The sequence below is a fragment of the Fundulus heteroclitus genome, chromosome 23 (genome assembly GCF_011125445.2).
Source record: "Fundulus heteroclitus isolate FHET01 chromosome 23, MU-UCD_Fhet_4.1, whole genome shotgun sequence".
Lineage (NCBI taxonomy): Eukaryota > Metazoa > Chordata > Actinopteri > Cyprinodontiformes > Fundulidae > Fundulus > Fundulus heteroclitus.
The window spans coordinates 19498467-19620362 of NC_046383.1; the positions used below are offsets into that span (position 1 = coordinate 19498467).

Here is a 121896-nt window from a genome sequence, read left to right on the forward strand (position 1 = left end):
TCCTGAGTACATGTGGTCCGCTTACTGCTGCCCCTCATACAAATCTAAGCTCCGTAAGAATAAGAAAAAGTTCTTTCCTACATTTGCTGCAGTGGGAAGAAATGATAACAGCAGTGGAGAGGAGATTGTGCCTGTTAAGAAAACAGCAAAGCCTTCAGAACAAGGCTATGATGTGAGGGAGATGCCGTTGGAGGAATTGGAGGCTATCCTGAACCACAGGCTGAAGATGTCTGTCAATCTGTTTGATGGCAAATGTTTAAAATTACAAACTACATCAACTCCTAAAATCACTAAGGATATAAAACAGAACTTACCTATATTTGCTGCAGTGGGAAGAAATGATAAAAGCAGTGGAGAGGAGACTGGTTTAATTGGTTATTTAATATGTATAGTGATCACAGGTATTTTGATATGTTGGACAAGATTTGCATGGGTTCGTAGAATTTTAAGAAGCTTGGTGCGCTTTCGTTTTGGTAGCGCAGCCTTAGGGTTCCCAAACTGTGGTTCTGTGCTAGTTGCCTCTCTCTCTCTTTTTAGGCAAAAAAAGAGAGCAATCAAGAAACTACAATCAAGAAAGCAATCAAGAAACTACGACTTAAGTGATGTGTAATGCAGGACATTCTCTCGGGCAGGAGGAACAGTTAAACAGTTAATTCATGTTTTTGAGATAACAGTACTCCCTGCATCGGGAGAGTGTTTGAAATCAATAAAACTTTTAACCTCCAGCTTTGTGAAGTCTAAATATTTTTAAACATCACATTCTAATAAAATGAAATTGATTTTTTAAACTCCTTATACATTATTCTATTTTTAAAAGTGAAATATCTCATTTTCTTAATAGGGTAATATCTCTATATTGTTCTTGGTGGAATTAAAATCTTATTAAATCTGATAATTTTGGCTGTACCTTTATTCAGTGTTCATTTGATCACACGTGAAATCCGCTTTATATGATCTATTCATGCGGGTCAAAAAAAGAAAAAGAAAAAAGACAAACCAGCAGACAGCTGTGATGAACTCAGGAAGGTGGATTTTTGGTTTCAACAGACAGACATGCGACAATCTAATAACATAAAGCTAATATTTTCGTGACACATCTGGAAATGTCCACAGAGCCGTTTTCTTTCTCATAACGTGTTATATTGAGTGATCAATCGAGTTTTAACCGACATAGCAATCCCTTATGATAGCACTAACAAATGTTACATTTTCAGTTTTTTCACACTAACTGAACGATAATGTAACGACACCATTGCTATATTTCGTTAAGAAAAGTAAAACATCTTCATTTCCACGCCTAATAGGTTGGAAATGAGGGGGAGTTGACTGGATTCATTCTTCCAACTGAATGCGCTCTCGACACAGGGGATACAAATTTTGGAGGGGATAAGTCATTTGGCATGACACCTATGCAGAAGGTCTTTGTGATATCACAGTAAATTGGGCAAAAGTCTGGACTTCTGCCCTGCGATGGACTGGTGACCTGTCCAGGTTGTACGCCGCTTCTCGCCCATTGACAGCTGGAGAAAGACACGGGCACCCCTCGTGAACCCAGCAGGGATAAGCGTGTTAGAAAATGAATGATGGATGGATGGACTGGGCTATTTCTTTTTCCTCGCCATAAAGATCTCAGCCACCTGGCACCAGAAAATGCTATTATTGGGCTTTCTTCGTCTGGAAACATGCATACAAACACCTTACAGGCGCAGCCATGATGAACTGGTTGAACTCGCTCAGCTGACAATACAGCGATCTGATAGGATGAGCAGCAAAACTCGAATCACGTGACCTCTTGGACCGGAGCGCCACAGTTTAGATTTTTTATTGGCTGTAACTCAATAATGTGCAAGTGAAAACGTGGGAACATTGATGTTTTGAGATCACTACTATGTGTAGCAACTTATCCAAGTGCAAGAAAGTTGCCCCCTGACAGTTCATACGAGTTCTTAAGGAAAACGTCCTACAGATTCTGGCCCACGGACTATAGGGAATATGTGCGCTACAGCATTGAATACCGAGGATTTTCTCATGTTCGGGGGGGGCTTAAGACTTTTAAAATGTCAAATGCCATATACTTTTATGTAGTAAAACTATCAAGTACTGAGAAAGTCATGTGGTGAAATATTTTGCAGGTTATATCACTCTCGCACTCTCTGTCTCTCTCTCTCTCTATATATATTAATATATATATATATATATATATATATATATATATATATATATATATATATATATATATATATATATATATCCATCCATCCATCCATCCATCCATTTTCCAAACTGCTTAATCCCTCATGGGGTCGCGGGGGTTGCTGGTGAAGCCGGAGTACCCGGATAGAACCCACGCATGCACAGGGAGAACATGCAAACTCCATGCAGAGAGACCCAGGGGTGTACTCAAACCCAGGACCTTCTTGCTGCATGGCAACAGCGCTACCCACTGCGCCACTGTATATATATATATATATATATATATATATATATATATATATATATATATATATATATATATATATATATATATATATAAAGCCAGAACCATGTGCTAGCTATGTATAAATTTTTGTCGAGAGCTCGGTTGGGCATTTCTTGCCCCACTTGTCTTTGGGTTGGTTGTCACACATGTGAAAATTAGTTTAAAATGCAGTGAATCTATTGTAAGTTGTTTCCTAATTTATGAACAACTCCTTAATATTTATTTATGAACAACTTATGAGATTACATTTTTTTAATAGTTGTGAATTCATTGCGAATTTCATTGCTCAAATATACAAACATTGGATTTTGTAATTGGATAAAAGGTTCTACACAATCGTTGTGACAATGTATGTGAAACATTTTGACCAATCATAAGTCAGTCTGCGGCGAGCGTCTATCCGTTGGCTTGATTAGTTGTTTCTCCGGTACTCTATCGCCATGTCTCCCAGAAATAATAAGTTATCCCAAACGGTCAAAGCAACCTAAAGAAAGCACATTTTCTATCAAAGTACCAGCTTTGTGCTTTTGTAATATAGCATTAATCAACATCCCTTTTGTCCACCTACAAAAGCTACCCCTTCGATAAATCTTCCCACCTGAGCTGTGATCCTCAGTCTTTCCAGAGTTACCATGGGCCTCCTATCTGCTTCCCTGATAAATTGTCAGGTTGCTTCACCCCTTTACTCCATACTCTTCACATTGTACTCTTTACCTACATTTTTATTTATAATGAAATTTGAAAACGATGTGTTCTTTTAATTCCTCTGTACAACTATCCACTACTTGTATACAGGCATGCCATGTATACTTGTTGAAATATAATATAAAATCTCTGTAAAATACACAGAGGTTTGTAATTGTGGCACTCAAAAGTTCAAGGGGTAGGAATGTTTTTTGCTGGGCACTGAACTGCTCTAAAATAGCTGGCATCAGCTGAGAGTATAGGCCTAAGTGTTAAAAAAAATAGATAAATGTATCTTTACGTTTTAATTGTGGGGGGGGGGGGGTAAACAAATAGGCTATGTACATTTCAGAATCACAACCTGCAGCCGAGTTAGGAGGACACATAACATAAAGAAGGATGAGTAAACCAGCTGATCCATTCTGTAAGAGGTTGTTTTATTTTCTTAATTCCTTTAACTTTTGTTAAATCTGTTTGCACTTTTAATTTAATCTTTCATGACAGTAAATAAAACGTTACAGGGGCGTAGGAAGGTTTTAAAATGTGTGTGTGTGTGTGTGTGTGTGTGTGTGTGTGTGTGTGTGTGTGTGTGTGTGTGTGTGTGTGGGGGGGGGCAAATAAGATAGATAAGGTATTATAGCCAAATGGCGAGCGGAGCGAACCAAAAAATCTTTTGGGTCCATAGGCAAGGAAAAGTGAAATGCACCCCTATTTAACATGTTTAATGTGCATGCTGATTAAAGAAGCAATCAGTACATCTACATCTATATCAGCACTGTAGGCTTAAGAGTTATTTTTTCGAGGCACATCATTATCTTCTCAACATTTAGGAGCTATTTACCAAACAAAGAACTACTACAAGAGGCAACAGATATTGACAGATTAAATTTGGTATTATCTCAAAGACAAAGAACAATGTTTAAATATAAAATCGTTACATACTGTTCAATAAATGATAAGCTTTTTTAATTAAGAGTAATTTTCATTTGAAGGTCCTTTTATGGATACAAGCGGCTGAAATGAGTTTTCTCCGTAGTGTGTCTGGACTCTCCCTTAGAGATAGGGTGAGGAGCTCAGTCATCTGGGGAGGACTCAGAGTAGAGCCGCTGCTCCTCCACGTCGAGAGGAGCCAGTTGAGGTGGCTCGGGCATCTGGTCAGGATGCCTCCTGGACGCCTCCCTGGTGAGGTGTTCCGGGCACGTCCCACCGGGAGGAGGCCCAGGGGAAGACCCAGGACACGCTGGAGGGACTATGTCTCCCGGCTGGCCTGGGAATGCCTTGGGATTCCTCCTGAGGAGCTGGCCCAAGTGGCTGGGGAGAGGGACGTCTGGGCCTCCCTACTAAAGCTGCTACCCCCGCGACCCGACCCCGGATAAGCGGAAGACGACGGACGGACGGACGGACGGTCCTTTTATGGGGGCCGCCATCTTGGTGAAGAACAGTACTGCCTCCTCCCAGTTTGTGACGTCACTGTGCAGTATGGGCTGTATAGCAAGTCCCAATGCCCTATCTTTCCCCTTGTAAATAAATACAGTTTTCATGCCAAAATATTTTTTTAACCTCTTAAACAAAGATAGACGTGGTATTAAGCGTTTAAATTAATACCAATTTTACATTTTAGTGACATAAAAAGACAAAAAATAAGCATTAAAGTATGGTTTATAGGTTGGGTTCTGCAATGTTATGAGTATAAAACTCATCTTTAGAACCAATCTCTGCTCCAAATGGTGATTTGCACCACCTAATCTTTTTTCTTTTTTTTTTCCTTTTCCTTTTTTTTTTTTGCACCACCTAATCTACTTTCAGCAGTTAATCGGTTATTGCAGCCGTAAACTGCAGAAAATACGGCCAGATTGGCTCATTCTGAGTTTACTCTGCTCCTGCTGTCACGATGAGCTGCAGCGCATTGTGAGGCGGAGGGATATTTTGGCCTCGCTTTTGTTTAGACCCCAAAAAAAAACCGACTTCACTTTCAGAAACAAGCCCAAACAAAAACCTGCAACCCGCAACTCACAAAATTTACAAGCGACTTTAGAAAAAAATAAGACCAAAGTCGTATAAAATAAGTGGGCTTCACAACAGTGAGCAACAGGGGTGATTCTAGGATCTGACCTTTAGGGGTGCTCAGCCCCCAGTGTTGACTGTGATTCCTGGCATGAACAACAGGCTTTCCATTTTTAGTCCAGATGTAAGATTCTTAGAGTTGACTCATTTTTGAGTTAAAGATCATCAAACAAGCTACAATATAGGCCCATCCAAAGGCACTGACAACCAGATTGAAACGTTTCACGCGATAAAACCTTGTGCATTTGTAAAAACTTTCGGTTCAATCTGCTGGCTTAATGGCTTTAACAACCGCCCATTACTAAGGGGGTGTGTCATGAATCAGAGCAGAGGACCCAGAATTCAACTAGACCAGCAGAGGTTCGGTAAAAGAATATTTATTAACAAAATCCAAAAACCAAAAAGGGCAGAGAAACAAACAGTCCAGTTGGGCAGGCAAGGCAGGAACAGACAGAAACAGGGTGGCTCAGATCTCTGGGGACAAGGGGTCAAAAATCCAAAAGCAACCAATAAACAGAAACTTGCAGGAGGAGACTCACCCATACTCAAACAGACGACCTGGCACTGATGTCTGGTCTCAACAGTTTATATGGAGGTGGAAGCAGGTGAAACCGGTGAGAAGTGATTGCAGCAGGGGTGGAGTAAGGCAGGTGTGCAGAGTAAGTAATTAGACCAGACATCAGTGCAGAGGCTCAAAACAAGAAATAAATCAGAAACCAAACCTAAACTAAGAAGCTAACAGGACAAGACAAAACTCAAAGCAGCCAGAAAACCTAAGACAGGGGAGTAAAATAACTAACATAACCAGAACAGAACCCAGAACATTACAGGGTGGACCTATTTTGGTTGAATTTGCATGTCATCTAAGCCATTACAAGGCCTTTGTTGGCAGTAGTATAAAGCTTGGTACTCCACATTACTCCAGACTTTTTTAATTGAGAAAGCTTCCTGGCGAGAAAGCGAAACGTCTTAAACTACGGAAAACATGTCCAGTTGCTTTGTTTTTTACTTTTTTTGGAATGACCATGAGCTGGATGACTGAGAATCTTCACCAGCAACTTGTGCATTTGTAAAACCTGCATAATGGCAATAGTTACACTAGCTATATTGATAAAAGTGAGGAATAATTTCCCTAAAGACAAAAAACTAACAGCTTTCTTGAAATTAAATTTTCTATGGCTTAACAGAGCAACATATGGTAGCCCACAAAAACCTTTTTCTGCAAAGTGTTTGTCAGCTGGCTGAAAAAAGGGCTGCTACTACTACACAAATTTAGCAGTCTGGATATATACCCAGTTGTGGAGAAGCATATATATATATATATATATATATATATATACACACACAATATAGGGCTGGATGTAGGGCTGGACAGACTCATAAAAGTTGGATACCGAGAAGATGCCCACACATGTTACTTATTAACTAGGTCCCAGTAAACAGTACATAGTCATACCAGATGTAAACAATTTACACATACTAGGAGTACTGAAGCTTAACCCATATTAAACAAAATAATAATAATGAATTTGAACATTAAAAAATAGTGAAATAACCAGTAGATTTCAAGTAATTAAAAATTTTATTAAGAGAAAACAAATTAATTAATAATAAGAATTGAATTCAATGACAGTAACACTATCAATTAATTAGGTAGCCAATTACTTCTTGTGCATATTGATAGCTTTCTTATTGTTGTATCTATCAAAATAATGGAAAAAGTTCAAATTAAATTTTATCTTAAAAGTGTGTGTGTGTGTGGGGGGGGGGGGGGGGGGGTGGGGGGGGGGGGGGGCAAAACATACCTTTTGCCCCCCCCTGTCCAAAAAGTGAGGGGGCACTTGCCCCCCTTGCCCCCCCTATTCCTACACCACTGGTTATGATAACACGCTGAACCTTAATCCTCTTGTAATTTCACCAATTGTACACTAGATGGCAATAATGCATACTACAAGTAGCCCTTGATTTCCAAATTTTGTGATGGTTTTTGTGGCGCTTTGTGGGTGAGAGTATCAACCCTGGACATGAGCAAGGCTATGGAGACAAGCAAATGTTCTTATCATTTCCAAAATGATCACTTAGTTTCAAAGTATTTTATAAGCAGCAAGTGAAAGTGTGTCATTCATAATAATAATAATTCATAATGAACGACACATTTAAGTGAATGAATGAATGATTCACTTATTCCCCGTATTTATACAGGTGAATCCCATTGAAAGTGACTGTTTAATTTTCATGAAAGACCTGTATGAGCCATCATACAATATAAAACCCTTTTTATTGCAGACAAACATCATTAAAATGTTGTTTTTAGAGTACAGTACTTCAAATAAGTGAATGAAACTAGGCAGATTTAAAAAGAAAATATGCTGTCAGGTTCTCTAAGGTTCATAAAATCAAACAATGCTCCATACAGAGCATCTCATAATACTGAAAACTGGTAAAACATGTTGAAACATTTCAGGAGCCTTTAACAATCAGTATAATTTTTTATACATATAAAATGAGAATGATCAAGTAACAGACCAAAACATCTGGATTATAGGAGTAGAAAAGAAACAAATATCAATGTTTGTTACATGATGTAAAGAATGAACAGAAAACAAATTGATACAGAAATCAGATATCTTTTCTCAAGCACTTGAAAGTATTTAATTTGTTTTTATAAGATCTTAATGGGACTTGATAAACTGACCTACCACCTTACAAATCTTTAAACTGAGGAAAGAATTAGTTATACTCAGATTAGGCTTTTGGGTGATTTTATTGTTAAATTTCTTAAACTATTAATAACCTTGGCTTACCCAAGGCTCATTATGTGTCCAAGAGCTGCTAGTGAATAGGGGACAGTGTGTGGCAATGATTAAACCATTAAATGTTTCCTATCAGTATAGATAATTGAAAGTTTAAGGCAGAAATATAAAGTATATTTCTTTTCAGAGATAAAGAATGTGAACATTTATTCTAAAACTACAAAAGATGTCTTAGAAGCAGAGACATCAGATTCCTTCAAAAATGCAAAAGTATAATTTCACCTTTAATGTTTTCTGTATAAGGTAAAACACCTTTCACTACATTTTGTAAAATGTATTACTCACTGAGTAAACTCAAGTAGGGATTAAACCGAACTGCTGAGCTGTTCAGAGGCCTGGGTTGGCCCATACTCAAAGCCACATAGTCACTCCCTAGTTTGATGTTTACTTTATTACACTGAATTTTCTGCAAGTTTGTTTGTGTCTGTACAGTCTCATATGTGACCTTTTAAGAGAGGATGAAAATAAACATTTATATAACATCTCTCTTCTAAGAGCACAACAGCTGATGTCATTGGATATATTCGGTCCAGTTTGAGAATAAATACTATACCAACAGATGATGGGTTTGCGGGTGGGTTCCTACACCTTTAATCACTAAATATCTTTGATGATTATGTCGCAGACGGAGCAAAGCTTAAAGGACAAGATTAGAAACTTTGGTTTAACTCAACATGTTAAACAGGGACATATTCTAGACTTGATCATCACTAAGGGTCTAAACATTTCCAAAGTGAATGTGACTGATGTTGCTCTGATCACTTTTCTGTTACCTTTGAAAGCATTGTTTCCAGTGACACGATCAGCCCAAGAGACATCATAAGAAAACACATATTTAAGGACGATGTCGCTGAAACCTTTAACCAAGCCTTCTTTTCTACTTCCACTCTTTCCTGTAACTCAGGGGATGAACTATTAGATAACTTTCACTCTAAAGTTTCAGACCTCATTGACTGCATTGCTCCAATTAAAGTGAAGGTTGTTTCTGGGAAGAAAAAAATCTCCTTGGTGAAGTGCTCCAGCCTTTGTGATTCAGCATTGGACTGGTATAAATCCTACTCAAAGAACAGGGACTTTTTTCTGTCAGTAGGTAACCCTACTTCATAGACCACAAAAATCACACACAGGGTTCTCCAAGGGTCCATTTTTTTGTCCCCTCCTACTCCATATCTCCTTTCTCCCTTTAGATCAGGTCATTAAAAACAACATCAGTTACCATAACTATGTTGACGACACACAGTTTAGGAAGCCAGAGCTAGCTGTAGCAGATGATTAACTAGAAATTATGTGCGACAAGGCACTTCCGGGCCATTAGCTAGATGAGTTAATCCTAAATTACACAAACCACCATAAAATTTACATTAATGTTCCCTATTAATGTTGTACTAGCCCCTGTAGCACTGTTGAACAATGGTGGAGCAAAACGAAACAAACATTATGTTTAAACAAGTCATAGTTATATGTACTGGGATTTGTAGCAGGTTATTAATGGAGTCAAATAGCGGCTAATGCTACCAGACATTCGGCGCTCACTTAAAAAGACTTTTAAACTATATTTTGTTCTATTGAGCAGACCGGAAAGCACAAACATTAATGTTCCATCAATGTTTAAAACCTTTGTGAAAATAAAGTTCGTCAAAACCGTAAAACACTTTAGCATAACATTGTTTCAAAGGTCGCTAACGGTTAGCTTAGCCTGTTAGCTCCTGGTCTTAACCTCAGTCAAACCTTAAAACACAGAGAAAACACATTAAAAGTAAACAATTTAACTTTGCCTGCTCATTTCTACCAAACCTCTGCCTCTGTGTCCGTTTGGTCGACCATAGGGCCTCTGGTTGCAATGAGTTACTCCAGAGAAAAGCTGGTTTTTCGGTTGAAAGCTGTTAAAGCTGGTGTGAGGAAGCTCGGCTCTGTGGGGAACTCTGTAGGCCCTCCTAGCACGACTGTGTTTGGTGCTGGGGAGGCTGCAGTGTATTAGCTTGGTCTAGCCGCAGGAAACCGCTTCATGCAGTCTAAAATCAGCTTTCTTGCAAAAGCTGAGAAAAATCATAAAAGCTGGGTTCTGTAGAGTTACTCTGGTGTCTGATTCCACAGAAGACAGACTTTACTTAGCTTGGCCCCACGTGCACATGGTTGTGGGCCTCCAAACTCCATCTGGGCCCACGGATAGAGAGCATTCCTCTTTGATGCTACTGAAGAACCGCGGGCAAAAGAGGGGGATGAGTTTGGGGGCCTAGGCCTTACAGTTTCATCAGGCACCCTGCTGTGAGGGGTAGTCCCTTGGTGCCTTTAGCTCATAGCATTAGACACCTGATTTTATTTCTCTTGGCTGAAAGCACAAGAGGTGTTGATGTCGTGATGTGCAACCGTTACTCACACGTTACTCTTTTTAAGAAAAGTAATTCTGGTGTTGTTTAAGCTTTTTCTTTGGTGGTGGCATTTTGCTGAACGTAACTTGGGAACACTGACAAAGTCAGCAGTTCAATAATGGACTGGTGCCCATCCCACGATTAAGATGAATAAACTAAAAATATTTGGTTTCTGGATATAAATGTAAACTAGCAACAAGACATTATAAACCAGCCATATTCATGACACCATTCCCTACAGAGTATTTTACCTCATTATGAGATGTCTGATCAGACTAACCCATGTATGGCGGCCTGAAGACACAGCTGACCCACATTAAATTCTGGCCTCCGATCCTTCCCCTCCACCCTTTCCTGTCAGCCTACTTTCAATGGAAGGCCAACTGTTCCGCCCACCCACCCCATAAAAAAGTGAAAGCGCAAACTGTTAAGCAGTCAGAGAGAAACTGTGCCGTCACTTCCAGTGACTTTAACCACATTTCAAAAAGAAGCAGTGTTTTTATTTTCAGGTTAGTGTGGGAAGTTTCTGCATACCGACGTGACTGGACCAAATATTGTTCTGGGTTATACAGGGGAATTTGGGATTTGTGGTCATTAGATAAACATCCATTCCTGCTACTATGGCACATTTAAAAAAAATGTAGCAAGAGGCATTAAGAACAGAATGGAGTTCTGCCAGTCAGTTCAGGGATGTTTTACAGAAAAGGGGTGTTGTTCAAAACGTCACCTGTAAGGTTTCCGCTGTGAGAATATAAAGTCTCTGTCTGAGGCAAAAAGAGCAAAGGACTTTTTTTAAGCTGAACCTTTTGAGAGGAAACCCATCAGCGGATTTTTTTTATCCCTCTCTAGCAGATTCTTTCCTTCTGACCCATTTTCTCCACAGGATGTCTCAGAGGAACTCCCTGCTGTCCTTCTCAGCAGCCTTGCTCTTCCTCCTGCCCTCGTTTGGTGGTCTCGTCCACGGAGAGCTCAGCAAGGACTTCTCCCAGTGTCTTGACTTCTTCTACAACAAAACTCCACCGAGGGGTTTTCATTACACAGCGTACCAGCCAATATGCCAGCGCTACAAGAACATATATCGCTTTGCCAGCCTGTATCACCGACAGCATCGGGCTCCTTTGTACTCCGCCTACATTCTGAGTCCTGCAGATGGAAAGCGGCCCAAAATCCCATGGATGTATGAACCACAGGTAGGTAAGATAAGTACCATTATGATCAAAATACATCCATCACTTATAGAAAGACCATACTCAGCTAATTATATGTCAAAAATATCATATATTTTTGATGAGACTCCATTATGATTCAAATGAATCAGTCCTCTGTTCTTAAGAAATATCAATTATAGACTGTTATAAACTGTACTTTTATTATCAGGGCAATCACATCCAAACCATAAGAAACAATCAGGATTTACAGATTTTAGCAATTAAAACCACTTGCCGTACTGTGTGTACCCTTTCCATTGTTATTAGTTATACTGTAATGGAACATATGTTTAGTTTTATGTCTGCTGCTGCAACAGATCTTTAGTCCAGATCTTTAGTCCAGACTGGGAACAATAAAGTACATTTATTCCTGTCTAGCTATTGACAAAGGCATACATAATTGTATTTATACATAAAATACTTTGATACACTCAATAATAAAACTGAACAGTCTCAAATCTATGAGAATCTATTTAAATTATGAATTATTGTTCTCCCTTTCTAGTCACTGGTTTTATCATACAATTAAAGAATACCTATAATTGGAATAATTTTTAAAATATTAAGTATTATAATTATCGCAGTATTCTTGAATGGCAAGTACAACCTGGACAGGTCTTTGAACGTTTTATGTTGTGGTAAACTGTGATTTGAATTATTTCTCTTCTTCCTGAATGTGTTTGTAATGATGTGATTTTTTTTTACTTATTTTTTATTTAATTATTCTGAGTGCCAGAACCCAAATACTCTTTTGCTCTTACTTGACAAATTTTTTGGATGACTATCCTTTTAAAAGTTTATGGCAGCGGTGACATTTATTGAAGTAATGCTACTCTTACTTCCGTACACGTTTGATTACTCTACCCACCAGAAAGTATCCAAGACTGCTGTACGAACCCCTTTGGATAATTGTAGGTGCAAGTATATAATTGTTTCTAGTCAAACCAAGCGTTGCATAGTTTGTTGTAGCTTGTAAAATGAATCCGATGATTGATTGATTGAATGAATGATTCATTTCCTGATGTTCTTTTTTCAGTTGGCGTTTGCTGGTGCCAGTCCAGATATGAGACCTTTTAACGGTACTGTTGATCAGAATGTGTTTGAAAGCCAAGCAGTCAACCAGGACTACACAAACTCTAGTTTCACCAGGGGACACCTCAATCCTAGTTTTCACCAGAAGACAAAAGATGACAGAAAAGCCACCTTCACTCTGACAAACATCGTTCCCCAGAAAGAAGGCTCCAACACGGGCACCTGGAACACACTGGAGAAAAATGTGTTGGACAGATTCAAGGCCTTCTGCACTGGTTCAATGTACGTAATAACTGGTGTCATGCCTTACAAATCAGATGCACACTGGATCAAGAACAGAGTGTCTGTTCCTGAGTACATGTGGTCCGCTTACTGCTGCCCCTCATACAAATCTAACATCACTAAGGATATGAAAAAGTTCTTTCCTACATTTGCTGCAGTGGGAAGAAATGATCCCAGCAGTGGAGAGGAGATTGTGCGTGTTAATGAAAAAGCAAAGCCTTCAGTACGAGGCTATGATGTGAAGGAGATGCCATTGCAGGAATTGGAGGTTATCCTGAACCAGAGGCTGAACGCCCCAGTCAGTCTGTTTGATGGCAAATGTTCGAAATTACAAACTTCCCATCTTATACTAGTGTTGGTTTTATTATTTACACTTATCATATTTATTTTTTGTGTTATTTTGATATTTAGGGTTAAAAATTCAAGAACCTAGGACTTCTTTCTTTAAAATTCCATCTTTGAAGGAGTTAAGAAAATGTTGCAGTCAGCCATAATAAATTAGAGTTCTTTTAAATTCAGAGTCAGTGTTACAATAAAGAAAAACTTTGGAAGGGAACAAAAATCAAACCAGGAAGACTTGACAACGACTTTAACAACTGGACTTTAAATGGTAGATGTTCAGCTTTTCTACCATAAGTTAATTGTTCTTTGTTTTACCAACTTTTACCATTTACCATGTTGTCCTTTTAGCTCTTATTCTTGACCAGAAAGGCAGAGAATTGGACACTCCATGTACCAGTCCAATTAAACTTAGCTGAGGTTTTTCCACTGTTACGCCAGTTCAGAACGTGACAGCCTGCATTTCCCATGATGCAAGGTGGTCAAAATGGCCGCCGACGTTGCTATGATAATAAGTATTTAACCCGATCGCGCACTGCGATCTGCCTTCTTACTTGGCGCCCCGGCAGACTGGGAAGACACACAGCTGTTTCATCCCGTGGGATTCACCCCACACACGCCACGTGCTTGATTTTCCCGCTGGAACGAAGATTTTATAAGCAAACTTCATCCCTGTTTAATCATAGCAGGAGGTTGATATACCAAAGAATTATTTTTGCTCTTTGACAATATGTTATGGGAAAACCTGCTCAGTTATATAACTTGTTTCACTTATATTACTTGTTTTTGAGTTCACATAAACTAAGAGCAACATATGTTATTTTGTTATAACTTGTTTTACAGTTTTTATAGATTGCTTTGACGCAGCAGTCAACTCAAAACCCACATTTTTCAAAACAGTTAACGCAGAGACCTAAACAGTGGCAACAATGGTCAAAATTGCAAATTTTGTTTGCAAAAGGCTCCAACTCTGCCAAAACATTTAAAATATTAACCAAAAGCAAAATTTGCCCTCAAACAACACAACTTGCACACAAATGTTTGAGCCCTTCCAATCATTCATTACACAAGGGGCAACAAAATACAAAATACCACACTCAGTGTGAATCAGTGCAGCATTGCTGGTAATTGTAGCCAAAGACTGTACGCAGCTTACATGTCAGTGTCATTTGTAGTCAAATTTGCCTTTTTGCAAAAAATGGATCCAGAAGCAAATATGTTGTGATGCAAATTTTATTGATTCTTCATTCTTTTTTTCCAGATAAACAAATGAAATATTCCAAAAAATGAAAGATTCCAACAGAAAATACTAGGGCTGTTTGTTCTTTCTAGTCCATTCTGTCCTGACGAATAGGCCACATGGCCTCATCTACGTCCCATTCAATATTTTCCCTTGTGATGCATCTAGGAAAAAATCTTCTTGCATGCCTGATCCATCCTTGACATGCCTCTGCATCTATATCATGGGCAGCAGCAGTCATTGCATTGAGCAAGGGCATCTGCTCATAGGAGCCGTGATCATATACTTTCCATCGCCATGCACTGAAGAATTCCTCTATAGGAATAGATAGAGATGTATATACTGTATAGCAGCAATACCTACTCTCCAGTCGAAAAACTCTTACCATGGATGCAACCGTGTTTCTATTGAGAACAGGTTGGACTCTTTGTCCCGCCCCTCTAAGTGAAAGGCCATGATTTACCACATGATCAATCATAGTTGCCCAAATTTCATCTGTAACTTCAGCCCTTCCAGCTACACCGCCACCTCGCACACATGGATTCCTCTTCCTCATAATCTTCTTCCCCTGACCCATCTACCTCTTACTCTGACTCATCTGCCTTAGACCATCCATGCTTGCAAAGAACAACACACAACATGGCACATTTTACGTAAAGCCTGCAAACTGACTGCAAATTGAAAAATTGTGTAAAGAGGTGTCAATCAGGTGCCTCAGTGATTTCATTCTGAGCAAGAAGTTTCGAAGAGCTTGGAACATATAGTTTCTGTTTTGCTACCACAGCTAAAGCAATGGAGTTTGGACTGCATGAATGACATCTGTGTTAACTGTTTTGCAAAAGGGTGGGGAAAATGTGTCAAACCAATGAAAATGGGTTAACTCATTTGCAAGAAGTGTCTTTTGCTCTGCTGAGATGGTGATGCTGAAAACTGAGAGGTTGTCATTTTCTTCAAACAGGTCAAAGCAACCAATAAAAACTGCAACTTGTGGTGGGAACCTATGACAATGTGTTGTGGGAAAGACTGATTAAATCTCTGTATTCCTTATTTTGCTTCGCACACTGCTGAGATGCTGGGAACGGTTTCTGTTTTGGAAACATGTTATGGAAACGGGACGAACAGGTCAGCTGGGAGAGAGAACTGGCCACTCTCGCTTCCATCTGACACATTAGTATAAAAAGGAGGGAACCGCCCTCAATCGGTGAGTCTGCCATGGGTTTGTGGAATGCCCAGCTTCGGATTCTTTGATGAAACAAATAATACTAAATTATTTGTCATTTGATTGGTAACAGTTTATGAGTTATGATGGATTTCTGCATTTGTAACACATTCTAAAAAATATAACACACATTATGCACATTTCATTACAAAAACAAAAGATGAATAATTATCGCTGTCTTACCTCTACTTATAAATTAAGTCCATGCGCAGCTCTTTCTGAACAAAAATATCAGTCATTTTCCGGTAAAAGTTCTCTTTATCTTCTTCAGTTTTAAAAGTCTCTCAGTCTCAATGGAGATCACTGCCAGGGAGGAAAGCCTTCCTTGATCAGTCCTGTTCCAGCTGTATGTTTAGAGTCTTTTTAGTGCTTTACTTGTTTAGCATAACTCGCTAATAATACATCCATAACTTGCTGTCGCTCTACAGTTTTAGAATCAGGAGCGGTGCCCCTTGAGCGCCCCCTGCCTAGAGGCCAAGGAACTGCCGGCCTCACCTACAACCAGTGCTTTGCCGGTTATGATCGCGCAGCAGCACGAAAACATATTATCTGCACACAGTATGATGACCAAAACACAATTCGTCCGTCCGTCTGTCCGTCCGTCTTCTTCCGCTTATCCAGGGTCGGGTCGCGGGGGTAGCAGCTTCAGTAGGGAGGCCCAGACGTCCCTCTCCCCGGCCACTTGGGCCAGCTCCTCAGGAGGAATCCCAAGGCGTTCCCAGGCCAGCCGGGAGACATAGTCCCTCCAGCGTGTCCTGGGTCTTCCCCTGGGCCTCCTCCCGGTGGGACGTGCCCGGAACACCTCACCAGGGAGGCGTCCAGGAGGCATCCTGACCAGATGCCCGAGCCACCTCAACTGGCTCCTCTCGACGTGGAGAAGCAGCGGCTCTACTCTGAGTCCTCCCCGGATGACTGAGCTCCTCACCCTATCTCTAAAGGAGAGCCCAGACACACTACAGAGAAAACTCATTTCAGCCGCTTGTATCCGGGATCTCGTTCTTTCGGTCACGACCCAAAGCTCATGACCATAGATGAGGGTAGGAACGTAGATTGACCGGTAAATCGAGAGCTTCGCCTTTTGGCTCAGCTCTCTCTTCACCACAACGGATCGGTACAGCGCCTGCTTCACAGCAGACGCTGCACCAATCCGCCTATCAATCTCCCGCTCCATCCTCCCCTCATTCGTGAACAAGACCCCAAGATACTTGAACTCCTCCACTAGGGGCAGCAGATCCTCCCCAACCCGGAGAAGGCACTCTACTCTTTTCCGGTTCAAGACCATGGTCTCGGATTTGGAGGCACTGATTTTCATCCTGGCCGTTTCGCACTCCGCTGCGAACCGCTCTAGTGAGAGCTGTAGATCACGCCCTGATGAAGCCAATAGGACCGCGTCATCCACAAATAGCAGAGACGCAATCCTAAGGCCACCAAAACGGATCCCCTCAACACCTTGGCTGCGCCTAGAAATTCTGTCCATAAAAGTTATGAACAGAATCGGTGACAAAGGGCAACCTTGGCGGAGTCCAACTCTCACCGGAAACGAGTCCGACTTACTGCCGGCAATGCGGACCAGACTCTGACACCGGTCGTACAGAGACCTAACAGCCCTTATTAAAGCGCCCGGTACTCCATACTCCCGGAGTATCCCCCACAGGATCCCTCGAGGGACACGGTCGAATGCCTTCTCCAGATCCACAAAGCACATGTAGACTGGTTGGGCAAACTCCCATGCCCCCTACAGAATCCTGCTGAGAAACACAATTCGTAATCCACTTATATTAAATTGTAGAAAATCAGTTCATAACTGTTTAAACAATTGAATTTATGATCTAGAGACAGGAAAATGCATTCAAGGAATGGAAGCCAGGGCAGTCAACATGGGATTGCGCAATCCCAGGGGAGGCCAAGCTCTCTGTGTCCTCACCGGCTTCGCTATCAAGCGCCACAAAGCTGTTTTGTCTCTCAATGCTGCTACGTCAGTGCCGACGTCTTGAATGTGATGTTTAAACAACTGCATGAACTAAGATTTGCTACCTCTTATTTTAATCAATTTTTTACATTTATTTTTAACATATATTTTGCATGTTTAGTTTAGTAGTGAGTAGAGCTTCCAAGGTTGCGGAATCAGAATAATTACTGTAACAGGGAGTTGCTTTTGATTCAATAAAGACAACGTGTGGAATAATTAAGGTTTGTTTATTTTGATCCAGAGTTGCATGGTCTCTTTTGAGTTAACATCTGACATTAATACAGAGACACAATCATTGGATTGTGATAAAGGAGTAACGATTTAAACTCTAATTGCAGTTATACTCATAGCTTGCTGGATAAATCTCATCATTCAAAGCCGATCAGATAATCTTGTTGGAGGTTATCAGCTAATTAATAAATGCATTAGTATTATTTAGTCATTACAAGTTTATAGCCTTGTAATCACCACCATTTGAGACATATTTTGTTATAGCTACTATTTGAGTTTGAATGACCTATTATTAAAATTATAATACCAAATTTTAATTAATAATAATAATCATATTCAAACAGCTTCTGGCATAACACCACTGTCTTTCACTCACCCCACCTACATGTAGCATCAATTTGGTGTGTATAGTATTCCATTAGTGCCAATATATGTTTCTGTCTTTGTATGTAATGTTTAAATTCAGCTAACTTAATGTAAAATGTCTATGTGTCCATTTAAGGTGCAAATAAGGAGATTTTAATGGTCCTGTTCATCTAATGCAGGCCATGTGACTCTATTTGAGTTAAAAGGATGGTGGACTACTGAAGTGCAACTGGGAACCAGAGGAATCTGTAAATCCTTGCCTACTGCTGTGCTCTGGTCCTTCACCAATCTCACTGCACAAATTCACACAAACACACCACACTTTCCCTCTCGGTTAGGGGCAATTGTGCATAGAAAAAACTCTCGAGTAATATGGACAAAAAAAATCGTGGACTGTACTGCTTTATGTCTCAGCTGGTAATGGTGCCGACTAGTGCCATCCATTAGTAAGGAATTTATTGAATTATTTTTTTTTTCTGAGTTCAATTAACTTTGTTTATTTGATATATTTGAAACTTGACTGCAGTATTGTAAATAATTGGGGTGTTCTGTTTATTTTCTTTCCTTTCAAACAAATAGTACCTGCATTAAACATAATTGTGTTATTTATTACTGAATAGCAGCTCAAGTGGTTGTTTCCTAGCCTTCTGACTTAGTTTATATCCAGTCTTGATCATTTTTAGCATAGCAACTCACTAACTTACTATAAACTATTGGTCCCACAAGAAGTCTATCAAATATTGAGAAATAACAGGGGCACATGGGGTGTGGTTGTTTATACTTCCAATACAGAGCATGAGCAAAAGGCTCCATCCAGAGGTTTCTAACCCAGGGAACCACCCCAATGGCTAATAGCCAGCTCTGAATAAGGAAATGCAATGCAGAGTCTTCAAATATTCAATTCAGACAACTTATGTATGCAGATTTTACAGGACCCTGTGTGCAATAGATGTTCAGTCTTTTCAGCCCATTTGGGATTCAGATCTAATTTCTAGATTTAATCCCATATGATTTTGGCTGTAAGGCAGATAAAAAGAGTTTTTACGATTGTGATTCAAGGCCTTGAGCTTCTCTTAGAAAACAAAAACACACAACATGCCATTTTGATACATTCAGCTTTAGAGCAACATGGGTTCACCCAGCAGTGGTATGATGTTTCTGCTGTGCGGTAACTCTGAGATAAAGAAGTGAAACTCAGGCCAAATGAAAAGGCAACTGGAAAATGAAGCAACATTTTTAAACCCACATGTTGTTGCTTAAGACTCCTGTTATATACAGTCCTTTTATGGACCAGGGAGTTATCCAAAGTGGATAATACCTCTCACCCGATGACCTCGGACGGAAGGACGGATGGATGGATGGATAAATATTCATGCATCATATTATATATGTAGCCAGGTGGACTAGCTTAATATCTATTACAACATAAAAACAAAAACAAATGTAACAATTAAGTTTGTATCTAGACTTCACGTGTGGAATATGTTTACATTTAGTGACACTCACTTTGAGACTGTTGCTTGAGCAGAATGCAGGAAATAGCCGGGGTCAGCGCAAACAACAGACGATCTAGTGTTGTCACCTTTTAGGATTCTGGAGAAATACATTTCTAAAATCCGCCCAAGTTTATTTCGTTTAAGCATTATGAGAAACTGACTTTTTTTTTTCTTTTTTCTCAAACATAAGCAGTAGAATTATGAAATATTTATTGTAGTTATAGCAAACAGGCTTAAATCGGAGCCAACCAGACTTTTGTTCAGTTCTTTCTGAAAACGTTTCGACACCTATCCAGGAGTCTTTGTCACTTCTGCCGGCTCGCACTTGGGAAACCTGTGATTGGTGTTCTGCTGTTTTTAAGGAGATTAAGGCCCATCCTCCTAGGCACATTCTAAGTCAGATGCAAATCAATGCTTCTTCTTTTCTCTTAATTTCTGTCTTTTTCGCCTGCAAACCATTTCTGCTGCACCATGTATACGCAAATCTAATCTTTACAAGTGAGCAAGCGTCAACTGGGTTGACCGTGTATATCCAAGCATAGACATAATATAGGAGTCACCTATGGGCGCTGACGAGATTTAGGGGCGCCATCTTGGGGCAGTCGACAGCTCAGCACAGTGTAATGTGTTGACCTGGCGCAGAACCAATTTTAATCAACTATAACTTGCTGAATATTGAACTAATGTTCACGTTTTTTTAAAACTTTAAAACTATAGCTATTAAAACAAACTGTCCAGTGCATTTAAATAATCTTAGTGGGGTTAAAAGTAATATAATATTCTGACAGGTTGTATGTATGTTGCAAAAAACAGCCGCTAATACATTTTTATTACTATATACACATACACATTTGTACATCCATCCATTTTCTGACCCGCTTAATCCCTCATGGGGTCGCAGGGGTTGCTGACCTATAACCGTTGACCTCACCTGTAAAGGGCTGATTTATTTCTTTAACTTTGTTAAATCTATTTGCACTTTGTATCGCATTATTCATGACTGTGAATACAACATAATAACTCACTTACTAACAACCTTAATCCTGCTACTGCGTTTTGAGTAATGATGTCAGGTGTAATTCCAGTGCATAACCACTAGATGGCAACCATGCATCCTATAATCTCCCTTGATTTTCACACTGTCGGTTTTTACACTTGAGAAGCTGCACAGAATATCAACATTGGACCTGGCTAAGGCTATGCAGACAAAGCAAATCTTCTAATCCTTTCCAAAATTATCAGTTGGTTTCAAAATATTTTATAAGTGAAAATGCTTCATTCATTTTTTATTCATAGCTTTTTTTTTATACAGATGAGTCCGCTTGACAGCCGAGGTTTCATTTACAAGACATGCCCGTTTGAGTCATCATGCAAGATAAAATCCTATTTGTTGTACACAAACATCATTAAAATATTATTGAATACAATACTTCAAAAATATGAATCAAACTGAGCAGATGAAGCCATCAAAAACAAAGATAAAGTTTCACCTGTCAGTATATATTTGTCAAGTTAAGGCAGAAATAAAAAATTAAAATTCTATTCAAGGTCAGAAATTGGGAAAATATATTCTAAAGCAGCAAAATAAGTTTTAGTTGCAAAAGCATTGGGTTGAAATTATAATTTCACTATTGTGTTTTCTGATGTTAGTAAAAACCCTTTGATTGCTTTTTATTTTATATACTGTATTACTTACTGGGGGCGGGGGGGGGGGGGGGTAAACTGAAATGCTTAGCTGTTCTGAGGTCTGAGTTGGGCTGAAAGTCACGTCACACAGTCACACATTTAACTGAGATGTTGTGGTTTTAGCACCATGAACTGATGTGACTATTCAAATATTGAGAATTGACTAAGATGAAAATGAAACCATTGTTGTCCTCAATGTTTTAAGACCCCCGAAAACAACCGCTGATTTATTCTAAAGCAGCAAAATACGTTTTGGAAGTAGAGTCATCAGGTTGCCTTATAAATGAAAAAACTTAGTTTCACCTTTATGGTTTTCTGGTGTTAGTTAAAACCCCTTTCATTACTTTTTAGTTTATTATATCTATTTCTTGCTGAGGGGAGGGGAGGGGTTAAATTAAAATGCTGAGCCATTCTCAGGTCTGAGTTGGGCTGCTGAAAGTCACGTCACACAGTCACACATTTAACTGAGATGTTGTGGTTTTAGCACCATGAACTGATTGAGAATCGACTAAGATTTAAGAAAGAAAACTTTATGTCTGTCTTCCTTTTTTTAGTGTAAGAAATGACAACCATAGAGCCTCAGGAGTGAAACACTCTGATCAGTGTATCAAACTTAAAAAGGTAATTTATGTAAATGAGCATATAAACTCATTGATCTGACCCGCAGTGAATATAGTTTCTCTGAGTTTAAGAATATTTTTTTGCAGACAGAAAGAGCAGAAATTCAGATTAAGGTCTTTCTAAAAATACAAAAAGCTGTCGTTACCTTCTTCAGGGAAATGTTTTTTTTTTTTTGATTAATTGTAACTTAAGTCTCTTAAACAGTCACTTCAACTACTTAAAAAAATTAAAGCCAATTAAAATTATTGTTAATGTTTTGTTTGTTTCATAATAATTTACATTAAATCAAAACTCAGCCAGAGCAGAAAACTGGTACATGTTCTTTATCTTTTTAAGTTTAAATAACTTATAAACGATGAAGCAGCTGTCTCATGAAAATGAAACTATTTTGCCCTCGAAGTTTTAAGATAAAACATAATTTCACCTTTAAGGTTTTCTGATGTAAGTTAAAACCCATTTTATTACTTTTTATTTTATAAGCTGTATTACGTAGTGAGGGGAGGGGAGGTGTTAAATTAAACTGCTGAGCTGTTCTCAGGTCTGAGTTGGGCTGCTGAAAGTCACGTCACACAGTCACACATTTAACTGAGATGTTTTGGTTTTAGCACTATGAACTGATTGAGAATCGACTAAGATTTAAGAAAGTCAACTTTGTCCGTTTTCCATTTTCTAAATGTGAGAAAATACAACCATAGAGCATCAGGAGTGAAACACTTTGATCATCGTATCAAACTTAAAAAGGTAATTTATGTAAATGAGCAGATAAGCTCATTGATCTGACCCACAGTGAATATAGTTTCTCTGAGTTTAAGAATAATTTTTTTCAGACAGAAAGAGCAGAAATTCAGATTAGGGTCTTTTTAAGAATCCAAAAAGCTGTTGTTACCTTCTTCAGGGAAATGTGTTTTTTCCTTAATTGTAACTTAAGTCTCTTAAACGGTCACTTGAACTACTTAAAAAAATTAAAGCCAATTTAAATTATTGTTAATGTTTTGTTTGTTTCATAATAATTTACATTAAATCAAAACTCAGCCGGAGCAGAAAACTGGTACATGTTCTTTGTCTTTTTAAGTTTAAATTACTTATAAACAATGAGGCAGGTGTCTCATGAAAATTAACTATATTGCCCTCGATGTTTTAAGATAAAAAATAATTTCACCTTTAAGGTTTTCTGATATAAGTTAAAACTCATTTTATTACTTTTTATTTTATAAGCTGTATTACGTAGTGAGGGGAGGGGAGGGGAGGGGAGGTGTTACATTACTGTAAAATGCTGAGTTGTTCTCAGGTTTGAGTTGGGCTGCTGAAAGTCACGTCACACAGTCACACATTTAACTGAGATGTTGTGGTTTTAGCACCATGAACTGATGTGACTATTCAAATAACATTTTAGAAAGTCAACTTTATACCAGTTTTTCTTTTTTTAGTGTATGAAACCACGACCACGGAGCATCAGGAGTGAAACAATTAGATAATAGAGTCAAACTTACGTAAAAAAGGTCATTTATGTACCTCAAAAGCTGTCGTTACTTCTCTCATTGAAATGTTTTGTTTTTTCTCATTAATTGTAACCTCTGTCTCTTAAACCTTCACTTCAACTACTTATTTTTTTTAAAACAAATTAAAATGATTAATGTTTTGTTTGTTTCATAATAATTTACATTAAATCAAAACCCAGCCAGAGTAGAAAACTGGTACATGTTCTTTATCTTTTTAAGTTTAAATAACTTATAAACGATGAGGCAGCTGTCTCATGAAAATGAAAATATGTTGTCCTCGATGTTTTAAGACCCTAAGAATGCCCCTGATTTATTGACGCCTTTACATCCAAAACTTGTTTTAGATTATTGCACAGTACTACACATCAGGTTTAAGAACATTGCACCACAAGCTGAATGTATCATCAAAGAAGCTTCAAGTGACTGATTCCTGCAACACAATGGATCGCGTATAGCTGGGACTATCTTATTGTAACTCAGTGCGAGTACTAGCAGACCATTAAGACTATAAAAAAACTGTACATATTGTTCACTGTGTTATTACCTGCACCCATTGCTTTTTGTTTATTGTTTGTTGTGTGTGTTCTAAGCCAGAGTATGTCCTGAAATATTTCATCACGGTAACATGTGTTAACAATAAAGCTTCTTGATTCTTGAAAGATGTGTAAGCAAGAGGAATTTATTTGGCAAAGATATGTTGAATTTATGAGTTCAGGTGACCATTAGAATGGAACATCAGCTTTATGCTGTCAACAATGCAATATTTGGGCCAACTCTGCATGAAACTTAAACACATATTCCAGAAAAAAAAAATGAAAGAAAGAAAAAGCTCCAATATTGATAATGATATAATTTTTTCTTTGACCTGTTTAAACTTTGAAGTTTTTTTTTTTTTTTTTTGCTGTATGAATTAAATAACCCTTTAAAGAGAACACGCTGTTTGAATGCAGAGAAGCTTGAGTTACTCATCATGGGAAAATATCTACAAATAAAGTTAAATATATGACTTTGTTCATCTCCACTAATCTTTTTGGATGTTTATAACTCTTACAGAGTTAAAAACATCCAAACCTGAATGAGCTGAATGTTTAATGTTGTGTATTAAAGCCAATAAAAACCTTAATGTATGTAACAGATACAAAGATTCTATTTCTGCTACTGTAATCACTAAAATAAAAAAATATAGCAAAAATATGTGGTTCTGCCAATCAGTTGAGGGAAGTTGTACAGGAAGGGGGTGTTTTGAACACGCCCCCTTTAAGGTATATAAAGCATCCTTCTGAGGCATAAAGAGCAAAGGATTATTAACCTTTTGAGAGGAAACCTATCAGCTGATTTTCCTTCTCTGTCCAGCAGATTAATCTCTTCTGACCAATTTTCTCCTCAGGATGTCTCAGAGGAACTCCATGCTGTCCTTCTCAGCAGCCTTGCTCTTCCTCCTGCCCTGGTTTGGTGTTCCGGTTGTCGGTGAGCTCAGTAAGGACTTCTCCCAGTGTCTTCAATTCTTCTACAACAAAACTCCACCGACTGGTATTGATGGTAAAGAGTACCAGCCAATATGCCAGCGCTACAAGAACACATATCGCTTTGCCAGCCTGTATCACCGACAGCATCGGGCTCCTCTGTACTCGGCCTACAGTCTGAGTCCTGCAGATGGAAAGCGGCCCAGAACCCAGTGGAAATATGAACCACAGGTAGGTAAAATAACTACCACTGTCATCAACACACATCTACCTCTTATAGAACAGCCATGTTGAGCTAATCATTTGTCAAGAATGTGTTTTTTTTATGAGACTCCAATTATGATTGAAATGAACATCATCATCATCTATTCTTAAAAATATATACAAATTAAGCTGTTATAAACTGTGCTTTTATTCTGAGGGCAATCACATCCAAATCATAAGAAACAATCAAGATTTACAGATTTTGGCAATTGAAACCACGAACTGTACTTTGTGTAATGTTTCCATTGTTATTAGTTATATTGTATAATACTGTTTAGTTGTATGTCTGCTGCAACAGATCTGGTCCAGACTGGGAACTATAAAGTACAGTTATCTTTTATTCTTATCTAGCAATTGATAAAGATTACGTAATTGTATTTATGCATCAAACATTTTAATACTCTCAATAATAAATCTAAGCAGTCTGAAATCTATAAAAATCAATTTGAAGAATGAATTTGTTTTTCCTTTTCAGTGATTTATTTTATCATACACTTTAAAGAATATGTGTAATTTGTATATGAAAGGTAGAATGGATGATTTTTCTGGAAATATATGTTAGAAATGCCCAAGTCCCTTTTTTTTAGTAACTGCGAAAGAACAAGACCGTCTTACCTGGTCTTCCGCTCCCCAGGAGAAATCACGGGAAAAAAATCTTTCAAATCAACTCTGGCCTTATTTCTTTCTTCTGAGGCCTTCCCCCTCGTCTCCTAAACTTGTAATACTGTTTGTTCCTTGTGACTCTCGGCCTTTTTCAAAGTATATAGTGAGAATAGCCATGCTACAATTAACAAATAACACCAAAACTAACCGGATACATTAACACCAGAAGTGTGTATGCTCAGTCAGCAAGCGGAAACTAAAAAGGAACGAGCACGCTCACTGGCCTTACGTGTTATATTGATTGGCATGTGAGACAACCAATAGATAAGGTGATACCCCTGGAACTCAAAGCTAAAAAAAAAACATTGTCCACTATACCTTTAATCGAAACATGTTAAAGTATTCTAAGAATTCCAATATGCAGTCAAATCCAGAATTAAGCAGCCTGTAATTAATTACACCAACCAAATACTAACTTCTTCAAAGGTTCTACGAAGTGGGTGGTTTTGAAATTTAAAGCAAAGGGTTCTGGCGTAATTGGATTTTGCTAGTCACAAATCTAAGGGAGAGGTTTTTGATTAAAGAAAAGGGGTGATCAAAGTCTGGAAATAACCTAGAAGGTCTGCGCTAAGTTGCCAGAGATGAACCCGGTAAGAGGATGCTGTGTTCTGAAATAAGCTGCTATATCCCCCTCCTCTGAGAACCGATTTCGCCCCTTTGGTTTTAGTTTAAGCATTAGTCAAACAAATTAGTCAAACATTAGGTGTAAGCCTTGAATAAATGAATCCATGCTTTTTGCAAACTACTCTGCAGGGTGATCAAGTTTGTGGTTCAGTCCAGCTGAATCTCTTTGATGGAGATGAGTGTTTCTCTTCTGTGCTTTGAATGACCCGGTATTAAAGCTATAGTTGGTAATCCTGTTCAGAAAACCTTTCATGTTATGCTGGGTAAAATCGTCCTTTCATTATTAAAGTAGTCAATACATTATGTATTCACAAACATAAGTTGAAAAAAATATTTCCATGTGGGAACTGCTTGCCTGTCAAACATCTAACCAAATCATTGTTGTTTGGTCCGAATGGCAGTGATTTGCCAGAGTTTTGTTCCTGTTCTCTCGCTCCTCTTTCCCTCAAGTTCCAGGGGAGTTTCCTATTGGTTGTCCCACATGCCAATCTAACGCGTTCACTTAACGCTAGTATGCGTGCATGTTCCGGAAAAATCGCCGACCCTTGAGAATGTGACAGAGCTACTCTTATTTTTTATTTTTTTTATTTTACTTCTTTATTATGATTTATTTTTGTATTAAATGTTTTTGCCAGTACAATCTGTACTTTGACTCAAGTTCTGAAAATAACTTCTGTGTTCATCACTGTTGGTTTCAAGGGCTTTATGTGCTGGGAAACTGAGATTTGGAAATGTGTTTTTCTTCTACATAAATGTATTATTTTGTGATGGTGCGATTTATTTTTACTCACCTTTTATTTATTATTTTGAGTACCAAAACCTGATCATAATTTCTGTCTGTGTGATCAAGCACATCAATGTCCCAAATAAAATCTGATTAAACAGCACTAGCCAAGGACCCCATTTTTAACTTGACTTTTTACCAAATGCTTTTTTACCTTTCTTGAGTAATTTCTTTGGATGACTACGCTTTACTTTTGCTTGAGTAAAAAAATCTATTAAAGTTGTAATCATGTTACTTAAATTAAATCTTTGGCTACTCGATCCACCTCTGCTTTTAATCCCTAGTGCCTTATACTCAAAAAATGGCCCTACAGATATTTTGGATGTTCAATGGTTCATCTTTAGCTTTTAATGTTAAAATATGAAAAAAAATTAAAACATCTAAGGCTGATTATGAACCCCTTGAACAATGTGAGTAGCAAACATAATTATGTCAAGTCAAACCAAGTGTTGCGTAATTTGTTGTTGCTTGTAAAATTAATCAGATGATTGATTAAATTAATCATTTATTCTCTGGTGTTCTTTTTTTCAGTTGGCGTTTGCCGGTGCCAGTCCAGATATGAGCCTTTTTAACTATACTGTTGATCAGAATGTGGTTGAAAGCCAAGCCGTCCTCTGGGACTACAAGAACTCTGGCTTCACCAGGGGACACCTCAATCCAAGTTCGCACCAGAAGACAGAAGATGACAGAAAAGCCACCTTCACTCTGACAAACATCGTTCCCCAGAAAGAAGGCTCCAACACGGGCACCTGGAACATGTTGGAAAACCATTTGTTGAACAGATTCAAGAACTTCTGCACTGGTCCAATGTACGTAATAACCGGTGTCATGCCTTACGAAACCGTGAAACACTGGATCAGAGACAGAGTGTCTGTTCCTGAGTACATGTGGTCCGCTTACTGCTGCCCCTCATACAAACCTAATCTTCCTGAGTGTATGGAACGGTACTTTCCTACATTTGCTGCAGTGGGAAGAAATGATCCCACCAGTGGAGAGGAGATTGTGCCTGTTAATAAAAAAGCAAAGCCTTCAGTACGAGGCTACGATGTGAAGCAGATGTCGTTGCAGGAATTGGAGGTTATCCTGAACCACAGGCTGAAGATGTCTGTCAGTCTGTTTGATGGCAAATGTTTGAAGTAAAGGACGTTACCTTTATAGAAGGGTTGGTTTTATTATATACTTTTGAGTCAGTTTATGTCCACATCATTTTAATTTTTTAGATGTTTTAGATTTTAAAGAATTTCAAGAGGACTTCTTTCCTGAATATCCCATCTTTGAAGAAGTTATCAACAAAAGGTTGCTGTCAACCAGCATAAATTTGAGTAAAAAATATAGCATAAAATCAGATTTTTGAATTTTTATTGTAAAATACAGAAGACTTGGCCATAATTTTAGCACCTGGACTTCATCTGTTACATATTGAGCTTTTTCTTTAATGAGTTAATGGTTCTCTGTTTTAGTTGATCTTTTTGCCCTTATTGTTAACATGACAGACAGAATCAGACACTCTGTGTACCAGTCATGATCCTTGGGTATTTTGCGTTTTGATTTTTATTATATTTTTGGATAATTCTTTCCATTTCTGTTTATTAGTTCTTACTTTTGCAGACTGTATACTTGGGTTACTTTTGGTTAGATTTCCTCTTGTGTTCCTCCCCATCATCCTTGCTCAGTATCTTCTGTTATTCTCAGTTTTCCACTTTCGTTGATCTCAGCTGCTCCTAATTATTTCTGATTACTTGTATCTCCTCTCCTCTCTCACACCCTGCCTATATAAACTCCCTGGTCCCTTCCATAGACTGCTGATTTGTGTTGCTCTCACTGTGAATTTAGTCTTCATGTTCTTCGGTTCTCTGCGCCTGTATTTGCTTGTTCCCGTTTGTTGCCTGTAAGCAATTTTGATTTCATCAATAAAGTTCCTCATCTCCAGTTTTGCATGTACGTCTGGGTTCTTCAACTATGAAAGCACGGCATGCACCGGCCCAATTAATGTTAGTTGAGGTTTTTCCACTTTCTTTCACCCACACGAGCTTGTATCATCCATTTGGATTAATTTGGCACATAGTTGGCAGAAGACGTAAGTAGAGAGACATACTCTGTTCAGGAGTAAAAGACCTTTATGACCTTTTAAAAAACAATAATAACTTATTTCAGATGGTTTGGCCTTTCTATAGCCGTTTCACAGAGAAAATATAATCCAACAACTATTCAGTAGGTAACCTCATACAACACTTTTCTAAGATCAGCTCCTAGCTGTTTATTTTTCCCCAGCTCTTTCAATATAGAATAAATGACTGACAACTTTTCTTGAAGTTCAAGAATTTATTAACAGAAATAAATTGACCATTCAGAGACCACTATAGAATGCTGTTTATCTGAATTAACAATATATTTTAATCAACAAATCCTCTCTACTAGGCTAGTGAAACTTAACTACTAAGCAAAGTAAAGATGACTAGAAGCTAAGGAACAATGCACACACACAAGGAACAAAAAGACAAATAAAATAGTTGAAATTCATCATCAGAATGATTCAGTGAATCCTGCTTCACTGCAGATCTAACTTAGGAAATCAAAGTTTATCTTATTTAATGTGGAATGAGATTAGATTAGTTTAACTAATTTAGAACAACATTTGATATGTGTTTCAACCCATTCATAATGCAAATCCTGAGTTAAACAAAACATTATTTGAGAAAACATTTGAAAGAATTATTTGCTCAGTAAAAATAGTAACCTTTTGGAAACTTGATTTTTATTAATGTAATTATTTCTCCAGGAATAATTGAGACTCAAATTGATAATTTAGGAAACTACAGGGCACTGTAGTGGGCCACCGGCCATAATCTTAGGTTAATCCTAAAGTTACACAAACACCATTTAATCTCCATTAATCTTCTCTGTTAATGATGTACTAATGCTTACAGCGCTATTAAATGATGGAAACTAAGACAAATATTATGTTTAAAACGAACCATAGTTATGTTTAGAGGGTGGTAGGTAAAATCAAAGATCCTGTGTTTCCTAACAGCAATCGTCCCATATACCTTATTAACGTTGATGCTAAAATAATCTATACCAAAACCTTCTAAAAGGTCCCCAAGACCCAGGTTAAATCTCGTGGGATCTGTCCTTCCAAGCTGTAGCCCCCAGACTGTGGAATGGCCTGCCCTTTTCTCTCTACGTGGTCGACTCTGTTGGATCCTTCAAAAAGCAGCTGAAGACACGTTTTTTTAGACAAGCGTTTACTCAAATGTTATTTTTTTATGTTATCCGTGTAAGTGTTTCTTGTGATATTTCTATTTGGTATTTATTACATTCTGTGAAGCACTGTGTGATTTTTATCTGTGAAAGGTGCTATATAAATAAAGTTTACTTGCCTACTTAAATATTACAACTGATGATTTTGCTTATCGATGTTTTCAGGAAGAAGAGCAGCAGTCAGAGGTCTCACTCAGACTTGCTGATGTGGACACACCAGTGGAAGGCGTAAGCTTTTTCACAGCATCCTTTGGTCAGATACTGGTGGTGTGGAAGCTATGGTACAGACATCTTTCTTCCTGTCTTTATAATAGGACTCGGTTGAAGATTGCATTCTTCACATTTTTTAAAATGCAGCAGAGTGGGTTGAGGCCAACTAATCACTGTTCTCTGCCACAGTGGACCTGTCTGATGCTCTTTGCATGGGGGAGGAGGCACAGGCAGAGGCTGTGAAGTTGTGGAAGGATGAACTGGAAGAGAACAAAAGTCAATCGATTTATGTTTCACAACCTTGACAACATGTGGAGATTTTGTGAGGAAATAATGGTAAAAAGAAATTGGTTTGGCATAATATCAATGTCATACTGTGTGAGTTTTTTGTGTGAGTAAAGCTGTACAAAACATTGATCGTGTTGTGACATGGTGTGTTTACTTTCTCATTGATCACTTAATAATTATACATATACTTTAGATATCGAGAGTTAGGGTAATATTTAGTGGTACTTAGGTATTTCAGCAGCACAAGAACATAATCAGCAAAGACATCTGTGGCGTCCCTGCATTTGGGTCCTGTGGTTCCTGACCCCACCAGATGTCGCTGTGGAGCTCTATGTTTGCAATAATCAGTGGGAATTGTTTGTTCTATATAGAGCAATATTGTAAAAAAAAAAAAAAAAAAAAAAATACAGAATCCCTTACCAATAAAATTCTGTTATAAACATTTGTGTCTATATATTTAAGTCTGCCAGAAAACTGACAAGATCAGTAGGCTAAATCCTTTTAAGGCTCCATACTGGACTAAATAACGAACATCTGAAATTGCTGTGTGCATGCCCAACAGGCTCTCAGTAGACAGCTGTGGGGCACAAATGCTCGGGCCCCAAGCTCAGATCGTCCTAACAATATACTGGAAATGCTCACATTATGTTTACATTCTGCCAGATAGTGTGGGACCATCTAGGCAAAGCAAGGCACATTTTTTGCATAGCATATTTCAGTACAAGGATGATGCAAAGTGCTTTACATGATTAAAATATTGGGGGAAAAAAGCAAGTAAAAAAAAAAAAAACAGTTGGAATAAAATGTAGGAAAATTCAAACGAAAATACAGCAAAATGAAAACTAGAAGCAAATATTGATCTAGTCTTGGTTGTCCTTGCTAGCTCATTTAAGGATTGATGTGAATCCTTTCTGTTCAATAAATTAAATAATTTTATGTATAAAAATTTTATTACATTTAGCTTATATAAAATGGATATTCTAGGGTACTGGTTTATGCTAATTTATCTTTTTTAATTAAAAATTGATCAAAGTCAGGTTGTATGCATCACAAAAAAGTTGGTTGCTGCTAATAGGTGTTGAGTTTTTGTACAACCAAACATGAAATTTATGGTGGCTAAGGATAAAAGTACAGAATAATAAAACAGAAAAACTAACTGAAACAAACATATAGAGAAAGAGCAGTGCAATAAAGTCAAAATTAAATGATAATGAAAAGGCAGTAAAGTACTCTATATGGTACACAATGAAATGTATTGACCTATGACATCTTATGAGATGCCATCTAATAGACAGATCTGTTTATTCAATTTAGTTTCTAAATTGAAGATTTTTCTTTTGTGCAGATGTATCTCCCGCTGATAGAACACTTCAATGACTATGCTTGTCATACAGCGCCCTCTACTGGCTCGCTGGTAGCTAGCTGTGCACAGGTTGGTTTAAATTGCAATTTTGTGGATAAGGTTTTCCTGTTGAGCAACAGTCCTCTCTGTCAATTCAAAGTGTTAATAAACCTCAGAAATCATAAGTGAGGTTAGGGCTTTCTTAAGACAATACTTGTGTACAACTGTGTGACTGAAATTATTCCACAGTCTGAGAGCAGCAACACTAAAAGCTCTGTCCTTTATGAACTTCCATTCAGACCTCAACACGTCCAGGAGAAGTGGATCAGCTGACCTGAGGCACTGAGCAGAATATGGGTGAAGCAGCTCAGAGAGGTAAGACACAATAGAAGCGGTTTAATTAAGCGGGCGTCTTTTTTAGATTTGAATTTAACCGTCAGACCAGCGCACACCTGCATTTTATCAGCCTGACATATTTGACTTTACCCGTCAGATCTGCATACACCTACTTTATATCAACATTTTTGCCCAGTTTGCAAAGGCTTCACTGTTTTTGCTGAGCAAGTTTCACACTGTCCTTAAGCTCTTCAGTTCTGTCACTCTGTATTGTTTCAGAATCAGAATGCCTTTTATTGTCATTGTACAACATGTACAACACATGTACAGCGAGATTAAAGCTAGCTCCAAATTCATTACAGAAATATCAAAACGTCAAATATTCAAAAATATATCCCGTATAAACATTAAGAGGTAAGGTGTACAGTCCTGGGTGTTATGCACATTGTAGAAATAAGATAAATTGTTATATAAATTGTAAAAGATATGTGTGTCAATATTTCAGATTGTAGGACAGAATATTGCACATTATAAAAAAGATCTACATTTTTATAATTCCACAGTAGTGAGTTTTTTTGTTTGTTTGGGTTGTTCAGGGGGGTTATCGCCTTAGGAAAGAAAAAGTTGTTCTTAAGTCTGTTTGTTCTGGTCATAATGCTCCCTGAGGGCAACAGGTCAAACGGTTCAAAGCCAGGGTGGGAGCTGTCTTTACTGATAGCTGTGGCAATGCTGGAGCAGCAGGAGATGTAAATGTCCATAGGGGAGAGGAAAGGGCATCCCACAATCTTTTGGGCTGACTGTTTGACTCTTTGGAGCCTCTCCCTGTCTGCAGCAGTGCAGCTGCCGTACCATGCTGCAGGGGCGTGGCCAGGGGGTGACGGACTCACTTAAATATATACACTTAAAAAATTTTTAAAAATAATTATGCGTTGTATATATATATATATATATATATATATATATATATATATATATATATATATATATATATATATATATATATATATATATATTAGTTTTATTTGTCTGAATCGAAATGCCTATTGGCCATTAATACAGCTAGAAATGATCATAACTATGGGGAGGCTGGTATTATTATTATTTATTGTTATTGTCATCATCATTTTAATGTCAGAATAACAGACTTTCGATCCTTTTTCATTATAGATACATGCCAGTCAAGACTAGAACGGCCCAAGCAGCCACAACTAAAAATCTTCCCTCGAACCTGTCAAGGGGACAGAAGAAGATGCTTTTCTAAAGACTGGAACAACACATATAAATGGCTTGAACTGAGTCTGGTAACCAGAGATGGAGCCTATGGATCTTTGCTGGGAAGTTATTTTTGTAAAAGTAATTATTTTTGTTTTAGACTAAGTAAAAGTATAACTGTTTCTTACACATACAGTATAACCTTGTAGTCAAAATATGACTGTTGTTCCCTATTTTCCCTGAAATTGCTGTTACATGAAATATGTGCTTCTTCCTATAATATTTTATCCTTGCTTTCCAAAAGCTTTCAAATATGACTTAGTCAATTATACAATGAGGCTAACGATGTGCAAGATAAATAAATGATTTACTTGTGTATTTAATAGTTCATATGTAAGAAAGGTAAATCCAAAACCTGTTTGTTAAATGTTTCATACGCAAGCACTGTAAAAGCAAAAATGTCTTGGTTACTGCAAGACTTAAGAAAATTACTTTTTTATTGGTTCATGCCACAATTTGATATGGTTTTTTTGTGACTGTCTGTTTTTGAACTTTAAATAAAGTACATTTGTGTGAACAAGTATTTGAGTCGATTATTTTATGTATACAGGCATTTTCAGCTATTTTCTAAACCTACTTATTCCTGTTAAGTGTTAGCAAGAAGGGGTTAGGTTGTGTACTGTATATAGTATATATGTTTGTAAAGGGTTTTCTATTGGCCACCCCTCGCTAGCTTTGTGCCCCATGTTGGCCACCCCGGTAAAAATATTCTGGCTACGCCCCTGAGTTAAAGGCTGTCCAAAATTGGCACACTAGTCTGAACCTCCTTTCCTCCTTACGATAGAGTTCTTACTGTTGACCCCATGGAGGAAGAGGAGCTAGGAAGAGGAGCTAGGAGCTATAGTTAGAACTTTTCAGATGCAGCCACTTTCTCGAGTCCCCGCCCACTTCCTTAAACTCTCTCTCACACAGAACCAGACAGCTGCAGCCGTCCTGAAAGCCCTACATGTAAGAGTAAGAGAAAAGAGACAAGGAAGACCTGCTGCATTGTTTTCACATTGCAAATTATAACACATGCACAAAGCTGTTGGTGATTACGTCCTGGATTACTAAGCATGATATAAATTTAACATATTTATAGTTTTAATCTAGTTCTTTTTGTCTCTGCTAGTGTTGCACTAAAATAATCCCTGAATTTAAATCACACACAGCTTGAATCTATTAAACCTCGTTCACTGTGTGTGCTTCTGATAACTGTCTTTTTGGTCAAATTTGATATGTGCAGTGTGGATTCAGGCATAAAAAAATCCTAAATTATTTCAAAAGGTTCATTTGTAATTCCATACACATTTAGAGTGTTTTTAGAAACTTTAGAAGTTTAGACTTTAGAAGAACTTTAGAAACTTGTCTTGCCACAAGCTTCTCTTTCCTACAGCCTGGATCACATAAACAAATATGCAAATGAGAGATGACATCATCTAGCGACTTTTAGGACAGCCAATAGCAGCTTTCCTTGATAAGGAGTTGGAAACAGTGGTTATTAACTCTGTCTAAAGGCAGCTAGCTCTATTGCAGATGATCTCACAGAGCAACATGGATCAGGTCTCAGCTGCTGCTTTCCTGTTTCTTCTGTCCTGTTTTATTGGTACAGTCTCCGGCTTGCTCAGCAATGATTTTTCTGAATGCAAGGAGTTCTTCTACAATGGCACTTCACCAAAAGGAATAGCAGTCAAAGATTATCAGCCAATATGCCAACAATACAAGAACAAGATGCGCTTTGCCACATTGTATAACCCTAAGCATCATGTAGCATTGTATTCTGCATACATCGTCAGTCTGCCTGAGAAAGATCAAAAGCTAGAAGATGAAGTCTGGATGTATGAGCCACAGGTAAGACAATAAAATACTAACAACATTAAACTAAAAAAAGTAGTTTCATTGGCAAGTTTGTCACAGAACTAATATTCATTCACACCTGTTAAACATTACTGGATTACTAAATTATCTTTGCTATATTGCATGTCAAAGATGTAACTGAAAGTTTTTTCCTCAATGTCAATCAGTTAACTGATAGAAACGGCAACCCAGAAATGCAGCCATTGGAGGAGAAAGATCAATTTAAAGAACAGGCATCACTTCTAGACTACAAAGCCAGCTCCATGTACACCAAGGGGCATCTGGCCCCGAAACAGCACCAAGGAACTTTAGAAGACAAAGAGGCAACCTATACCCTGACCAACATAGTGCCGCAGCGAGGAGACTCAAATGCCGGGACATGGAGCAACCTGGAGAATGAAGTATCAAAGAGAAAAAAATCCTGCAATGGGAACATGTATGTGATTACAGGAGCAATTCCCTTTAAGACTGAACATAACATCACTGAGAGTTATAGAATGGCGAATCGTATGGTGTATGCACCTGAGTATATTTGGTCTGCTTATTGCTGCCCTGATTTTAAGAAAAATCTGAAAAAAGAAGACAAAAAATTGTTCCCCACATATGCAGCTGTGGGAAGAAATTATGAATTTAGTGACAATGACACTGTTGTCAAAACTTCAAATAATGGTTTTGATGTCAGGCAGATGCCCTTGAGTGACCTGGAGGCCTTATTGAGGCAGTGGCTGAATAAGGAGATAACTTTATTTCATGAGCACTGTAGACCAAAATAAATATGGTTCTTGATTTATCTTCATTCAGGCAATGTATAGCATATATTATCATTGAATTAATATTTATGTGCGACATCTTCATAAGTGGAAATTGATCATTATCATAAATATAATCTTTGGAATGTGATCACTGATAAGTTGCTTTTTGTCTTGAATTTGTGAAACCTTCAATAAAGTCAAATCTGCATTACGATGGACTGAAGTGTTTATTTTAGTGACAATTTGTCAAAAACATGCAAAAAAAACCATGACAATTGATGATTAATAATTGCTAAAATGTATTTGAAGATGATTTAAAGTTTCGAGGAAAAACTCAGCCACTTATTGCTGCTTATATAAAGCTACTTTCTTTCCCGGACAAACCCTACATGTTAGTATTTCTATCATCCATTACAAAATATAGATCTACCTTGATAAATAAAGGTTACATACAAAAACACAAACATGCAAAAAACACACGGCAGTTGATCATTAATCATTGCTAAAATGTAGTTGAAGATTATTTAAAGTTTTAAGCAAAAGCCCAGCCACTTATTGCTGCTAGAATAAAGTTAATTTCTTTTCAGGACAGACCCTCCAATGTTTTATTTCTATCATCCTAAGGTAAGAAAAACACAAAATATGAGTCAGTTTTATAAGGTGAATATTGGTTATAATGGTTATTGCTTATACCAAAAGCTGGACACTCTAAAACTTAACTTAACCACAAACAGCAGGGGGGTTTGTGGTCTAGTGGTTAGAGCAGCGCGCTTGCACTCAGAGGAGGTTGCAAGTACCCGGTTCGATCCTCATTGCCGGCACTCTGGCTCCCTGAGCAAGACCCTTAATCCACAGGCCCCGCACAGTGGCAGCCCACTGCTCCCCAAGGGGATGGGTTAAGATGAAGAAGTGAATTTCTCCATTGTGGGATCAATAAAGTTCAATTATTATTATTATGTTAAAAACAAGAAGCAATTACAACTAAAAAGAAAATAACAATTAACTAACAATTAAAAACTAAAATTTAAAGACAGTAAAAACAATAGTGTTAGGCTGTGCCAAAAGACAAAGAATACAAATTTATTTTAGGAAGACTTTAAAAGTAGACAGTAAAGAGGCTTGTCTGATTTTTAGAGGGAAATTATCCCACAGTCTGAGAGCAGCAACACTAAAATCTAAAAGCTCTGTCCCATTTTGACCTCAACACCTCCAAGGCAAGGCAAGGCAAATTTATTTATATAGCACAATTCAGTACAGAGACAATGCAAAGTGCTTTACATGATTAAAATATAGGAATAAAAGCAAGTAGGGATATAATGTAGAAACAAAAAAAGAACATTAAAAACAGTAAAACAGTTTAACTGGAACATTCAAAGGCAATTTTAAACAAATGTGTTTTTAATCTCGATTTAAAGGAACTCAGGCTTTCCGCACTTTTACAGTTTTCTGGAAGTTTGTTCCAGATAAGTGGAGCATAGGAACTAAATGCTGCTTCTTCATGTTTGGTTCTGGTTCTACAGAGTAGGCTGGAGCCAGAAGACCTTAGTGGTCTGGAAGGTTGATACACTGATAACAAGTCTGTGATGTATTTAGGTGCTAAGCCATTCAGGGATTTATAGACTAACAGAAGTATTTTAAAGTCTATTCTCTGAGATACAGGGAGCCAGTGTAAGGACTTTAGAACTGGGGTGATGTTCTCTACTTTCTTAGTCTTAGTGAGGACGCAGGCAGCAGCATTCTGGATCAGCTGCAGCTGTCTGATCCACTTTTTAGGCAGACCTGTGAAAACACCGTTGCAGTAATCAATTCTACTGAATATAAACGCATGGATTAGTTTTTCCAGATCCTGCTGAGACATTAGTCCTTTAATCCTGGAAATGTTCCTCAGGTGCTAGAAAGCCGACCTTGTAGTTGTCTTTAGGTGCTTTTGAAGGTTCAGGTCTGAGTCCATCACTACACCCAGGTTTCGGGCCTGATCAGTGGTTCCTAGCTGAAGCGACTGAAGCTGTGTGCTAACTTTTTATCTCTCCTCTATTGGTCCAAAGATTATTACTTCAGTTTTATTTTTATTCAATTGAAGAAAATTTTGACACATCCAGGCATTGATTTCTTCTAGGCATTTACTCAGTGCCTGAACTGGTCCATAGTCACCTGGTGACATGGTGATGTAGAGCTGTGTGTCGTCTGCATAGTTATGGTAGCTGATGTTGTTATTTTTTATTATCTGAGCTAGAGGGAGCATGTAGATATTGAAAAGGAGGGGACCCAGGATGGACCCTTGGGGTCAGCTGATCCACTTCTCCAGGAGAAGTGGATCAGCTGACCTGAGGCACTGAGCAGAATATGGGTGAAGCAGCTCAGAGAGGTAAGACACAAAAGAAGTGGTTTAATTAAGCGGGCGTCTTTTTTAGATTTGAATTTAACCGTCAGACCAGCGCACACCTGCATTTTATCAGCCTGACATATTTGACTTTACCCGTCAGATCTGCATACACCTACTTTATATCAACATTTTTGCCCAGTTTGCAAAGGCTTCACTGTTTTTGCTGAGCAAGTTTCACACTGTCCTTAAGCTCTTCAGTTCTGTCACTCTGTATTGTTTCAGAATCAGAATGCCTTTTATTGTCATTGTACAACATGTACAACACATGTACAGCGAGATTAAAGCTAGCTCCAAATTCATTACAGAAATATCAAAACGTCAAATATTCAAAAATATATCCCGTATAAACATTAAGAGGTAAGGTGTACAGTCCTGGGTGTTATGCACATTGTAGAAATAAGATAAATTGTTATATAAATTGTTAAATATATGTGTGTAAATATTTCAGATTGTAGGACAGAATATTGCACATTATAAAAAAGATCTACATTTTTATAATTCCACAGTAGTGAGTTTTTTTGTTTGTTTGGGTTGTTCAGGGGGGTTATCGCCTTAGGAAAGAAAAAGTTGGTCTAAAGTCTGTTTGTTCTGGTCATAATGCATCTGGTGCGGCTCCCTGAGGGCAACAGGTCAAACGGTTCAAAGCCAGGGTGGGAGCTTCTTTACTGATAGCTGTGGCAATGCTGGAGCAGCAGGAGATGTAAATGTCCATAGGGGAGGGGAAAGGGCATCCAACAATCATTTGGGCTGACTTTTTGACTCTTTGGAGCCTCTCCCTGTCTGCAGCAGTGCAGCTGCTTACCATACTGTGATACAGTTTGTCAGCAGGCTGTCGGTGGACGATCGGTAGAAGATGAGCAGCAGGTTGGAGTCTAGTTTGTGCTTCCTGAGGACTCTCAGGAAGTGTAGCTGCTGCTGAGCCTTCTTGGTGACTTCTGTAATGGTCTCAGACAGACCAGGAGATGTCGAAGGAGATGAGAACGCCAAGAAACTTGAAGGTGTGGACTCTCTCCACACGTTCACCACTGATGAAAAGGGAGTTTCCTGAAGTCGACCATTGCTGTTCAGAGCAAGCTTATTCATTGAGCACCAGGCTGCCAACTTCAGGACCTCATCTCTGTAGGCTGTCTCATCACTATTTGAGATGAGTCCGACCACATATGTTAATATGCAGAATTATGATGCAGTTTGTTTGAATGGCGGACAAAAAACGTTGAGAATAATGACCAACTCAAAATGTTTACATAAACCTTGCTTTCAGGAGCCATTCATGCAATCTGTCAATTTCCTGATCTACTGACGATCTGCCTTTCGTGTTACAGTGACCACAGCCTCCCTGAAGCTGCTCAGAGAGGTGGATAAATAAAGTTAAGTTTTAGAGTGTCCAGTTTTTGATATAAGCAAGTGCCATTATACCCAATATTCACCTTATAAAACTGACTCATATTTTGTGTTTTTCTCACCTTTTGTTAGGATGATAGAAATAAAACACTGGAGAGTCTGTCCTGATAATAAATTAACTTTATATTAGCAGCAATAAGTGGCTGGGCTTTTGCTTGAAACTTTAAATCATCCTCAACTACATTAGCAATTATTATTGATCAACTGTCTTGAGTTTTTTGCATGTTTTTGTATGTAACCTTAATTTATCAAAGTAGATATAGACGATATTAAAAATCTCTTTTTCAAGAGAGACCGGGACAATAGAGACCTTTTAACAAATTAGCAACAATGCTCCTAAAATAATTTTTCTTGTGTAGCAGCAAAACTTTCCATAAAAAACAGAAATGTCCCAGTAAAGAAAACTAGGATAAAATCGAGAGAGTCTGGAATACCAGACCTCAGTCCACATACCACAGAATGTAGCAACAGAAAACAGGAAGTGATGCAATACGTCTTACCAAATCACAGATCACCACATGGTACCGACTGTAGCTGTATCTATTGAAAGTGTTATATGACAAAGCGACTATATTGACTGACTTTTCAAATCTCTCTGGTATTTTTTTTCTTTTTTCAATAAAGCAACTAACAATTATAAAAGTAATTTCTTTCCAGGACAAACCCTGCAGGTTATTATTTATATCATCCTATACAAAATATAGATCTACCTTGATAAATAAAGGTTACATACAAAAACACAAACATGCAAAAAACTCATGGCAGTTGATCATTAATCATTGCTAAAATGTAGTTGAAGATTATTTAAAGTTTCAAGCAAAAGCCCAGCCACTTATTGCTGCTAGTATAAAGTTAATTTCTTTTCGGGACAGACCCTCCAATGTTTTATTTCTATCATCCTAAGCTGAGAAAAACACAAAATATGAGTCAGTTTTATAAGGTGAATATTGGTTATAATGGTTCTTGCTTATCCCAAAAGCTGGACACTGTAAAACTTAACTTCATTTATTTATAAAGAACTTTAAAACAGCCACAACACAGAGCTGCATGTTAAAAACAAGAAGTAATTACAACCAAAAACGAAATAACAATTAACTAACAATTAAAAACAAAACAATAACGAAAAATTAAAGACACAGTAAAAACAATAGTGTTATGCTGTGGCAAAAGAAAAATAATAAAAATTTATTTTAGAAAGATTTTAAAAGTAGACAGTAAAGAGGCTAATCGGATTTTTAATAGTAAATTATCCCACAGCAGCAACACTAAAATCTAAAAGCTCTGTCCCATTTAGACCTCAACACTTCCAGGAGAAGTGGATCAGCTGACCTGAGGCACTGAGCAGAATATGGGTGAAGCAGCTCAGAGAGGTAAGACACAAAAGAAGCGGTTTAATTAAGCGGGCGTCTTTTTTAGATTTGAATTTAACCGTCAGACCAGCGCACACCTGCATTTTATCAGCCTGACATATTTGACTTTACCCGGCAGATCTGCATACACCTACTTTGTATCAACATTTTTGCCCAGTTTGCAAATGCTTTACTGTTTTTGCTGAGCCACTTTCAAATTTTCCTTAACCTCTTCAGTTCTGTCACTCTGTATTGTTTCACAATCAGAATGTCGTTTATTGCCATTGTACAACATGTACAACACATGTACAGCGAGATTAAAGCTAGCTCCAAATTCATTGCAGAAATATCAAAATGTCAAATATTCAAAAATATATACCGTATAAACATTAAGAGGTAAGGTGTACAGTCCTGGGTGTTATGCACATTGTAGAAATAAGATAAATTGTTATATAAATTGTTAAAGATGTGTGTGTCAATATTTCAGATTGTAGGACAGAATATTGCACATTATAAAAAAAACTGTACATTTTTATAATTCCACAGTAGTGAGTTTTTTTGTTTGTTTGGGTTGTTCAGGGGGGTTATCGCCTTAGGAAAGAAAAAGTTGTTCTTAAGTCTGTTTGTTCTGGTCTTAATGCTCCCTGAAGGCAACAGGTCAAACGGTTGAAAGCCAGGGTGGGAGCTTCTTTACTGATAGCTGTGGCTTTGCTGGGGCAGCAGGAGATGTAAATGTCCATAGGGGAGGGGAAAGGGCATCCAACAATCATTTGGGCTGACTGTTTGACTCTTTGGAGCCTCTCCCTGTCTGCAGCAGTGCAGCTGCCGTACCATGTTGTGATACAGTTTGTCAGCAGGCTGTCAGTAGACGATCGGTAGAAGATGAGCAGCAGGTTGGAGTTTACCAGAGAGGAGACCAAGAACAACATGTTATCTTTTCTGGACTGTGCAGTACATATTGAGGAAGATGGGAGTCTCAGAAGTCAAAATGGCCCTTTGTCAAATCAGCATAGCTGGCAGGAAAAAAAACAATACAGCTTCAAACACAGAGGAGGGAAAAGAGAGACGCAAAAATATTGTCATTCCATGTGTCAGGTGTTTTTGAGAGACTCAGGAGAATTTTCTCCAAACACAACATGCTGTACCAGTAAATTTCAAACCAAATAACACTCAGACAAAAACTGGTTCATCCCAAAGACAGAACACCCAAAGCGGACGAAACTCAGAGCAGCACTGTGTATGCGGTCCAATGGAGTGAGGACTGCTCAGGCTACTATATCCACCTCTGATCCTACACCCTAGTGCCTCATACTCAGAAAATGGCCCCAATGAAACTTTGCATGTTAAATGGTTCATCCTCAGCTTTTAATGTTGAAACATGAAAAAATGTAAACATCCAAGGCTGATTATGAACCGCTTGAACAATTTTAGGTCAACAATTATGTCAAGTCAAACCAAGTGTTTGTCAATTAATCATTCATTTCCTGGTGTTCTTTTTTCCGTTGGCGTTTTCTGGTGCTGATCCAGATATGAGACCTTTTGGCCGTTCTGTTGATCAGAATGTGTTTGAAAGCAGAGCGGTCAACCAGGACTACACAAACTCTGGTTTCACCAGGGGACACCTCAATCCTAGTTCGCACCAGAAGACAGGAGAAGATAGAGTAGCTACCTTTACTCTGACAAACATTGTCCCCCAGAAGGAAGGCTCCAATTCAGGCCCCTGGAGCCAATTGGAGAAAAATGTGTCGAAGAGATTGAATAACTTCGGCAACGGTCCAATGTACGTAATAACTGGGGTCATGCCTTACAAATCCAAGACACACAAGATCAATAACAGAGTTTATGTTCCTGAGTACATGTGGTCCGCTTACTGCTGCCCCTCATACAAACCTGACCTCCCTGAGAATGAGAAACAGTTCTTTCCTACATTTGCCGCAGTGGGGAGAAATGATCCCAGCAGTGGAGAGGAGATTGTGCCTGTTAATAAAACAGCAAAGTCTGCAGGCTACGATGTGAAGCAGATGCCGTTGCAGGAATTGGAGGTTATGCTTAACAAGAGGCTTAACGTGCCAGTCAGTGTGTTTACCGGCAAATGTTTGAAATAAAATACTTTACCTTTAAACAAGTGTTGATTTCATTATTTTCTTTTGAATCCGTTTCTATCCATACCATTGGTAATGATTTTAATTTTTAGTGTTGCATTTCTCAAAACTTAAGACTTCTTTCTTGAAAATTCCAGCTTTGAAGAAGTTATCGTCAACGATGTTGCAGTCAACCAGCATACATTTGAGTGAAAAAAACTGAATGAAAATTAGATTTTCAGACTTTTTTGGTAAATTTTGGAAGACTTAGCCCCAATTTTAGCAACTAGACTTCATCTGTTACACCTTGGGCCTTTTCTTTTTCACCTGTGTGACCTGTTGTTACCTTTGGGCCGATGGTACAGGTCACAAAACCAGAACAAACAGACTCAGAGATAGCTTCCATGAGAGAGCTGTCACTGTAGCCAAGAATCACGAAACCAAATGAACATGTCCCCTGTATCATACATATACTGATCATATTTAGCATGTGCAATCAATGAGCAATTTCTTTGCAATAACCAATACACTAAGTGAAATGAACTGCTTCATCTCATGTTTACAATGTTGACTTGCACCTGACTTGCACATTACTCTGACTCACACTGCTACTGTGTATATATATTTCTATATTATTTTGTTTTATGCTAGCATTGCCTTTCATGCTCTTTGTGATTTTGAACCAAAGAGAGTTGCACTCCAATTTCCTTGAACCCTGTACAATCACAATAAGAGCTATTCTATTAAACTCTTTGATGAGTTAATGGTTCTCTGTTCTCTGTTCCACACACTGCCAATTCGTGTTGCTCTCACTCCAAATTTATTTCTCATGTCCCTCAGTTCTCCATGCTTGCAGTTGCTCGTTCCTGTTTGTCAGAGGTGTCAAAAGTATTCACATCTACTACTCTAGTAGAAGTATAGATACTAGGGTTTAAAAATACCTCTGTAGAAGTAACAGTATCAACTCAAACCTTTTACTGAAGTTAAAGCACAAAAGTACAGGATATAAAACTACTTACAATATTTAACTAGAAGTAATACCCCCCCCCCCCCCCATTCCCATTAATATAATTCCATAGTGTAATGTTAATATAAAAAAAAATGGGATTAGTTGCTTCACCCACACGTATGTGCATTGAAAACAAATCATTTAGTACTATGCAAATTAAAGGTCCATATTGGTGCAATAATGAGCATCAACATGGGTTCCATGCAGCAGAAAATCTAAAGTGTCTGGTTGCTATTGTATTGTAGTCAAAAAGTCAAACTTCTGTTCTGAGATATTTTATCAATAACCTTTAACTTGTTGTTATTGAAATGTAAATAAACATCCAAGCGTATAGCTACAGGAATTGATGTATGGGGTTCAGATTATATCAAAAATAAGTAGATGTAATGTGTCTAGATGTTGTGTCGTTGTTGCATATGTGTTGTCTGCATATGTACAAGTTGCACATGCATTTGCTGCATATGCAGATGTTGTATATGTCTATGTTGCATATGTAGATGTCACATATATAGATGTTGCATATGTCTGTGTTGCATATGTTGATGTTGCAAATGTCTATGTTGTATATGTTTATGTTCTATATGTCTATGTTCATTATGTCTATGTTTGACATGTCTATGTTGCACATGTAGATGTTGCACATCTATGTTATATATGTCTATGTTTTATATGTCCATGTTGCACATGTAGATGTTGCATATATGTGTATGTCTCTAAGCTGCTATTGTGGTGTTTACTCATTGTGATCTTGCCAGTTCATGTGCAGTAAACTAGCCTACACCTTGCAGTTTTTTTTTGATGCTGTTGCCCCCTGTTGTTGGTTCGCGTAATTGTCTGCACATCTGTAACTTCTGTGATTGGTTAATGTCATTGCTCTCAGCTGTTGGTCCATGTCATTGGTCCTTGTCGTTGGTCTTTGTCATTGTTGCCTGTTCCCGTTGCCATTACAAACAGTGAAATTACAAAAATGTTGGTTTTTCATCTCGACAAATCTTGTTAAAATCTAAACATGAATCTTTACATGATATCTAGTGTCTGGATCACCGGATTGTTTAATCGTAGCTCAACCGACTAAAAAATGTTTCCGACACTAGGGGGCATAATAGACCAATGGACGCTAACTGTTGGGGCAATTTAATGAAAGTCATTTCTATTAATATCAACTGACCACACATAATTATCCTTGGAGGAGTCTCTAATATTTAAAATGATCAAAATGCCACCCATAATTCATAAAAGGGTTAAATCTCATAATAGGTCACAATAATATTGCCTTTTGATAATATTTAAAATTATCAAAATGCCACCCTTTTTTAATCAGAAGCTATGGGTTCTCACAGTTTACGTTTTAGGATTAATAATGTCTGATTTGATACAAAGCATTCAAGGTTTTCAGCAGCATGAAAGCCGTGAATGGCACAAAGTAAATCTTCTCCTTCACTAGATAAAGATGTCCGTACTTTTGAATTTCAAGTGGTTAAAAAATGGGGGGGGGGGGGGGGGCACAATATTTCACACAAAAATAAACCTTTGTATATTCAATTAACACATGGTTAAATTGACCCAGGATTTAAACCCCCAGGCATTGGTTTCCTGGATTGAACCAAAGTCTGGAGCTTTTAAGTTTGATGCATACCATTCACTAGGGGCTATTTATGTAAAACAGCCCAATTACATATAGGGAAGTTGTGAGGAAAAATGTATTAAAATGTGGCTGTGTTCGTTCTCTGGAGACTGCAGTGTACTCAGCTTTCCTACAACAACTGAGGAAAATCACAAGGCTGGTTTCTGCATAGATGGATTCTGTACTCTGGCATCTGATTACGCAGAAGACAGGCTGCAGACTTAGCTTCGATACAGCTTGTATATGTGGCAGTTCTACGAACTCCAGACAGATCCTCCGCAGAGGAAGATGAGTCTTCTCCAACTTAACACCAGGCAAAAGAGAGTGGCTGTGCCATGCCCAGGAGGATCAATGTCCCCCCTGCTGTGAGAACAGTCACTTGGGAGGGGTGACTGCAACAGTCCCTTACATTTATTGTGACCTTAGATCAGCCTTAGAGTCTGATCTTGCATTATTTTCCTGTTGGCTGATTTCACAACAGTGCATTCTGTTGGATAGGAACCCTCACACTTATAAACCTTCCATTTGCTTTGCATTTTAAATAAATTTGCTATTAAAAAAACATTGAAATTGGTACGGCAGGCTCCAACTTTTAAATATTGGCCAATAAAATAAATCCATCAGTACCTGGTGTTATTACACAACACTTTAATCATGCCCCTAACTATTCCATTAAAGAAGAAAGGAAAAAAAAATATATGTTTTGGGTGACATTTCGTTTTTACTGGCCCACCGGCCCCATTAACTGCTGCCACCTAATGGACAGATTTGCTCATCCAGTTCAGCTTCTAAAATATTTTTTTTCTTCTGTGCCCATGCATCTCCCACTGATGGAGCACTGCAATGACTCTGCCTGTCATACAGCGCCCTCTACTGGCTCTCCGGTAGCTAAATGTGCACAGTTAGGGACAAATTGCAATTTTGCGGATAAGGTTTTTCTGTTGAGCAACAGTCCTCTCTGTGAATTCAAAATGTTAATACACCTCAGAAAGTAAAATTAGGTTTTGGCTTTCTTAAGGGAATATCTGTGCACAATTAGGGGGCAAATGTTAATATGTAGAATTATTATGCAGTTTCATTGAATCACTGACAAAAACATTGAGAATAATAAACAACTCAAAATGTATATTTAAACCTTGCTGAAAATGTAAAAATAAACATCTGACCGATAGCCAACATTGTTTTCCGTAACCATTCATGCAAACTGTCAATTTTTTTTCCAGAAGCTGTTCAGAGAGGTGGACTATTTTCATTCTTCATAAATCTCTCATTTAAGAAGGGCCCACATGTTTGCAGCATGGGGTTTAGGACAGAACCAATTTAACACATTTAAAGGAAAAAAAAAAAGAAAAAGAAAAAAGAACCAATTTAACACCAAAACCAGATTTGTGACTTGTTGGACTTCTGTCTCTCAATCACAATTTCAAGTACAGAGAAAGCTTTTACCGACAGAAACCCGTGTTTGCCATGCGCTCCCCAGTGTCATCCATCGTGGCCGATTTGTACATGGAGAATGTGAAAAGCAGAGCGCCACATACTCACTGGTTTAGATAAATGGATGACACCTGATACAAAATTCGAACCAAAGAAGTTGAGGTACTCAACGGAGCGAGGACTGCTACACTGGAGAAACTAAACAACAGCTACGCATGGTACAGTACAGAAGGGCCAGCAGCTCAGGGCGACATTCAGCAGTCCACCTGCAGCTCAAGAAATAAGGACATATACTTTAAACCGTAATGTAATCCAGATTTTGGACAGTGAGAACACATGGTTAGAAATAGGGATGAAATAAGTCATCTTGGTCAAAAGAGAAAAGCCATCATTAAACAGAGGGGAGGATTGTGCTTCCAACTCCCCAATGTTTACAGCTCGGTCCTCCAACTCATCCCAAAAAGATTACATCAGCATCTCATCATGATTCAGATGTGAGTGGAGTCACCTGACTCTATTCACACCAAGCAATAGCTTCTAACGACCGTGTTGGACAGTGAAAAGTGGATCATTGATTTGCATCTGACTTAGAATGTGCCTAGGAAGATGGACCTCCATGTCCTTAAAAACAGCAGCGCTCCAACTGCAGGTTGCTCAAGCGTGAGCCGGCAGAATTGACAAAGACTCCTGGATAGGTGTGGAAATGTTTTCAGAAAGAAGTGAACAAAAGTCCAGTATCCTCCGATTTAAGCTTAATTGCTGTTGCGATGACCTGGACAGCTGAGAATTTGCACAGGCAGGGGTTAGGTCATTTGAATAAAGGCCCTATGCCATTACTTTTATATCTTTACGGCTTTTACCCAGGCAAGGAAGGTGTTCGGTACAACAGAGCACTGTCCTACATGAAAATCATGTCTTCTAAAAACTAGCAGTAGGTTAGGTAATGGATTTTTGACTCCATCTTCAAGGACAGCTATTCACCGTTAACAATACCCACCTCCACGTTGTTGGTGTCTGCATAGAAGTGGAGCTCCATGCTGATTACTAACCCAACTAGGTCAAATCATGTCTTCTTTCAAGAGTCTCTCTCTCTCATCTCATTAGGCCATTCCTCCGCTGTTTCTTGGCTTAGTTCTGATCTTTTATATTAAGGGTCTTGTTCAGTGGTGGCCAGGTTTCAGCCTTCCTTACCTTGACTCTGTGTCTGAACAATTAACACCGTGTACTTCTAGGTACGCCAGATAAGCAGCAGTTCTAGATTACAGCATCGTTAGAGGAGAAAGGCTTCCTGGTAGCTTCACTTTTAATTCTTTTTAAATCTGGCTCTTAATTTGCATCTTTTTTTCAACCCTGTTGACCATTTGTAACAAAACATTTGATTGTTCTATGATCAGGTACCCATATCTTGTCAGTTTCCTGAAAGACTTTATAAGTTTTCTGCTTTTAACAGAGATTCCAGGGATCATTACCTTCACTCTGACACTTAGAGCTAATGAAAGCAAAAATTTCACCACAGGAATATGATATAATTTCCTTTTAACTAACTTAAAACCAGAGGGGCAAATTGTATTGTGCATGATAATCATGCACAATACAATTTAACATGTAATTGATCCGCATCAGTTACAGAATATCAAGTTATTCAAGTGCAACAATTATTTTTGCTGCCAATAATCCTAAATATCACCTTTTCTACTTTTTCCTGAATTGTGATCAAGATGCCCTGGTTAACACCAAACACCGCTTTTGAGGATATTTTTCTCTTCATCATCAATGCCATAATGTGAAAGTCCTCTAAAAGGATGAGGCCAAGCATCCAGGATTCCCTCTCTAGAATCTAAAATATCTGAGTCAAGTTGTTGAAAATAGGTCTATTGAGAAGCAGCAACTATATCTGTGACTGTCCTGAATGCAAAAAAAAAAACAAAAAAAAAACAACAACACTGTAACCATTGTTTATTGCCTGTTAGTCAGTTTTTGCCTTCATTATGTGTAATGTGAACCAAATTGGCCAAAGACAAATTCCGCCGCGGTGTCACGCGGCCAAAAATAAAATACTCTGATAACAAATGTACACGGTAACAGTAGAAAATATCAAACATCAGGTCATCGTGAATCTTTAAATAAAGCCAAGCGGGAAATGTTTTTCAGATGAATCGCGGCGTTTATTTTTGTAACGGTGACCGAAACACAAAGATACAAAATACAAAGCTTACAAAACCTTCGGTTATATTGGCGGGAAAAGAACAGCGCTTTATAATACAAGTGGATTATTATTGCTAAAATAATAAAAATTCACAATGTAGTCTTCCCCATAAATAAGTTCAGGTTTTACACGAGTTCACAAAAAAAAAAAAAACAAAAAAAAACATGGCAGAGATTTCATTTTCCTGCAATAAAATGAGTTTTAGAGTTGATTTCTTGCCAGCAAAAATCACCCACATGTGCACTTTTAGCCTCACAGATAATCACTGAGAGTGACGCAGAGCACCGGCCACACTCCTCCGCTAATTTCCACTTTGTGCCTCAGACGGACGGCTCTAGAAGCACTGGTGGTTCTTCAGCTGCTCGATGTCGAAGAAGCCCCTCCCGCAGTTGGAGCACTGCAGCGTGGCCTTCTCGCTGCTGTGGATCAGCTGGTGTCTCTTCAGGTACTCCACGCGGCTGAAGCGCTTCCCGCAGGCTTCGCACCCGTACGGGCGCTCCCCCGTGTGGATGCGCTGGTGCCGCTCCAGGTTGCTGAGGCGGCTGAAGCAGCGGCCGCACTGCGGGCAGCGGTGCGGCCGCTCGCCCGTGTGCACCAGGTGGTGGCGCTCCAGCGAGCGCGAGTGCGTGAAGCGCTTGCCGCAGATCTCGCAGCAGTGCGGCCGCTCGGCGGCGCAGGCGCACTCGTGGTTCTTGAGGGCCCAGGCGTGGCTGAACGTGTTGCCGCAGTGGGCGCAGGGGAAGAGGCCGCCTTCCGCTCCGCCGCCCTGTAAGTGGGCGCCCCCTAGTGGACACGGGTGCTCGTCCAGCTCGGCTTCTGACGGGAAGCCTCCTCCACACTGAGGGCAGAAGTGGAGCAGATCCCCTCCGCCCTCCTCCTCTCCGCTCTCCTCGACGCTGCCGGGAGCGGACAGGTGGGCCAGATGTTCCGACGCTGCCTGCTCTGCGGCGCCCTCTTCAGGCTTCGCGGCGCCACTGTCGACCTCTCTCAGCTTCTTCGGCCAGCCTAGCTTCAGCTCCTGTCCATCGGCGCCTCCGGGACTCGCGGCATCCTTGGCGCCAGCTTGTAGAACGTCGTCCTCTCTCTGCAGAGCAGGAGGCTGAGTATCCAGCTCTCCTTCCTGCTCCAGTCCATCCAGTCCGATGTACTTGGGGGCCGCACTCATCCCGTTTCCTTTCCCCGCCTCGGCGTCACGCTGCAGCGGCGGCGCCCTGGCAGCCTGCTCGCGGCCTCTCTCGGCTATCAGCGCGGACTCCAGCCCCCGGAGCTCGTCCACCGTCATTCCCCCGTCTGACGGCTCGGAGCGGTTCAGGGCCCAGTCCTGCTCCGCTTTGTGGTGAAGAGCCGGGGGGCGATCCGAGACGTCTGCGGGGGGAGACACAGAGCCAGGAGAGAGAGTTGGTTCGAGGGATCGATTCCACTTTCTTTAAAACTGCTTGTCTGAAGGTTTTCTAACTTGCCCTCCCTCAGTCTGAGCGTCCTGGGCTCGTTACCTTCACTCTGGGGTTTTGAGCCAGTGTGGAGGTTCTGGTTGGGCGGATTCATCTTCAAAGCTTCCTTTATGAGCCTCAGAGAAGCTGGCTGATAGCCCTCAGTTTGAGACAACTGCACAGAGAACCACAGAGTTAGAGACCGAACACCAGAGTCATGGAAGGAAATGAGATTTGTTTGTTCATCAGCTAAAACGCAAGATCTCACTTCTTTTTTTTCTTTTTTTACATTTTCAATGTAAAAAAATATTACTTAAGACTCGATGTACTATAGTTTCCAAGATCTCAGGCTTTAGTTTAATTGTCAGGGCTTGGTTAGGTTCTGAAGGTCAAGTGATGAATTATTAAATTTTTTGTAAATACCAAAAAAAAAACACCTCCACACCTTGTCCTAAAAAACAGCTGTTTGCAGGCACCTGTAGACAGTTTCTTAGCACGTGGAAAACTAAAATAATTGGTGAATCCAGAGCTGCAGAGGGCTGTGAGTGGGTAAAAAAAAATGTATGCTGCCATTCCTTGACATGAAAATATAGTTAAGCAGCTGTTGATGTGAGAGACATGCTGGTGTGGCTTCAGCTTGGAGGAGGGGGGGGGGGCTGCTAATAGTCAAATAAAAGCCAAGGTATGGCCACTGTTTAGTTAAACTTGCATTAGCACATCATTCAATGTCAGAGGTTTGTATGGATGCGATGGAGTCCGTTTGTAAGTGGTTACTGTCAGAAATACAAAGTGCCTCCACTGTGACCTTTGCAGTGTTCAGGTATAATAAAGTCCCCTGAACTCAACAGGTTTTCTTCTTGAAATGAATTATCAGCTCCATCTATCATCTCTATTCCCTGCTGAAGAAAAGCCCGCCCGGTGAGGATGGTGTTTTCAGAGTTACCATGGGCCCCTCAGCTGCTTCTCTGATTAAAGCCCGTCCTGTCAGTGAGTAATGTGGACGCCCCTGTCATTGATGTTGTGCCACAGATTTGAATATTGCTTCATAACCTAACCAGGACCTGTCTGCTGTGTCTTCCCTGATGCTCTGTAACAAACCTCTGAGGTCTTCACAGGACAGTTTTCCAATCAGGCGGCTTCTGAAGGCAGTCAGCTGCTCCGGTGGAGTAAAGAGGGCCGGACACTTTTCAGATTTAGACCATCTATGTCACAGGTGTCAAACTCAAGGCCCGCGGGCCAAATCTGGCCCTTCAAGGTAAATTATCCAGTCCTCGAGAGCCAAAAAAAAAAGCCTATATCCTTTTATAGTGTATAAAGTGGCTAAAACTCTGCCTCCTGTAAGTGTAACTCACCCCAATATCAACTTTTTTTTTGCAGATAAACTGGGCCTAAGAGTGCTACTTTTATGTTACTGTGCATTTTTTATATACTACTGTGTGAACTGGAATGAAATTATGAAATGAAAAGTATCGTCTCTACACGTGCAAGCGGCCCTTTTAATGACTTCATGATGCCAAAGTGGCCCCATATAGAAATTAGTTTGACACCTCTGATCTGTGTCCTTCGGCTCCACCAATATGCACGACTTTAATTTGTGTGTGGCATAAAATCCCAGGAAGACGCATTGTAACGTGACAAAACATGTAAATGTTCAAGTAATGTGAATAATTTTTTGCAAGGCGCAGTAAACGCATCACTTTTTAACGCCGTTTTTTCCCCCCCAAAAACACGGCAAGACTTAGCTGAGGTTGTGTGGCTGCACAGCAAAAAGCTCCTCATCTAGGCCAGAATTATCATAAAAGCGCGTTGTGCTTGAAGAGTTGACGGTTTCCACTCAAAGGGGGGGGGGGGGGGGGGGACTCTAGAAGCTAAAAAAAATTATAATAAAATAAATAAAATCAGCATCTCTGCCGTGGTTTGTTGGTGGAGAGACGCGGGCGAAGCTCTCCTCATTATCTCTCTGTCAACATTCCTGCTCCGTCTACATGAAGCTGCCGAGCAACACGGCGATGCTGCGCCACTTTCTCCTCCTACTCCTCCGCTCAGAGAGCCCGTCTCCCTCACCTCCTCTTTGATGTCGGCGTTCTCCTCCCCCTCGCCGCCGAGGCTGCCCTCCCCGTCCTCGTCCTCCGCCATCTCCCCCTCGTCTCCCTCCTCCCGGGGGAACTGGACGAGGTACGCCTCCCTGGCCTCCTTCCCCCCTCTTCCTCCTGCTCCCGTTGCTATGCCTAAAACTCCGGCTCCACCTCCTCCTCCCCCGCCGCCTCCTCCTCCTCCTCCTTCTTCTTCTTCTTCTTCCCACACACCTTCAGGCCATCCTTTGCTATGGGCTGCTGCTGGGACCTTTTTCAGCTTCCCTCCTGCGGAGAGGGGAGGGTGGCGAGGGATGGGAGGAAGGGAGGTGTGGAGGCAGAGGGCACAGGGAGACAGAAGATGAAATATGAGGGGGAGCGAGATGAGTGGGAGGAGATGATTGGAAGGCAAAGAGTGAAGGATGAAGGAGAGAAGTGGGAGGGAGACACGGAGGAGGCAGATGGGGAAAAGAGTGGGACAGAGGATGGGGTGAAGGAGAGAAGAAATCAAGCAGGGGGAGGAGTAAGCATGATGAACAAGTGAGGAGAGGGGGCGTAGAAGGACACACAGGAGAGCGGGAAGGAGAAGGGGGGGGGAAAACGAGTGACAGAAATGACAGAGGAGAGGAAGAAGTGGAGTCGTTCAGAAGGAGGAGAGATAGGATGGCATGTGGAAGGAGAGCGTGAAGAAGTGGGAAAAAAAAAGAGGAGAGAAGTTGAGTGTGTAATTATGGCGGGCAGTGGAGAGAGAAGCAGGAGAGGAAAGGAGGCGGGGGAGAGTGTGTGTGTGTGTGTGTGTGCAACGTGATCAAGGAGAGAACCAGAGCAGGAGGAGGAGGAGAGCGGAAGGAGGAGCGGGGGAAAGGGAGGAGAGAGCCAGAAGGAGAGGAGCGAGGCAGGAAGGGAGGGAGCAAAAGCAAAGAGGAGTGGGAGGGACAGAATGCAGTGGAAAGAGAGGAGAAGAGGGGGGGGGGAGGTGAAGGATGGAGGGAGAGATCATGAGGAGGAGGCGGAGGAGGAAGGGAGGAAGGGAGGGAGAGAGAAAGATCAGCTCTCGCCAGATGGTTTCCAACAAAACAAGCGTGTCAGTGTCTGCACAGCAAAATTAAAGCTCCTTTCGAGCCAAACACAAACAAAAGAGGCACATATGTGTGCAAGTTATAGAAAGGCCGTGTTAAATAAAGTCTTCAGCCACTCTGGTCTAATAAATACTCACTGGCGACGGCGGCGTCAGCTTTCCGTTTCTGCTGCCGCCCCCCGACCTCCTCGCCGGCGGCCAGCCCGGCGTTGCGGCGGCCGGCCGCCCAGCCCAGCCCGTACTTGCGCTCCGTCCTCAGCTTGCTCTCGGTGAGCTTGAGCCGCAGCCTGAGCGCCTCGTTCTCCTTCCTGTTGAGGGACAGCTCCACCAGGTACTCGTTCACCGTCTCTTGGAAGAGCTTGCTGATCTCGCACACGGAGGCGCGGATCAGGCTGTCCATGACGGCCGTCAGATGCGTCTCAAAGGCGCTCACCGACTCCTCCATCGTCCCGGACCCCGGAGAGCTGTGGATCCCACCAACACCCGAACACATTTAACGATCGGTGCATGTTTACAAACTGGGTCCCGAAAGTCGATCAAATCCAATCGATTAAAGAAAAGATGAAAAAATAATAATAATAAATCACTTAAGTCGCGAGCAGCCGTTACTTTCAGTTAGCTAGCTGCTACTGTATCTTTAATCAACTGTTAAATCTCAGCGGACTCGGTAAATATGTACTTAACCACACCAGTAACAATTTAAATACACCGTCAACCTCAATTGTCGCATTTTTAAATCGCATTTTTATTTATTTTTTTATAAATGCCGAACCACAAAATCTTCGTCGGTGTTAGTAAACTCTGTGGCGTTAAAGTGGACCGCAGCAGCGTCTCTGGCGCTAGCAGCAGAGGCTAATTCAGCTCTTCATACGCACCTTCTGCGGAGGATGACCGACGTGTTAATTCATCGGACGTAACGTGAAAACAATGCAGTGGGCTTCTACCGACCGCGTTGGGGTTTTAGCGGAGAGGAAGCGTCGATTAAAAAAACACAGAGGCAGCGCAGTCCAACTTCAGCCCCGTCCGTCTCCGTTCCTCCTGCCGCTGCTGCTGTTTTCCTCCTCCGTCCTCGGCTCCCTCAGCGCTGTCTGCCCACTACCGTAATTACCCTACTGTGACGTTTAGCGCAACTAAAAAAAATACTCATGCGTTTTTGTTTGTTTGTGTGTGTGTGTGTGTGTGTGTATGGCGGGATTACCGGGGACAGATCAGTCCCCCGTTACGTTAATTACATTAGAAGCTTTACTTCATGACATAATTTATTATAAAATTAGTCACACACACAATTTGTATTGTTTATTTTGTGCCTGACACTAAATAGTTCCCATATATTAAAAAAAACACTACATTTAGCGTATCTGCAAAACAAATCAAATTTATTTATTTTTATTTTTTATTTTTTTTTATTTTATTTTTTTTTCCCCAGTGTCCTGTCTAGCAATGTGGCAATAAGAATTGATGTCTTAATGCCACATAGAGCTCGGCAGATTTTGCTTTCACAAGTGGAGCAATCAGCTTTCGCCATAGTGCTCCGCTTGATTTATGCATGTAAATAGTTTTATTGTAATTCCTGTGGGGAGAATTTCAAATTATGTGGACACTACAGTGGGAAAGTAGGAGAGTAAAGGAAGGACAAGAAGAGAAAAAAAGTGAGAGAAGAGGTGAAAGAAAGAAGAGATAAAAGGGAAAGAATGATAAAACGTTCTCAGTCTGCTACATCACCTGGAAAGGGAGATGTAAAAAGAACAGCACAACCAACAGACATAGTGTAACAGATACAATAGAGTAACACCTTGATACCATTGCTAAATCATATGTATTAGTTTAAGCTGACATGTGTAAATTGATACCTGAGAAAAGAAAGTGTAAAAAAAATAAAAAGATTAATAAATAAATAAATTACAGGCTTCAAATTGATTTCTAATGGTGGGTTATATTTCCAATTTAAGCTATAGGTTTAGTGAAATAGACGCCAAAAGAAGCATTATCGCATAACCTTCCTCCAAGCAGCTCTTAACACTTTGTGACCATCAGCTCAATAAGTTGTTTAAACCCCTGCTGTTCTGTATGCACAATTATACATGCACACTTTTGAGTAACCCAACCGAGTGGCTCATTTCATCAAATCTGAGTATGCTGGGTTTTTTTTTTTTTTTTTTTTTTTGATGACTCTAGTAGTAATTTTAGCACCCCTCGCGACCCCATGAGGGATAAGTGAGTAAGAAAATGAATGGATGGATGGATGGATGGATAGTAGTAATTATTTCTTTTTCTATTGCAGATTCTTTCCACTGCTTGTTGCTGATGAATTTCCTCACATTGGGATGATAAAGGATTATTATATTCGATTATAGAGAGAGTTTCTCTTCTAATCATGTGACATATTAAGTGCACTTGAAAAGTGAATATGTTTTTGAAAACAAATGTGATTAGATAAAATTAAATAAATAAATCACCAGCATTACAACCATTAGTTGAAAAAAGTACCATAAGTAAGACAGGTAGATAAAACAAATACCATGTATGTGACATTTAATGTCTAAAGTGGTTTAAATCACTATGAATAAATATAGTATTTTTGAAGAATATTTATTCTATTATGGGCTACCTAGGAAAATAAGAGGCACAATGAAACCACTCTAAAACAAATCAATGTTCTTGATCATTTATAAAGGCAGATAAATTACAAAAACGAATGAGAATAAAAATATAAAGTGACTAATATGAGAATAAAGTAATATTAGGGGTACGTAAATGAACCTACTTATTTATTTTGTTGTTGTTGTTTTGTTTTTTATAGGAAGTCACCATACCTTGAGAAAACTAATGCAGCCTAATGATGGACCAGAAAAATTCACTATTGCTTCTTGTTGTGACTGTGTTATCTTATCGCGTTGCAGCTCTGCCATCAGGGTGCATTAAACTACAATTGTGGTCCGAGATTGTTATTTTATTTATTAGAATATTTAATAAATATTTAGAATATTAAATTGTTTCGCTAGTTGACTAGTGGACTACTTTCAAGGCCCTGTTTAATAATCATCATCATGTCATGTTAATAATCTTCTATAGGGATAATTTTTCAGAATGATTAAAGGAAATGCGAAAACTAACATTATTTACATCAAACAAACCAAAGGTGCCAACACCTGAACGGAAACGCGGACGTCACATCCTCTCAGAGGAGCTGCAAGCATTAGTCTTCCGGGATGGAGGGGGGCGCTGTGGTTGATTTGTTAGATTATTGTTGCTAAAAACTACAAAAAAAGAAACAGGAAGTTCTCGGGTCTTCTTCCGTCTGTGAGCAGGAAGAGAGGGAAGCTTCTGCAGTAGCTCGATCCGTGGAGGAAAAAAATCCAGCAACAATCATGCCGATGTTCGTGGTGAACACCAACGTGGCCAAAAGCGACGTCCCTGCGGCTCTTCTGTCCGAGGCCACGGAGGAACTGGCCAAAGCCATGGGCAAACCCGTGCAGGTAGGCCTGGGCTCGCTCTGAGCTGCACGATCGGCGTGAACCTCATGATACATGCCCGCGTTGTTGTGAACATGGGTCCACTTTATTTTTGCTGTCATGCAGTGTGACCATGTCATGTTACATATTTACTGAATTACAGTTCCAGTGCATCTGCTATGTGAGCAGGTCCTTGTGAAATTGTGCAAACATGGTCTGGGCTAAGCACTAATGAATGATTAACCAAATGGGACACCTTGTTTCGGGCAACTCCAAATCAACGCATTTGCTTTTGATTTGCATTCATTTAAAAATAAATTGTACCTAGAAAATTTTAAATGCCTCATGAGATGCTCAGAGGCTCAAGTCAGCAGGGCCAAAATGGATATTAAAAATATTTTATGCTTTGCTAGTCCTCCTTAAAGAGGAAAAAAAAAAACACTGTTTAAAAATCCTAATTTTTTTTTGGACGGAATGTGGGGTTTTAGTTAAACCTGGTAATGTAAAAAGAAATGGCTGCTGTATTGACATTGGCAAAATGTAAATTTTTAATTCAATTATTTTGTGCAGATGTGCTTGTGCATGGGAAAAAAAATCTTTAGGTATTTAAAGTCAATATAACGTGAAATTTGAAAGGATTTCAACTCAACAGAATAAAAAGAAATAATTTACAAGGATTGTTTGAAAAAAAAAAAAAACATCCTGCATAGGATTCGATGGCAAATAAAATGTTGAAGGGACACAGATTGGTCTATTTACATTACGGAACATGAAGCATGTGAAAGAAAAGCAGGAGAATCACACCAACTCTTGGTTTTAGACAGTGTTTCCCAATAACCTATCTTTTCGGACGTCTGGTTGCTCTGATCAATTTCTGTAAGCTTTAGCATATTAGCCATTAAAATCCGTACCAGGTTTGTCCATCAAGGAGAGGGAAACTCCATCTAACTGGCCAAAGTGTTTCACCTTCCAGATTGGAAAAGGATTTAACTGGAAATGTATGAAACTGCAAAACTGCCTTGTGCACAGGTTGATATCACAAAGACTACTGCATTTTTATGTATATTCAGGTTTATCTTAAATGACAAAATATTGATAATAAAAAAATAAGCAAGAAAGAATGTAGCTGTAAGGACATACAGTTGTTGTCTTTTGTGTAAAAATATTTTAAGTCTTAAAATTATATTAAGACATGCTTACAAAATTCAATAAATGTCTACAGTGTTAAAAATGGATACAAATAGATTACAAATATATTAGAGCTGCAATCCCATCAGTATTCTTGTGTACTTTTCTAAAACTGATCCTCTCATTTCTAACTGACTCCATTTTCTTTATTTTATTTTTTTGTTTGCATCCGTCTTGCATGTATCAGTACATTGCTGTGCACATCAATCCTGACCAGATGATGATGTTTGGAGGAAAGGGAGACCCCTGCGCACTCTGCTCCCTCCACAGCATTGGTAAGATCAGCGGCGCTCACAACAAGCACTACTCGAAACTCCTGTGCGGGCTGCTCAACAAACACCTGGGCATCTCTTCTGACAGGTAACAAATGCACTGCGGCCACTTCGCATGGTGTTCAACGCTAAGGTCGGCTCCTTTTAACCTGTTTGTCTTGGTACCTATTTCAGGATTTACATTAACTTTGTGGATATGGATGCAGCCAACGTGGCCTGGAACAACACTACGTTTGGCTGAGATGGAGGTCACCGCTCTGAAACAGAAGACCATTCCAACATTTTCCTACTTTACAAACCTAGTCAAAAGTGTTAAAATGAAGAACAAAGACATTGAGAAGCTGAGTTGGAATAGCCAGAATACTGTAGAGCTTGTCTAAGAAGCACTTAACTGGACCCTTTTGCTTTGCACTGATCCTTTGCTGTTCAAATAAATCAATCAAACCCTGTAGATCTTATGTTTTTTATAGCCGTGCTGCATTACCGCCACCTTTTATGTTAAAGTATAAATCAGGAAGTATGGTATCATCTTTATTCTTTTTAAAAACTTCTGTTTTGTTTAAAAATAATATATATATATATATATATATATATATATATATATATATATATATATATATATATATATATATATATATATATATATATCTATATATATATATATATATATATCTCAATCAATCAATCAACAAATGACTGTACCCCTATATGTTCCTGTAAGTAATCTTATTCTTAAATTATTCTTGTTCTTATGACTAATACACGTCATGTGAATATTTATCAAAATCTAAGAATATGTGTTGTACTGTTTCCGTTTGTCTGCAATAATCACAAATTCCTAAAACACGTTTTATTATTAGGCAGGCTCTTTAATCCTGTATGACCAAATCTGCTTGCTATAACACACTTTTCTTTGTTTATTCTGGCATTTTCTAAAATCACCGACCTTCTTTTTAAATACGTTTAGCCTTAATTTTGTTATTCAATTTTTCTTGCCGTTTTTGTATAACATGTAGTTTAATAGACCTCTTAACCTAATTTTTGCACATATACAGTCATATTCAATAAATTAGAAAATTATTTCCCCAGAAATGGAATAAGTTATTCCTAATATGCTGTTAACCTTAATTGAGTTTTAAAGCATATATTGAATACTTTTACTGCACAACTTGAGTCTAAACAACTAAAGCCCACTTAGTTATGATCCTACCCATTAGTTCTCTATAAACTGCTAGCTTATGCTATTATTTTATTTTTCATATTTAAATCTAGAATAATGACATGTATATCTATGCTATTAGCATTTTAGAAACAATTCTAAAGATCTTGATAGATTCTTAATATTCCCTTTAAATGCATTTACCCACTTCTAGGCTCCCTTTTTCAAGCTAAAATAAGTCAGCTGTAACCTCTTCAACAATCTATTCTATGATGTTACTTATTAGGCTATTTTATTTTATTTTTTTTACTTATTCTGACTTATCCAACTGAAACTATCAGGTTGCGTATTTAGTTTTTAACATGGTTTAAGAACTACCTGGAGGATGGTTTTCATTGTGTCCATAAGAGTTGCCCAATAAACTAACGGTATCTAAGATCTAATGGCAAAACACTCAACCAGCAGTGGAGAAACTACTTATTTTTATGGCATCAGAACAAATCCTTAAAGCTTGATACTGCATTGTGCCTAAAAACTTTAGTATTTTCCTCAGTGTCTCTGAAGTTGAACCATACATATTAGGGGTTTTCATCATAAACTGATTAAAAATATATTAAGTAGAAAATAGACATGTTAGCTTATATTTCAAGCTTAAAATGTATATAAAAACACTAAGTTATGCAATAAAACAATCTGCATTCATTTTAAACAGTGAAGTATCAATCAAGAACCTTTTATTTTCGCTGATTGGTGGTAAGTCCAAACTGTTTCAGTTTTCTGAGGAAGAAGAGCCGTGTATAAACATACACTTTGAAGACAATAAGTGCAAACTAATGTTGGACACAAATTTACTCAAACTACCTTTTTTTTATCTTCAAAACCTTCAAGAGAGATGCATTGGAGTGCAAGTTTAATATAATTATTCCATAACCTGGCCCCCATATTTTGCATGAAAAGTTAACTGACTGTATAAAACATTGGTAAGTCCAGTTTATTTACACATCTTGTAATGTGTCCTATAATTAAATAGAAAACAGTTGCAAAAGAGATCTCTAAATAAGGGGAGAGGCTAATGTATAATTTATAATTAAATGTCTTGTCATTACAAAGTCTGGTTGTTGCTGAAGTGTGCCCTAGGCATTATATGCCTAGGGCACATAATGCATAGCAGAAGACATGTATACATGTAAAATCAAGACGTGAAACTGGAGTTGGCATCTAGGCTTTTACTGCTTTCAGTGATAAAAATGTCTTGCGTTTTTTTGTAATTTGTCAAAAAAGAAACCATGTATTGATTCTGGATTAGGGGGTGAAAAAAAATATTATTGTTCAATAATACACAGTTATCAATGTCTATAAATACATGGAAAAAAATCTGCCTCGCTTGCCTGTCAAGACGGGTGTTGACAGTACTGCAAAGTCTAAAGGGAAAAAAAATGCTACGTGACGTTTGTGAAACTACCTAATCAGCAAGGTTTTCATTCATGCTTTCACTACAGTGATCCGCTTAATACTTAAAACGTTATTGGCCATTATTTTGGGAATATTTAAAATTCAATGGACACAGAAACGGAAAAGTAAAAAAGAAAAAAAGGAAGAGAGAAAAGTGAGGCAAAACATAATTCAATGGAACATTTAGTTATTAAATGGGACATTTAATGCTACGTTTATTGACATCATGATCAATTCACATTCATTTATGCGACATGTCACTTTTTAACATTCCATACAGGAAGTTCCTTGGTAACACATCAACCAATCAGCGCTAAGCCCCGCCCCGCCGTATTCCAACGTTGCGGCTGCGTGAGAAGCAGTGCGCTACGACGTCATCGCGATACTCGGCGGGAAAAGTCCTTTTGGGCTGTGGAACCCTCACCATCCACGTGTCTCCCCTGAATTCGCACCCCAAAAAAGAAAAAAAAGAAAAACACCTTATAGGTGAGCCAAAGCTGACCTCGTATGAAGCTGTCCTTCAGGTACGAATCTTTGAATGCCTGTTGCGTTGCTCTGGTAACCGCTGAGCTGTCCGGGTTATCCCAACCGACGGTGTCTGTACGCGATGTATCTCCCTAGGCCACGATGCGTGACTGTGTCAGTGCCGCGTAGCATAGCGAGAACGTTGATCCGAGTTATTTACGGGTCGAGTTACGCAGGGAGTGGGGCACGTAGCGCTCTCCTCCGCTTACAGTCATGTCGGGCATAGATGGGGAAAACATGGCGGAGGCGAGTCTCATTTCCTCGTTTAGCTTAGCAAAAGTAGACAAGCCGTGGTTGTCCAGACAGTTTTCTGTTCTGTTGGCTTCATTTGATGCCTATCTTTAATATCCGTTCTCTGGAGCTTTTGCTTTTTTAAAAAAACTTTCAACAGTGCAGAGTTTTTGGTCTGCTTTTATCACAACAAATTACATCAATGTACATATCCAGCGCAATTTAGATGGTAGAATGTGTAAACAACGTGCAATTTTTAAAGGTGTAAAAGTCCCTTAATAGTGTATTATGTTGGAAACAAAGGTAATAAAGCAGTTACATAAAGTCGCACTGACGAGGACATTTTTTTTTAACAATGTCCGGGTCTGTTTGTGTATTTACTGAACATTGTAGATCCCGTTCTCCATCGGAATCAGTCACTTTTGAGGTAGCCACCATAGGATGATGGTAAAATTTCAGTCTTAAGTTGTTTATTAACAAGTAATGTTACATTCAACTAAATATAATTCTTCACCTACTTTTTTGGGGAAAAGACTGCTTTCAAATTAAGTGTGTGGTTCCAGTATTACGTGTAAATATTGATCCTTAAACCTGGTACGTGGAGAGAAAAGTACAAAATTGTTAAGAATGAAAAATGTTTCAGTAATAACAAACAAGGCCGTTTGCTGTACTTGACAATGTTCGGACGGGTTGTGTCTGCAAGAGGTGGCCCTAAACTCATTAGGGTTGTTGTGAAGGGATTTTGATAGATCAGATTAGATGAGATGAGATTCAACTTTATTGTCATTACACAGGTACAGGTACAAAGCAACGAAATGCAGTTTAGGTCTAACCAGAAGTGCAATAGCAGCAACTGCAGGATAAACAATGGTTCCATATGTACAGGACATGGGTTATTACTGAATAAATATAGAGATGTATGCTATTATAAACAGAATAATAGAAAGCAGCAAGCTTTGTGTATTAAAAGCCAGAAGTTCCACAATCCGTCTATTAAATTAATCTTCGGTAGGACGCGGGGAAGGTTGCTTATTCACGTATTTATTCTATCGTTAGCATTCGTATCGTAAGTCTCACAGGTACAGACGATGAGGAAGATCACGCACGCGAAAAGTACAAAACTGCAACCCAGAGTCACCTTTCAGGCGTTCTGAAACGTCACTAAATTTGAAACTATGCAGACTAGTTTAAGTCATCCATACGTTACATAAACCACTTATTTTAAGTAAGCTTTTTATCTTGTGCTCCGTACCCTGACTTTCCGATTGTGTTACGTTTCACTATAGTTCTACTGCGAACTGGTGTAAACAGAAGCATCTCACGTTATTTAATTTATGAGACGTGATAGTTCAAAAAAAACAAAACAAAGCTGCGTAAATAACTTTTTGTGTGGTTGACCGCTGTAATCCGATCACGTGTCCCTGTGTTCAGCCAGTAAGGACCTCTGCGACACGTCTCACGAGATCCGAAGGCCGCCGCCGGTCCTCTTCCACCATGTCCGACCAAATGATGCGAGGCGTCCGGGTCCAGCTGACCACAACGATGGACTCCCTCCTGAGGACGGCCGTGTTTGAGGTCATGAGGATTTTCGAAAGCGCGCTGTACAACCACAAGATGGAGATGGCGCACAAAGGAGAAGAGATCGCTCAGCTTAAGATAAAGCTACAAACTGCAGAACTAAAGCTCAAAGAGTCGGATCAGAAGAAGCAAAGCAGAGCAGAGGCGAATAAAAGCCAAGCGGAGCCCGAAGTCGTCCCAGATGTCCCTGAGCAGCCTTCCGCAGTTCCTGAGATTGATGTTGAAGGTATAGTGGTTGCTTTCTTATTCTTCCTAAAGTAACATGCTGCTGGTTTAGAAAGCTGTCATTGAATAAAGAATCTACGTCTTTGCCTGTTTTTAATGTTGTCAACTTTATCTGTATAGCACTTTATAGCAACCTCGCTGTTCTTAGTAGTTAGAAAGAAAGAACGGCAGGAGACATGAATAAAATAATTCATTAGTTGGAAGGACATACAACTAATGTAGACATAGTTAAGACATCAAGCTTTAATTCAAAGGCCAAGGAGTAGAGGTGGGGTAAAAAAAGCAACTTAAAAGTCTTAAAATTATGAGCAGCTCTTCTATGAATCAGTAATTTCACAGTTTTGAAGCAGCAGCAGATCATCTCTACTTTTCTAGTTGGACCGTGGAACATCTAAGAATAACTGGTTGGTTGTTCTCAGTTTTCTTGTGCATGCATGGCATCGTGTGAGATCCTTTTTAAAGTGTAATTCATCCCAACATCCCGCCACACGGTTCATCTTCACACTTAGCCGTGTCTCTTGGAACCAGGTACTTTAGCATCGTTTTTCAAAATGTATCTGGGGCGAACATTATGTCGGGTTGAGCTACACTTTAAATATGATGGGGCAAAACCAATAAAACCCTCGAAAATCTGTAGCAACATTTTTGAAACAATTCCTGTAATGAACGTAGATCATATTTTCCCATTTTATTGTTCCCGTTATCAGTCGAGCAGCAGCATATCGAACAAGCCGCAAGTGGTGAAGGATGCCTAATCTAAATGCAAAGAAGGAATTGCCGTATTTTTCAGACTATAAATTTCTCCGGAATATAAGTCGCATCAGTCAAAAATTTGCGTCATGAAGAAGAAAAACCATAAATGTCGCCACGGACTATACCCATTTATTTAGACATTTATTCACACGATCCAAAATTAACAACTAACATTTATTCTGGTAAGCCAATTTATTAAATTACACAGCTGCATCCACAACTGGCTGAATAACACAACATACCTGGGAGAAATGATGTAAATTAGCAACTCCAACCAGCAAGGTTTTTTTTTTCCCAGCCCATTTCCCTGTAACGGCCCTCTAAACTACACTGTCAGCGTAACGGCGCTACGTGCTAAGCTAACAGTACGACGACGGCTGTTTCAGAGCAACATAAAGCTCAGTGCATCAGCGAAGTTCTGGCCCGTCATCTGGGCCATTCACGCTGCACCACGCAGCGCTGCGTGAATGCAGACTGAAACAGCATACAAACCTGTGTTTACCTTATAAGTTAATGTGTCAATTCATTTTTAACTTAAGGTGACCAGATTTCTTTAATGGAAACCGGGGATGTCTCTGATTTTTGTCTGGCGGGCGATTTGTTTTACATGATGTGCAACGCCGACGGGGCGGAGAAGCCGCGTTGGGCTCAGCTCTTCTACTACATCAGGACAGCGGCAGGACCGGGTGAATACCTCTCGTTGGGCTAAACTTTTTTTTATTCCATCATGATACACTGAAATCAGGGACAGGTCATCAAAAACGGAGACAGTCCCCAGAAATCAGGGACATCTTGTAGCAGGATAGTTTTCACAAGCCTAGAGAGCCCTTTTGTGGCTATAGACAGTTTACTCCTTGATTCCTGCTGTTCAAGATGAATTACCATTTTAAATTTGATATAGAAGTCAAACCTGAATATAAGTCACAGGAATGGCCAAGCTATGGGGGGAAAGAAGTGATTTATAGTCCAAAAAATACGGTACACTAATCTTGGCGAGTTAATATAAAGACATGGCTCACTATTTCAAAAAACCTTAAACACAAAATACGGGTTGAACTCATTTGGTTTGAGATTTTAAAGGAGATGTCAAAGAATAAACCACGGTTCCTGACAGAAGAGCAATCGTTTCACAGAGATGGTTCATGGATCGTATTGAAAAGAAACATAACCTCAGTTTTAGTAGTGCTGAGACGGAGGAAGTTTTAGTTTTTCCAGGCCTTTATATTAACAAGGCAGTCCAATAACGGCTTCAAAAAGTTTTGTTCCTTAAGAACGGGCAGATAGACTAGAATGACATTAACAAAGCAGTGGAAAGAGACACATTTCCTAAAAATAGACCCTAGGATCACCATATAGCAGGAAAGTACAACAGGTCCTAGGATGGATCCTTGGCGGTCTCCAGAAGAAAAAAGATGCTGAGAAATGAAATCCATCTTGACTGAGAAGCTTTTATCCGTTAATACTTAATCCACTGTAGATCACTTCCATTAATGTCCACACATGCTCAAGCCTGGATTAAAGGGTACTGTGATCTGTGGCACTTGGATCTAAAATAGACAGAAAAGCAATATTTATAAAAAATGGACCATTAAAACACTTAGAACAGTTTCAGTGCTCGGATACTTTTTCAAACCTGGCTGATACTTTTCAGAAATACTGTTATTGGGGGAAAAAAAGAACATTGGAACGAACAGGCAGTTTGGAAATAAGTCTGAATAAGATGATATGATGAAGTGGCTGCACCACAGGCTTTTACCAAGCTGTTTAAAGGTAGCGGAGCCAAATCCGGTCAATAAGGGCAAGTTTCCATCAACGAGGAAATATTTAACCCAACAGATTGACGTCTAAAGAAGAGTTTGTGGGCCGCAGGTGTTTTCACATTATCAGTTACTGATAAAGACTCGGGCTCAGACTGGTTAAAAGCACCAGCGCCAAACGCCTGAGACACTCCCCTACCACAATGGAGGGACCAGTACCACAGGTGGTTATATTGACAGAAAACCTCAATTCTGATATTTTTCTGCCACCAAAAACTAGAAATGTTTCACAAAGTAAAATGGAAGCTGTAGAGAGAAATGACTCTGAGAGATTTGAAACAGAGTGAAAAGCTTTGAAAAGAACTATGGATGTTAGAGACAATAATTCAGTATCATACACATCACCATGTAAATTAATTAAATAACGGTGATATGACATTTCCCATATTTAAATATACATTACAGTCTATGATTACAGCCTTTTTCACTGACCTGACGCTCTGGGTTTTATGTAATTTAATCTTTTTAAGGCATATATTTCTAAAATGTTATATTGGAGGAGTTTTATAAACATGGCAAAATAATTGTCATTAGTTTGTACAGGCATCTGCTTGTAAACATTTTTGGCAGTCTGGTGCTTTTTTTTTTGTTTATATCAAAATTGTAATTATATTGCATTGACCAAAATGAAGTTATATATGGTGATATATTTTTTGGCCAAAGCTGCTCTCTTTACGGTGCTATTTATACAAACAGTCCTTCAAGACTCCTAAAGGACACGGGCAGTGTATCATATCCATAAATGTAATGTAATCATCCGAATATTTGCAGTAAAGGGGTTAAACATGTTTTGTGTTGTCTGCTTTTGCGCAGTGCCTGATGATTGGTGCGCTCCACTGGGCTACGATACGCCGAACAAGAAGGAAGAGGGCTTTTGTCCCAGTGTAAGGCTGAAGCAGTTCTCCATTCGTCTCTCCCCTGTTCCACTTGTGAAGGCCGAGGTGTGTAGATGAAAGGGGAACACACGTGATGGTGGGACAACAGTACAAACTTTCTGGGGTGATTTGGAGTAAGAGTCTCTTCACACGTGGGCTTTGGTTGGTTCAAAGACTTTTACCACTTAGCTGATTTAGCTGTCACAGAATAAGAAGTAAATGGCAAAAACCTTAGGATGCACTGATACAAACTTAACCTTAATGTTAAAATCTTCCTTAGAAAGGCAGATGTTAAATTAATTTTTTTTAATATTTTTGTAGCTATAGTTTAAATCACTCCATTTGAGCTGTGTTGTGGATTAATTAATAACCCCGGTTGCTACTTGTGTTAAAGCTGATTTTTTTCAAGCACTACTGGTTTCTTAGTTGATTTTCCTTTGCAATTAGTATATAATGTCACACATGGTGCCAATCAGCTGACAATAAAACTAAGCTCTGGTTTAGATGTGCAGTTTTAACTCTGCTTCTACATGTAAGAATGTATCTACACGTGCACAAAGAAGTGTATTAATCCACCCAGAATATTTTCTTTAAATTCACTCTAAATTTGACAAAGCCCCCTATTCAGACCCAAGTTTAGTAAAAAATAAAAGAACAATAAAGTCCAAATGCAAACTTTTGGTATCTGTGTAAAGGTAAGACATAAAATAATGTTTTTTTCCAGTTTAACCACTGTTACTGTCAGATTTTTATTGGCGTGTGACCAAAAAAATAAATTATTTTGAGCCTCACACATGTACTTTTCTAAATAAACATTAATAAAACGCCATGAACACCCTTTTGAAAACCTAGGGAAGCCTCAGACTTTGTAGATCCATGTTTTGACTATAACTGCAGTCGACCAATTTAGAACAACATTTGACACGTTCTTCAGCCCATTTACAAACATTATTCGGTAAAACAACATTTGAAAGAGTGATTTGAAGTAAGAGAAATGTTAGTGCCAGGTCTGAACCATATAAAAAAAAAAAACTGGGAATTTGTTTCCTCTATTTTTTCTTTAAGATTATTGTTAAAACTTTTTATGATGTAACAAACCAGTCATGTTGTTTTGTTTTTTTTAGGTTGCCAACCGCACCATAGACCTTCAGAGATCTCGAGGTGTCAGGAGATCCAAACGAAGTAAGTTGTGTTATGAAGCATGTTGGCCATTGTTCAACACCGTTAGAGTTTATGTATTTTAGCCTTTTTATACGTACTTCCATCTCCCAATCTTTGAATGGGAATGTGTACATATGGTATAATCATCCCCAGCATTTTCTTCTACTTTTGTTTTTTTTCTTTCTTCAATGAAAACGTTGTGTTCCAGAGGATTGATAGCCTCAAACTTTGAGGCTATCAAGTATAAAATGAGAACTTATTTTAACAAACTTTTTTGAGCTATAATGGAGACAAATTGAGGCATTTTTTTTTTAGGTTATTGTAAATCAGACCCCTGTTTTGCAATATTGTTTGCAAACTACTTTTTTCTAAAAACATCATTTTTAGATATTACACCCACAAATGGTATTCATTTGTTTGTCTGTTTGTCCCCCCCCCCCCCCCCCCCTCCAGTTTCTACCACTAGTGGACCGCAGACGCAGTCGCCAGTGGAAGAGCCAGCACAAGCATCCCGGCCCCCAAAAATTGGCAAGGACCTCAAAAGATTACTCCAAGGCCTCAACGAGGACTACTGCAACTTGAAGGGTCTGGACCGCCTTCGGAATAGAAAGACGAGCCAAGTAAATTATGCAGCCAAAGAAGAAGACGAAGAGTCGCCCCTGCAAGAAAACGAGCCGAAAAACCACCAAGCAAGCGAACCCGACGCGACGGAACCGCAGCGAGCGAAAGTTGTCAGGAAACTTAAATACAGCTGCAAGGAGTGCTACAAGGTGTTCGACAAAAAAAGGGGCCTGGATCTCCACAAGCGTTACCAGAAGACATGCAAGGGCTGCAAAATGGCCTTCTGCTTCCTAAATACCGCAAAGTGCCATACGAGGAACTGTAAAAAATACAAGGCGCTGAGGAAGACAAACAAATGCAGCGCGAAGACGGCCAATGAAGAAAAGGCGCGAAGTCCCAGCAAAAAGAAGAAGGTCAAGAACGGAACCGCGCAGTTTCCTGTCGGCGACGGCAAGCCCTCCATCCAAAGGTTCACCTGCCAACACTGCGGCTTCAAGACTAAGTTCCCCAAAAAGTTTAAAAAGCACATGCGAAGTCATGATGATAATAATAATGACGCTGATAAGGAGATTCTAACTTGCAGCGTTTGTCAAACGTGGTCCGGTCTGAAAAAGGAACTCAAGACACACATGAAAAGTGCACACGGAGTTGGCCCGCATCTCACCGACAAGGAGGGAGAATCGGGACGGCCTAAGCCTTTGGAAGATGGCGAGGAAGGCCGAGGATTCAGCCACAGCCAGTGAAAAACGCACAACTTTGCCTAAACTCCAAAACAACAGCTCGGATAATCGGATCGGAGGTGCTGGGAGGTTTTTGGCTGTGCTGTGGGTGACAAGTTTCTGTCAGCTGGGACACGTTTTCTTCCCCTCTGGAAGTTATTTACAGCCACCATACTGTCTTTGTATTATTTATGAATCTGAAATAGAAAATTTTAACGTTTTTTTAAAAAAAAAAAAAAACCCATTACAGTTAGAATGCTAACATGGTGAGAGATCATCTTGAATTATACAGTTTTTCTTCTCTGAGGAAGTGTTCATTTTTACCTTTCGTACTGGTCTTTAGTCGTTTTGCATCACAAGTTCTCTGTGGCTAAAGTTAGACTCATGTATGCAGCTGTGTTGAATCCTTAGAAGGTGAGAACATCTGGTAAGTCTAAGTGCTTCATCGCCCTTTAATACTGATCCTAGCCTAAAATTCCCTACATTTACGCTCAATCCGTTTCGTTTTATCGAATTTTTTTATTTTTATTTTAAGTAACGTAATGGTCTTATCTCTGCAATCATTTGTTGTTGTATTTGTTTGCATGTGATATAATATTGTTACTTTTTTTTTTGTTCCTATAACTGCGTCACTTGAGGAATCGTTGGTTTCGAGTTATGTCTGTTTTACCCCGTTAATGTCATCCGTTAAAATGATTACACGCCCTTAAATAATTGTTGATTTTCAACTTTGTTACATTTTTTTTTTACTCAGGGTTTTTAAAATGTTTCTAAATTTCTTCATCTGTTGGATCGCAGTTCTGTGCGTTTGAAGTTGGGGTTTGTAATTAAATCAACTATCTTAAGAGGAACTACAGTTGTTGTTTTTTTTAAACACATATTACTGAGACGTTCTTTTAAACATGTAAGATGTATGATCTAAAAAATATAATTAAAATCTTTAGATTGTAAATATATCGTGAGAATTTGGCAGCAAAAGTTTTTTTTTTTTTTGTTTTTTTAATGGAAGGTTACAAGACGTTTCATCCTGGAGTGCTGATTAGATTTTTGTAGTTCTTTTTATGTTGTTGTTTGTTCCCACTGAAATTGTTTTCCATATTTTTCTGCTGTTTGCTTGTTCTGCACCTAAAATTTATATTAAATTTATTTTTGAAATCTATTAGAAGCCCTCTTTGTTTATTAGTCTTTCTGTGAATTGTTAAACAGTTTAACTGATTCAAAGCTGCAATCCTACCCGCACGTCTGCAGAAAGCAGTGTTGCCAGATTGGACGGGTTTGCGCGCAATTGGGCTGGGCTGGGACCCATTGTTTTATTTTTGAAACGTCTAAAATCGGTCGAACACGTCATTGGTTTATCAAGTGTCACTAAAATGGAATTGGTCATTGTCAATTGTAAATTCTCCAAATGGGATTGATAACTTAATTGTAGCTGACTTGAAAATGCTCCCTGACGGTGTGTGGAAGAGAAATGTCAGTTTGAGCCATACTAAAGGCAGATTTACAGTAAATGTAGTTAGATATGTGTATAGCTTTTTGCTAACTGTTTTGCAGTTGCTATGAAGACATGATTGGAAAGTGATATTTATTATTTATATGTTTATATTATATTTATATGCGCATTTTGTGTAGAGCCTGTGTGACTTTTTCTTTGCTTAAGCGTAGTTGTGCGTTTATGTCGTCTTCCTCATTGTATGTGTAATAGTTATACGCTTTTAACATGAGTGCGGAAAGATTTAAGGTTGGGATGTTTTTTTTCTTTATTTTTCGTTTTAGTTGGCCGGGTTTTACGTTGTATTTGTGCTGGAGACAGTTTGATCTGGCAACCCTAGCCGAACGTTATTTTCTCCTTATCGCGAGATTTGCTGCCATCCCTTTACAGGTGCCGACCTGCAATCCGAAACGTGCGTTTTTCGTTGACAGCGAGGCTATTACGTCCATTTTATCTTAACTAGTAGATGTTTTTAGTCAGTAAATAACAACCGACATGTGTCTCGGTTGGTTTTGTTTCCCCGTTGTCTCGTATTTACGAAGTCAACCCAGTTGTTAGCTAAAACAAGCTAATTGCGTCGTTGGGTCCTTGTTTACATATCGTCCTGCGATAACGTGAATGCGAGACCGGGATTTTCTTGTTTCTGTTTACGTTTTTTATATATATATATATAAACATGATTAAATAAAACATTCAGTCCAATACTTAGTTTGTTATTAACAACAAATTGTGTCCTGGAAGTAGCTCCGGCAGCATGTGTCGTTTTTTCGAAAGCCATCAGCGGTGTGCCGTCGGTCAGCCTCGGGCATTCAAACGATTTTAATTCGAAACAACAAAAAAAGGAGAATGGAGTCTGTGAGGAGTGCTTTCCACGCTCAGCTGGCCACCGTCATGGACTCCCTGCTTGCCGCCGCCGTGTGCGAGATCGCCAAGATCTTCGAGAGCAGCCTGTGCGAGCAGCAGGCGGAGCTGGCGCAGAGAGCCGAGGAGATCTCCATGCTCCGCTGCAGGCTGGACAAGGCGGAGAGGAGGCACAGAGCGAAGGCTGGAGGCGCCGAGGACGGCAAGTTGGCATCAGGAGACAGAGAAGGCAGCCTGAAGCAGCACACCCCGACAGGACCAGGTATTACATTATATTCCATCCTAAGTAAAGAAGGAAATAAAATAATCACATCAGGCACAATGCTATTATTTTGGCTTTTGTATAGTGGCCAACTTTATTAATCTCTATTTGTCAACCATACAATTGAACCCAACCAACCAACGTGAGGATGCTTCATCAACTTTCTCTCTTTTCTGGCCCCTTTACTGTAAAGACGCACGTGCTCTCTGTTGTCACTCAGCAATGCTCACGTGTTGCCTTTTAATAATCAATAGAAGTGGAGAAGTAACTTATGAAAATAATAAATTTATATATTGTTAAATGGAAATCACGTAAGAAGCTGCAGAGCTCAGGAATATGAACGTGCCCCCCCCCCCCCCCCCCCCCCACACACACACACACACACACGCTCACAGAAAGGAGTGGAAAAGTGTTTCTGTGTTTATCAGCGTAAAGTGTTTTATTAGAGAAATAAGAGACGTGTCGCTGTTCACACACCTGCGGTGCTGAAAATGTACCGTCACCTGCTGTTGTTATCCAGGTCATTTATTAAGAATGATGGTCGTTAGTAAAAGCCACTGATGTATAAATACTGACCACGACAAACGTAAATAATCTACACTGGTGTGCTGTATGTCTGTTACAGATCATGCCATGCCTACCTGATTTTCTTAGATTGAACAAAGCAAAAGTTTTTGCATGATTATTTGACTTTTCTTTTACCCCCCCCCCCCCCTTATTGTGACTAAAACTGATTAGAAACTAATATCAGAAATAGTCTTTTGTGGCAAAACCTACATACGACCTTGGTAACATTTAATTGGTGGGTTTACTTTTCGTTATCTGCCGGCTGACACTTTTTTTTCCCCCCATAAGCTTACTGTGACTACGGTGAAGCTAACTAAACATGAGACTTTTACGCTGTTAAATCTGGTTGAAACATTTGCTGAGAAGAGTAGAAATGAAGCAAATGCCGCTTCAACTGCTCCTCTGGATGTCACAGACAAAGCGCCTGAGCCTGGCACTCTGTCCTCCTTCTCTCCAGCATTACGCAGACTTATGATCGTGTGAATCAGGGTTAGGAGGGAGCCTTTTTTTTATTGTAATTTGTCAGAAATAGGTTACGTAGGCATATCTCTCTGATTGTTTGTAAGACGATTCAGGGTTTATGCACGACATTGACTGGGGTTAGACCCCCTGGGCCGGTGTAAAGAGATAAATGACAACATTTACGATATTCTGCTCAGTAAGCATAAAAAAGGTACTACTAACTAATCTAATGTTTTGATTCAAATTTTTTACTGAAGCCTTTTATCATATAAACAAATACCTATTGTTGGTTTTCTGTTACATGTTATTAATTTTTTTTTAAATGCAGTAAAGCTGGTTTAAAAGTTAAACCAGAGATTGTTTTCTCATTGTCTAGTACTGACTGTGGGGAAGGATCGGTCCCACTCAGAGCCAGAGGAAGTACTCTGCATCCTGAAAGAAGAGGTCACAGGGCAGGAAGGAGCCTCCATAAAACACGAGGTGAGATTTCTTGCTACTTCTCCCTTGATATAACAACCACTACATGGTATGTGTGGTAATTTAAGTAAATAATTCTTAAGGCTGGTTCACTCTGCAGGATGTTTCGCCCCCATCTCCCCTTTCCGAGAGGCGCAGATTATTGGTGCATCTCTTAAAATATTCTTAAGAGATAATCCTGCCATGTGTGGCGTGTTAAAAGCGATCTGGTCCGCTTGGTGGAACGTGGGGACCGCTCCGACCTCAAATCGGGAATATTCAACATGTTGGATTGTCTTGCCCTCATATCCTAGCGTGTGTGGTGTCCCCCGAAGACAAACATCACACAGCCTGTTGAATATGACGTGTAGCCAATCAGAAAGCGAGGTGAGGGATTCCCCAAGAGGAAAACAAACAAACACTCACCTCCATTTCACAGTGTAGCAAGCGTAGAGACCGTTTAACCAACGCCTTTTCTTTTTGTGTCTTTTCTGTTAAAATTAGTCCAGACTATCGCCGTTATTCTTGTTGGTCGTCCATGTTTATTTACTCTGAGCTCATGTTTGATCTTGAGAGGATTCACAAGATTTTCATATCTGAATGTTCTTCAGTGAAAGCTGTTGGTGTGTTGAGCTCGCCGTCTGACCCGACATCACACTCTGTACGAGCAAACCTGTTTTTTCCAGAAGTTTTTAGCGTTACATGTGATGTCTCTCAGGCTTTGAAAAATCGTCCGACTATTTTAAAATCCTGCCGTGTGAACCAGCCTTTAGTTGCTATGAATTTACTCATATGTTCCAGTTAAAGATTTATGTTGTCTGATTATTTTCTTTCTTCCTTTTATTAACAGCGTGTTAGATCGGGGTCTGTAACAATCCAAGCAGCAGATGAAAATGTTTGCATCTCCGACCCCGGCCGTTGCTCTCCCAAGCCCGACTCCAGCCTACTCCAGGCAGGAGAGTGGTTGCCTCGAGGTGGCGTTTCAGGTCCGGAGAACCTGCAGCCGGGTGGGACGGACTGCTCCGCCACAGCCAGCGGCAGCGTCGGCAACGAGCCGCCAAGCTTCCGCCGCGGCTTCGGATCAGACGAAACCAGCAACGAAGGCGACGGCGCCTCGTTTGCTTTTCTGGACCCGGAGTCCGAGAGCCAGAACTCGGAAGAGGGTCCAGGAGAGAACGACGCCCGGGCGGATTTTCCTCCGGCCGCCTCCGGTGAGGCAGAATGGCGGACGAGAGAGGACAGAGGCGCAAGAGGCCACATCGGTCACGCGCGGCGGCTCTCTAACTTCGCCCCCAGAGACCCTCTGCGGCCGCAGTCAAACTCCCAGCTGCTCGCCGCCCGACCCACGAACGCTCCCGGCCATCCGGCAACTCCCAGCGGAGGCAGCGGACGGCCTTACTCCTGCCCGTACTGCGCAAAGTGTTTCACCTACCCTTCCCATCAGCGCCGGCACCTTCTGCGGCACACCGGAGTCAGGCTGCATCCCTGCAAGTTCTGCGACAAGAGGTTCCTCACGCCGTCGGAGCTGACCGTGCACACGCGCACGCACACGGGGGAGCGGCCCTTCGGCTGCGCCCAGTGCGGGAAACGCTTCGCCCGCAGCGGCAACCTGAGAGCCCACCAGCGGGACGTTCACATGGGGAAGAGGCCCTTCGCTTGCGTGGAGTGTGGAAAGAGGTTCGCCCACCGGGGGAACCTGAGGGTGCACAATTACCGAGTCCATCAAGGGGATCCGTACTACGCCGACGGCCAGCCGGACCCGGACATAAACCAGAATCTTATCTAGAAACGGCCCGAGGGGGAAAAACTCTTCGACTTTTAAGTTATCACACAGCACCTTTGTAGCAATTTCAAACTATTGAAGCTTTTTGGTCTTGTTTGTGCTTTGGAATATTTATCCTTAATTTTTTTGTCTAATTTTGAGTCTGTCAACGAATTTAGGTCAAATAGTTTTGTTCTGTGTAATGTGAATGACTGGTCATAGTAATCTGTGAACATAATTAGCTGTTGAGGTAAATAAATAAATATTTTTTTTCTTTTTTTTTTCCTAGTAGGACATGGCACCTTAACCTGACCCTAGCCAGATGACTTTCGTTCCACTTAGCTTTACTCACATCCATCTGGGACCTCTCCCATAGAGAGTGATTTCTTCAACCAATTTTATTGTCCAGCCAATCAGGACGCAGGGCTGGAGTTTCATGGATGTGACGTAGTGGAGACGCGTCCGTGAGACTGATTCAAACAATGGCGGCTCGTTGAGGAAGCAAGCGTTAACATTGATGCTGCTATTTCTTCCGTGTTGTCCAATCTACCTAATATTGTTTCATTAAAAGAACATCAGAGAACGCCTCTGAAGGCTTTTGTTGGTGAAAACGATGTTTTCGCCCTTCTCCCAACCGGATTTGGCAAGTTTTGTTTTCCGGGACGCGCCCGTGGCGGAGCAGTTAGCGCGAACCATGTTAGGAGGCCTTTAGTCCTCGATGCGGTCGGCCCGGGATCGACTCTGACCCGCGGCTCTTTGCCGTCTGTCTTCCCCCCTCTTCCTGTCAGCTCACTGTCAATAAAATGCCACTAGAGCCGCAAACATATAAAAAAAAAAAGCTTTGTTTTTCCTGCGTCTCACAGCGTCACGGGTTAGCTTCGGTGTGAGTGGTTGAAATAGCACGTCGATAAAGATGACAGACAAGTGGCTTATCCAATCATATGCAAGGATTTTTGATAAGGCCCAGCCTTCTGAAATGCTATTCCTATGGATCATTCTCAGATGGATGAGTGGAGCTAGGCGGAGCGAAATTCATCTGGCTAGGGTCAGGTTACTGGCACCTACCCACACTGGCCTGACTGAGATCTGTTTTTTTATATTTATTTAATTACTAAATTAAAACTAGCGTAGATATTCTAATTTATTCATATGGACCTGTACTCATCTCTCCTCCATGGAGAGATATGCACAGCAAAGGTTCAGCAGTTTAGTTTTTATTGTTGAAACAATAACTTTTTTTTTTTTTTTTTTTTTTTTTTTTTAAAGTCAAGTAGTGGAAATGTAAGGAATGACTTGGAAGAGTATGACTCAAATACAATTGGTACTCCTGTGAACTCATTTCTTTAAACTATTAGACTTCAAAGAATGGAAAACGATATTCCTACTGAGTTCATAGCGTCTAGATTTTAGTTGTGCTTTTTGTTTTTTCTGCTGTTCTCAGACACACTGTTCTGTCTATATTGGCTCCTGTTATGGTTCACTAAGCATCTTAAGCAACCGGTGGCTCCATAAATTATTACGCTTTGTCAATGCCGACCTTGGTTTGACTGCAGTCTGGGTTTTTTTATTTTCTTTTTCTGTGTATTAGTTAATACTGTCTGACATTTGCTTTTTCTCCATTAAAATCAAATTTTCTGCAGTTTGCTTCTATGTACAGTGAGGTTTAATTTTTAGAGTTTTTTTTTTTCTTTTTACCGTAGCAGACGGTTTTTTAGCTGCTTGAATGAAATGTCCAAGTTTAGATTACAATTTTTGCACAGTTTGCACTGTCTCCTCTAAGCTAACTGTACATCTTGTCAAGTTTATTTATATTTCTGACTGCTGTGAAATGCGTTATGGTAGATATAGTGATAAAGAGGTACGTTTTCATTAATTTAGCATTCTGGGTTTTTATTGCCAGGAAATAAAAAATCTAGGGGTTTTGCACTGTCTCTTGCCGGACACCAGAGGGCAGTGCAAATACAGGAGAGGTTGACAAAAATATCTGCAGACAGATTTTCGATGCAAATGTTGTTCTCAGCATGTTTTACCTCGTTGTGCCCTACATCTGTCACACCATTTTCTGCTGATTTGTGTCATCATGGTCTCTCTCCTGTAAGACTTTATTGGAATCTGTCGAAATGTGAGTTCGTTGTATCTACTTGCACTAAGACCTTAGTTATATATAAACTAAATGGCAAAAAAAAAGAACTACCGTAAGTATGTAAAATTTGTAACTTCCACTTTTTTTTGTATTCATCCTTGATGCCTGTCGTAAAAAAAAAAAAAAAAAAAGTTTATTTTAAATCCTTCACACAAGATATGTCCAATAAATGTTTGTTTCTTTAAGCATGTCTCCTCTTTTGGGGTTCCAATGAATAATTTATTTGTAGTTGTGGGGAAAAAAAACTAAAAGAGGGGTTTAATTGTTCAAGATATATCTGAATCTACCTTTAATTTACTCTAAGCTCTTTTGGTTGTTGCCACTCATGTAATTTACTGCATTTTTACTCTAGAATGAAGAAAACCTCAGTTTCTGTAACGCATAACTAAATCTCAGTCTATGCTTTCTTCCTCCCTCATTATAAACCTAAACATGCCTTCAGCGTGCGAGCTGTGCGGAGGTTGATGGGATAGTTGTCCCCGCCTCTCTCTCTCGTCTTTTGCACACTGCAGAGGGAGGTCTGGCTCAGGCTCTGTGCGTGAACCAGCACCAAAGCTGCTGAGTGCATGGACTGCTCGCAGAGAGACAACATGCACTGACCTCCCCTCCCCCCTTAAAGGTCACCTGTGTCTGTGTGCAGCTCCCTCCCTGCCTCAGCCATAAAGACTGGACATTTATTAGGAATGCAAAGCCAGAAGAGGCTGTGCAACATGACAAAGGGAAGCGGACATTAATGTCAGCGTCCGTCGTTTAAAGGGCTCTAGCGTTTATAAACCTGACTCAGATAAAGGTTGAATGTCTGCAGTTGATGTGGGTGGGTTGGATCATCTCTGGGTGAAGCTGGAGGTTGTTGCAGACCTTTAAAGTGCACACACTTTCAGTCCTGTGTTTGTGTGCTATTGAAAGCATAAGGTCAGATAGTCATTAATCCGCACGGATTGGAGTCTCACAATGGTTTGTGTGTGTGTGTGTGTGTGTGTGTGTGTAAGTGTTTCATGCAGTATTTATTTTGTTTATGTATTTAGTTGTGTGTAATCTTTAATCTGCTCAAAGCAGCTTTACCTAAGGAGGAAAACGTTGGACCAGCTATATGATCGCTTTGCCTCGCAAGCTTTGGGAAAAGGCAAAACGTGAGGCACTTTTTTTTTTTTCACCTTGTTTAGCTGGGTAAAATCAGATTAAAAAGAAAAAGTGTACAGGCTCCCTGGGATATTCTACCGGCGATGGGATGGATCTGCAATGCCTTGGAAAAGTATAGCTTTTGAACTTTTGACCATCTGATCACATTAAAACCATAAACTTTAATGTGAGACCTTCACAGAAGAAGATGAGATTAAATTAGAGAGAGCAGAACAGTTTTTGAACTATGTAGCTTGTTGCACTGGATTTTATTCAGGGGTATCAGAGCAAAGGGGTCTGAACACTAAAGCACAGCTTTGTATTTGTAAAACAATTATGCAAACCATGTGTTCCCACATCACAAGTATGCGCTGCTTTGTGTTTGCCCCTTAAAAGTACAGTGAAGATTGTGGTTGTGTTAAGGGAATGAATACTTTTGCAAGGTGCTGCAATCTCTAAGTGATGTTCTTGACATTGTAAACGTTTGTCTTGCTCTGCACACTGAAGTTTTACTGTAACTTTCCAGAAGAGAATAAGACATTCAGCCTCTTTCCTTTTCCCTGCTTTCAGCCAACGTGCTCGGCCCATCACCCTATAATAAATTGCCCATACTAAAACAATTCCCCAGTAAACCCTCTCTAAACATGTCATGTACATGTAACGTAGATCTTTCTCTCCAGATTGTTTTTATTGCTTTTCATCAGAGACACTTTAATGCATTTTATGCACCTAGTAGTTGCAGATAGATGCCTTTTTTTTCCCTGCATGTCAACCTGTACGTCTGTAGAGGCTGTATGGGATTTGGAGCTGCCCAAAGGTTGTTCATTATCCACCCAGTCCCATCTCTCTCCAGGGGCTGTGGTTTCATGCAAGTTGCTATTAAAGTACTGAGCCCCCCCCCCCCCCCCCCCCCCCCCAACCCTTAGGGGAATTATGGCCCTGTCTCCCGCTCAGGGCACTGGTTGATCCATCGTCTGCTGACTGTATTTAAGCTCTCCCTTAATGTGCTAATAGTGTAAAGCAGCACGGCTGCTGCAGGGCTTTTAACTTTCATCTCGTAATGCCGCCAGCCTTTTTGGAAAGCGCAGACTTTATTGTCGTTTGGCTTTTTATAAAAATTGTTGATCAGTCCCAAACGGTGGACAATTATCATTTATGCAGATGGTAGATGTACAGCTGATGTACAGCGTGTCTGTCTTTGTGAAGGCAGCCAGGTTTTCCTTGGTGTCTCCTGGTTGTATTATTTGTTGGCTGAGGTGCGGGGCAGAGTGGAAACATGCTATCCTCCTCCCTCAGGTTCTTTGAATGTGTGTGAGTGTGTGTGCATGAGATACGGCCTGTTTGAGTCGGTGTTCTCCGTAGGCTGCTTGCGGGTTGCTAAGAAACCGCGCGTCTGCACGGTGAAGTGGGGGGGGTGAGGCAGCGGGTCAACAGAGGCAGACTCCAGCGATGCCGCCTCTGATTGGACGCACCTTATTGCCTGTGATAAATGATGGTGATCATTATCATGTTGACGAGGTGTAGGCCTGAATCATGATGGGATCTGCCATTTTGCCCTTTATGGAGCGTTAAGTCAATTTATCTGGCTCAGGGACCGCCTGCTAATCTCTCTGTTCCACAAGGTGAAGATGTAGGAAGAGAAGCTGATAAAGAAAAATGTCTGAATCCAAAGGATATTAATACTGCCCCATACTGCATATGGCAATGCAGAGGGACATTGGGGATGCCGCTCACAATTCATCGCATGTCTATGAAAAATATGTAAAAACAGATTTGGAAATCAAGCATTATGAATTTGGCACACAGAAAGCAGTTTCAGTTCAGGCTATGTGCCTGAAATCACAGGCTACTTCACCATCTGGTCGTCCATAAAGACATTAAACTGTGGAAAAGTGTTACGGTTAATTTGTCCCTTCTTAATGTAGTTGTATACATTTTTTGTTTCTAGTGAGGAATTATCGAAAACGATCAGGAAACTAATTATAGTATATATTCAGTGTTGTTGTTGGTTTATTTTAAACTAATCCATTCCAGTTTATGTAAAGGCTAGCATTCAAACTAACTAACTAAACATGTTTATATCCAGAGGTTATGGAGCAAGCTTTAGTCAATTCCTAGATCACAGCACAATATCAATGTGAAAGAAAAGAATAACTCTTTACATGAACACATTGAAATTTAAAACTCCCTACAATAGTGAACCTCATGAAATAAAATGGAGTAAAAACATTTTTACCCTTAAATATAACATGGATCGCTTCTTTAATACTCATTTGACCTTTGTTAATTAACTATTGAGAATGATCTTTTAGCATCTTTTAACCTAAAAAGAAATCTTTTAACCTAAAAAAAAAAGAAAAAAAGATATTTGAACTGCCATATTTTCACTAAACATCTCCAGAGTGAAACTTAACCCTAACATTTGATTTATAGGAGGTTGCTGCTTTTTAAAGCTCTGCTGAAATCATTTTGACATCCAGGATAGTGGTTTTAAAAGTCACAGTCAGTTGTAATCCAGCCTTTTTTTTAATCAAAAGGCTTTTAGCTGCTTTTTTTTTAATGAAACATAATGATTGGTAAATTAAGAAAAAAATATGATATTCAAAACTACTTTTTGAATATCATATGAGCTGAAGCTCATTTGTGCTTCAGCTGGTTCTGCACACCATTTTATTTTTCTCATGAGCTTTCTTGCTCTGATTCAAGATGCAAATCCAGTCAGTCCAGGTTTCCAACAACAGGTCCGCGCTGTGCCTTTTTCTATGACTGATCAGTGCGTGACACGAATAATCCCGTCCGTCTCTTCCGCCGCAGATTTGTGTGGAACGTTCCCGTTAAATCTCACCACAGCCTTCCTCCATCTGCACTGAAGGAGGAGGATGATGCGAGGGCACAAAGGCAAGTCAGATGCAGCGCAAAGGGTCCAAGTCGGTGATGGGGGGGGTCACGCTTGCAGTCACCATGGTAACGGGATGGTCTGTGGCCGAGTCTTCACACCAGAACGGCTCGGTCTCAGCAGGTGACAGACTGTAACCACACAGGAAGGCCCCGTCAGGGTCATGACAGGTTAACAAGGGCGAGCTGACAAGGACTTACCGTAAAGCGACGCTGCCACAGGAACGGCCGATGATACAGATTATATCAAAGGGGCTCTTATTTTATTGGGAATAGGAACTGTATGTTAAAACCGATAAATAAACATGGTAACCTAACTTTAAAATTGAAGCTCTGCCCAGAGGACAACCTTGCTTTGCTATTATTTATTGTGTCATCGTCTCTGGTTGCATATTCAGAGTGAAAGCACTCTGGCCCCATTTCACCATGAAGACTAATTTCTTTCAATAACTTAAAAATCTGCTTCTTTTTTTTTTTGACAAAACGGGTGACAACATTCTTTGCCTCAGAGACTTTAGTCTATTGCCTCCTCTTTACTCTGGAGTCCCTAAATATTTGTCATCCCAGGTTTGTTCATGTTCTGCAGCTTTACAGATTATTTGCTAGATAATCTTGGTTTACATAAATTCTGCCTAGTTTTTTTAAAGTCTTTTTAGTTTCAAGGAAACTATACATTTACAACACGTCATCTCAAGGCACTTTAAAATCAAATCATACAGACAGATTGGTCATAAAGTTTCCTATCTAAGGAAACCCAGTATATTGCATTGAGTCTTGACGAGCAGCATTCACTCCTCCTGAAAGAGTGTAGAGCCACAGTGGACAGTAGTCTGCATTGTCGATGGCTTTCCAGCAATCCCTCATACCGAGCAAGCATAAAGCGACAGTGGAGAGGAAAACTCCCCTTTAACAGGGAGGAAACCCTCCACAGAACCAGGCTCAGTGTGAACGGTCATCTGCCTCGACCGACTGGGGATTAGAGAAGACAGACCAGAGACACAGAAAAAGCACAGAAGCACACATCGACCCAGGAATCCTTTCTATGTTAGATGGTAATGGCAGATGATCTGCCCCCCCCCCCCTGTGATGTGGTGTCACAGCTAACAGAATGCCAGACCAGGTGTACCTACTATGAAGAGAAAAAAGACGGTGAGAACATAAAGTTAAAAGTTGAAATAGCAACAAATAATGCAAATTGGAGAACAGTAGGAGAACTCAGCAGAGGGAGAGAAATAGGCCCTGATGTCCTTCAGTAGCCTAAGCCTATAGCAGCATAACTACAGAGATAGCTCAGGATAACCTAAGCCAAAATGGAAAGTTTTAAACCTAGTCTTAAAAGTAGACAGGGTGTCTGCCTCACGGACCAAAACTGGGAGTTGGAGCCTGATAGCTAAAGGATCTGCCTCCCATTCTACTTTAGAGAGTCTAGGAACCACCAGCAGACCTGCAGTCTGAGAGCAAAGTGCTCTGTTAGGAACATACGGGGTAATGAATTGGTTGATCATCAGGGCAAAGGCTGTCATACACGGGAAGGCTTGTTGGAGTTAAAACCCCAGATTGTCCTGGATGGTTATATCATTAGAACTTGAAAATCTTCTTTTAGTTGCAGTTTTGGCTTTTTGTTTGAGAATGATCACTACAGATTATCGACGATGAAATCTGACCATTATAGATGGCCCCAGCTCTCTTCACTGCTTTCCGTGTGTTTATCTGGAAATTCATGCAGCGCTCTTATGTACCCTTTAGGTGTTTTGCTGCAGTAAACACCAATTAGGGCAGAATTAGATTTAAAACAAATCAGACAAAGAGAGAAAACACAGAGAAAAACTGTCAAATGGATGTAATAATTGGATTGACCTACACCTTTGATATCATCAGAGGGAGACCTGGTCTACCTTTCAGAAAAAGGTTTTCACAAAGATAGTTTATTGTGAATAAAGAAAAAAATGACAACAAAATTACATCAAGCTAAAGTAAAAAAAACTACATCTAATACAATTATAACTGTATTTTATGAGACAAGCAGTACAGTTGAATTTACAGACTATGTTGATTTATTAAGGTTGTTGTCCAAGATGCCTTGTTTGTTGTTAAACTTTTGAGCTGTAATGCTAATTTGTGATACTCTACTTAATTATGCTTTTCAAAATATCTCAGACATAAACAAAATCATTTTAATGTTTTAGGAACACGTTGCCTTAGCCTCTTTGAAGCAATATGAATCTTAATGTCTACTCATTGTCATACACCACAGGGTCAGCATGGACTTTTATGAGAAAAAACATTGCAGTATTTCAAATATACAAGTAAATAACAATTAAGAGTCTTAAAAAAAAAAAGTATGTAGCTTTATATGTACTTTTCTATAAACTTATATATTGAAATGTCTCTACATGGCAATAAGTGGGCTGCGATTTACGGTGAGGACCTTCCAGGAGCTGTAACGTTCGATGTTGGGCTGTAGCATGAGGAGCGCTGCTCGTTACTGGTGAGCAGTCACTGGGGGAGATTAAGGCTGACAGTCTTAGAGTAAGTCTGACAAACAGCACTTCTTGCTCCATGGGAAGGAGGGTTAAAGCCTGGCGGCAGACAGCCAGCAGCGATGATGGCACCAACTGTCACTGGCAGCCCACACTTTGCTGCCGCACCAGCTCCAGCCTCTGTATGTGTGTATGTGTGTGTGTGTGTCTTTCACTAAGTGATTATTAATGATCTCATGAAGGGGAAATGGGTTATATGGAGGATATATGTGTCTCGGTATTGATGACAGTGCTTTCCTCCTATAGTGAATGATTGGATTTATCACAGACATACATTTCAAAATAAAATTTTGATCACATGGCACGACACCCAGGTGTGTAGCTTATTGTTAGTTTAGTTTTCTGGGCATCGTGCATCTTTCTGTTTTTCACCTTTTTTAGTATCGTTCGTTGGTCTATAGATTTAGATCTTTCCCTCTTCTTTCCTGTCTCTATTTAGCATTCTGTTCATAATAGATTTAGTCAGTTTATTCTTGTTTCTGTTTCCTCTGTTTTTTATTTTTATTTTATCCATCCGGTGATGGTTGTTGTGTGATGAAACCTTTTCACAGGTCATCAATTAGGACCAGACCAGCTGATCTTAAAGGAGTTATAAGTAGGAAATTTACTGGTAAAATAGCAGAAGCCTGCTAACGTGGAAGCCAGTAAGAGAAGCGGACCAGAAATAGAACAAAATACATCATCATACACTGAGGAAGTCAAAATTAACACCAGCAACAGAAACATTTAGAAACGGCGTACTACATTGCTGTCACTGTCGGGCTGTTGTACCGATTAGAGACACTAGGTGTCATTATTACTTGTTGCTCCATTAAAGGTATACCATGCAACTGGGGTTGATTTTCCAGCGAGGCTCCCCCCAGAGGGCGAAAGTAAAAGTGCACTGTCATAAAGATGCTCAGCTGTTCTGGTTTCTCCGTCAAGCCAGGCGCGGTTGTTTTGAGCTTAGCAGACAGGCGAACGCAACGAAAAGTGGAAAAAACGGCAGTACAAACAATGACTAACACAGTGAAAGTATGAACATCAGGGTTTCCCGCAGCGCTATCTTGGTGAGGCGGCCGCCGCGGTACCGCCTCGCCAACATTCAAAAATAAATAAATAAATAAAATAATAAAAAACTCTATATGCTTGCATGTTTATTTGACGTTAACACGCGGTTCTTTGTTGTTGCTTTCGCACGTGCATATAGTGAATGGCAGGGAAAAAACACATGGAGTTCTCGCCGTAAAGCAAGACCGACTCTCGCGGTCTTGCACGACACTTCTGAGCCTGTGTGTGCGGGCTGAGGGCTCTTGTATTTCCCCCACAGACCACCAGGGCGGCCGAGAAAACCTTTGTTCGACCTGAAATGACTCATTTAATCATCCAAAATGGTATGGAACACATTAATTAACTGAAAAATGTTGCATAGTATGCCTTTAATTTGCAGACATGAGAAGAAGTATTGTCTTCTGGATGCTTAACGTTGGGTGACTTGGGTTGTTACAGACCTACGGAGTGAATTTCTCGACAGTAGTCCCACTATGAATATATTTACTGGGAAAGGCATTGACGTGTTCAATGTTCATTTTCACTGCTTTGTCACTGGTGCTGTGGTTCTGGTGGGTGATGGGCGCAGCTCATCAAAGTCCGTTAAGGGCCCCTATAAAAGCTCGGTCCGCCTGTGGGTGGATGAACCCAGAGCGTGTTCCCTCCTCATATCTTGTTTATTTGATCTGAACAAACACCGAAGTCATGGTTTTATGGAGGAAACATGTTTCTTCACGCTCAATGGTTCTGTAGGTTAATTATTTTCCTTGCAGTAATAAGACCACTCTGTTGCGTGCCACACGCCATAAAACCACAACTTGTTTTGTTATTCACTGGGCTTTAGGGCCATGTCCTAGTTATCGATCTGTTTCTGACAGCCTAGTGGTTCTAACTCTCAGAAGCTGTTTAGAAACACTGAACATATCTAGACTGTTGTGGTGGTTGTCTCATGATCTGCGGTTGTCCTTGTTGGCTTTGGTGGAGAAGATGTGCAACATCTAAGTCATTTGGTAATTTATGTGATACGTCACTGAAATGTCTGCGTTCCTGTTTGTTTTCAGTACCCGGTGAAACAGCCTGGCTCCCTCTTCCTGCCTTTTCACTCATTGATCACAACCCTATAAGATCCCCTGTCACTCCTGGTCTGCTACTTCTCCATCCTCTCTGCCTCTTCATCACAGTTAATCAGCTACAGTCAGCGGCTGGGCAGAGCCTCGTTTCTGTGATGATTGGCTCCTCCTGATGGAAGGTGGAGCTTCCAGCGACGCATCATCCAAACGTACCAGCGCAGCAGGACGCATCCTCTCCGCCTCCTCTCCGCCTCCCCCTCTCTCCTCGCCGCTCACTCTTCCTCTCACAGATATACGCCAGAGCTCAGACTGCAGCAGAGCCAGCGAGGATTTTCCCCTTTTTATTTTTTTGGATAGGCGGAGACACGCACCTGCTGCGGAGGTCCTGGATGGACGACCGACTGAGGAGGAGAATCTGAGAGTCTGCTGAGCGTGTAGGTAAGCGTGTCTTTATCTCATCGGATGTGTGCGTCTCCATGTGAGTGGGTTCACTGCAGAAGCAGCAGCACTGCAGATACTTCCACCAAGAGCTCTGCTCTGCTCATCCCTCCCTCCCTCCCTCCCTCCCATCCCCCCTCTCTCCTCTTCTCCATCCTCTCATGTGTTTTTTTCTTCTTTTCTGGAGAATCTAGCAGCAAGCCCTGACTTTACCCATTTCAGCCAGGACCGTGACATCTGAGAGAGTTTATTTATGTGGAACAGCCACACCTGGAGCCAGCCACTGCAGGGTGGACATGTGCTGAGATTTTCCTCACTGCGTGAGGGATGCTGATGTTTTCAAATGATCCTCCATCCTCAGGTCGACATCTGGCTGTCGGACGCAGTTGCGAGGACTTTTTTTTCAAAGACCCCCTCCAATCTGTCAAGGGACCCGCCAGCTACCCATCATCCCTTCAGCTTAGGATGGTCCGCTGCGCGCCCCTGTGCTGAGGAGGCGTCGGCGGGCAGCAGCATGGACGCTGTGCTGGCCGGCATCCCCACCATCCCCTCCACCGCCACCAATCTGCCACCACCACCACCACGCTGCCCAAACGAGCCGGGCGCTCCCCCCATCCCCGCCGATGGGCGAAGACACTGACGCCACCCCGACGCTCAACCACCACGGCTTCCTCCCCGACCACAACTATGTGACCGAAGGTAAGCGCCAGACAGGAGAGGTTGGGTGTGTGTTTACACTGTCTCACCGTGGGACACAACAAGCTCAGGGTAGACTCCTAATCTTCTTTAAGCTCTGTGTTGATGTGTTCCTACAGAGCTGCAGTCAGAAACCGTGTTTTCCTCTCTTCCTTCACTCAGTCTCTGTTCTGTTTTTTTTTGGGTTCAGGGTTCCTGTAAGATCTAGAAAAGTCTGGAAATTTTATTTAAGTGCCTTCTGGGATGTGTGCAAAAATAGCTTTTATTTTCAGACTTTATTCCTTATGTCATTGGCCAAAAGTTATTTCCGTCCATTGATCCTTCCTTCCTTCCTTCCTTCCTTCCTTCCACTGGTTTTTTGCTGCGTCCATTTTTAAATCCCGGTGGCTGCTGAAATATCTATATTAATCCATGGTAAACATTTCTATTCTTATTTTAAAATTTGTCTGAATAGGGCTGAGGACTTGAATTTGGGAAAACAGGGGAGTTTGACCGGCGAATTGTGGAGGAACCCTGTATGCTTTGTTTGTGCTTTCACAACTGCTGACCCACTGTGATGCAACACAGTTTTTCTTTGTTACACCACAGGATAGAATTGATCTGATCCAAATCTAAATGTCTTTTGTGTTTGACTCAAATGAAAGAGACAAGCAAGCGCGAAGGAGAGAGGAAGAAAGAGGGTGAAATCTTAATCCCCCCCCCCACCCCAAAAAAACCCCCAAAAAAAACATACCAAAAACTGCATTCTTGAATATGTATTAAGCTTCATGTCACCTCTTACAGTCTGTTGCTGCCCCATTTGAATTTAAAATAGGTGCATGTGTCACACTGAATCCATATCAAGCCTGTGTCGGGGGACTATTAAAAAATTCAGCAGCACTTACCACCCACTGAATCTCCTTACAACCCTCTTTCTTACCATCACACCGGATCCCCTGTCCGTCCTTCCACGCTGGTCTCCTCGCTGCTCATTGTTCGCCACACTTCTCAGACCAGATTATCATTAGGGGGTCATGCCAGTGTTAGAAGCTTATTTATCATCATCCTCTTATTGGTGTAGAAAGGGATTTAGGCAACCTGTGTTTCAGCTAAAACATGCAATGGCGTGCAAAAAGTATTTTTTTTTTAAAACGTTTTACATTTTGTCACATTGCGACCACAAACACGTGTATTTGATTGGGATTTTATGTGATGTATCAACGTAAAAATAAAAAATAGAAGTGTGAAAGGGGTGCTGTGCATGTGCATTCAGCCCCTTTTACCCAGTTCCCCATAAATAAAACCTATTTTCACTGATTGCTTTCAGATGTTAGCTAATTAGTATATAGAGTGCACTAGGTGTAGTTTAATCTCAATGTAAATACAGCTTTGAATGCCTCAGGGGTTTGTTAGGGAACATTAGTGAAGAACCAGCATCATGAAGACCAAGGATCACAACAGACAGGTCAGGAAATAAAGCTGTGGTGAAAAGTTTAAAGTATGACAAGGTAATAAAACAATATCTCAAGCTTTAAGCATCTAACACGACGCACCGTTCAGCACCTCATCTGAAAATGTAGAACGTGGCTCACATCCAAACCCACCAAGACATGGCAGTGAAACTAGACTGCCAAGAGCCCCACGTCTGGGGTCGCTGCAGAGATCCACAAGCTCCGGAGAATCTGCTGATGGGACAACAGGTAGTTGAGCAGTCGATAAATCTGGTCTTCAGGGAAGAGAGGCAGTGAGGAAACCAGTGTGGAATGAAAGTGAAAGCCCGGTTTAAGGTTTGCCACAAGCAAGAGTCGTTGTAGGAGGCAGAGCAAAACCAATGGAAGAAGGTGTTCTGGTCATTACAGAACAAGCTTAAAACTTTATAGTCTACAGGCAAAACACTATGAGTGGCAGAAAAACAACACCGCACCTGACCCTCAACACATTTCAATTATTTTGTGATGTGTTTTTTCAGCAGAGACTGGGGCAAAAGACTTGAAAATAAGGCGTAGGTTCATCTTCTGTGACTTTCTATGACTAAACATGCAGCCAGAGGTAAAATAGAACGGTGTAGAATGGCCCTTTCAAAGTCCAGGCCTAGATCATATTAAATCTGTGGCAAGGCTTGAAAATTTATGTTCACCGACGCTTTTTGTCCAGTCGATCAACGAGCTTGGGCTGTTTATCAAAGAAGAACGAGTCAGTTTGCAGTAGTGACTTGTGTGGCTGAACCCATATGCGCATCACTTTTCAGATTTCAAAAGAGAGCCCAGAATTAGTCACTACTTTGCGGTGGTCTTCATCGCATAAAATCCAAAATGAAATATATCAAAGTTTGTGACCGTAACATCAGAAGACGTGAAACAATTCAAGAGTTTTAAGTAGTTTACTGTAGGTCTGTCTGCTGATTGTGTAAATGGTTTCTGCGTGTTTCTCTGTTGTGACGAGGTATCTGGCTCCGCACGTGTGAATGAGCTTCTTGTTTCCTTGAGCGGCACGTCTGCACGTTTGTGGCATTTTTAGGCCGGTTTTGTGTAGTAACAAAAAAATTAAAGTGTCCTGTTACCCACAGCCTGTCTATGATCGCCATAGAAACAGTCAGCTGTGATAAACATGCCGCTTTTCATGCTTGACCAGCATGACTGACGGGCCGTCTCCACCCACCAATAATGGCAGTATTAATTATTCCACACATCTCAGGCACAGACATTGTTCAGGTCGAATTGCTGATGAGCTCGCTACAAGGTGGACACGCCGGCCGAAGGTTGTTGCGGCGGATGATGTAGAATGAAGCGCAAATGATACGCTAAAAAATAAGTCGGATTCACAGTCCTCCTGTGAGAAAAATGATTCCCCATTAAAGAGAAAAATAAGGTTTCCACTCCCTCTCATGCTGCTTCATCTCCCCTTCACCTTACATCCATGTTCACCTCTGTTCTCCTCCTAACCCCCCCCCCCCCCCCCCCCTGCCCCATCGGTCCTCCAATGCAACCGGCAGCATTGTCCGGCACTGAAGTGGTGCGTCTACTAAATAATTACCCATCAGTGCTCTGAGGGGCTGTTCAAACACAATGTGCTTCTGGATGTGAGTGAGGGTGGAAAAAAAAGATGGTGGTAAATTCAAAAAGAGAGATGGGATTTTATACTTGAGGGTAGCTGTTAAATATAAGTCCTTCCTTCCTTAGTATTATCCGTTCATGTGTTATTAGAGCGGATAATACGCACCCTTTTGTTTGCTCGGGTTTGTGTATATGGACGTTTGCGTGTGTGTGCGACTGTTTTATGTGTGTGCACATACTGTACAGTACATGCACGTTGGGATTCCCTTTTCCCCTTTTTACTCCTACTGGGATGGATGTTTAGCACCCCCTCTTTCTTTTACTCTCTACTCCTCCCTTCCCAACCATCTCTTACTTTACTCCCCTCACATGTTGTCCTGCTTCCAAAATAAATCTCTCGGCTGCATCCTCCCCCTCCAGATGGAGAGGCATTGTGTCCAAAAACAGAGGAGGAAATAGCCACGAAATCACGATTTATCTGCTTTTTCTTACTAAATGCATGTGATAGCTGAAAGTAAAATATGAAAGTGAAATGAATGCAAACAGACGCAATCTGGTAAAATTTTTTCAGTTGCATTAGTATCACAAATTCATATTCATATTAATTTACTTAAAGAGGGATTGTCAACAGACATATTTGTATATTTTAGTGTTTTTTTCCATTGTGAACACCTTACCTTGGTCTGTTCAGGTTATATTAAAAATTAATACGGGAACATAAAAATTATACAGGACTAAATTAATCATTGGCTTTTTGCGCCTTACATTAGCAAATAGCACATATGTATTCCTAAGAGAGAATATTCTTCGATTCTGAAATTTACAAATTATACCAACATTTCCATATCCAGCTTCAATCTTTCACAAATAGACATGGCTTGAAAGCTCTAAAGGATAAAACACACTTTTTTTTTAATGCGTTTATCCTTGCTGTTAGTTCACTGAACCCCCAACATGTCTTGACAATATTGTAAATAGTTTCCTCCTAAAAGCTTCTTACATCTATGTGGCTGCTCTGTTGTTATTCTAAACGCCTCACTGATACTGAATATAGCTGACTTTGAGTCTTCCTCCTTCATTGACAGCATCCATACCAAACAGCATAATGCTTACCTGATAAGGCCCAGGTGGTGTGGTGCATTCACTGGATGTTTGGATTTATGAGAAGCTGGGCAGGGATCACAGCTGATTAAGATGCAGATCGACATACTGGTCTCCAGCCAGTTCCTCTTTCCATCTCTTCATTCATGAAATACTAAATGCTAATTTGGTTTTAGGGTTGTATTTTTAAGCGAACACCTGGAGGTTATTACTTAGGGCTTTTAGTTATGATTTTTTTTCATTTGATGATACATTTCCTGGTTTTCCTGTTAGTGGTTGAGCATCTGAAAGTTAGTTTATGTCATAAGGGCTTTTACTCTTAAATTTATACATAAGTTATCTTAACTAATGTGACCGCTGATCTCCAAGCAGTGGTATCGAGGTGAGGGACGGATATTACCTCTAAGGCTTGGAAAAACTTAAAATTAAGATGCAAGGACAGCAGAACCACAGGAACTGTGCAAGGGCAGCTTTGTTGAAAATGTTCAGGTTTTAGGCCAAACCTACCACAGATAAATGAAGGAAGAAAAACTGGTCTAGTGGCAGCAAAGTCATGGGCGGTCAAGGATTACTGCTGCAGATATAAAGCAAAAGTTGTCTGATTTTGTGTCAAATACCAGAACAATCGCGGTTACTTAGATTGCCGAAAAAGCTTATTAGGAAGAAAGATTGTGAGAAGTTGGGGTGTTGCTCCCAATGAGACAGTACACATTACTGGATTAACGAAAACGAGACATTAGGACATATTTCAGTCCACGTCTGACCAGTCCATATATTGTGTTTTTTAATGGCTGTCCTGATGCCTAAAAAGCATTAAAGATCTTTCTTCTTTGAGCGTTTTCCCAAATAGAATGAAGGTTTCATAAATCTAAGGCTACATCCACACGGGGCTGAATACTGTATCCGCACAGAAAAGTTTGAGGTATACAGATGAAACCACACCAAGTCGGAGACGGCTTAATTAGTGATGTAATACCTCTGCCACGCCAGTGAGTGGCGCAGTAACGCTGCCACAGAATTAGAGACGGAAGAAGATCGGGGCGAAAACAAGGGAGATAGAGGTGTTTGTGTGGACCGACGATAAGACAGTCCACACGAATGCAGTAGAGGATGAAAATGTTAAAGTCCACAATACATTGAATAGTGTCTTAACCGCAATCAGAAGTTTGCTATTGTTGTTCTTTGTGTTAGCATGTGCGTGTTAGCGGAGTGGGGAGGTCACCCGTTTGTAGTCAATTTTGTAGTCAAACTTCTCTTCTCTACTCTGGGCACTGGTTTCAAATGTTGCTGGTTTTATGGCCGTTTCGTCTACATGAGACTGACTTGTCTGACCAAAATGTTTACATACAGCCAAACCTGTCTGTGTGGACGGGGTCTCTAAAAATGTGCTTTTTAAAGAATCTGAAGTGGATTATCCACTTCAGGTGTGACCAATCAAAAGTATTTTAGATTCTGAACTACAGACGATGAAATGTGGACCACATTGTTTAGTACAGATCAGGAATCTCCGAAGCGGGTAGCTATTTTAGCATCATCACAAGCTAGCAGTTAGTTTGTTGCAGTGTTCTTACAGTAAAATCTTGTCTGTCACCATATTTTCTGCCAAGTTGCCAAAATGCTGTCCCATAACAAATTTCAATTTCTATGTTTTGGTGGCTTCAGCCATACTTGTGTAACAGAGTGCTTTAATAGTTGACCCCGTCTACACAACAGGACAACTGAAGAGATACTTCCTTTTTTATTTCAAAATAAGAGCCAAACCTAGACATAGAAACAGTAAAGTAATAATCCATGAAGCACACACCTTAATATTAGAGATTTGTAGAAACAAATTATATATTATAGTATTGCATTAAAATAGCAATACCCTGTGGCAGGAAATAAGTTACACCCCGTGTGAGGCAGTATCATTCGCAGTCAGATTCTCTACTTTTGAAAGTTTCTTTTTTAAATTGGCCTATATACATGTTGGTCAGAGATTTGCTTTTAACAGGGAAAAAGTCAGTGCTTTGAGCAATGTTCTGCTGGGAAACACAAGGTCCTTGTTAATCGTCTTACTTTCGTCCCACTGGTATGTCCCGCCATAAATCTCAATACTGCATGTTGATTGGCCCGAACGCTTTTTGGTTCGGACACAAATGGTTGAAGCCGAAGCGGTACAAGACATCTGATTCTTGTGTGTTTCTTAATGCACAAATAAAGTAAGAGTTCATCCTGCAGGCAAGATTAATCTTCTCGACCTTACCGTCTCTGTCGCTTCTTGTTTCAGACTGGATGGGATGGAGTCACTTGACTCACTGTGCACATAGAATAGCATCTGAAAGGGACAGTAGCATAGGCTACCGTTACCTATAAAAACAACTTTTTCTTACATTTTTTTAATACCGAAAATACCAACATTGGCAAAATGATGTCGGTATTCGTAAATTTTGGTGTTGGTAAATTTTCGGTTTATTGCCCGGGCCTAGGCCTGTCATTGATGTCGCTGAAAAACTTACCTAAAAATTGATGTATAGCCCAGTATTTCCCTGCAGGGGAATTTTATTCCAGGATGTTTGCAGTCTATTTTAGCAAAATGGTGTTCCCTTGTACATGCCAGGCAAAAACAATTCAAGAGCTAATGGATTCTCTCAAGACCGCTAGTTGATAGGAGGGGGTGTGAACCAGTACTTTGGGAGAATCCCGTGTCTGAGGGTTTGCCTTACCCATCAATTCTAACTAGGTTCTGTAGCAAGAGGGAAAGTAATTTTAAAATATTCCCCCTACAGAATTGGAGGCCCAAAAATGACTTGGTACATTATTCATCTTGTTAACTGTGCTAGCCTTAAACAACACAATTCTGTAAAAGGTTGCTTTCTAGTGCAGAGTAGCCATAATAACAAAAAATCTAAAGATGGAACAGCACCAATATACTTGTTGACATGATTGCTGAATATATCTATTCTAGTTTTAGGAGCAATAATCATAGATTACCACTCTGTACTTGACACAAAGACGCAAAAGTGAGCACAAGAAACTGGATTTATTCAATATTTGTCCATATTTTTTAAATGCATAGAGGAAGCACTCTGGTCTTGAACAGTAAGTTCAAAGAATTAAAGGATCTGAAATTTGCTTTAGTGGAGCCCTGTTCACAAAAAAAAAAAAAAAATCAAACACCCCTGTCCATCTCTGTGTTTTGATTTACTGGGTCACCAGCAAGGCTTAAAATCAAGCAGTTGCTGTTGCACCTCTGAGATGCCAAGGAAGATAGAGAAATGTTCCCTTGCTGTACCGATAAGCCTGCATGGTGGCTCAAGGATGGGATGTAGCGATGACAGACCGTCAATTAGATCAGATGGAATAAAAATAGTTTTTAACATGAGGTTTTCCTAATGTGTTATAAGAAATTAATATCCTGCCCACAGTATGCTGTTTCTTGGCATCCTCGCTAAGAATATAAATCCAGATCAGTCTCTCCTGCAGAGTGCAGGTAAGGGCTACTTGGAGCAGGGCCAAGCCCAGAATGGACTTCTGCCATCCTAAAACCACTCCAATCTCAAATATACCAGAGCTGACTAATCTTTAAACTATTGTCACGTTCACCACGTTTTAGCAGTGTACCACAGATACACAATTCTGCTTTTTATTTGATAAATAAATGACAGTATTTATTCTATGGTGTCTGGTACACATTTAAAAGCGACCCAGCTGAGTTCCACTCCCCACCTTCTTTGATGCAGCAAGACCAGTTCATGAAAACTACTGCTTTGAGGGAAATGGCTGCTCCATACAGCTCAAAGAGAGGGTTGTGTTTGCGGCTGTGGGACTGAACTGTTCTGTGAAAAAAGCTTGCGTTTCAGCAGATTAGGGCAACAAAAAGGGGGGGCCGGTATTAGCTGTGTGGACACATTTTCACCATGGATCATTCTATATGTGTGAACATAAATAGAGGGGGGAAAATGACCAAGGTGCCTCTGAAAATATTTAAACAAAATTTTTTTTTAATGTTACATCTGATTAAACGTCACTGAAGAAAATCAAAAAGAAAATCAGCTCGTTAGTCACGGAGGAAATTGGTTCGGTATGCTTCCCTAAGTACAATTATCACCTGCTAAATCTCATTAATAGCACCAAACAAGACAAAGAAGGACTTTCTGCAGCTTATCTATATCTGTTCATCTCCATTTCTTTGTAACCTTCCTGCCGAATCCCGCCTGTGAGTATTTCATGTTGCATAGGCATGATATCATCATGAACATCCACTCCCTGTAGATTTTTTCTTCTTCTTCTTCTTTTTTTTTGTTTTTTTTTTGCGAGTACTCATGCCCGAATGTGGTGATGTAGTAACTCAGTCCCTACCCTTAACCCTGCCCGGCCCTTCTCCCCTTTCCTCACCCTCTGCCTCCCTCCCTTCCCTCCCCTGCCGTCCACCGTTGCTCCTCTTACAGGGCTGCTCCTGGCTATAGCCTGAAGAGCTCCGCCCATCCTGTCCACCCCTCTCCACCCTGGAGTCCTCCCCCAGGATGTTGAGCCCCATCCAGGTGCTGTGCTCCGACATCACTACCCTTTCTCTGGAGCCTGAGCCGTTTGCCTCTTACACTGAAGGTGTGTTCTCTAAATCCTCTTCTATCCCAAAGGTCCTATCTGTGTCACGCATTTGCGCCACATGACCCCGGAGTGACACATGATAGATTTTGTGTGTACATTTTATGTGTGAGAATGCGCCATTAGGAGTGTGTGCAGGAGACAGGTGGATTCTCGAGTGAGTCTGACTGTTATAAATATCTCAAACATCCCTTTGTCTCAGTCTGTCTGCCTCCCCCTGCCTGAATAGGTGTGTTTATTCTTGTAGCCGCAGCTTTATTTTCGTCTCGGTCGGCCTGCTTCAGTGTGAATTACGTCTACGCAATCCTAATATCTTTAAATAGTTTCACCTCAGAGGACATGCTGCCTTCTTCAAAGCTCAGCCGTCTTACTTCGACTTCTTCTTAATAGAAACTAAAAATAAAAACGGATCTGTTTATATCTGGGAATGCTAATAAGGAGAAGCTGCTCTCCAAATGTCTTAACACAAAACAAAACACATTTAAAGTGCTGAAATCCACTCAGATAAGACTGCATCCTTTGCAACATGTCAACATTTTGTGCTTAAGATAGCCATAAGTACGCAGACTATGACAGGATCAATGGATCTTTTAAAGCACGTTTTCTGCGTTTGCATTTTTTGCAAACAAATAGCCCTCTTCCCAACTTAAAATTTGTTTTATTCAAATAATATTTTTTGCAGCTAAGTGAAAGCGGGATTGCGGGCGTATGCCACACATGCTGCCTGACGCAGGCCTGGTTTTATGGTTGTTTTGAGTCTATAAACCATTAGGCTCACACCAGCCCTGCTCCATTGTGCTGATACGTGTTTGGAGAAACAGCAGAATCCCTGCTGTGTCGGACTTAAACCACTTATCTGCACACATGTGCACCTCTAGCACAAACACTAGCACAATGTTTTTTTTTTCTAGTGTGTGCTCCCCCCCCCCCCCTCTCCCTCCACGATAACTGCAAAACTGCAGGACAGGGATCAATTTAGCATCTCCCTCCGGCGCTTCTTTCTCCTCCTCCTCTCCCTCCATCCTGTTTATTTCTCTGCTGGGTAATTGTGCACATGCACACAGGAAACGTGGGGTGCTGGAGCCACCGCCTGCACACACAAGCCGTTTCCAACACACATGCACGCACGTCTCCTGCTGAGTGGCGGCTCTTCGCTGCTTTAAAGAAGTGTGTGTTTCTGGCTCGGCTTTAATGGTCCATGTTTACCCAGGACTGAGATTTCTATAATTGGAACATCAGCCCCCCCTCCCCTCCTTTGCCCCCAAAAGAAACCCTTGGAAGAAAGGATTTCCCCTCTTTGGGCTTTCACCACCACCCTCATCTCTCATAGACCGCTCTCCCCCTGTTGCACCAAAAAAAGGGTTTAAACAAAAGATTTCTAGCTTAAAAATCATTTAGTTTCTGCTTTAAAACCTGTTGATCTGCGGATCCTTTTTAAACTGTGGTTTTCGGAGTTTTGCTCTTTGGCTATCTAGTTCAAATTTCTTTCAGGTATCTCCATAAAAATGGCAGAAAATGGGGTAACCATAATTAAACGAGTGGAAATCTAAGATTTTTCAGGCCATTTCTAAAGATTTTTGGAAGTCCTAATACATCAACAGACTACCACGTTAAAGTTGTATGAACTTAACTAGGATTTCATTTGACAGATCAACAGAAAAGTAGTCCATCGCTCTAAACTGGAACTGAAATTATGCATGGTTTTAAAGTTTTTTTGTTTTTTTTTACAAATACAGCCTTCAAACTGTGGCTTACACCCCTCTCTACTCCAATACCCCTAATTAAAATCCTTTTTGATCTGCTGACCAGATTCATTCACCTTCCTATCCACTGTGACCTATTGGTTGACCAAGCTCCTAAAAAGTAACAGAAAACACAGTAGCAGATAGTTTTAGTGAATTAATTGACAATTCCATTGTACTATAAATGCAAATGTGAAATTTTTGCTTCCAACATCTTGGCGCATACTTTCAGAAATCCTGTATGTCGTCATCCATGCGTGTCTGTAGAAGCAATAAAAGCAGATCTGTTGGTTATAAGTGAGCTGCTGTCCCTCTAACACTTTCCTTTTCTTTTGATAATCTGTGCGGTTTGCTGTGTGACTGGGTCGTGTGTCTTCATATGCAGTGTGTGGGCCAATGCGTTTGCAGTCACGATGCGTTCCTTCAGCTTCTGCAGAGTGACAGTTATTCAGGCCAGCCTGCGAACGCTGAAACATTGTTTGTTGCATACAAACATGGCTGACTTCCCATACCGTACAGCACCGAAAAGATCCCCACTCTCAGGCCCCCTTGCACGTTCAAACAAGGTGCGCTGGATAGCTGTACCTTGTAGCTGCCTGGTCCTTTGTGATGCTTGATTATTCTGTACTTCTCAAACATATGAGGGTTATCAAAAGAGAGGCAGACGGCTGTGAGATCTGTGTGTGCAGAGGAGGTAAACAGCAGCTCACAAAGATGAGGAGGGTGGAGTTTGAGGACAGATAGTGTCTGCTCCATATTTTATTCAGCCGCATTGTGCGCTCCTGCTGTGGTTTTGCTCAGCTGAGCTCTCAACTCTCTTTCTCGCACAAAGAGCATGGAGAGCGCACTTTTCCGCCTGCAAGTGTGCACTCAGGTGACCAGGCTTGTGCTTGTTAGCGAGTCTGAGTCCATGCTGGTGTGCTGCTGCGTGTGCGCTCCGTCCCACGGTGGTAATTCAGCAGCCCTTTTTTTTTTTTTTTTTTTTTGGACAGCGGACAAACAGCAGAGTAATTATTTCGCCGCGCTGCATCTTCCTAAGAGAATTAGATTGATGAATCCCACTTCCTCCTTCATCACACTTCCATATACGGCAAGCTGTTATGAGAACCGCAGCCACTGGCTGGCTCTGCTCGTTGCCGTGGCAACCCATACTCACCAGTGGAGGACCCTTTCCCCCCTATTTTTCCCTTCCACTTCCCATCCCAAGGCCTTTTTGCCACTCTACCTTCCTTTCCCATCCGTCCCATTCGTCCACCCATAGCTTCACCTCCCATACGTACACACTCGGGTGCAGTCAGACAGCCGGGAGCTGGCGACTGGGATGAGAGAAGACAGACTGAGAGACCGAAGGAGATTTTTGGAATGTGAAATTGCAGATTACTAAAGAATTTGCGGGAGAAATAACAAAAATAAATAAATAAAATGATTAGAAATCAGATATGATATCCAGAAATAACGTAACACAGTGATGTAACACAGTACAAAAGGTAACCAGTTGCGGTCAGTGTGTTAAAAATGAGGGTGAGGAGTAATGGGTTGGTGTGGAGTGTGAAGATGAGACCCTGCCTCCACTTATCATAAAATCTATCTCTCTCTCTCTCCCCCCTCTTTCAAGGCCGGGATAAAACAGGCTTCAGCTCTGGCTCTCAATGAATTTGCTCTCCGCGCTCTATTTTTATTACAGACAAAGCCGGTGTGGACATGCTCTTATCTATAAAAACTAACCCATGTGGATTCCCAGTAGCAAAGCGGTGACGTTTTTCTGTTCGAGTCAGAGCGCATCTGTGCTTTCTGCACACAAAAAAAAATATTTTCTCACTTATACAGTTTTGATCAGAATTATTGACACTTCCTGAGTGTGTCAGGTCCTTCAGGGTTTGCAACAAGATGCTGTTAAAGAAGCTGATGCTGACAAAGAAGGCCGGCTCTGTTCTGGGGACTCTTCTACAACCTCAATGACTTATGAAGGATTCTTCATAAAATGAAAAACATTATTGACAACCCTGAGCATCAGACTTCCATAAAACGACTAGTTGTCAGTCAGAGGCTTCTCCAAAGCTGCTGTAAGACAGACCGCTACAGGAGAGACTTCCTGTCTGCAGCCATTGCCATCTACAATGACTTGTTAAAGAAACCTGTTGAGTTACACCGGCATTTAATTTCCCTTTGGGATTAATAGAATGTTTTTGAATTGAATCGACACAATTCATAACCACAGCATTGGAAATATATAAATAGAAATTAATGCAAATGAACAAATGTCTTTAATTTAAATAGTTATCAAGGGTATAGACCAGACCTCAAAATCATGAAATAGAAAACATTTATGGGTCTCTTGTTAAAAACCTCCAATTAGTTTTCACATAAAAAGTAAAAGCTACCTTATTGGGGTTGCCATTATGACTGAAATGATGAAACTTATAAAAGTCCCTAGCCGACACACAACAAAATTTAGCATAGAACTTAAAGATTTGTTGTGAAATGAAATAATGCATTTGAGGGTTGAGCAGCAGAGTTGAGTCATGTTGGTTGTGTCTGTGTTAAACTTTCTAAATCCTCTCTGTCAACGGCAAACAGCTTCTGGTGGAGGCTGTGCAATTGTGTATAATAATAATAATAATAACAACAACAACACATTTTATTTGTATATTTTATTATTGTATAATGACATCAATCCCATATCTCCACTCTCTCACTGCCACCGAGTGAGGTTTATCAGAGACTAGCTTTGGCTGATTGGAGAGTGAGGAATGGTCTGCAGTCCTGACCTCAATCCCAACTTGGCCTTTTTCGGAGAAAGGGGGACCATTTAAAGTACAATAAATAAGATCTTCAATGGCACAATACTTTTTGCCCCTGAAAGCCCTGTCACAACAAATAAATAATCAACCTGACATACATTTCTTCAATCTTTGTTTTAAGTTTATATCAGAGGTGAAGATTTTGTCTTTTTTTTTAGATGTGCAACATTAGGCACATGCAGCCAAATCCACAAAAGACATGTTGTTGAGAAGATGGGAAACTGTTTTGAGCTACGGTTCTGCGTGAAAACTTTAAAATAGTTAATTCCAACATTTGCCTACATCTACAAAATCTACAAAGGTGACAGACAGGTGCAGGAAGCTACCTTCACAGTTATCCACTGGCATTAGGCAAGTAAAGGCAAGGCACGTTTGTTTAAAAGCACTTTTCAGTAATACGATGCTTAAAGGTGCTGTACATAAACAAAACAAAAAAACATAGGAAATTAAAGAATCACAGAGGCAATTACTTTGCATTGGAATAATAGCAGCAAGTCAGATACAGTAAAAGACAAGTTAGACTACAAACTTCAACAGCTCTAAACAGATTTAAAGGAACTCAGGGTTTGAGCACTTTTACAGTCCTCTGGGTGTTTATTCCAGATAAGTGGAGCATAAAAAAACTAAATGCTGCTTCTCTGTGTTTGGTGCTGGTTCTGGGTATGCAGAGAAGATTTTAGCCAGAAGACCTGAGTAGTCTGGAGGGTTGATGCACATTAAAGATGGTGTGGGTTGACATAGCTTGGATTTTGTTTTGAAGGTGAATAGGGCAAGTTTTGAAGATAAATGTTATTTATTTTCTTTCCCATACATGTCCTTACAATTGCCTGACGTGTAATTTTGTAATTTTGTTGTCTTCTATTTAGCGCAATTGCTTCTATTGGCTGGATTAGTCAGTTTATTAGATATTCATTCGGGCCGAGTCCTCTGGGCATGGGTGTGACGCAATGCACGCTCTCATTCACTTTGCTTCTTTGTTGAGTCTCTGCCGTAATCTATGCATTAGCGAAAGAACACTTCAATAGTTATTGCTTTCTTACCTCAGAAGACATTACGCCTCTAAACAAAAGACTTGTGCAGTCGCAGCAGCAGCAGGTGCTTTCCCTCTTTTCCCATGGATGTGCACAACACTGGTGTCATTTCAACTTGTGACCAGATAAGGGAGACTTCTGCATAAATCCTGGAACTGGGACAATGCTCCTTTAAGTTCAGTTTGTGTATCAGGTTATAAATGGTTCCGGACAGCAAGATAGAACCGGAATGCTGTGCCAGTTTTTAATGTGATGAACCTTTTTAATGACGTTGTTTTTAATCCTTTCATTGCTTACCGCAAGGACAGAGCAGGTGTCTTGATCCAGTAAATGAGTTTACAAGAGCTGGATAAGAAAATTAACTAATTGTCTGGCTACACAAAGGGGGCTTGTCAAATAGACTGAAAATAGGGAGAATAATGTTGCTAGTTAAAAAAAAAAAATCATCTAGATGGGAACCACAAACCAATTAGATCATGACCTTCTCATGTTCAGTATGAAAAGCAAACATTCATAGGCATGTCTAATATTTAAAGACATTGTCACATGCATTTCAGAAAATTGTATAATTTTAGATGCTTCTAACATATAGTGTCACTTTCCCACCATGGATCAGTGAGTGAAAATGTAAATGTAACATTTAAAATGTCACAGCATTTTGGTGTGAATCCCATGAATGCACAAGGACATACGGAAGGACAATCCATGAAAAACACTGGGCATCTGTGCATTTGTTTTCGATGGACACTGTACAGTCATCACCCTGGGGATGCCAAACATTTTTTCATATTTGCAAGTGTGCAGATGGCAGATTTGACACTTAACAGCTCAGCTGACATTAGTAAAAGGAGTGATTATCTGTTTTCATCTGTGATTTTCAAAAAGAACTGGGTTGAAGATTACGTAGTAAGATTGTTGTGGGAAGACGAAACAAGTGAAACTGCAGGCTTGAACTGATCACAATGATGCTCTGTTAAAGAGTCTATAATCATACATATATAATCTCTGTTCCCGCCTGTTAGAAAAGCTTTAATTACTCTCTTTTTTTGCTTTTATACCACAATTTATATATAAAAAAAAGTTGACAGCAAAACTGAGATCTTTCTATTTTTGTTTGTCTTGTCATGTGAGACAAAATTGACCCTAGAAAACACATAATAGTGGTGATTAATGTGCCCACCCTCAAGATCCAAAGTAATTCTAATGTGCAAAGCAAATTAGTCCAAAGAATGAAGTTCAGGGTAAAAAAATGTAATTTCTGTGCACTCGTAAATTAATTTTATTGCACTTACTTTTTCTTTCAATTTCAATTTGATATGAGTCAGGTAATTGAGTGAAGACAACTTTCTCTAAAATCAGTTTGGGGTTTCCTTCACTATGAATTTAAGACCATTCAGAAATCAACACTCATTTTATCTTCACATTCTTATCAAGAATGTCCCTGCCTGCTTCTCCGTTCATCAATACCTCAAATAAATGAAGTCTTCCAGTGCTATATTATACCCCACCATGATGTTCCCACCTACAAATGTAACTTTTGACATGGCGTGTTCACTGAGTCCAGCTTTGGCCTCATCTGACCAGATTACTTTCTCCCAGCATTTCCCTGATTTGTTTAGATCACCTGCAGCAAACCTTAAACAAGCTTTAAGCCTTTTCTTCGGCAGTGGAGTCTTACGCAGTGCGTGTGTATAGAAGATATTACAGTTGTTGTTTTTTTTTCATGGGAGAAACTGTACCTGCCGTGCAAGGTTTTCGTAAAGCTCTCTGTAAGTGTACCTAGGCTCTTAAACAACTATTTTAATCACTCCTTTCAGAAATCTTACAAGAGGCACCTGTGCTCAGATGGATTATGGTATAATAGCAGGATTAGGGTAAAATGATGTTGTTTCCTCTTCCAGATTATAAAAAATATGCACTATCTGGCCACTAATTTAGTCACACTGATGTGTAAAGACTTGCACACATCGGAGGGAATGACAGTGTTTTGCGCCACTGCCTGTGTGTCACAGTAAATAACCGATAACACCTGTGCCCAGTATGAAAACCTTTGTACGTGTGCTGGTAATGCTTTCGTGTGGATTGTATTGGCAATCAAATATTCTTTGCTGCATTTCTTTTTTTTTATTGTTGCTTTTTTGCATTATTACACAGATGAATGTGTGGGTTTTTCGGTCGTCTAATGCCTATCCTCACTGCCCCATCCATTTTCCTCTCAAACTATGTCTCCTTGTTTTGTTTGTTCCAGCGGATATCATCTCCACCGTAGAGTTCAACCACACAGGAGAGCTCTTGGCCACAGGGGACAAAGGAGGCCGTGTGGTCATCTTTCAGAGGGAACCAGAGGTAGGAGCACACACTAATGGTCTGAACAAATAAAATTAGTTAGTTTGTTTTTTTTTCTAACTTTTGTTTTGGTTTTATTTCCAATAGAGCAAGTCTGATCCATTTTCCCAGGGAGAGTACAACGTGTACAGTACCTTTCAGAGCCATGAGCCCGAATTCGACTACCTTAAGAGTCTGGAGATCGAAGAAAAGATCAATAAGATTCGATGGCTGCCTCAGCAGAACGCCGCGCACTTCCTGCTCTCCACCAATGGTGAGAATAGAGAACAACCCAGTAAACATGCCACCCCCTAAACAACACACACGTCTTAAAGTGTTTAACTAGAAGTGGACAGTACAACAATATTAGGTCTCAATGGGTCTGAACCATCTGCCAAAGCATGGAGATCCTGATATTATCTACAAATATTGTCATTTTACCGTTGTGGAAAATGCTTGCGATTTTGTGGAATTTCGACAGTACAGATTGACAATATAATGTGTAGTATTGTGGAATTTGTTATGTTTTGGATTTTACCGAGCGTATCTGGAGATCTTCACCAGGGATTAAGTGTTTTTTTACATTCTTTACTCTTTACACTGATGCTCAAAGTGAAGGAGAACTAAAGGAGAGACTGTGTTGGCTGTTGAAGCTCAATCACTTATTGTAAGCGTTTCCAAATTCAGCACTCAAGGGTCGGTGCCCTGCAGGTAAATGTGTCGCAGCACCAATCCAGCTCAGTCAAACAGCTAAATTACTCCCTCAGAATGTCAGGCAGCTCTGCAGAGGTCTACTAATGCCCCATTTATATGATTCAGGTTGGGTGACTCAGGATAACATCTAAACCACGTACTCTACTTGCCCTTGAGGACCTCTGGTTATCAGGAGAACGTTTTAGGAATAAATGTTGAAGCCATGTGTTATTCAGGAAAGCTTTTTTTGTTTACCCTCTTAAACGAAAATACAGTTTTTGAGTCATGTGTTGTTCTTCAGGGGCTGTGTTTTTTTTTAGAGAAATACTGAGAAGAATTTGATAATTTTATGGGGGGCGGGGGGGGGGGGGAGAAGAAATCATGTTATGATGCTTTTACCATATCCTCCACCTTTTAACTCAGCTGAGAATTTTAAAAACTGCAACACATTTGGTGTCACAGAAGTCAGGTAATATATAAAAATGAACAGCTCTGACCAAAAGAATGGATGATTTGCTTCTTTTTGAGCAGCACCTCTCCAGGTTTTATTTTGAATACCGATTTTTGTTATGCAATTGTCCTGTTTATTATATATATAATGTTGTTTATTTTCTTTTAGAGCTGTAAGTCTGTACAGATTGAATTTCAGTATTTGTATTTATGTGAGGGACAGATATGATTTTTGAGATTGAGATTGAGATTGAGATTTTTGTTTTTTTAGTAACTTCTGTCAGAGGCGGATTTCATTTTACCCTAAGAACAGATGACTGACTGCTCTGATTCTTCACAAATCTAAAATTGCATTAGCATCGAAAGCTTGTGTTGCTTGGCAGAGGGGTCTGGATTTATACTATGCATCCTAAGTTTACGGCCATACGGTAAGATCTATAGATTTACCCTGAGAGCCACATTATTGATTTCTTCTAGCACTGTATTATTTATGATGGAGGGCATGAAAAATGTAAAAGCTGCTTCAGCAGATTAGTGTTGAACCTGCGGAGAAGCTGTCATTATTTCCAGTCTGCTAGTATCAAATGCATGTGTACAACATGTCTGTCTGTTGTGTTTTTTTTTAGGTTTAGCCAACTTGTATATGTTTAGTCTTCTTCAATCAGCTTTTTTGCAGATATCAGCCTCCATGAGTCGTCAGTATTGTCATGTTTTCTTGATGATGGGTTAATTGCACTACAGCCCTGTAGTTAATAATTATTAAAATGTGTTACCCCAAAGAAACCTAGCAACAAGATGTGGTTCGGCCCTAAAAATCTGCTTCCAGCTACAGGTACACATGTGGCGCTCCATGTTGGTGAAGAGATTAAAATTCTGTTATAATCAGAGAGCAGCTGCAGTTAAATAATCATTTAGTTTGACTCAGGGGTAAAAAGAAAAAAAAAGGTGCTGTTGCTGCAGCTGCTCATAGTTAAAACAATGCAGGAGGAAGGTCTGGTGAGGGCACATTGATTTCTTTTAATAAAGGGATCTCATCAGATGTTTTCCTTTATATAAATACCCAAAAAACATTTTAAACCAACAACTTTTCTTACCTGAGATGCTTGCACTTCACAGACACGATTGCCTCAGAAGGTCAGGTTGCTCACTCTTCTAGAGTTATATGTCGTTGCTGTGGTATGAACCGTAGGGTACCTTTTAATACATTATTTTACCTTAAAATACTCCTTTCTTTGGAGATTTTAGCACAAGTTTTGGTAATAATCCTGTAGTAATATGTGTTTCAAGTAGAGAGTGCCATTCGTACTCTTTCGCTATCCCAGGGTCTTTGGGATGAGTAAGAGTGCTCACTCCATCATTTTATGTGTTGTCAATAAAAAGCTTCATATGCAATTAGTATATTTCCATAAGATTGGCTTTTATAGCAGCAAAATGAACAAAACGGTACTGCAACAAGCACTGCGGTTCCTTGAGGTTCATATTTTTATAAAATATGGAGAATTATGAGAATAGCTGCAGTTTGGTTATTATGAGACTGCAACAAGAAAGCAATTGCGATTTGGTTATCTTGAACATTTTCCCACTAACTATTTGGTCTTTACACCTACACTTCACACCTAATTGTAAACCTTGCAATCCAAGGGAGAAAAATGAGTCAAGTAAAAACTTTTTTTCTTTTTCTTTTTTTTTTGCTTTTTGCTAGTTTTATTTATTTATTTATTAGAATTTCCTAGCATAATTTATGTAATTGCCTCTGTTTGTTTCCCAGACAAGACCATTAAGTTGTGGAAGGTGAGTGAAAGAGATAAACGACCAGAAGGGTATAACCTGAAGGATGAAGAAGGTCGCATCAAGGATATCTCCACGGTCACCTCTTTGCAGGTATCAATTCAACCATCTTATCTTATCTTAATCGGTTGGTTAGTTGGGCAATGAAACTGGGTCAGTGGATTCATGTACAAAATTGGGTCAGTAGCACAAGGTACACATGAGTAAGTATCAGTTTATGGGGGAGGTGGAATCCCTCAACATGAGCAGCTGCTCCAGCTGAACATCTGCTCTTGATCTGAATTGTTCAAAGCATTAGTGTTCATAATAGGACTCGAGTAAATCACAAACTTGCAGCAAAGTTAAACAAATTGCATTTTGATTTTCTAGTAAACATCACAAGCTTTTATTTTCTCTTTTTTATTTAAATAGATTGGACCTTTAAATATTAACATAGGATAGTGTTTTTTTCCCCCCTCCAGTTCAATAAATGTGCTTCAGCTTCACTGTTTTCCTTCCAAGCAGAGGGAATGGACATAATGCTGCTTTGCCTTTTGTTTCCAGGTGCCAGTCTTGAAGCCCATGGACCTGATGGTGGAGGTGAGTCCCCGGCGAGTGTTTGCCAATGCCCACACGTACCACATCAATTCCATCTCGGTCAACTCGGACTACGAGACCTACATGTCAGCGGACGACCTGAGGATCAACCTCTGGCATCTCGACATCACCGACCGCAGCTTCAGTATCCTTCTGCGCACTCCAGCAGGAACACACACAAAGACACACATAAAGCATATTCTCATTCTTCCATGCTAACAGATTCATAGTAATGAGCCCCACCCCCCAACGTACAAGCGCATAAAAACTTCCACTCTGCAAATCCCACTTTGTTGTATAGATTAATGCATAAAGACCCACACAGTTCGGGGGGGAGGGGAGCATTATTGTTGAGGAATGAAACTATATCCTAATGAATAATTCAGAGGCTGCATAAATATTCCAGCTCTTTTCGGGGGTTCTTATCCAGGTCAGAACGCAGAACAGTCACTTTCCGGACCCAGACGGGATTTATTATTACTTTTCCCACAACAACAACAACTCCCCTCAAGATATATATTTTATTAACCTGCTATATTCTGCAGTTTATTATTTGTAGCGTGTGTTGGCTATGTTGACATTACGTTAAAGGTTTTGCCCGTACCTTCTTGTGAATTAAAACACAATGTCTCAATCTAATCTCTAAGAAGATTGATAGATAATTAAAATAAGTTCATTTTGCCAAATGAAGCAGTTCCCTTGGAAATAAAAAAAAACGATCTTCTGCTGTTTCCCTGAGCTACGCCTCTTTCTATCAGACATTGTGGACATCAAACCAGCAAACATGGAGGATCTGACGGAGGTGATCACAGCCGCGGAGTTTCACCCCCACCACTGTAACCTGTTTGTTTACAGCAGCAGCAAAGGCACCCTGCGCCTCTGTGACATGAGGGAAGCAGCGCTGTGCGACAAGCACTCCAAACGTAAGCACTCCTGCTGAGACACGCTGAGATGCTGTTTTAGTCATCTCTATTTTAGTTGGTTTTCAATACTGTGGTTTTTGTTTTTATTTTGTCTAGTTTCACTAGGATGTTTGGCTGACAACATTTTTATGGTGATTAACTGATTGCAGGGCACTTTCCAATCATACAGGTAGCAGAACTTCAAGTCTGGTAGTAACTGGTGGCCCGTTAACCTAATTAACCTCAAAATTTACTTTACTCAAATGTTTAAGTAAACATTTATGTTTCTTAGAGTTTGAATCCTTTTCACTTTGCCCATTCCGGGTTATTTGCGAGAAACTGTCGTAGTAGAGAAAACCTTGAATTGACTTTTCCACGTTGCACTTTTAATGCAGCTAAAGCCGATGTGCTCTCACTGGTACAGCTCTCTTTATGTTTTCTGGGCCAAACTTGTTCTCCGATCAAGACTGGTCCGTTCTAATCTCTTTGACTCTTCAAGGTGCACACATATCATTTCCTTTTCTAGCAGCCTTCTAACCGAATAAACAATTGGGATTTGCTGCTTGATAGTAAAATACACTGAACATAAAATGCTGGCTTACTGTTACTTTTAGAGGTCCTACAAAAACCTTAACATGACTTAATTTATCAAAATAACAATTGGTAATGAAAAAAAAAACTGCTATTAACATATCAGGGGCACTAACATCCAGGAAAGAGCAAAACTAATTGTAATTTTTGATTTTAACAGGTGCTAATGTTCATATGGATGCCTGATAGAAATGTGGTGATCAGTGGTTGTTGTTTTTTAGGACATTTTGTTGATGCGAATGAAGATGAAAACGCTCATCGTAACATAAAGTTCACAATATAGTTTTTTTCCGATGTTTTTGTTGATTAACTCAATTTATTTTGACATGTTTCAACAGTTTCACGTTTAGTGTTTTAAAACATCTCAAATAAGGCAGCACTTGTTGTTTTGAATGTCATTTATTTGCCAATAGGAGAATAAATGGCGGTGAAATTACATTGACTGTTGGAGTAGAGAAACATTAACGGTTTCAATCTCAAAACTAAGCATCACTGTCAGGTTTAAGTTACAGCAGGTCTAAAATTTGTTTCATAGCTTAATACCTTAACAACGGCCGGGTGAATCAAAAAGCTCTGGATCCACAGAAACACTTATAAACGTTTATACTTACATTGCTCATAGTATTTCCTATCTGTCTTGTGTTCAATAGCATGCAAAGAGTAAATAGTGTTTCAGCATTGCCTTTCTTTGCATCTGATACTGTAACATATTTAATTTTGGCTCCAGCTAAGCCAGGGTGCTAAGACCTTTTTATAGAGATGTCGAAACAGTCCATTGCGTGAACTTTGCAACTTGTTGACGATATATTAGACCCCATCGCTACAAAATGTACACAAATGTCAGACAAATATCTCAGTATTTTACTTTATATCAACGTTACATAATCTCATGCTATGCAATCCAGACACTCTCTCTGCAGCAATAAAGACTCGCCTCGGCATGCTGAATGCTTGAAGCGGCTCCAAATGACAGCAGTCTGACCTACTTTATGATTAATTCAGTTAGTAATAATTAAGCCTCCTTGGGACACTTATACGCCGTGTATACAGCATGGTTTTGGAGCCGCTTTGCGCCGCTTCATCTGGATGGAAACCCTGTCCGACCAGGAAGTTAGTCGGACACAGCCAAACCCAGCTTCGTCTGGACGGGGCCTAAAACCTACTCAAATCAAAGGCAACCAGATTTTTACTCCGTTTTTGTGAATAGGTGTTTGACACCTACAAGTCTTTGTCAGCTCCTGAGGGTCGCAGTTGAGCAACCTTGAGTTTGGGAGCAGCTGTTTTTGAGCACATGTAGGCCCATCCTCCTAGGAGCGCTCCGAGTCAGATGCAAATCAGCAACCTGCTCGTCTCTTACCTGACTCGTTGTTTGGAGGTGGGAGTTGTTTACTTGGCCACCAGAATCCTCTTGAGTAATAATTTCTTTTATATGAATTTTAGTGTTGGGTTACAGATGCTGGGAAGCTAAAGCCGTAACCTCCCCGCTCAGGAAGATGGCTTCTTTCACCCCTCTTTTACCATCTGTCCTCTCTGTCTAAAATATGAACGTCATCAACAGTGTGTCCTTTGCTCTTGAGGTGCAAGGGGACTGCTGAGTCTTATTCCGAGCTGCTGGCTCTTCTGTGCCGTGCCCCATGTTTATGCAGTTGTTGTTTGGTTTCTCTGATGTAAAAGTCAGAGCATTCGTCGCTGTAGTGGAACGCACACACAGCGCTGCTCAGCGTGGGTTTGGATGTTCTGTCCTCAGGGTCAACCAGTCTCTGTCTAAGAGTTTTGTTGGGTTTAAAATTCACCGGCGCTGTAGGTTGTTGATTGGAGAAGATTCTCCGGAGTTCCTCAGAAACTCCTGCCACATACTGAATGACAGGATGCTTGTGTCTCTCTCTTTTGTTTGAAGCTGTGATGTTTTCACTGCCAGTTTTCTTGGCTGACCTTACAAAGGCCCAGTTTGGAAAACTATACTGTTGAAGTGATTTTCTGACAGGCTTTCGTTCTTTCTATTTCTCCTCTGCCTTGGTGGGAATGTTCTCTGGCCAGTAACTCATAGTCCTGCTAACACCAAACAATAGACTAATGATCCAGGTCGTGGATTTGCATCTGACTTGGAGCTTGCTGCTTAAAAGCAGCAGCAAACTCCTGGTTGCTCAACCCTCTGACAAAGACTCCTCGATAGCTGTCAAAACGCAAAAACTGATCAAAAGTCTGGTTGTCTTTGATTTGTAGTTGCCGTGAACCTGGATGGTGGAGAATCTGCACAGGCATTTAAGCTAAATTAACTGCATTATATTATTGTACTGCAGCAAATCCTATTTGATTCAATGCTTTACTGCTGTTTTATATTCAAATGTTGCACAGACCATGGACTGCAAGAAAGCCTATTTAGGTGATCTACCTGTTTAAGTTTAAAGTGTAGGGAATTTGGCAATAGGTTAACACTACAAAAAGGAAACAAAAATTAAGTAATTTTTTCTTGAAATGAGTGCATTTTTTTTATTGATTTGGGCAGGTAAATATGATTATTTGCCAATGGAATAAGATTTTTGCACTTAAAGTAGGACAAATTCATCTCCATCATCATTTTTCAAGTGCAGAATATCTAATTATCTTATTTTAGGGGTAGAACTACTAATCCCATTGGCAAATAGTCTTATTTACCTGCTCAAATGAATGAAAAATACACTAATTTCTAGAAAATGTTACTTACTTTTAGTTCCCTTTTTGCAGTGTTCCTGGCAGTGTGGGAGCGCTGCGTACTTCATCTTACATATAACAGGTTGGTTATTTGGAACATGGAAGAGTATTTCATAAATCTGCCTCCACTAAGGGACACAAATCAGTTGATAGTAGATTTAGTCTTTAGAGCCCAGAGGGACACAAGCTGCATGTTTTATTGCCCCTTTTCTTCCCGTTGAAATGTTTGCCACATGATTTACAGCTCAACCGTGAGTCAGTGATGCAGAGTTCCTGCACAAGCCTTGCTTATTTTGGAGCTGGGGTTTTGATTTTCATTGGGAAAATCATGTTCTAGAAAGAACTTTGATTATTTATTGTAGAATTTGCTGAGATTAACACACGTTTCAGAGCACTAAATTTAAAGAGCCTCTGCCTGCCTGTCACCATAACTCATAAGAAGCAGCCTTTTATCTCTAGACTAAAGTTCAATACCTTGCTATTCACCTGCATCTCGTTTATCTCCCCACCTTCTGCAGTGTTTGAGGAGCCCGAGGATCCTTGCGCTCGCTCGTTTTTCTCTGAGATTATCTCTTCGGTGTCAGATGTGAAGTTCAGCCACAGCGGTCGCTACCTGCTCACCAGAGACTACCTGACTGCAAAGGTGTGGGACCTCAACATGGAGAGCAAACCACTGGAGACATACCAGGTGTGTTCGACCAGTCATGTGCGACAGGCACAAAGGAAGATGGTATACATCTATATGTAATATATAAAGAAAAGCACCATTTTCTTCAAATACGATAACATTAAATTAATCAGAGAGGCAGTTTAGACACTGTCAGTTTGGTATTCTGTGGTCAGCACAGTCAGATTTCAACCCTACTATTATTGACTATTTCTAACCTTGATGATGTCTTGAGTATATTTTATAATCATTTTCAACTCCTTTAATTCATAAAATTTGAGTTTTCTTGGAAAAACGTTAAATTTTTTTTGGTTACCGCAAACTTCTGAGCAGTAAAGTGTACAAATGTGATATGGAAATGAGGGTTAGACATGTTAAGATGTCTTCTTAATTCCTGAATTTAATTATATGTAATATGGTGGAAAGAACATGCAGACTGACATTTTTCAATGCTTTTTGCCTTTTTTTGGGGATGGCAACTTTTAGAAGTCTCCTGCATGGAGAAAACCGCTTCAAACATTTTTTAAATGCATTTTTGATCCTTTCTTCCAAATCCTGAATGTTCTTGGGACCTCCTCCATTATTCTAACAGCTTGATTTTATTACTCTAGTCTGAAATGAACTGAGAGTTTCCTTCGCTGTGTGTTTGGGGACGATGTCTTGTTGAAAGTCGCCCTCTGTTCATCTTCAGATTCTTATCAAGAATGTTTCAGAAATCTTCTCCAATCATGCTTCCTTTAACCAGATAAAATTTACCAGCACCCTGTGGTGAAAACCATTTCCATCTCCAAACTTTGCTGTTGGTATTGTTTTTTTTTTTTTTTAGGGGGGGTGGGGGGGGGGGGTGATGTATGTGGACCAGTTCGCTCTGCAGCAAACTTTAAACAAGCGGAGTCTATCGTGAACACTGATGTCTTCAATACTTATTTTCAGGGCTAAATTAAATATATAGAATAAAGTGAAGTAACACCAGATTGCGAATGCTGTTTACGATTCAACCACAACATCAGAGTTTAAAGATAATTTAATTGATTGTCTATTTGGTATGCATTTTCTCTTTATACTGTGTATTATATTTATACCTAATGTTAATTTGTCACTAGGGTATCATGTACTGGTATGTACATTAAGACATCCATGTCATAAATACAGACAAATGGCTTATGCTTTAATAAATATGTTCCCACTCAAAAGCTTGTGGGAATTATGAGGATTCCCATATTGCCGCTGTCTGTTCACGACCAACAGCAGGACTATTCTTAGCATGAGGTTTGCTCTTATTACTAGAAATAGCCCACATTGACACGAGGGGGAAATTCAGGGGAAATGAGGCATATTCAGACATGCAAAGTTATTTAGTGTCGCTTTATAAGTATTTTGTTTCGTAAACCGGCCTCTTTATGAAGCGGTAAATGACACCAGCATGAATGCTCAGTCACCTTAAACCCTCAGGAGAGTTTATAAAAACATTTGGACAAGAAAAATGTTTAGGTTGCCAGTTTGGGTGTTTAAAACAGTCAAAAACAAGCAGAAAAGCCTCCTCTCCAAAATCAGACTTCCTGATAGCTTTCCTTAGAAGTGTACTCCTAAGATTTGGTTCTCCTAATAGTTGTGCTCGCTTTTCTCCTCTGCTGCTGGCTGACTAATGTTGTGTTGCTGCAATCCACCATAATAAGCAGCGTATTTTTTTTTTTTAAATGAATCATGAGGCAGAAGATTCTTCTCACATGGCCACAGTCCTAACCAAGAGATTACATCTTTCCATAACCATTCGGTAAAGAAATCAAAATTCAGGCCAGAGTAAGTTTCCCGCTGTTGTCAGCTCTAAAACTTTTGACAAATGAGGTGCACTGGATGTAGGACACGGATTAAAACAGCTCTGCATGCTTATGAAACTCTAAGTTGAAAAAAGTAATCTCTTCCTTAAAGAGTTAACAAAAAATCCTTCCATTTCTGATTGTTTACCAAAAAAAAAAAAAAGGTCACACATGGTTCTATTTATTTATTTATTTAAATAGCATCCGATGAGTTTCTCTGAGTGTCCAGTGTTCCTGCAGCCGGTGTTTAGGTGGACATGTCCGTCGGCGCGTATAGGCCTGACGTGTGAGGGCCCCCGAGGCAGCCTGGAGTGGGAGGCAACAACGCGCTGGAGCTATTTATAGGCTGCAGAGCCTCCACTCATAAAGTAAAGCGGGAAGGAGGGATACCTTACACAGTGGCTGACACCTAGATCTGCAATGCAGCACAGAGAGAGGGGGGAGAGGGGGGGGGGAGAACTGGGGGGAGAACCGGGATGTGGGACTGAGAGGCAGACTAGGGACACTGTGATGGAGAAGAGAAGAATGGGGAGCATAAAGAAAAGGATGAAGGAGCGAGAAGATGGGAAAATTGTTTAGCGATAGCCGTATTGTTTTAATTACTTCTAAACATAGCCTGAAGGGGCAATAATGGACAGAATCAGAACAAGCGCCATTCGGGTCACAGTTACTCTGACTCCAGCATTTACAGGACGCACTTACTGGTGGCAACAAATGCCAAATATCTGGAGATTTTTTTATTTTAAATCTCCACATTTTGTAAAGACGTGACCAGCTAATTTGAGCCGATTCTGTTTATCTGTAGGAACTACTAGATGTAGACAAAGAAGATATAAGAATAGCACTGGAAAATGTTTTTTTTTTTTTTCAAGCCGCCATGACAACAACGATCATCAATTAAGCTGAAGAGATGCCTCTCTGTTTGAGAGAGAAATTAATCAGTGTAAACAGGGTTTTACTATTATTTTAAAAGATCGGAGTTGAAATTTTCACCTAGTCTGAGCCTCGTATGCTAGCGATAAGGACGGCCGGCATTACTGAAACAGTCTCCGCGTGTATTCGAGAATGAAAAAGCTGCCAAAATTTCTAAATCCAGCGGCTGTGAGGAATTCAAAGCGAAATTACTTTTTGTAAGGCACGCTATGAGATAGATGTCATAACCTTTGCTTCAGCTCCTTTGATAATTTGTTACAGAATGAACACTGGTGATTATTAATGCGGCTAAATTATTTTCCTCATGTTGTAACATCGAGAAAATAAAATGTTCATTTCTTCTTCCTCGGTGAACAGGGATTAAAAGGGCCTCCAGCTGCAATCGGCTGTCATGCTTCAAATCTGATCTACCGTGGATTACACAAAAGCTTTGCAGAGCTCCAACACAGTCTGAAAAAGACCAGAATTTGATTTACAGATTTTCCAGGTCTAAGAGAATGAGAATGAAAATAGAGAATGAAAGAACCATCGTGTTTATTTGTCCCATTGTCTAAAAGGTGCATCCCTGCATCCATTTGGTTTTGCCATCTTTCCATCCAACCTCTGTACCTCCTGCTGCTGGTTCCACGTTTAAAGCGCGACTTCTTTAGACCTATTCCTACTGAGCTTTTTCATTTTTACATTTTGTTTAAGCAAGAAATAGAACTAAATTATGGAAATGTGGTGTGGAAAACGTGTAGGAACCCTGTATGTATGAATATTAAGGGATGGAAACACTGATAAACACAAATCTCAGACGGATCTGTTGAGAAAGTTAGCCCGGGGATGTTGAGCAGGAAAACCTGGCACTTTACCACCAAGACCACGTCTTAGATACTCACTAAAGTTATCAGGACAACTCAACTTAAACTTTAAAAAAAAAGCACAGTGAAACTTGCTTGGAAAAACTTAGCTCTATTCCAATGTCCATTGAAATCTGTATCGGCAATATGCTCAGAGAAAAATAATGTATAACATTAAGCCTTCGGATTTCATCAATGTAAAAAAAAAAAAGCGTTTCTTGACAAGAACTTCTCGCTTTATTCGCTGACTAGCTAATTAAGTTGTTTCACAGTTCTTCAAGCGTTGCTGGAGTCTTCAGCAGATCCTCGGCTCTCTCCGTGCACCTAGGGAGTCGGTGAAATTGGGCCAGAAACTTTTGGACCTCAACAATTTTAACTCAGAAATAGTTATTTAGCCGTATCGGGCTCAAAAATGTTTTTCCCGGCATGAGCAGACATATCGCAGAAGGTTGCTTTCATTATACATGGATAAGGTCAGGTAGAAGTTGGCTGTAGGATAATAAGCCAGAACAATGAGGCAAATCTGCAGGCGAAGTTTGTTTTTGTATTTTTTTTTTACGTGAAAACCACATTATTGGAAATAAACACCTGATTATCCAGATCTTAACCTGAAAAAGATGCAGAACAACCTTAGAGAAGCACCAGTAGTACTGGGAACCTTTTCTTGTTTATGTTTTGCTCATAGCGAGCATATTTTCATCTCACTTTTCTGACAGGTAATATTTTATGAGATGAGACAACAGAGCAAATAGCTCTCATATATCAATCTAACTTGACAGAACCGATAAACAAACAAACTAAGGATTAGAAAAAGGAATTTCCGATCTGGAAGAAGAAGCAGAAAATGGTCTCCAGCTCCGGCTGGCGTTGTCCGTTTTGACCCCGTGTAGAAAGGCCCACTGGGAGAAACAAAAATGTCCCAGGAAGTGATGCACAAGCACAGAGCGACCTCAGCTTGACCTTTAATTGATTGCAAAGCGACTGACTACTGACTTTATGCAGAGTGTGGAGGGTGGGGATGGGATGCACATTTCAGACACTTACATCACCGACAGACACAGCACTGAGCCAGACAGGTCGACTGGAGACATGAGGGACAACAACTGTTCTGTGTCTGTGTGTCTGAGTCAAGTTGTGATGAAGCAGAATTGGATGTAGATGAATCGGGGTGCGTTGGAATAAGAGGCTGAATTAGAACGTGCTCCCGTCGTAGGCACTAGTCAAGGATGGTGTGGCTGTTGCAGCTTGGCCAGATCGGTCTTCCCGTCTTGCTGTTCTCTGTGAACCAGAGCCTCCGTGTGATGGTACCGTGCCCTGACCCAGATATTTGTGCTTTCCTCCAGGTGCACGATTACCTCCGCAGCAAGTTGTGCTCCCTTTACGAGAACGACTGCATCTTCGACAAGTTTGAGTGTGCCTGGAACGGCTCGGACAGGTAACTCCTTCCATCAGTTGGTCTCAGAAAGAAAAAAACAAAAACAAAAAATGGTTTAGGAGATGTTCAGTACCGGTCATTATGGATTTCACTTACTTTAAAAGTCTCTATGCGGTGCTGAATGTAAAGATTGAGCACAAACGTTTTTCTCACGATTCTGTTATTTAGCACACTTTCTTCACATTAAGGCCTTTTCCTCACATTTTGTTGGAAACGCTAAATACAAATGTTAAACCTATAACTAAATATTCTATCTATAGTAATACGTTAAATCTATTTATACATCTTATATGTTAATATAAATGTTATGTTTCTATCTAAATCTGGAATTTATATCTACTTATAGCTAAATCTTAAATCTAAATCAGCAGATTTTGCAATAAGAGTAGCATATTTCATGAAGACTTAAGTCTGAGATTTAAGATATGAGATATTGATTTAGATTTAAGATTAAAAACACAATATAAGATATATATTTAGAGTTAAGATTTAGATGAAAGATGCAAGACCTAACATTTTGATTTAAACTTAACATTTAAATCAAAACTTAACATGAGCTTCAGTCTTTTCTTTAGATGAGGGACTGAACAGAACTACTGATTTCCAAAGCCAGGGGTAATGTTTTTCACCTAATCCTGCTTCAGACATCTTCCCTGACCTGTCTGCCATTTTCTTTGGTCTTCTGCTCACTAATGTTCTCTAAACCTCTGAGGCCTTCCCAGGGCAGCGGTACCTATAATTAAATTACACTCAGGTGGACTCTATTTACTCTGCACATCCTGGATTTTATTAGGGGCTAACAGCACAGCTTGACAGGAAAGAGAATAATAAAAATAAGTCTCCTCTCCTCATTTCTTTTTGTGTCCAGTGTGATCATGACCGGCGCCTACAACAACTTTTTCCGAATGTTCGACCGCAACACCAAGCGGGACGTGACCCTGGAGGCCTCGAGGGAGAGCAGCAAACCCAGGGCTGTCCTGAAGCCGCGCAGGGTCTGCGCCGCCGGCGGGAAACGCCGCAAGGACGACATCAGCGTGGACAGCCTGGACTTCACCAAGAAGATCCTGCACACGGCCTGGCACCCCAACGAGAACATCATCGCCATCGCCGCCACCAACAACCTGTACATCTTCCAGGACAAGCTCAACTCCGAGATGCACTGATGAAGGGGTGCCGGCGGCGGGCCCAAAACGAGTTTACAAGCAAACGCGCCACTATGCTAGAATGTACATTATCAGACTCAACCACTGGCCCACAGAACCCAGGAAGATGCCTAACACACACACAGTCCGAATGCACACACACACACACACACACCTTTCTCCTCCTCAGCCTCCCACGACTGAACGGAGTCCAGTCAGGGATAAAAAAAAAAAAAAAGGGAACTGGCTGGATTACGCAATGGGTTATTAATTGAAAATTGTCCAAACTGTGTTTATTTTTATTGTTATCCTGTGGATTGTGGTTAATGGTATGTTAATCGCCACAGATCGGCTTGTGAGTGGGATCAGATCTCCTCTCAGACTGGATGGATGCTTGCATTTCTTTGTCCTTTTTTTAACTCTTCAGTCCCTTTTTGCTTCCTCCTCCTTCTCCTCCTCCTCCTCTCCTCTCTGTATTGGTGTGCTCCAGCAAAGCCTATTCTTATCCCCTTTTGCCCACTGTTTTGTGTGAAAATGGGGCATTTATATAACTGTCTGTTTTTCATTCCAGATAAGATGCTCTGGTTTTTTTTTTTTTTTTTGGTTTTCTTTGTAACTTCTTGTTAAAAGTTGATGATAAAGGCAGATCTGATGGTCTAAACGAAGCGATGTGTGATAGTCCAGGATGAACCCCCCCCCCCTCCCGTGACTCGCCCCTCAACCCAGCTGCACCAGACCCCTGTGAGGGTTGAAACATTCGCAGTCCTGCAGGTAGAAGCAGACCTTAACAGACACAAACCCGCAGCACAGCGGGCGTTTAAGCAATGACTGTTTTCGTTTTTTGGCCTAAACACGTCCAAACATATCCGTTTCTGTTTTTCTGCTTCTGGTCCAGGGCTGTCCTGTGTGCTGCTGCTGCTGCTGCTGCTGCTTCAACACTAAACTCAGATAAAGCAAAAAAAAGAAAAAAAAAGAAAAAAAAAAAGTGAATATTTGCAACAATCAAGCAAAAAAAGATGCTGCATGTCCAAGAGATTTACTTTATAAATTGTCTGTCCGACTGACTTGGCTGCCTTCTTTGAACATTTAGACGCTGAAGCATGTTTACTCATGTTGGGTTTGTAACACGTCCATTTTGAATGAAGCCGTCGACAAAACTCAGAGAAAACTGAGAACCGAGAAAAACGGGGGAATGTTTCAGACTAAATGTTGTACCTTGAAATAATACGAAAAATAATAATAATAATATTAAAGCAGCCTCAGTGGTGTCTGTATATAACAGCTCTGTTTCTGAAATGTATGAGGTTTAGTTTCTTCTGTCAACCAACCACAGATTTGCCTCCAAAGCTACAGCGGAGTGATGGTACTTTAATCTCTTCGGCCTTCCTCACTGATAACGTTTTTTTTTTTTTTTTTTTTTTTTTTTTGGATGTCCAGAAGTTATTTTTTAAAAGATGGACGCTTCTTTATTTGGAATATGTGTCGGTCGTCCTCCGTGTTTTCATCAATTACAGTTGATTCACATATTTTTGTCTAAATCTATGTTGACAAGATTGTCAAATGAACAGTTATAAATAATGTTAATATGTTATTTTTTTTCCTTTTTTTCCAATAAAGGACTCAACAAAATTGCACCCAATGAGGACACAGTTGTGATTTTTGTTTGTAAAGACAAACCTGCATGTGGCTGGAAAAGTATGGGGGCCCCATAGTAAAGCTGCAACTGTTCATTTGTGTACTCATGCGCCCCCTAGCGGCTTTACATCATTACTGCATTTCGACGAGAACTCGTGCCCGACTTAAATCACAACTTGTAACGTGACAGCGTAATTTATCGATATCACTGAAAGAAAATGCATAAGCTTTCTGAAAATTTAATTTCAGCCTTTTTCGTACACATGTATACTTTTTTATGCACAGCAGAATCGTGCAGTGCAACTCGGGAGCTCTAAACCCCTCTGGAAATGCAGAATGGTGTGATATAAACAAAATCACTTTATCTACAGTTAGGCTCAGAAATATTTTTACAGTGACACAATCTTCATGATTTGGACTCTGCATGCCACCACGTACAATTTAAAATGAAACAACTACAACGTTATTGAAGTGCAGACTTTAAGGTTTAATACAAGGGGTTGAACAAAAATATATGATTAAACATGTAGGAATTGTAGTTATTTTTATATAAATGCTCCTAATTTCAGGAGCTCAAAAGTAATTGGAGAAATAAACAT

The 121896-nt window shown here is 40.1% G+C and overlaps 8 protein-coding genes across 11 annotated transcripts in view; 7 read left to right on the forward strand and 1 right to left on the reverse strand.

The window, feature by feature from the left end:
• Window positions 1-714, forward strand: part of LOC105924526 (endonuclease domain-containing 1 protein) — a 3490-nt gene extending 2776 nt beyond the window's left edge. The window contains exon 3 of the mRNA XM_036127533.1: window positions 538-714. Within this exon, the coding sequence (XP_035983426.1) occupies window positions 538-610 (73 nt within the window). The 3' untranslated portion in view covers window positions 611-714. The remainder of the gene's footprint in view (window positions 1-537) is intronic.
• Window positions 715-11072: 10358 nt separating this feature from the next.
• Window positions 11073-28535, forward strand: LOC105932633 (endonuclease domain-containing 1 protein). The gene is made up of 3 exons (XM_036127681.1): window positions 11073-11484; window positions 25177-25291; window positions 27927-28535. Exons 1-3 carry the CDS (start codon window positions 11294-11296, stop codon window positions 28533-28535), a joined length of 915 nt encoding a protein of 304 aa, XP_035983574.1. The 5' UTR covers window positions 11073-11293.
• A 13289-nt stretch (window positions 28536-41824) lies between these two features.
• Window positions 41825-43930, forward strand: LOC110369111. The gene is made up of 2 exons (XM_036127682.1): window positions 41825-41846; window positions 43257-43930. Exons 1-2 carry the CDS (start codon window positions 41825-41827, stop codon window positions 43928-43930), a joined length of 696 nt encoding a protein of 231 aa, XP_035983575.1.
• Window positions 43931-49912: 5982 nt separating this feature from the next.
• Window positions 49913-55859, reverse strand: si:dkeyp-121d2.7 (zinc finger protein 768). The gene is made up of 5 exons (XM_021321199.2): window positions 55635-55859; window positions 54898-55223; window positions 53674-53969; window positions 51673-51784; window positions 49913-51544 (listed from the first exon to the last, which is right to left on the reverse strand). The coding sequence occupies exons 2-5, from the start codon at window positions 55202-55204 to the stop codon at window positions 50514-50516; spliced, it is 1746 nt and encodes a 581-aa protein (XP_021176874.2). The 5' UTR covers window positions 55205-55223; window positions 55635-55859; the 3' UTR covers window positions 49913-50513.
• A 2208-nt stretch (window positions 55860-58067) lies between these two features.
• Window positions 58068-60121, forward strand: mif (macrophage migration inhibitory factor; the record flags this gene model as incomplete). The annotated part of the gene is given in 3 exon segments (NM_001309981.1): window positions 58068-58235; window positions 59587-59759; window positions 59846-60121. Coding segments are annotated over 3 exon segments (348 nt in total). The 3' UTR covers window positions 59913-60121.
• Window positions 60122-62614: 2493 nt separating this feature from the next.
• On the forward strand, window positions 62615-71740 carry LOC105932696 (zinc finger protein 595). Its single transcript, XM_012871943.3, has 5 exons — window positions 62615-62806; window positions 64470-64842; window positions 68225-68352; window positions 69411-69468; window positions 69901-71740. The coding sequence occupies exons 2-5, from the start codon at window positions 64533-64535 to the stop codon at window positions 70749-70751; spliced, it is 1347 nt and encodes a 448-aa protein (XP_012727397.2). The 5' UTR covers window positions 62615-62806; window positions 64470-64532; the 3' UTR covers window positions 70752-71740.
• A 767-nt stretch (window positions 71741-72507) lies between these two features.
• LOC105932621 (zinc finger protein 500) lies at window positions 72508-76995 on the forward strand. The gene is made up of 3 exons (XM_012871860.3): window positions 72508-73339; window positions 74745-74848; window positions 75675-76995. The coding sequence occupies exons 1-3, from the start codon at window positions 73063-73065 to the stop codon at window positions 76608-76610; spliced, it is 1317 nt and encodes a 438-aa protein (XP_012727314.2). The 5' UTR covers window positions 72508-73062; the 3' UTR covers window positions 76611-76995.
• Window positions 76996-87626: 10631 nt separating this feature from the next.
• On the forward strand, window positions 87627-121301 carry LOC105932634 (serine/threonine-protein phosphatase 2A 55 kDa regulatory subunit B gamma isoform). 4 transcript variants are annotated; one of them, XR_004927792.1, is made up of 12 exons: window positions 87627-87820; window positions 88182-88519; window positions 97080-97236; window positions 105059-105156; window positions 105244-105409; window positions 108047-108159; window positions 108610-108787; window positions 109401-109565; window positions 113345-113514; window positions 118429-118520; window positions 119389-120433; window positions 120558-121301. XR_004927792.1 is itself a non-coding variant. In XM_036127083.1 (11 exons), the coding sequence occupies exons 3-11, from the start codon at window positions 97155-97157 to the stop codon at window positions 119681-119683; spliced, it is 1359 nt and encodes a 452-aa protein (XP_035982976.1). In that variant the 5' UTR covers window positions 87627-87820; window positions 88182-88519; window positions 97080-97154; the 3' UTR covers window positions 119684-121301. The 4 variants fall into 4 exon arrangements, 3 of the variants coding, with proteins under 3 accessions (XP_035982976.1, XP_035982977.1, XP_035982978.1); XM_036127083.1 differs by having other exon boundaries at window positions 119389-121301; XM_036127084.1 differs by having other exon boundaries at window positions 87627-87816; window positions 119389-121301.
• Window positions 121302-121896: the final 595 nt, after the last annotated feature.

Coding starts and splice junctions, on each gene's coding strand:
- LOC105932696 (XM_012871943.3), top strand. CDS start 64,533: ATGTCCGACCAAATGATGCGAGGCGTCCGGGTCCAGCTGACCACAACG. Junction 64,843..68,224: donor TCCTGAGATTGATGTTGAAG/GTATAGTGGTTG, acceptor GCTTTTGCGCAG/TGCCTGATGATTGGTGCGCT. Junction 68,353..69,410: donor TTCCACTTGTGAAGGCCGAG/GTGTGTAGATGA, acceptor TGTTTTTTTTAG/GTTGCCAACCGCACCATAGA.
- LOC105932634 (XM_036127083.1), top strand. CDS start 97,155: ATGTTGAGCCCCATCCAGGTGCTGTGCTCCGACATCACTACCCTTTCT. Junction 97,237..105,058: donor GTTTGCCTCTTACACTGAAG/GTGTGTTCTCTA, acceptor TGTTTGTTCCAG/CGGATATCATCTCCACCGTA. Junction 113,515..118,428: donor AACCACTGGAGACATACCAG/GTGTGTTCGACC, acceptor GCTTTCCTCCAG/GTGCACGATTACCTCCGCAG.
- LOC105932633 (XM_036127681.1), top strand. CDS start 11,294: ATGTCTCAGAGGAACTCCCTGCTGTCCTTCTCAGCAGCCTTGCTCTTC. Junction 11,485..25,176: donor TGCCAGCGCTACAAGAACAT/ATATCGCTTTGC, acceptor CTACAAGAACAC/ATATCGCTTTGCCAGCCTGT. Junction 25,292..27,926: donor AGTGGAAATATGAACCACAG/GTAGGTAAAATA, acceptor TCTTTTTTTCAG/TTGGCGTTTGCCGGTGCCAG.
- LOC105932621 (XM_012871860.3), top strand. CDS start 73,063: ATGGAGTCTGTGAGGAGTGCTTTCCACGCTCAGCTGGCCACCGTCATG. Junction 73,340..74,744: donor GCACACCCCGACAGGACCAG/GTATTACATTAT, acceptor CTCATTGTCTAG/TACTGACTGTGGGGAAGGAT. Junction 74,849..75,674: donor GAGCCTCCATAAAACACGAG/GTGAGATTTCTT, acceptor TTTTATTAACAG/CGTGTTAGATCGGGGTCTGT.
- LOC110369111 (XM_036127682.1), top strand. CDS start 41,825: ATGGGTGAAGCAGCTCAGAGAG. Junction 41,847..43,256: donor GGGTGAAGCAGCTCAGAGAG/GTAAGACACAAA, acceptor GAACAATTTTAG/GTCAACAATTATGTCAAGTC.
- si:dkeyp-121d2.7 (XM_021321199.2), bottom strand. CDS start 55,204: ATGGAGGAGTCGGTGAGCGCCTTTGAGACGCATCTGACGGCCGTCATG. Junction 53,970..54,897: donor AGCTGACGCCGCCGTCGCCA/GTGAGTATTTAT, acceptor CCCTCTCCGCAG/GAGGGAAGCTGAAAAAGGTC. Junction 51,785..53,673: donor ACGCCGACATCAAAGAGGAG/GTGAGGGAGACG, acceptor TTCTCTGTGCAG/TTGTCTCAAACTGAGGGCTA.